The 144,179-nt window shown below is 36.6% G+C and overlaps 5 protein-coding genes across 28 annotated transcripts in view; 1 reads left to right on the plus strand and 4 right to left on the minus strand.

Annotated features, from left to right (window-relative positions):
* Positions 1 to 2,689: 2,689 nt before the first annotated feature.
* On the minus strand, positions 2,690 to 9,942 carry LOC139150149 (dr1-associated corepressor-like). Its single transcript, XM_070722332.1, has 6 exons — positions 9,815 to 9,942; positions 9,653 to 9,725; positions 8,031 to 8,124; positions 7,281 to 7,406; positions 5,704 to 5,770; positions 2,690 to 5,145 (listed from the first exon to the last, which is right to left on the minus strand). The coding sequence occupies exons 1-6, from the start codon at positions 9,854 to 9,856 to the stop codon at positions 4,840 to 4,842; spliced, it is 708 nt and encodes a 235-aa protein (XP_070578433.1). The 5' UTR covers positions 9,857 to 9,942; the 3' UTR covers positions 2,690 to 4,839.
* Positions 9,943 to 9,992: 50 nt separating this feature from the next.
* LOC139150178 (uncharacterized) lies at positions 9,993 to 20,360 on the plus strand. Its single transcript, XM_070722385.1, has 6 exons — positions 9,993 to 10,129; positions 15,444 to 15,562; positions 16,870 to 17,000; positions 18,546 to 18,656; positions 19,208 to 19,361; positions 19,989 to 20,360. The coding sequence occupies exons 1-6, from the start codon at positions 10,046 to 10,048 to the stop codon at positions 20,143 to 20,145; spliced, it is 756 nt and encodes a 251-aa protein (XP_070578486.1). The 5' UTR covers positions 9,993 to 10,045; the 3' UTR covers positions 20,146 to 20,360.
* Positions 20,361 to 20,890: 530 nt separating this feature from the next.
* LOC139150175 (regulator of G-protein signaling 22-like) lies at positions 20,891 to 55,978 on the minus strand. Of its 21 annotated transcripts, none has more exons than XM_070722371.1 (26): positions 55,724 to 55,946; positions 47,469 to 47,557; positions 43,058 to 43,236; positions 42,219 to 42,502; positions 41,332 to 41,565; positions 40,422 to 40,581; positions 39,851 to 39,877; positions 38,280 to 38,496; positions 37,756 to 37,904; positions 37,056 to 37,241; positions 36,129 to 36,449; positions 35,160 to 35,317; positions 34,743 to 34,902; positions 34,187 to 34,285; positions 33,693 to 33,728; positions 32,667 to 32,693; positions 30,965 to 31,285; positions 30,363 to 30,539; positions 29,719 to 29,851; positions 29,299 to 29,439; positions 26,079 to 26,321; positions 24,872 to 25,063; positions 24,428 to 24,529; positions 24,107 to 24,296; positions 23,535 to 23,692; positions 20,891 to 22,721 (listed from the first exon to the last, which is right to left on the minus strand). In XM_070722371.1, the coding sequence occupies exons 1-26, from the start codon at positions 55,728 to 55,730 to the stop codon at positions 22,506 to 22,508; spliced, it is 4,206 nt and encodes a 1,401-aa protein (XP_070578472.1). In that variant the 5' UTR covers positions 55,731 to 55,946; the 3' UTR covers positions 20,891 to 22,505. The 21 variants fall into 21 exon arrangements, with proteins under 21 accessions (XP_070578472.1, XP_070578465.1, XP_070578464.1 ...); XM_070722364.1 differs by lacking the exon at positions 55,724 to 55,946 and adding an exon at positions 49,176 to 49,356; XM_070722363.1 differs by lacking the exon at positions 55,724 to 55,946 and adding an exon at positions 49,155 to 49,356.
* Positions 55,979 to 60,900: 4,922 nt separating this feature from the next.
* Positions 60,901 to 107,503, minus strand: LOC139150179 (hypoxia-inducible factor 1-alpha-like). Of its 2 annotated transcripts, none has more exons than XM_070722386.1 (15): positions 107,284 to 107,503; positions 90,948 to 91,150; positions 79,484 to 79,641; positions 78,760 to 78,957; positions 73,638 to 73,840; positions 72,814 to 72,920; positions 71,613 to 71,760; positions 71,088 to 71,272; positions 70,387 to 70,467; positions 69,275 to 69,555; positions 68,794 to 68,916; positions 68,286 to 68,497; positions 67,597 to 67,886; positions 66,238 to 66,362; positions 60,901 to 65,524 (listed from the first exon to the last, which is right to left on the minus strand). In XM_070722386.1, the coding sequence occupies exons 1-15, from the start codon at positions 107,310 to 107,312 to the stop codon at positions 65,324 to 65,326; spliced, it is 2,544 nt and encodes an 847-aa protein (XP_070578487.1). In that variant the 5' UTR covers positions 107,313 to 107,503; the 3' UTR covers positions 60,901 to 65,323. The 2 variants fall into 2 exon arrangements, with proteins under 2 accessions (XP_070578487.1, XP_070578489.1); XM_070722388.1 differs by lacking the exon at positions 107,284 to 107,503 and adding an exon at positions 91,249 to 91,627.
* A 13,183-nt stretch (positions 107,504 to 120,686) lies between these two features.
* The window catches only part of LOC139150180 (BTB/POZ domain-containing protein 7-like), a 46,764-nt gene continuing 23,271 nt past the window's right edge, over positions 120,687 to 144,179 (minus strand). For all 3 annotated transcript variants that reach the window (XM_070722391.1, XM_070722390.1, XM_070722389.1), the window contains exons 2-8: positions 142,921 to 144,179; positions 139,547 to 139,755; positions 135,719 to 135,794; positions 134,553 to 134,860; positions 133,837 to 134,008; positions 131,932 to 132,248; positions 120,687 to 123,445 (exon numbers count right to left, since the gene is read on the minus strand). The exon at positions 142,921 to 144,179 is cut by the window's right edge and continues 254 nt beyond it. In XM_070722391.1, the coding sequence (XP_070578492.1) occupies positions 123,257 to 123,445; positions 131,932 to 132,248; positions 133,837 to 134,008; positions 134,553 to 134,860; positions 135,719 to 135,794; positions 139,547 to 139,755; positions 142,921 to 144,115 (2,466 nt within the window). In that variant the 5' untranslated portion in view covers positions 144,116 to 144,179 and the 3' untranslated portion in view covers positions 120,687 to 123,256. The remainder of the gene's footprint in view (positions 123,446 to 131,931; positions 132,249 to 133,836; positions 134,009 to 134,552; positions 134,861 to 135,718; positions 135,795 to 139,546; positions 139,756 to 142,920) is intronic.

The raw sequence follows: 144,179 nt of genomic DNA on the forward strand, positions 1-144,179 counted from the left end.
AATGACTGGAGCTACACGAGTACCATTTTTTATACGGTGTGCTTACAACTCGCCCCCCCCCCCCCCCACCTGCCATCTGTAGCTCGATATTTTTCAAAGGCAAATACTCAGATTACCCTCCCCCGGATATTAAATGGCAAGGCCTAAACTATTAATGTTTAATAATCCCAGTGAACGTTTGACCTATGCACCCTGCTGCAAGTTTTCACACAAACTATTATATTTAAGGACAGCAAGAACCAGGTTACGTTTATCGCGCTCTGGGTGATTCACTGTAAAATTTACTACTGACTGTACAAATTCAGGTTTTGCCAATTTCACAACGATTGGACAAAAACTCGCTTTATCTTCTGCGCATGAAATGAACTAATCCCCGGTAATGTATGAATCAAATTTGAGACCTTCCAGATGTCTGATTGCAGAGAAATTTTGACCAAAAATAATGGACAATAGTATCAACCATGCTATGCTCCCATTTTAATTACAGCAATTTATGTATATATGATCTATATCAATCAAATCTCGGACTGGCCAGTATTTTATGAGGACTTCCGGTTTTATCAGGAGATATAATTATTGAGTGAGGTTCTTTAGCATGGGCAGTGTATTCACTTTTAGCCAGACACTGAACAAACTTTACTTGGTATTTTGCAATTCTCAAAATTACAGTGTGCTATACTTAACTTTCAAGATTACTCATTTCATTATGGTGGACACCTATAGGCAAATTAAAGAAATCAAGTTATTAGAAAGACAGATGATGGATGCTGGCTTATCCCGTAAGCTTCAACTACTGATATATGGAAATAGTAAATCGTCTCTAAAGGAACTTTGAATTAACAAATCACTGGCGATGAGACAGTCCCCCTGGTTTGAAAATAATTTGATAGCTGTTTATCATTACAAGCATTCTATGGGCAAATATATCTCAACTGTCAATCCAAATATGAAAGGGTAATTTTTGAAGAAAGAAATGTAAAGCATTCTTAAAGATTTGTTGATGCATATTTTATGCTAATTTTTAACAAATCTTGAAAGAAAAGACACCCACAGAAAGATAAACATCAAAATAAGCTATTTGGCCTGTGGTATCAGAAGTGTTTAGAAACATACAGACATACAGACGCCACCAACTCAACATATAAGCTCTTTTGGTATTTATATAGATATCAAATATGAGCTAATAAAAATGAGGAAAGTAGCACCAAAAGTGTGCATAGACAATTTCATCATCATTTGAAGAAATCTGTACAAGGTCACCCTTTGAGACCTACATATCAGATTTGGTAACTTTAGGACCAGTCATTCATTTAGGAAAGACTTTTGAAAATCACTGCAATGATTTGTTCAATATCCGACTCAGCTAAAAAGTTGTATGTCACTCCACCTAAACTTTTAGCATTGCAAGGTCATAGCACAAGTTGAACTACAAATTTACATCAAATTTGGTTCAATGGACCGTTATCACTCAATTTTGCAAACCACAGGGTCCCATGAAAATCTGAACAGACCTAGATCTTACCAAGATTGTGCTATGTATGTAATTGTAAGACATTTTAAGCAGTCCTTTTTTAGCTATTAGAACTACAAATGGACAGATGGATCAATACACAAACACAGAACACACATACATTGTCGTGACGCATGACACCTATGGGCCTCCAGCCCTTTGAGTCCAAAACTTACAGTATACCTACTACTACCTGTCTGATAAAGCTCCACATATGACAACATCACTGATAGGCAAAATGAATGCAGTCCAACCTGGATTATCACCATTGAGCAAGGGAAAGTAGACACATGCTTCTTTGTTTTGATTGGATGTTGATGTCTGTAATCTTTGTGATTGAGAAACAATACTCTGTGATGAGCATGTTTTTGTTTTCGTCAAAATGTATTACGGCATTTGGACGATGAATGTTGTGTTTGTAATATTCTCACACCTTGGGCAACATGAAGACACTCATTTCGCCAAAGTACAAAAAACAATCTTACTATTCACAACTTATATGGCCAATAGCTGTAACTTTGATGATATTTTTCGATATGTTTATGGAATGGTGTATCCTCTCCAGGACCATAATCGACAAAAGGAAATTTTGCTCAACATAATGTACGAGGTAAAGTGTAGAACATTATGGAGTGAAAAGTTTGCTTGAATCCATTATGGGCTGGAAGGGGTATATCATTGCTGTTATTTTATAGTTTTGGCAATGTCAAGGAATATCGGGGGGGGGGGTAGGGGGGGGGGGGGGGGCATGATTCTGGATAATCAGATACATTGTCAGTATTAATTTGGGGGATGACATCACAAAATTCACTGGTATTGACATCATGACAAAGCTATAATATAATTGTTTGTAATGTCAACTACAGGTTCTTATTCTACTCCTCAAAGCATTGAGGTACACGATATTCAGCTTGTAAACTCAGCCTGTACATGTGAAAACGGCATCATTATTGTTGACATGTGTATTCTGGTCTGGACTTAGAATTCATACATAGACAATAACAGTGCATTTTTACACATATAGACACTGTGTTGGCAAGCTAAATAGTGGGTGTGTCAACAATCTTAAGGGGAGTGGACCAAGAGATGGAATTGAAAAAAAAGAAAACCCATCAAATTATACAACTACCGGTACTGGCCCTTTGACAAGTCATAAACATGATGCAAATTCCATGTTGGTTATTAGAAAAAAAAAGACACGATCTGTCTGTTTTATTGGGAAAAAAATGTGCCATTTTGGTACAACCCTGTTGTCATCTATGTCAAAGCTGAACCATTTGGGAATGTAGGGGTGTATAGGTACGACTATAGATAAAATTACACAGACTCATACAAAGTATTGTACATTTGCTGATGAGGCCAGGTGGTGACTATTATTGAGTGTGGTGACTGGTCATAGCATGATACCAACTTGATTATTGGAAAATATCATGCTGGTCAGTAATTGGGACTATGATGTCATTTCATTGCACATTTTCTGTCTTGTTGACGTAGACACTCAATATTCCACTGGGACAAAACACTTTACAAGAAAAATATGCAACAATTCACCCCTGAAATTCCCTCTCAAAAATCTAAAGTCAAGACTCATTTTTAGATTGCTTTGTAACGAAACTCCACTGAATTACTTCAAAAACAGTCATTATTCATAGACCACTAAAATCAATTCAATACATTTATCTTACAAAGGGAATGCAAAGTGTTAGACATGACGACTTAAACGAAACGGTTACTTAAATGAAAATATGTAAGAACTGGCGAATGGCAATTTCAACTATCACTTTTTTACTTTGAATGGTGCAAGTGACTACGATAACCTTCACTGTTAATGTCATGTTTAATGTCTGAGTCCAATTGGCTATTTTAATGACACCAACATGAGCTTACATCCTGGTATGTTCAACAGTATGAATCCAGAAGTTTGACTGAACACTCGTCACAGTCACCATCACACTTCCTGTTTCTATTAAATTGGTGCTGTAGTTATTTTCAAGTGAATATCTGCATTTTCCGTTTTGCAAAAAATTTGAAATTAAAATATTGCTGAGCACAAAACATACCAGGATGTGAGGTCACAGAGGGGTCATGAAAATGGTCTGCTGGCAGCAGGGGGAGGGGTGACAACAAATCTAAGGACCATGGTTATCGTTTTCACTATTGGAGTGTACAGGAATTGCGGTCTCTTACCAATCGATTGCACCTGTGAATGTTGAACATGCAGTGTTCCTTCTGTATGGTTGAAGAAGACATAAGACAAAAGGACTTGCTAGGATCCCTGTATTTGATATGATGCTGGTACAGGTATGGTGTCATTAGATTCGACAAAGATATCATAAGACACTAGGATGGTCTTTGATCCAATTTTTCATAATAATTTTCAATAATGACAACACAACCACATTTGTTTCTGTTAAAAACTCTCAATGAGTGAATTCCTGCACAAACATCAGAAGGGAGTCACTTATTAGAAACTCATTTGATTACTCAACGAAGTAATGCGTATAGCAAAGGTCCACTACACTTGGTTTAAATCTTAATTGATGGCACATGTATGATACTCTGGTTTTTCCAAACATTGAATCTTGTACAACCATTTTATGATATAAAAACACCAAGTAAGTTTCTTGACTTCCTAGGTCTGCTCCTTAAATGATCTGGAGAGAAAGTTTTCTCACGTTGGCAAAAAGGACAAGTGAGGTAAGGCTCACTATTTACACAAGCAAAGAAAATAGACCATATTGGAAAGAAAGCTCTACTAAAGGTCTATTGGTTTTTGAGGGTGAAATACTGGACTGATGACTTTGGTATCTCTCTTCTATTCATCAGCATCTTATCTAAATCATAAAAATTTACATGTTTTGAAGTTCCACAGCATAACTGATGAATGCTATTACCCAATTTGACTATGGCTGATTAAGCAGGATGTGTCCATAATTCAAGGATGTCAAAGCATTATTCTGATTAAAATGCCATTAAATGACTGCTTTGTAGTCCATCATTACAGCTATGGCACACTGTCTGAAACAGTGGAACAAGAACATCATCTCTTCTATTATATTCATCATCTTGACCAAAAAATTAGTATTCACCGTAGAAGTGTCGAACATCCACTGAGTCTGATGACGTCTCTGGATCATCATTTGCTGGAATTTCTAACTATCATCAGAAGGTTCCTGACACTAATAGACATCTTACTGCCTCGTCTATGTTTCCTAATAAGGACTACCAAAGCGTACCGTAAAAAGCCAAATATGAGACATGTAAACAGCTTCGAAAGAACTGATAAGTAGAAATGTCACTGAAAAATGGTTGAATCAAGCTGTAATATGTCACGAATCATAGTCCTCGTCGTCATCGTTATCATTGTTATTACTTGAGCTCTGTAAACTACCGATTGCACTGCTTGATGGTGGTGGCATATACATCTGTGGTATGAACGATGGCTGCTGTGGTATCATGGGTAACTGGGGCATCTGTGGCATTGTGGGTAATGTCGGGATGGGCATGGCATGAGGTAGGCTGTAACAACTGGCGCTTGGAGCACTGGCTGTGGCAGCACCATGCACTGACTGCTGTGATGTCTTCATAGTTAATTTGTCATTGGAGTCCTCATCATCTGATATATCTGAATCAGCCTGTGGACAAAGTCAGAAAACAAAACACAATGAAAGCAAAGCAGCATCATTTACTTTTTCATGCCTTGAAAGAAGCCCTAATGATTACACAATAAACGACGGGACCCTCAACCCTACACTCGCATAACGGGTCTTTGCTTGTGTAACCCCTTCCATTCACTTTCTCCAGATTGTTTTACGTGAATTGAAGCTCATTGTTTCCTACCATGCCCTTTGACCTCTATAAAAGCGACTCTGACAGTGAGAATCGGCAACATTTATACTCCAATCAAACAGAAAACATGAGGAACTAACTAATGAGGTATTTCACTAATCCAACAGTTAGGTACAGCTAATACTCCAACTAAAAGGTTACAGGCAGGTCACAGCTGTACTAATGTGTTAAAAAGTTCACCTGATCCATGGCTATAGTTGATTCAGAACTGCCATGCTAATTATACTACACAGCAAGAAGTGCAAGAGGTACTACAGTGCCAATGTGTACATGACATGACTGGTCATTGACAAATGCTGGATAATGTCACTGTTAGTTTATATCCATTTGGGAACAGTACATACCTCAGCTGTTGATTCTCCTGAAGAAGATGACCTTGTGTTGGTTTTACAATTTTGTATCCTCCTTTGCCTGAAACAGAATATTCAATATTTTATAGCATCTGACAATGCTCATATCAGCACACCTGAAAGCCTGCTTACTTGTGAGAATAATTACGTTATTAAAGTTACAATGTTAATCCTTTTCCTGCCAAGTCCATATTTAACCACCAGGTCAAGATGGTTAAAATTAATGCAACACAACATATTCCATATGGTGTATTTTAACATAATACTGTACATTTGAAGGCTGTTGAAAACATAAATACTGTAAACTTGAATTTTTTGGACTAAAGATGCTATAACTGACCCAACCAAGAGAGTAAAATATGTCATGTTTTGGCTCAATACCGCTTATACTGTCTTGGCTGATGGGGAAGTGATACTGGCTGGCAGGAAAAGGGTTAAAGGAAAGGAAAATGTCCTAGTGAACAAATCTGCCCAAACACTCATGTGTTAGTAGTTTTCATGATTGGGCTTGTAGGTTTTTGCATTTACTAGCCTGATGGACAAGTGAATTCTTCAGCTCTGGTGACTAAAATGTTGACAAGACTGAGTCAATTGAGTCTGGGCTATTGATCTATTTTATCTACTAGCCTGTGTGCTAGTGGATCTGAGATTAACTTGGTCACACTGGTGTGCGTTATGGTGTGAATCGTTTACCACTCATGTTGGCCAATTTCTCCCAGTTCTCCACCAATTTCACGACTGAATTAAGTGAATATATGTGTCCAATTCAAACATGTATTACTCTTACCACTGTGGATGATTGATAAATTGGGAAGCTTCATCATAGATGAGGTTGGATTGCAGAAATTGGTCACCAAAATTTTGGCATCATTTTTCACGCTTTTTCTTTCTGACATGCTTTAACTAAAATATGAACTTGTGAACTGCTTGTGAAGCTGAAATGTTTGTGTCGTAGATCGATTCTCTCTGTTTATTTCATACCTTGTCTTTATTGAATGTCAATCGAACATCACAAGAGTGTAAGTTCTGTGGATTCTTGCGAATAGTTTAACTTTGCCTGTATAATAAATCAGTGCAGCACACATGTGCTGTACTTGTTTTCCTTTACCACATTGAGCAATTCTGATATGTTGGCCATCAGTGTTGACTGACAGCATTGTCATGACCTACATGGTTATTTTCTATGTAAACAGTCCTACAGATGAATATTTAAATTACTCTGAACTCATTTACATGTTTGATAAGTTTGCTGTGTCAGTTGTAGCTAGTACTCTATTTCCACACAGATTTTTCAGTCGGGGTTAGGATAGAGGTCATTGAGTGTCTAGACATGATTGAATCTTTTCGTATACTAGTATATCAAGTACAGAGGAAATTTCTGTTTGATGAGAATGTGATACAATGGATATATTGTAACAAACTGCTGTAGGCACTTTATCAGGAGACTGAAAAACTGTAAAATTTATTTGCCTACCAGTATATCATTAGACATGATTTTAGCCAGACCTATGTGTGCACAAAGATTTGCATTTTTGCTGGCGTGGCTCTGTGACCTGCATGTTGTAGCTTACCTTGATTGTTTAGGCTTGACCTCTGACCCTGTGGCTCCTTCCTCGTCATCGGCTGTGATGTCAGGAATGTCCTGCACCAAATCTTTCAAAAAATCAAACTTGCTTTCATTCAGTATGCCTTGTTTTCTGACGGAGACATGAAGAAAACAGAGAGACTGTCATAAAAAATACCACCATACTAGTATAATTGGGATATTCAAACACTTGATATGTTGATCTTCACATTTTCATTGAAATGAAAGCAGGCGGCGTAGAGGTTCATGTACTTCTAGACTAACCAGCTGTGGTATTTTACTTCAGTGTACCAATGCAATCGACTGATCGCTAACTACCACAGACTCATCTAACTGGCACAAATACCGTTTATATCAAATGTTCATGAGGTATGATGATGTCACCAGCAGATGTGGAAAAAACACTGTCATGACAGCATTTCATTTTATTTTTACCACTATAAATTCATCACTTAAATTTTACACTGTTCATATGGTGCATAATTTATTGAAGTTTTACAATACTGTATGGGCCGTAGAGTCAACACATTTAGTACCCCAGTCATACAACAATGTGTTCTACTTATTTCCTTTAAATGTTCATCGGGGACATTTGTGCAGAGTAGACCAGGCTTTAGTTTTGTAATTGCATTCATCATATAATGCTGCACACACACTCAGTTATGCATCTGGAACCACAGCCAGGAGCCTGGCTAATGTTGATGGAAGGTGCCAAGTTCAATATTGTGATACTTACATGTGTGCTGTTGTCATTGTCTTGGCATTCCTGGCTTGTGTTTGCTCATTGGCCTTTGTAATAAGGGACTTCACAAATATTTCTAGGGCTTTAGCTGTATCAATTCAATGGATCAAGGAATACAACTCACTTTGATCGGATTGGAAAAAGTGTGCCTTGTAGATGCCACTGTGTGGTTCTGTTCTACCTGCTATAACTTATTACTGTTCAGTTGGGAAGTGAAGTTTTCTTGGGTACTCTCATTTCATACTACTTACATGGTACTTCTTCCAAATCACATGTACCAATATAATTTACGACCTAAATTCCATGTATGAGTTATAATCTTAACACTATGTCTGCTATTCGTTGTGCAAATGATGATTTTATATTGTTCCACATCATTATATTAACAAAGATTATACAATTCATTGCCTTTCACACTTATACTAATTTATGGAAAATAAAAAAGTTTGGGCTGTTTTTTAAAGTGAATGCAAAAAATAAATTTTTGAGTTGACAGAAGATGTTATGATGAAATGCTCCTCATTTTCTTTCCAGGAAAGCCCGAATTGAAAGAAATGTAGCAATATGTTATCTTGCTGAACTTTGACCTTTCACCGGTTGGTCAGAGTTCTGCATTTAAAATTAGAAACAGGGCTCAAGGAGAATACATTTTTGAAATAGTAATCAACCCATCTGAAATCTGAAAGCTCTCAAAGGTCACAAAAATGTCTTTGAAATTTGAACACTGGTGTTGCATGGATCCATTATTACTTAATTTGTGGTGCTCTGAGTGTTCCCTTGGTGATCAAAAAACTGACTCCTTAACTCAAATAAGGAAACTGTGTTTTGGTCAATGAAAGAGTTTGAAGATTCAAAAGAAGGGTAATGGGTTTCTGTTAATATCATGGGACAATTTAAGATAAACATAGCATGGCAATTGTGGTACCATTCTACTTTTGCAGTACGTGTCGGGAATGATGATGAAGGAAACATCACGAAGGTAGAAGTGAGAACTCCTTGGAAACACCGTCTTTCTTCCAGCATAGGGTGATCTTGAAATGACGAGACATGCTTTACAAAATTGTAGTATTTCTTTGAAAAATTCAACGTTGCTAAGAGTATAGATACTAACTTGTCGATAGTAGGCAAACAAAGGTTTTAAAAACTGAATCATCACCATTCCTAAGTCATCCTCTCTACACAATTAATACTAAACAAGCTTTCATTGTAAATTAAATGATGAGAAAATGGGCTGTAAATAGAAGCTACTATGGCAATATCCATTTATTTTCAAAGTGAGTCTTTGTTACAAAGTAGCCGTGCTGTAACTTTTCCTGGTGGCAGAGGGTGTGGCCATGGAGGTAGGAAGGGAGTGTGGGTAATGCTACACATCAACAATGACATAATACTCTGCCTGCCATACACTATGTGCCAGTCAAAACATAACTTACAATGCGTCTGGTCAATGCGTAATACTATACATAGTAACGTAGTACAGGCCATACCGTCTGTGCCGACTCCGAGGTGATATTTCTGTCCGCTTGGCATTGCCATGGTCGTACCAAAGAACGAACATATTTACAGTTTTAACACTTTTGTTGCTCATCTTGACAACGACATGAACATCTAAAGGATACAGATAAGAACGGGGACTGGAGCTGCAACTTTCCCCACATCTTCATCAGTTTGCATGATCTTCTTTATCCTTGCCTGTTGGAGGAAAAGCGAAAAATAACGCATTTTCTATAAAGTGCTTACAAGAAAGCACGCTTAGTTTATCACTTAGGAATCTGGCTTACCGGTGGAAACCGCGAATTGTATTTCTTCTTCTTGCTCGGCATTATGTCAACCACTTTCGGGTTTATCGCTCGAATTCGTCTTTGACGGGCTCCCGGAAGGAAATTGATTTGTACCGGGCATGCGCAAATAAACATTTGTGAACAGAAACAACGAACAGACTAAAAGAGGTAAACTGCATTATGGGAAAATAAAACAAGGCGATCGAAGTTGTTTCGTTGAGCGCAGACGTGATGATGAGTTGCGAGGGTGAGATAAAAACTGCTCTCGATAGAATCAAGTCAGAAAATCAAAAGTTAGAGGGAAAACTCGAGCAGGTAAAAAACATAGAGCACGTAAATGAATGTCCCACGTGTTGTAGTGCTTTACATGTTTATAAAACGACGAGCGACGTTCATTGATTGGTGACCAGGAATGTCAAGATTTTAATTAAGGGCCATGACTTTTTCACTATTTTTGTTTTATTTGTCACTTTTGCAAGTTCTTGGTCCACTCCCCCAGACATGTTCAAACACCCATTATTTTACGTTGGAATTGTAGGCCGGACCAATTGGAATTGCTGAGATCTTTCTTTTACCTTTTGTTACTCTACTCATGGAGGTACTTGCTCTACTCCACTCGCCTGTGGGACTGGGTCAACAATAACAGTGCAGTCTACACATGTACAGCCACAGGCATAGACAGTAGGGGGGGGGGAAGACCCTCTACTGTCTATGGTGTATCTCAGCATGCGTTCAGTACAGGTGCCTGGAGTTGCCAGTGTATACTACAGAGAGAGAAGGGACCCCCATCTCTTTATGTATACCACACTGGCAATTCCAGGCACCTGTACATTTAGTAGTAAAACAAGAAACTGTATACAGAAGTTGATGTTAAACGCAAAAATAGAGAAAAAAATCATCAAAAGTCGCAGCAGCTAGCCCTTTATCAATGACAAACAAAACACTGGTGAATAGATGCATGCTACAAACGAATGTCTTTCAATACTCTGTGATTAAAGCTCCATTAGCTGAACAAGTAGACTTGGTTCAAGTCTGTGATTTGTGAATGTTTGAGTAGGGTGAACGCGATTTTTGTGTTCTATTTTCATATCAAATGCATGAGTGGGATGAACGCTATATGGTGGAGTTTCTCCCAGAATCACATAAACTAACTCACTACTGCACAGACTCAAAGGTAACGCATTCAATCACTGGTCTGCGCTACCAAATTCCAAAAGATTTGTATGAAATAGGAGAGACACAAGAGAAACTATTAAAAATCATTTTATTTTTAGCGACGAAGTTACGTAACTGAGGAAGCTTATAGAATTGGGAGAGGCAAAATTGACGTCATTTCCGTCAACAACTTCCGTAAAACTATTTTGTCACACCACGTGATCACAACTCTGTAAAACTATTTGTCACACCACGTGATCAGTGTTATTTAACGACTATAGCATACTTCCATGGCATACCATTCACGTTGCACACTCACTATCTGTGAAAATACCAGATCGTGTTGAATTGACATTATAATTGAATTTAGAGCGTACGTGTGGAGTGTTTGGCTTACATGAAAATGCGACAGACAATAATGCATTTACGTTAGAACGTCCATGCTCGATCATGTTGTTTTTGTTCTGTCAGTGTAAATTACGAGATTGGTGGATGTTGATGGACATCTTGCGTGCGTTTGGTCTGACATGCATGTCGTTTCGATCTCCTTTTTACTGTGCAGGGGAGAATGAATTACGTTCCTCATGGGTTTCAAATATGTCAAAAAATACGAAGTTTTGAGTGGATTTACGATTTCGTTTGTAAAATTACGAGCAAAAATTTCAGCTTCCCATTTCATCGGCGCGACCGTGCAAGAAACCTCAGTCTCCTACTACCTCCATGATCACATGTTGTACCACACGAACATGAAAGGCCGGCCTCTGAAACACTGTGTGTAAGCTGTGTGGAAATTTGCGTAGTGTTTTTTCTCATTTAATTTGGCAAATTATCAGCAAAAACCTCAATAATTCAAGGTAACCCTTTCTTCTCAATCGCTTCCTGGAGTTTCAAAGTCATACCAACGAAAATGAGTGAAAAATTTCGATGCAAAAATCGTGCATCGGCGAGAGTAATATGCGTAAGCTTAAAGAGACTGAGAGTATTCATACAGAAATAGCCCATGATTCGAGCTTGGTTTTCCTGTTTTTCGTTTGAATTTTGGCCAAATAGTCGCTTTTTAGCGGGTTTTGAAATTTTTAAAGCATCTAAAAATATTAAAATGACTTTTCATTAACAAACAAAATAAAAAAGTAAGAAATTCAATTATTTATCTACAAAATAAAATTTTTTTGGCAGGCTAAATCATGCAGCTAAAAGTGACTTATTTATCAGTTGTTGTTTTACTGTTTCATGACACATGTTTCTGATTCAATCACTTGTTGACCTGAAAAACAACGATATTTAGTACTCTTTTTCAACAGACTTTTAGTAAGTAGCCGCGGTTACAGCTGTCAAAATACTATCGTTTTCAAAGTACATTTTGAGTGAACTTTGTAAATGAACATTCTGAACCATCGTGTAATGTTATGCTTGGAATTTTGTTGCTTTTGAGGTTTATTCGTGGTTTTTTTGTTAGCTCACATTTGGTGTACGAATGTGAGGTTATCGTATAAGCTGAATCAGTTCATTTGCATCTGATTTGCATGTCTGTGTGTCTGTATATTTGTGGGTATGTGCGAATGTATGTCCGTCACACACAAAGGCTCCCATACCGCCAAAGCTACAATCTCAGTATTTGTTGTACAGGTAGATGCAGGGGTTGAGATGTGAATTTGTTCAAATGAACACATTAGTGTCAAAAATGTGCAAATGAGGTAAGAAAAAGTGAAATCCTGCAAATGTGCAGGAGGCATGCCAGTGAGAAACAGGCAAACTCCACTGATCTTGACTCATTTCCTGTCATTGTTTATGAACTGTTACATATTAACAGACCAGCTGAAACCATAGACAGTAGATGGGGGAAGACCGTCTATACTAAACTAAGAGGGGCTTGTTTCTGCTATGCATGTTGCTAAAGTTGACCTCCAGTACCTAAAGTTAAACCTTATATAATAATTACTTTTGTCATTCTTGTTTTTCTGGTTTAAATATTTCTTGTTGTTTTTCTGGTTGTACTGTGCAGAAATCATTGCCATAACATCAACGTAGAATTTTCCTCCACTGAACAGATAGAAACAACATTTATTGTTGATCATTGGTAACCCATACTGGTATATACCAATTCTGATCAAATTTGAGCGACACCGTATAATTGCGTTATTTTTTTTTTCATCATCAAACATTGACAAGTAAGCTTGTAAAACTAGCCTTAAATCACTTAAATTAGAATTATGTGTTACTTTCTGGTTTTGTAACATGAAAGAAATAAGTGATTTCTTTTGATCCTTTCCACTTATTGGTATTTTTTCCTGGCTTAAAGTTACTAATATCCTTAACCTTTAGTCTTTTCAATCTTAGAAGAAATGAAACGACTGATTTAATAAAAGAAACTTATTGTGACACAGTTCAGTCATTTCATAACTCTGGTTCAAAATTCAGTGTGCTATACTCATATCTTGGCAGTGCTGAACTCTTCTGTCATAGTATCTGCAAGTGAAGAATTACTTCACATAGAATAATTGTAAATGTAAATCAGTGCTGTTGAAGATTATTTAATTGTCAGGGTGTTGCCAAATATTGTGTGTACATAAGTATGTCCGGTTCTGAGATGAGCTATATTGGCATACAAAAGGAATTTGTTGATAACTGACAATTTAATTAATACAATCAATTTTGAAATTTACTCAAAACTTTTGAGACTGAATTTGAAACTTTACTAAGAATTTTCCGTAGCTAGAGGGGAATCAGACATACCAGTGTGATGGGCGGACCAGAAAGTCCATGGAAATCAAGCAGGTTGTTCTTACATGAACATTGCTGTTTGGTGTGTTGATTTGTAACACACTATGCAACATGTTTCAACACCCAAGGAAACGTTTGTAACTTTATAGTCAATGCGACATATTAATAAAATTATTTTAATTTTGTATCAGAATATCACAAAACAATGTTGTGATCATCGCAGTCCAGCTAGCTGTTATGAGTAAGCATGTGTACTTGGCTGGACCGATCAAGTTTCTGCAAAAATATCATTTCACCATCAATGACAAGCTAAAAGTGACGTCTTTAATAAATGTGTCCATTCGATATCCAAAGAAAATCAAGGCTATCAATGATGCGAAGAGAGTTTGTTTAGAATTATATTTTCGTTTTAAACTACAGTTCTTTGATGCAGTGTGGTCGTCTGGCAATCCATCATCACGGCAGATGTAGTGCATGCAATACACAGTCCACACTGTCCAATCATGCGTGCTTGTTTTCCTGTTATAATTCAATTTGGTCAGAATGTTGTAGCAAGGAACATACAAAATCTTGCAGATAAATCAATTTGGATGATCTATGTTGATCTATGCAAATTCCAAGTTTGGTGGACATGTGAAAATTATGTTTTTTGCCTTCATGTACAAGATGGCATGTTTACCAAGCTGGACGCACACTGCTAAAAAAACAATAGGTTTATTACAGTTTCACATTTCAACCCTTTTCCCAAACCCCTCTCCTTGCATCCCTATCGCTAAATGCACTGAGGAGCACAGTGTCATATCATTGACGCTATTTTTTAACAAGCTGTATGTGTCTTTGTTCTTCTCCTAAAAGAAACCTGGCCTAGCCTTTGACCTGTTACCATGGCCTGTATATGTGTATGTAATGTCCAGTCTTATTGCTGACAACTGAATTCATACTATAGTCCAGAGTGAAATTCATTTGTCAACAGTAATATTGCATATTAGACAATGCATTGTGTTTGCATAGCTAATGGTTTGTATTACAGTGTCAGGGAGATGAAGGTGACAATCTACTATCTGGTTTCTAGAATAAAATAATGGATATACCATCCAACATTACAGTGACTCACTATTGCTTCAAATGCAGAACTTTGCAATCAATGACAGAAGAGACAGAAATTTTCCAAATGGGAGAACTTCTAAGTTTTAACCATTTCAGGCCTAAACTGCTATATGCAGGAATAATCGAGGTAGGCTATTAGAAATTCAGGTTGAGAGGATTAATTAGAAATTTTTTATTACTTGTTAGTAGTGTTGCATGGAGTAACTGATGTGTGTGTCGCAAGACAAAATGTGAACGAGCTTAGCTCAAGCCATAGTGTAATTTGGGCTGATCAGAAAAAGTGGCATTCAAAAAACCCATAATAATTCTGGAATAGACCCACAATAGTTCTGGAATAGAACTGAAAGTTTCAGGTTATTTTCCTTTCAAAGATACCCATCGGCTCAAAAAAGTATTTATGCAGCTCATTTATTAGAGTACTCATCAAATTCTTCCATTGTAAAATTATCACAATAGTCCTAGTAAAACACAATTTGACAACTCTAAATTTATGGCCATTTTATCTCCCATCCCACAAAGCTGCTTCTAGTATCAGTGCAGGAACTATGATGTAGTTAATAAATCAATATAGGCCACAATCTATATGTGTTGCTCTAAACTTATGACGCAGTTTCTTCTTTTCTTATTTTATCCTCTTGCCAACCAGTTAAAGAAACTAGAAGAAAGTTGTCAAGAGCAAAAAGAACTTTTGCTGAAAGAAGACTCTAAAATAGAGAAGTGTTGTAACAAGGCACAGCGGAGTAAGTTAAAGGAAAATGACCACATGTAAGTAATTTTTTTTCTCAGTCGACAAAACTATTATTTCCAATTTTCTTTATGTATTTTTGTTGACATAGATTATTAATACAAGACCCAAAAATTAGGGAAGGGATTTCATCTCTTGCTTGAAAACTTGTGTGTTGTAGAAAATGTCAAACTTTTCACCCAATTATTATAAAGTATAACTGCAATCTTACTCAGGATTTCAACAATGGATATTTCTTTCTCCAAAATTCAAAAGTAAATCCTGCACCATACTTCAAAACTATTGAAAGAAACGTTCTTTCAAAGCATCTCGAAATTGCCATTGCTTTCATTCTTATGAATAGACTAATTATGAAATGTAAGATAAAGAACCTCATCTTTAATTTATATGACAGTGTCAGTCAAAACTAAAGGGACTCTAAAAATTCCAATTGAGTAGTTGTCATGGTTGTGAAATTAAAGCTTCTACCATGGAAATAAAAACTACCATGCACTGAATGAGTACAGCCTCAAATTGAACTCTTACTGGATGAGAAAATTTTGCATAGTAAGCAATCTGACAAAGTACTCTTGTTGGAACTTTGGTTCTGTCTTTCAAACCCAACCATAATGAGTTGCTCATGAATGTCAAACACAAGATGTAAGGCATGTATACAGTTGCTGATATTTGAAGTGCGCCCCCAACAGTTGAGAACAGCAAGAGATGGCTACCCTCCACTTGCTTGACAGGCTGTTTGTTGCATTCACTTAAGATTAAAGGTTTCCACCAATCAGAAAAGCTTCAATCAGTTGAAAAAAAATTCAACAACAAACTCGGGTAAAGAAGTGTATGATTGAGAATATCAGAGGTTAATGTTACTTGTAAGAAGGTATTTATACTCCATCTTTGACAATATGTTGCTGAAATAAAATATCTCAAGGTATTTGCAAAAAATTATTGATGGTGCGTATAAGTGATGCATGTTGCTTGAGTGCAGCAAGATTTATAACTTTGAAATGTTATGGTAATGATTAACTGGTTAAAGTGCAGTTACATTATGCCCAATATGATGTGCAAAGAGAGTGCCACCCCCTCCCCCACTCCCATCATATCCATCAAAAGTCCAAGGTACTGAAGTAGGTCATAGGGTACTTGACAGTTGCATTTCTATTGAGGTCACGATGAATATTTTGAATTAACCTTTTCACCATCATTTCCTCAGTGAAAGTTTCCACATTACAATAGGTTTGTACCAAAGTTGCATGGTGAAAGGGTGAAGATCACAAAGCATAGAATATGATGGATATCTTTCCATAATTATTTTTCATTCCCATCCATCTCTCTGTAGATACAATCAAATCTATCCAGTGGCAGAGGAAATTTGTCAGCAGCAGTATTTACTGAAAGACCTTCAACAACAACTTATGGTTTGTAATGCCAAAGAAGAGAAAAAGAACATTCTTAAATCCATAGCAACAGGTAACTAATGGCACTCTAAAATTGTGGCATTGGAGTTTCTTTAGATATCTTGGTGGTCCAAAGAATTTCAGTAAATGCGGATGATTTTCATACAGAAACAGAAAGATCTTCCAGAAAAAATATAAAAAATATGAAAAAAGGCAGAGGAGAATTGTATTGCTGATTTATAACTGAACGCTGCAATCGTGACTGAAACTATTGCCATTGAGTAGCTGATTGGCCGTTTGGAAAAAATTAAATCAAACCAATGAGTTTCATCAGCCAACCAATTTACTGAAAGCCTTTAAGATGCTGCACATTAGTCTTGGCTTAGCTCTTTTCTGATTTCCTTGTGTAACTGTGTATGCTTTCTGTAAGCATTGTTGAATTCTGGTTAAGCCATTCACCTCATTGAGAAGTCCAACGACCGTATTGGAAAGAAACAGCATTGTACTAAACCATCTTAGCGAGAGGTTGAAAAAATAAATTGTTCATCGGAATCGCCACTTCTACTTTGGCATATTTGGAATTTTTTTTTTTTTTTTTTGATCGCGGCAAATTCTTACTTCCGCATTACAAATATTTTTAGTACTGCCACTGGTCGCCCTACACCGTGTCGGGTTTTCGCGGGCACGGGATTCTGAATGAGACGTCATTCGTGTTCGGACTTAGTTGACCGCCAACACGTTGTTGTTACGTCTGAATTTGGCGAATCACGACGCAAAGTGGGTCGATTTGGCCAGAAATTTGCTAGTTTTGTAAAGGTTAGTACATATCACATGAGTATTAATTTGGACGCCAACATTCGACGTGATGGCCAACAGTTAGTTCCAGAGACGCTATTCAGTGCAGTGTTTGTCCTGATATTACGTTCGGCGATTTGTTCAACAAGATCGTGACAGCAGATGGACGGTGCATCCGATTGAATGAAAATTGCATCGAAAGTATAAAAATTTAGGCAATGACAAAACACATGGTTGCGTCAATGTTAAAGTACGATCTGAATGATGACTATATAACTTCACTCCGATCACAGTACAGTGTTGTTAGACCATTATGTAAAATGTGTATATATAGACAGTGGTAAAGAGGCCAAAACATTGGGCCAAGTAAAATGAAAAAACTCAGATGCTAGGTCCCACCAGGACAATATTAAAGGACAATACTGAATTGTTGAATTTCAGTGATTTGCTGCACATTTCAGTTTTATTCTGAGAGAATGTTGAACTGCTCAGAATATGTTGTGCAAACACTAACTGTGAATGTAATGGCCTATGTTATTGTTGGGAAATATAGTATTGAATTCAGTTACCAGTATCAGTGTTTCTTGTCTGAGATATTTCAGGTAAAAAGGGAAACAATTATCTTGCCTTGTCTGCATCTGTGCAAAAATGCCACCGCGTTTACCTTCGGCCTAAAAAAAAATTAAAAAAAAAATTTTCGCTCGCCGCTCCTGGGACTTGGTCCAAAAAATCCGATGAACAAGATTTTTTTTTTCTCTGGCCTTAGCGAGAGGTTAAAAACATGAAATCATGTAGTACATGTAATGATTGCATCTTACTACAGCTTCACAGTACACGTCATGGTCACAAGATGAAGATGACTACGTACCAGTGTGCATCAGATGGTACCGTGAAATGATAACACCGGTATCAAGTAAAAATATGAGCCATGATGGTAAGATTGTCAGTTATGCTGTATCTACAACCCTCTTTTGATCAAGACAAACACCTGTCTGTGCCCAACACCACTCCAGAAATATAACAATTTCAAGGTCAAACCAACTGCATTATGGCAAATGTAATTTGCATATTTCAACAAGAGATACAGATATTTTGAAGGTGATTGGAGAGTCACTGTAAGTCAAGTGTTGGCTGCGTTTTATGTAAAACCAGAAGGAACTTGTAGGAAGTTGTGTGACCAGCAAGTCAAAATAATAATTAATTTCATATAAGGAAGTGTTTGACCATCCTCATACACATCTACAGAAATCATTGCCTGTCAATCAAACCACTGTATCTCTACTGTCCAGATGCTCATAAATCTCTACTCTATGAGGTAATATATATTTGACTGATGGTTGATTGTCCAATAACCTTGGAAATTATCTCATCCAAAGCAAAGATCATTTCCTATGAGTTTTCCTGCAGAACAACATTTTGACATGATTTTAAAAAACAAACAGGGATTACAGTAGTAAATGTTTGTTGTCTGTTACCTAACAACAGGTGATCTTGAGAAATTTAACAATCTTTACTATGATGTGGAAATGAAAACTATCCAATCGAAGACTTCATCTGAGGCACTGTATCAGTTAACGTTTTCAACTTGTTACCATGGAGTTTGTGCGTTGATAACCATCCAGCAATCGTGTGCAACAAGGTAATGTACACTTTAGCAAATCTATTTGTGGATTTACATAGCCAGGGTAAAACTGCAGCTTGCATCTCCGTTGTCTACCGGCATTGTTGAGGGAGCTCTTTCATACACCAGAGGTTGTATACCTGAGTAAATTCTGTTGAATGACTGGTGAAGTTCTTAACACACTGGTAACGTTTATGATGTATACCCTGGGCACTGGATGATTGAATAATTGTGTGCATGTAATTATGGGCACAATGTGGTTGTGGTACTGATGATGGTTCGACCGCCAAAATTTTCATGTTTATGATGATTTGGACGGTGTAGTTTGGTGTTTCGGACACAATTTTATAGATTGTATATGTTGATAGTAAGGTGGTTACTCTACTAACCATGATAGTCAGGGGTAAAAGTTCAAGTACGGTACTTGTTTTTAGCATTACTATTTTTTGACTTTGAAGACTTTTGTCCCTTGAAAATGCAAATGAGTGAACAGGAAGAGCAGTAACACAGTTGGTAGTACATGTGCTAAAAACATCCACCACACACATAACATCTTTGGTTTATGTTGTTAGTTTCAAACAATTACAGATATTGCTAGTTGTTCCTGTAACTGATTTGTCCACTGGTATTTCTTGAACCCAACAGAGAGAATAGCGTTGAGTACTGCATGGTGACATCAGATCCATTCATAGAGCATTTACAGGAAAAGGCACTTGAAGCAATCAAGTCAAACCAACCAGTCATGAAATTCATCACAGATACTGTGTGGGTTGGAATTGAAGATTCAATAGTTGTACCATGAATTCTGTTGATAAGTAGTCCAGGACTTTGAGGGGTTAAAAAAATTGGAAATATACTGTTTCTTTAGTATATGTCGCATTTTGCAAATTTGGTAAATCTAGCAAAGATTTTGCTAGTATGAATATTTATTCTGACTGAAGGATACTGACTTTAGTGTGTCATTCATAGCATTTTGATAAAGTTATAAACAATAAAGACAGACTTTTATTTTTTAATATGTACGTTTCCTTTGTTCATTTATATGCATAAATGATATAAAACAAATGTCAGCACAAATTATGAGACAAAAAGCACCTTGAATGTAAATTCTTAAAGTTTTTCAGTCACACACTAGCCAGGAAAACTGCACACAACTGTCCCATACATTACATATGGAAGCATATGAAATGTAGAGATTTTTTGAACTTAGTTTCTCCAGATCTCTCTAGCTACTTTCTCGCTTTACTGAAACTGACTGTACATGTCAGTTCTTAAACCCCGGCTCGAAAAGGCCCAGGATCAGGATTAACTGAGGTGTTAAGAAGATTATGAGGCGTTTCTGTCTTTAGTCTTCTTTTGAAATTGCAATCATTATGTAAATATGTTGCTAGATTTTTGGATTAAGTCCACTTTGCCCACGTGTATCACACAAGGTACACTTCTGCAAAATGAACAAGGTTTTCTGTCTCTATGTCATACAATAAGATCTCGCTTTTTACAAGCATGATATATTATGTTCTACATGAACATACACGATGAGACTGATGTCAGTTTCTTCGTACTTTATTTGTTGCCATGGGAATTTTACATGATTTTCTGACTTCCTTCATTAATCAAGAAATATACAAAGCATATAAAATATGTAAAAGCTGAGCAAATCAAGGTTCCCATGTGACTTTGTACCGTGGTACAATAAATACTCAGTCTATGTATTATTTACATTTGTCTACAAAAAGTGCAATCGTTGGTTCCAAAGCCATCCACGATTATGATAACAATGCACCCATAGTCATTCATAGCCACCCAGACGCAGTGTGCAGTATACTGCGATATCTAGTTCATTGAATACATGTAATTACCTGATTGGATCATTGCACTATGTGTTCATGTAAGCTACACAGATTAATTGCATGTGACAACTAGGAGATCAACATATTTTGGACAATTTTACACACACTGTATCACAGCAACATTACTGAATGATTTGGCTTAATTTTTGTAGAAACTCATAAAAGTGGTATTATTTAGGTTGAAATGCAAGACAAAATTATGAACTTCAATATGAGCACTGTCAAATTGATAAGACAGCATTTCATTTCAGTGAATTTTTTGAATACTGGAAAAACAAGGTAGCAGAGAAGAAATCCAATAATACAACACTGAGTATCACATCCATGATTCTTTACACTAAATACTAATACTGTTATGAACTGTGAGGTACAATTGTAGAAACTCATAAAAGTGGTATTATTTAGGTTGAAATAAGAGAGAACAATCTTGAGATTTTCTAGTATTCATTATGAATATGAAACATATAAGAACAATAATCTTATTTTATATGAAGCTTGTCCATAGGGTTAGTACACAGATTTGGTCATTTCTAGTTTTGCATTTATAGTAACAATCTTCACTGGCCTATATTGCATTTTTACTTGAATCTTTTAACAAAACTGTTATATGTCTGCGTCTACTCCGGCTCAATGAGACCTGTACAATGGACCTGTTCTATAGAAACAAACAGCATTGAAGGCTTCGTACATTGACTATTTACACTTCATATTCCCTCAATGACTTTACACTCTCTGTAAATTTTTCAAGACACTAGTGTCAGGCAACACAGGAAGAATATCAGTGAATTACAGAAGTGGAAGATCACCTTTGCAAATTAATTAGACATGATTTTTGGTCCCAGTTTGTTCATTACAACTACATATCTACTTTGTTGAATCTTGAGTCACATTTGGGTCATAATTTCTTAGAAAACTTTCAGTGACAAAGTTATCTGGGCAATATATTCCATATTTGCCCTAGGTTCACAGAATATTTGGACGGGTCATAATTTCTTAAAATGCTTTCAATAACAAAGTTATCTGGGCAATATATTCCATATTTGCCCTTGGTTTACAGGATGTTTGGCAGGTCATTCTATTTGCTGTACCAAGGCTAGAATTATTACGCATTATATGCGTGCTTGGTGTCAGAGAGGCGAAAAGCTGCAGCCGAGAGGCAGGCAAGTTGGGAGAGCTATCACAGGGTCCACCATCTCGCCAGGCAGCCCCATGGTCCATATACACATTCATACATGTATATTTTGAGCATGTAACAGTATTCACGTTGACCTGACAGTAGTCTTATCTGCAGCACACTACAACCTCTGTCACATCACTGGGCTGCACTGGCAACACTGATTCTGGGTGGTTCAATGTTTATTCTTGGTGCTCTCTGTCTAGCAGTTGATGATGAACCATCAGATGACACTGCTGATACTCTTCCAGGTCTCTTTGAATCAAGCATACTCTCACGTCGACTAGTAAATCCACCAGCCTGACTCACTGTGGCCATGCTGCTGCTTCTCTCCCCAACTGGACCTTCAACATCCTGATGGAAAAAATGTTCACCAAACAAAAAAATGTTTATAAAATCCTTAGAATACATGAGTTTTTTTGTAAAATGTAAATTCCAAGAGAGAGAAAAAAAAACACACTTGACTATTTTGATTAAAAAAACAAAAAACTAGTTGATATTGCTACAAAGACACAGTTGACAGTTAGTGGCAAAAATATGACAAGAAAATCCAAATTGTAACATGTGTTAGCAGAGAGAGAGAGAGAAAGCACAGCACGGAAACCTGGTATGATGATTACATTAAGCATTAAGCCAGACAGCCAATGAACTGCGGGTTGATGTTGACTTTAAACGATCCTGTAGTAGCAGCATGCATGATGGGAGCAAAAGAGAAAAGTGTCAGATACCTTGTAAAAAGTTTTTTTTTTAAAAATGTACTTCAATGCAAATTGTACTCCAACATACTGTGAAGTACTGTAAAGCATATTGGAAAAAATAAGTTACTTTATATTTATTACCACACAACATGGAAGATGTGGTGTGTTGACAAATGGCAAGCAACACTATCAAATACAAATAGTGATTCAAATGGCAGATGTGGAGCTATTTGGTGTAGAATGACAGAGAAAACTGAAGCAAAGAGATTATGATAATGAAGAATTTATATTGAATAAATTGGTCACAGTCAAAATGATAGTATAAAACGAGTGAATGATTTGTACATGATCCCCAATTTCCTTTGTGAACCACACTATTCCAGCACTTTCTTCAACACTGTTTTTTTTCACAATGAAGATAAACTATACAGAGCCACAGAAGTCTTGATGCAACAGAGAAAGACTTTACCTTCCATTGGAGTCCTTCACTGATGGAAAATGTGATGATAGTGGCACCACTTTTAGCATTTGGATTGACTGATGGAAGCCTGAATACAGTGCTTGGTTCTTCCATCTCTAAGTATGCCTTCAGCCGCTCTTTGGTCAGTTTCTGCGTTTTTGACATGGCTGTGATGAAATTAGATCAAAAAAGACGATTCAATTTTACCAATTCATGTGCTTCCACATCACAATAGACAGATGGAAACCGTGCCATCCTGATTGTCACCAGTGTACAGAAGCACATCTTGAATGACGTAACTTGAAATATGAGAATAACTACAGCATGATTAAAGTTATCATATACTATGCAATACACTGAGTCAAGTTTACCATCGGTAATCTATATGACTGGTCCACTCTGGATAGTACATATACACATGACAGAATATTTGAACAACTTGTGAAAGGGTTAGCTGACCAGCATTGTCTCACAAACAGAAACACCTAACAATTCCTGAGGCTACCATCATTGAGAGAATTGATGTGGACAGACAAACTTTTTTAATGCTGACTTTAGCAAGAGAAGATCATACAACTTACATGGAGCTCTTTCCAGCTTCTTTGCATCGTACTGTCGCAGATAACCAGCCCAGTATGGTAACATTTCCTTGAATACTGTATACTGTGCTTCATCAAATAAGTTTGGATTGTGGGGATCTTTGCCACGATCTCTGATGTAACTCTCACCGTGTCTGATCAACTTTTGTGCAATATCTGCAGGGATATCAATCTGTAGATAGGAATACACAGACAGAAGTTGTTTAACTTTGTTACTGGCACTGTACTGTTCTAAGGAGAAAATCACAGTCATAATCAGCATTACAAGAAGTGCATTGCTTTTTTGTTACAAATGATTCTGACCTGAACTGACGATGATGAAGCCTGTGAATCCAAGAAACAGTCTATGATGACTTCAACTTTTTTCTTCAGAAGTACAAGATCAGAATACGCATGATGAGCATCCTGAAAGAAAGCAAGATTTTGGCAAATTGTTTAAACAGATCAAACAACAGGGAAACCATAAAAATGTTACAAATCTGAATATACTGCGTTCACAACAAATTAAAATTTGTGAAGGCAAACATTAGTTTTAGCCACAGCTATTTAAAAATTGCAAATTTCCACCATCTACATGAACATTTTCAAATTCTCCGAGAAAGTTTTAAAGTTGGTCTTGAATTTCGTATTTTGACATATCTGCCTTGTAAACAAATTCTTTGGGAGCTTTTGTGGATATACATGTATATACATACATACATATAATTGTACACACAGATCTTTATTAACTGTTTGCATTGCACAAACCTTGAATCTCTGAGCTTCAAGCCAGAAGTCTAAATCGTTTGGTAGATTGGGCATGTTGTCATTTTCACCGTGATGCGTGAGGTATTTCTGGAAATGTTGCAATCGTATCGGTTTCTCACCCCTGCATGCGACCATCAGCTCATGTAGGAATTCATTCTTATCCTGTGTGCTTGGTGCCTGTTTCCCAGGTTGCTGTGAGACAAGACATATATTACTTTAAAAACATGATATAATGTGTATAACGTGTCTGGTAATATGTATATGTATAGGATGTCATTGGTACTTGTGTTTAGCATGCTGATGTGCAATATGGCTCCAGGTGGCATCAATGTGTCTGTTGTATGCAGTGTATTGATTGTTTGTTTGTTTGTTTGTTCATAGTAGCTGTTGGCATCCAGTAGCATTGAAGCGTCAAACATTTTATCACTGATGAGGAACACAATGAAGAATATCTTAGCCAAGATAGTGAATCTTTGTTTTCTTCCATTCGAATTCATGCATTACATCCTTGTCACTTCATTTCCTTAATGATATCCAAATTCCATTACTTTCTGAACCATTGAAAATTCCATTAATCTAGTGTACACATGCATTAAAATATTTGTATAATGATTAAAAACATGCATGTAATGATAAACATCTATTTTCAGCAAATATGGTGAATTTAAGGGAATAAGGTGATGATTATCAGTTCATTATGCAAAATGTCATGACAGCACAAAGCTTGCAGCCCTGAGCACATATCTTCACCAAAAATATCCAATATAACCAACCGAATATTTTTATCCAAAAGCTTGCTTTTTAACCTTATACAGTTGCTGCTTTATTTGCCATTGTACAATGTAGGTACATACAGAAGCATAAGCCCGTTTGAATCTGCAACCAGCTTTGGTGGAATGCGTGCTAGGAAATCTACTGTGGGATGGTATTTGTTGCTTGCTGAAGTTGAGCAAAACGCAGGCTTTTAAGGGGAGAGGGGAGAGCAGTATACGATGGCCAGCAGACGATAGACCATGCACCTGACAGGATATGCCTGTATGCTGTGTAGCCTGCGATTTGCATTGATGGCTGTGCTGCTATGATGATCATAATCTCTGCGTTATTGAGGTTCTGTGAGTGGTGCATGCTCCGTGCGGTATGTGGTACATGTATACACTTATTACCACTGATTTTTGGAGGAAAAATACAAATACCGTCCGAGACAAACCTTGTAATGCTTTCTTCTTATGCGCTTTACCTTCTCGGCCTTTTTAGGTTCAAAGGTTGGACAGCCAGAGGTTGGGGAGCTGGGGCTCTGACTTGAGTCGCTATGGGACTCTTTTGCTTTGGATTGCACGGGCTGCAATAGAGACGGTGATGTCTCTGGCGCAGCGGGAGGCTGTTGTGAGTTTGTTGGCAGCTGAGGTTCAATTGGAGTTTCAAGTGGAGTTTGGCTAGTGGGGTCAGAAGTCTATAAAAATGAGGCAATTCAGAGAGAGAGTAGACAGAGAAAAAACAAGATGAAGATTTCACACAGGTCTTGGAATGAAAGCTGTACAGTTATGAGTAAAAGACCATAGACTAACAGTGAGTTATACATATAACACAAAATATTTGATGAGCTCATGCAGCATGCATTCAAACACACATTTTCAAAATGTGAAACTATTCACAGATATACTTCAAAGCTGTACTGTCTCTTCAATTTTCTAAAAAATGTATGATTAAATTTGCCATCCCCACTTCCCTATGGTAAGGTCCTACTGTACTATAAAATCAATATGGTTAATTTCGTCCAAATAGATTTATATTTTGCCCTTGTTGTTCACAGTTACATAGGGTCACAAAATTTTAATCAGTAATTGACCAAACTTTGCAATAAATCCTGGTAGTGCAACCTTACTCACTGAGAAGTGAGTATGATATTGAGTGGAACATCCCACACAATATGTAATTTTGCTACAGAAGAGAATCATAAAATACACTGTCAAATATTTTTTACAAAAAGTGTCACAACTACTAATATACTGATAAATTTGAAAGATGACTGTGCCGGTTCATGGACGAGGTCAGTTTATTCAAGCTTGCCTACTGCAAAGACAGTACAGTGTTCAAATACATCAGTATGATGGTAAAGTACAGAGAGAGAGAAATATGTCAGGTAGAAGAGAAGATGTAAAGACAGAACTCTTACATGTTACATAAATCACACTTGACAGATATCACAGTGAAATTATGGTGTCACAGACTGTTGATAAAACAACGATGAGGCTAAATACATGTTGTATAAAAGTCATTCAAACTATGGACTGAGGTGGGAAACTTCATTTGGAGGTTGTACAAGTCATAGACACAATGGTTGATGGGTAAATGGAATCAAACCAACGGTGATTTTTCAATATTAATATCCTGACCTGGACGAAACTTATTTAGAATGGTATGACAACAGACAATGACTGGAGACAAAATAGCGACATAAAGCTTGAAAAGAAGATATAGAAATGAGAAGTGATTCAATACGAAGGTTAAACAAGAGTTAATTATTTAATATTGAGAAAGAGTTACTTAACGATAGGATAATAACATAAGATTTGAGGAGATAAAATTGTAAACAAATCGTTTAAAGAGATTAAAAGCTGAACTCTTCAGATTGGGTGCTAGAAGTGGACATAACAACTGCTATGGTCAGATGTTATTTGGTACTATCAATAGCGTGTTTGCTACTATCAATAACATGTCAAGATAGACTACAGATAGTGACATAAGGCTATGAGTCAGAAATTTCAGGTGAAATCGGTCTGTTTACTTTTATGATTATTTCCAAGTGAATAATTATACGATTTTCACAACCTGATCCACATTTCTTGATCCTGTCAAGGCCATCATTCTCTCTCTCTCTCTTTCTCTCTCTCTCCCTCTCTCTCTCTTTCATAAACCAACAGTCGAATTTCACACAGTCCTGTAATGTTAATCTATTCTACAACCACTAATTTTCCCACTGCAGTCACCTGGTCCTCAAACGTAATCATTGTAACTACTGTAATCAAAATTATGCCAATCAAAAGTTAGCTTGCACACAGTCATGATGTTACACAGCGCCCTCTATCAAACATACTACTCACTGGGCTGGGCTTCCTGCCTTTTTTACCGCATTGGTACATGCCATGTTGAACTCGGGAGTGATAGGCGGTACGAGCTTTGATTTTGGTGGTGGCTATGAATCTGACTTTGTGCTTGCCCTGTCGTATCACTGGGTTGATTGGTACTGAGCCCTCCTGCTTTCAAGATGCCAGTTATTCATTTCACGCACACTTACTAAAATACATGCACACTGCAATCCTGGTTTTCATTTCTCTTCAGTCAGTGCACTTATACATTAACGTTAACCGGTAATCATGTGCCGCAGACAAACATTACGCTATTCTGACAGGGCCATATCATGACAGGGCCATTATCAAGATCAATCAAGTCAAATTGCAGCTGATTTATTCACACAATATGCGCAACAAATCCTGCATTTATAGCAAAGCAAACTACTTCTTTATCCTATCAACGAGAACTATATTTTGCCTATCACATTAAAAGTGTGCATGTTTTGCAATCATCCACTTCATGCATGTTTATCTACCCACAATGCAACATTCATGAAAGCCCGGTAAAATCTCTCTCTGTGAAAAGATCAAATGCTTGAATAGCCACTTAAAAATTTAACAGCAGAGAAAAACTGGTCTCCATGACAACATGGTTATCCAGTCTACGGTGACACAAACAGCATAACCTGCATTGTTGGCGGGATCTGAACTTATCTCGTTACACACTTTCATCTTTAGAAACTTTACAAGAAAACCGACTTCTGTTTAAGGTAGATTGCGCCTTGATATTGAAAGACTTAAACTTTTACTCAAATTTTCGTCAAATAAACTTTAAACCATTCTCTTTCAAAGTCAAGAATAACAATCAGTAGTCACCAGAAATCTTAGTACTAGAGCAACAAATTGCCCAATATTTAATGATATTTGAAAAATTCAAAATGGTCGCCATCATTGTGTTATCCCTCTGTGGGGGGAATAAAAAATTTTCAGATTTTCAAAAAACTAAGCCAGTGAAAATTTTATTTACTGCATAAGCTTCAAAATGAGCTCCAACAAGTGGTAGGCCAAATGAATATTGTAAAAGTGTGAATGTTTGAATATCAAACCCTGAGGCGCATTCTACCTTAATATTTCTTTTCAGTATTATCTTAACTCAGCATAATTTTTACTCACACTGAGAAGACTCTTGACAGCATAAAATGCTCTAAAACTATGATAGACTGTTCACAGTTTATTATTTACTTTTTGAAGTGGTTTGTTGAGAAAACTTTTAAGTGAAACACAAACCTAATTAATCATTAACTTATCACTACAATTGTTGTTATCTACATATGTTGTCATGGTTACAACACTTACCGGACCCCTTGCTCTTCTTCGTCTCTTCCAATCCATCAACAAACTTTGTGTACTTTCTGATTTCATCGCCATCTCAACTTTGGACATTGCATTGGAGTTGTCTCCGCCCAAACCCTGGGCTTCCAGAGATTCAAGGTGAGCCTGTGAGTAAGATCAGAGAAAACACAGTGAGATGGAGTGTCTGCAAGTATTGTAAAGGAAACACAGTGAGATGAAGTGCCTGACAAGTTCACATTATACTAGTACTGGTACTCTTCACAGCTGTATGACCTATAATGCATATGCATAACTGTAAAACATCCAAGATTATTTGGAAAGATTTACAAAGTGTTTGAATACAGATTTCCTTCTAGGATTTCAGGATATTTTTGATATCTAACTGGTTGACTGATCAAATCTCAGTTGCTGAAAGTTACTTACAAGCCAAAATATCTTGAATTGTTCCTCTAACTCCTGCTTGACGGCTTTCTGGCAGGCATTCAACACTGAGTTCCTAGGTCTGTCTCCCTCCCTGGCAAGTACTTGTACAATCTCAGCTGGCAAATTCACAAACCTGGAATGAGAAACGGAAAGTTAGGATATACTAATACTGACACATGGAATGGTGCTTTTTTTATGAACTTCAAAAAAAACTGATATGGTCTTTCAGATTAGGAGAAAATGCTTCCCAGGATGACATGACTAGCTCACAGGAAACCTACTTCAGTTGAATTCAAATTCAAAGCAAAGTGTCACTCATTTTTCAATCATGCAAACTGGTGAAAATCAACCGAGTTCATTGTGGTTGTAACTACTGAATTTGAAAATTGCTTTATGTTCGAAGTATCTTCCGTGAGAATGAGCCAAAACTGGTGAGCAAGTGATTATTACATTGATGAATTTGACCTATACTGCTCAGGTACAGAAAACATTAATCTGATGATGTAACACATCATGGAAGTGTAAGTTCTCAAAGTTTTTGTTCAGACACAGATGCATCAGTACATGGTAAGTTGACTTCTCAGCACAGCATACACTGCATATTGCATATTGAAATATCTTCATAATCTCTATTATACACTTACTTCTTAGAAGTCTGATCAAAGTATGTGCCGACAATATTTCTCAACTGTGTGTGTTTCTTCTCTATGTGGGCATCAGGTAACCTCTGATATGTTTCAATGTCTAAATACATATTCAGACTGTTGAAGTACTCCTTCTCTTCATCGTCAGATAAAAACCTCTTGAACTGGTTCATCAATCTGAGGAAAGATGATGAAACATGTAAGAAGTTCCCAAGGAGTTGAATGTCTGTAAGTCATCATATTTCAGAGTTGGATGGGCAAACTGTCTTGTTGAAAACAATGCCTCAGAGCTTAACGTTAACCATTCACCCCTATTCCCTGTAGACAGGTCCACAATCACCATTGATAACAATGGGTTTGGGCCAAACCATTGTGGTGAAAGGTTAAAGCCTGATTGTGAAACCATATTCACTTCATAGATGGGTTAAGTAACAGTGTGTACTTTCTATTGTTTTTGGTAAAAACGAAAATTGCTCTCTTCTGGACAAAAAACAGCTTTTCAATTACATGATAAGCATTTGTCATGAGTGAAGTACACAGTTTGTCCATGCATGAATATAAGAAACAGAATTTGAAAGAAAGGTTCAAGCTATGATACTCACGTTCTGTTTCTATAAGTTGAAGAGAAAGTGATTTCCTTTTCAGTTTCCTTCTCCCCAGATTTTTCATCCTTCTTTTCACCGTCTTTATTTTCTTCACCAGGCGTCTTGATTGTCACTTGGCTACTCTTCTTCTTTCCTCCCATTTTGCCTTTCTTCATCTTCTTCAACATTTTCTTCCTAGCTGCTGCTTGCTGTTTCTTCCTCTTGTCCTTTTCCTGCTTTTTCTTCAGGTCAGGACTCCGGGCTGCGTTGATCTTTTCCGCATCTTGCAGGGACTGGAGCAACCTCCTCTGCCTTTGTGATTCTGTTGATCCCGGGCAGCTATATAGTGTTCATGTGTGGGGAAGAGTATTTTCATAATTTTAGCATGATTTGATCTTGGATAAGTTGGATTAGGGAGTGCTTTTCATAGCCTTATAAAAGACACATTCTCACAACACTTCAGACGAACATTTTTCACCATACAAGTTTTTCAGAAGTCAAATATCTTTAATATACTGATCAATTTCAAGTACCAATGAGATTCAATTTAGTTTATCTAATTATTATCATACCATTGTTGGTATCTTACCTGTCACTTGAGGTAGTATGCACCTCAAAAGTGAAAGACTTAAAATCTTTGCTCAAACTTTCCCCAAGGAAATTGTCAACCATTCTATTTTGTTATCAAGAATAAAAATCAGGGGTCACCACGTAAATTTTGGTACCAGAGAAACATATTACCTAGAATTAAAAAATATTTGAAATTGAAAACTGCTGCCATCCCTGTGTTAACTCGGCAGGGAAAAATTCAATTTTAAATTTTCATGAAAGAAAGACAGTGAAAATTTTATTCACTCCAAGAGCTTCAAAATGAACCCGCACAAGTGGTAGATCAGAAAAGAATTGTAAAAATTTGAGAGTACAAACATCTATTACAAAATGAAAGAAAATAATCAATTGCCCACTTTGATAATATTGCATTATTTCAATACACAGCCATAACATCATACTATTTTATTCAGTCAAATCTTGATCATTGTCATGCATACAAATAAATGATACCATACAATGTATAGTGTCATATACTCTGTCATTGCCGTTTACGTCTATTGAGATCCAACTTTACCATGGAAACCAATAGATTTGCACCATAGTTTGGTAATGACAGGGTTACAGTCTCTCAACTGTACGCTTGGCGTGTTTGAGCGTGAATTTTGGCTAGGGCTGAGCAAATGTCTACACACAAGATACATTACACTGACATAATTTACATATCATTTACATAATTTTAATGGGAGGGTACGTGTGAACTTACAGTTGAGAGACTTCATAAATAACATAGGATCTCTACGACAACATGAAATTGGTTTGGTAATGCAAAATGGTAATAAATGCAAAATGTTTCAGGATATGAAGATTTTTACTTTTTAAGATTTGGGATTTGTGCAAGAGGTGTTCTGTTAGAGGTAGTTACTTTTATAAGTTATTGCTTTACATTATATATTTACTATGCCAAATTTTACAGCTAATAGTGGCGTGCCTGAGTCACCAAGGCAACAGACGTGCCATGCAGCATGCAACCGTGACAAGCGTTCATGCAACAACGAGTCTCCCTCATGCGATATACACCCATGCAATAATAACGGATATTACATGTTAACAGTTCAATGTGCTGGTGTGTGATTTGTGTTTTTATTTTTACTGTTAGGGTTTTGTTTACCTGTCATCATCTAGTGGTGGTAGAGCACTGCTCACAATAAATATTGAGAGCCACAAAAATCGAAAGCAGAAAAAAAAAGGGAGGGAAAGAAAAAATACAAAATACAGTGAACCTGGTTAATCAAGATGTCTAGCAACGCACTTCCCCAAAATACCTGAAAACAAGTTCTTCACATTGTTGATGTGGCAAAAAGATTAGTAGCGTGTTAAAACGCAATAACAGCCTCATAATTGTGCGTCCCATTTTGAAAATATGCTGCCAGCAAGTAGGCTTGTCAACAGCAATACTGTTTTGAGTTGCGCAGTGCTTGTACTCACTGCTGGTTATGATACATGGCCGAAATCATAATATTACATTACACACAGTGGAGGTTAGTTGGTGATGTTGAATTAATAGTGCTAACAACATAAAAGAATATAAAATGTGCACAAGGAGTTATCTTATTGATGGGAAAAAACACAAATGTTGATACTGGTTAGTGTGGAAACTGTGCAATGTGTGTACGAAGATATTACTGAATTATGTACAATGACAATTTACACATGTTTTGATGGTGTCCTGTTATCTTTAATGCTACGATAATTTATATAATTTTTGATGAATTTCATTATCTTTGACGCTGTGATAATTTACACGTATTCTTATGGTGTCTCATTATCTTAAGGCCTACTGTTGAGGTGACTATTTACGATGTTTCATGATTTGAATGATACCTATATCTTTCAGCAATTCTACATGGCAGAACTTGGCAAGCTTTTCTCATTTTTTGTAATTTAGGCCTTGGGTGTCATTTGGTGTTATGAACACACAGTGTAATGTTAGATGCCAACAATAACCACACTTTAAAGCCAGTTCAAATCAACACAGAATGGATTTAGTAATATCACTTCAAAAATTCATGTTTGTTAGAACACAAGGCATTTGAGAGAAAAAGAAAAGAGAACGGAAAAATTCCAAACAACGTCGAAGTGTCTTGGTTATTTCAAAACCACAGCATTCGGCTGAAGTTTGCACAAATTGTTTTACCTCTTCTCAGTCACAGGAAACTTAAAGGTAACTTTTCTATTGAAGCAAAAATCCGCATAAAAAAAGTTTGGGGAATAAAAAAATATGAAAGGTGAGTGAGCATTCATGCAATGTACACATGAAGACACAACACTATTAGGTGATTTTCCAACATTGTTTTTTACAGTATTAAACTTTGAAAACTGTTCTATGGAAAGCATAAATGACCAGTTAAATCCCAGACAAATAATCCAGATCTTTACATCCCAATGGATATTCACACGTAACTTCTTATATGATTAAAACCATCACCAATGTTGTTATTTTCTACTTCAACTTTTACAACATGTAAGACTTGAAATTTATTTTAACAGAAATGGCTGAGTGACATGACAATAACAGATCTGCCATTGTTGCAGACTGTTGAAACTTTCAAGAGAGAGATCCATGGCACTAACGTACTGATCAAATACAAATAGTCTCCTTGTTACTTTCAATAAATACACTATACTTACCGTCTCACCCAGGGTCTCCTAACTGTCTTGGGTTTTTTCCTGCTGTCTGGAGGAGTGGGACTTGGTGAATATATCATATCATCTGGTCTGGCACGACATCTACGAGTGTGAAAAACATCATAAAATGAAATTAAGAACCACACTGGAAAAATTAAATTAAAACCCTTTGGAAAAGTACTTTTTGTGTCTCTGTCTGTAAAAGCCAGAAATTCTCTGCTTTGAGGGATACAATGTAAGTATTATGAAAGATTACACCTCATGGCTGTTAATTAAATCTACCCAAAAATAAATATTTTATTTTTGATTCCTGATTCAACTGCATTTCACAAACTGTTGTTGAATTCACCCCAACCAAACTACTACCACAGTAAGAAATGCAGAAGTTTTACATAAATGCAACAGAGTGGAAAATTGTCAGGAGGGTTTTATTTACCCTATTTCAAACATAGGTAGCCTGTACAGATTTTATCATTCTAAAACTGATATTGTCACATTTTAATTTACAAGATTTGATACGAAGGGTAGTTGTTCTATTTCCAGTCAGATTATTACTCACTCTAGAAAAGTTCGAAGGTCATTCTTCAGGTACTTCAACCATTCACGTTGCAGCATCTTCACAGAATGGTCTCTGGCATTATCATAAAGTGAAGCCTCCACGTAGTCCCTTGTAGTCAGCAACTTATGATGTATTGTGTCTCGTTCATACGGACTTATTCCTGTTAAATTAAAAAAAGAGTTTTAAAAAAGGCATCATTAGGCATCCTGTGAAAGATGGCATAGAGGTGAAAATTATGCCAACTGTGGCGCTTCTTTTCAGTTTTGCGTTCATAGCTCACAAGAAATGGCCGAAAATTTCTCAGACTGACCATTAACTCATTTTGCCTGCAAATTTGGAAATAAGATACATCCATGACAGGTAATAAATATACTTTAAGTCATCACATATAGGTCTGACATAGAATGGGTTACGTACCAATATCCCAGATACTGCCTAGGGCAATGTATCTGTTGAATATGGCCCAGGCTTTTCTTATCCTGAGTAGTCTGTCAGCAGATCTATCTTCTGCCTGGCCATAGTCAGTGACGTCTTGCCAGAACAGGAAGTTAGCCAGAAATTGACTGTTCTCACAGCTATTTTACAACACAACAAGAAATTAATGTGTCAGTGACCTGGATACAGAGGATGTTGTATAAAATTTAAAATAATAAAAAACCTCAAATGATTTTGTGGCAATTTCTTTGCAAGCAGACGGTAAATAAGTACATACACAGCCTGTGAGTACAATAACTATGGCTTTAACTCTATACTTCTACTCAGTATGCAAAGCTTTTTGTTGTCAATGTATCCATAATGGTACGAAAAATTTTGGTAAAAACATTCTCTTTTCTGGTACCCACTTTTAGGAAGTTTCATATTCCTATCTTTTCAAAGCCAAGCAAAGTGATATCACCATCATGGGGTGATGTCAAAGAACATGTTATGTATTGTGTTTTTTTCATCTCCCGGCAATAAAGTTATGTTTTATGTTCAAGATTACAGTGTTGAGTGTAACATTTCAAGTTACAAGTTACTTCCCTCAAAAACATATGACTTTTCAAGCTGTAGATACACATACACACTGGTTGAGAATTTTGTTGCATCAAGTATCTGCCACGAATGCTGCACTTCTTTCTTTTAATGCTTGAATGTTAAATATTTATATATGACTATAATTTTGATAAGTTTGTTAATCAGTGTATAAACAAAAAATTTATCGTGTATCATCAGACTTATTTTATTTTAATTAATGGCTTTACTATCGTAGTTTTCAGCTAAAAGACATTTCAATGTTTTATAATATGATAAAGTATTAAACCATTCAACCTTGTGACAGATGACATAAGTGATTTATTCAAGAAAATTACATTAGAGTGCGCTGAGTCACATAGAGAGCAAACTCACCTTTCTAGGTACCTCTGGAAAGGCCCACCAGCATCCTTATCATTTGTAATGCCTTGTCTGAACCTTGACGCGTACGGCCTTTCTGGTTCCGGAGTTGGGACTTCAGCCAACTGTCCTGGTTTGATTTCATCCTCCATCTTGTGACCACCGCTGACCACAGCATCCCAGCTGTGGCTGTTCTGAGCCAGACGAACGCATGATTCTGGACGGACTGGTAGTGAGTTGACCAATGAAATGGACGGCAAGAAGTTCATATTGGTCAGCTGTCTATCTTCATTCATATCAGGCTCTTGTTCCACACCTTCTGTGATGGTTGCCAGACTGTGAAAACATGATAAATGGTTCTAACATTGGTAGTTTTATTGACTCTTTTTGAAACATCTCCTCTTTGCTGCCCTATATTTTGCTGGATTTTTTCCAAATTTCAGAAAATCTCAGCTTTTGACTAATTTCCACCAGCATAATTCAGGATAGTGTATCACATGTACATACTCTGAGGGACTGAAACAAATTAAATGTGAATTCCTTGGATAATACAATTGATAAATTCAATCATCACCAATATTTTAAAGACTTCAACTGAAGCAAACTGCAGTAAGATGAGTTCGAATGTTGTCCTTTTTTGAATTTTGGTGCACAAGCCATTTTGATCTTGGCAGTCTTAAATTCTACGCACAGGAAACAACGAACAGAAAGTACCAACAACAAGAATATTTAAAATGTCACAGGCTGTTGATGCATGAAAGTAATTTCCTTTTCGTACTGACCTTTCACCCCTTCCCCTCAGAACAAATCTCCTTATTATAAAATTAATTTCAATGATACAGGATATTATTGCTAATGCAATTTTAACACAATCAAAATGAATTTAGCCTTTTATCTTACGTAGGATGATTAGCCAGCAAGTTTCTGACAATTCTTTCTCACCTAAATTCTCCCTTTGCTTCCTGATGTATAAGAAACCTTGGCACCCAGTAGGTTCTCATCCGTCGCAGGATGTCGTACTGTGTCTTTGTAAATACTGATTCACTCAGTCCTTCATTTTCCTGTGCTCTCTTGATGTGCTCTTTGGCATCTTCTGACAGTTTAAATTTATATCTATCTTGAATATCCCTGTGGGGCAAAAATCATACAGATAAGTCACACACACAATGGCTTATGTCAATACTGACCATTTCCATGTTGGCAAGTTTCTACCTCATCCTTTCATCCCTATATTTATGTAATGGTTCAACCTTACCACTGAAAATATTATGGATGTACCACTTATTGGGGGTAAGGAGTCTTTATATTCAATACCTTATTTTACATGACACAGCACCAGAAGATAGATATTTACATCAAATGTACAAATTTCCATAAAATATACTTGGATATGTAAATTTAAATGAGAAGAACCTGAGAGTTTGGTCAAAGCTAGCAAATCTGATCATTTTGCAGTTTATTTTATTTTTCCGGAATGAGATATGAAGTAGATCACCAATGTGACTTTGATTTGCACATGATACAAACAGCAATTGTTTGAATTTGAAAAGGTGTCATGAAACTCAACAGATTTTGAAGGTGCACTTGAACTATCTTCATATTACACAATTTCTTCAAATTAGTAACTTTTCATGTCATATACCTGAACAAACGATTCCTTTGTAACTTGGACTGCATATCATCAATGGCTTGACTGTTGTCATGGTACTGTTCACAATCCAGCCAAAAATTCAGCATATCCATTCCAACAGTGCTTTGTAAAAAGTCCCTGAATAATTCCATTCCAGAAATCTGCAAGGTAAAAGTACTGAATGTCAATAATGAAGAAGTGTACCATGTCTGTAACAGTTCTTTGATTAACTAAATACAGTAGGGAAAATCAACCCCTAAAAAAGTTTTCACTCTATTATTCCCCGCAGTTCTTATACTAGAAATGCAGTCTGCTTCAATGTATGGTCGCTGACAATACCCCAAAGTTAAACACTTGGCTATATCCTATGTGGACTTCAATGCGGATGATCATCAAATGTACTTGCGTATAGTGTGCATACATGTAGCTACGAAAAAGCTTAAACTTATAATTTAAAAAAAAAAGCCATTTTCTACAGTTACAAATATTCTCTTTATTTGTACAAAAGACAGAGAGACTTTATCAAGGTGACTTACAGATCCCATCATTTCCTCTTTCAACTGTTGAAATGTTCTCTTGAGTCGACTTTCCATTTCTCTGACATCAGCTTCTGTTTGAACATCACTGATGTACTCGTCTGCATCTTCAAACTCTACAAAGTTTGGCTCACCGTCAACATCAATGTCGTCAAAACCTGGCTCTGCCAGATGGTTCTGATGTCCATCATAATCAGCAGTCAACAGGTCATTGAGGCTATGTCAATGTAAATATAAAACAAATTGACAATGTTACTCAAGATATCGTAATTTCCAAATAACTTTTACCTATATGGGTATCCTTTCGGCAAGGTCTCCCTTATCTAAATATTACGTATATAAATCACTGAAACAGCACGTGTGCATTTGGGGCTTTCGTTCCTCTACAGAATTAATTAAATGCATAAATTTTCTTCTTCAACACATACTCTATGAAATCAGAAAATTGAATGATGTATGTGAAATCATTGATAAAGTCAGATTCAGAATGACAAACTGGTATGAATGACTTTTTGAAACTACTTCAAACGTCACTTCATAAACATCAGTTTCAGCATTAGGCCTCATATATTCTCATCAACAAATATCATTGAGTCAATGAAAATATCTCAAATTTAAACAAAACTCTTAAAGCTCCATAAGCTGTATGTTTTAGCTATTTTTTCAGAACTTTTGTTTTGTGATTTCCCTACACTTTCTGCATTGAATCCCTACACTGTAATTTAATGCCAAGTATTTAGCATATCAACTTAACCTATATAAGTATAATCTACATTGTTATTGTTGAAAATTGTATTCAAGTACGGACTAGAATTCATTTGTGAACAATAAACAATGATCACTACACACATACAATCTGTGTTGACAAAAAGAATACTCGAAATTTCAGCATGACAAATGGAATAGGGTCAGACACAGTAGTTGATATACAGAAGCAGAATACTGAAAAACTGGCTACAAGTTACAGCTTATGTCCCTTTAAAAAAAGGTTCTCACAACAGTATCTCTTCAAAATTATCAACTTCAAAACTTAGAAACAAACACCTGGATTCTGTTAATTTCTACAAATGGAAACCCAACCCATCCCAAATATTAAGACATTTCAGTTGCTATCAATGGTAATTTCACCTTTTACAATATCTCAATGTTACAACTGCCTCTTGATTCAATTATAGGGCTACATTTATTGTGTACCTCTATCAATCAAACAGATCTGAATCTAGTCTTTTTATGCTAACATTTGAGAAGAAAGAAATCATATTCTTTCTTTCTTTGCCATGCTATTTATTCCTTACAATAACTGTATGAATTGCTGAAAAATATTAACTTGTTACAGATTCCACCGACTCAACCATTTTGGAAAATGGTTACATTATTCTTGGAATTTGTGATTATTTCTTTTGAAGGTTAAACCTACAGAGTATTCAGAACTTGGGAAAACTTGGAAGTAAAATACTGTATTGTTACATTTTTTAGACCTTCATTTTAATAACATATCTTTCGTACCATTAAAAATTACATCACATCAAAAACACAGAATTTTCATAAGTGTTTGAAAGATGCAAACTTACCTTCCAGTGATTGGCGGTAAAACAATCCTTTAGAAATTATTGCAAGCATTCAGAGACAGAGGTATAAAACACAAAAAGTCAAGAGTGATTACAAGTGTTAAGGTGAAGGTGACTTAGCAGGGAGTCGGCAAAGTCAATTATACTGTCCAGGAATTGAGTGCATTTACAAGCTGGGTGATGCATGGAATCATGATGTGCATGCAGAAATCGAAAATGAATTCACTCTTAAATGGAATGTCTATGACACACTTTCCAGTATACAGTTCCAAAACTTAATATCTCTATTTTAGAAAAGTACATCAGAATTCTTTAAAACCTTACAAAGAAGGGAAGCACCAAAACCACCTATTTACTGAATATTGAATGCATTGTCTGATGTTGATAGTATTTCTGATCTTATATGACCATTTAAGTGCATTTAACTTTGATATTTTACTGAATGAAACGTAAAATTCTATTGATACTACCCTTGACAATGTGTCACAGAACATAGTAACACTGCACTGCACTGCAAAATCTATAACACTACACTATTAAAAGAGTTACTGTCTAATTATGAATTATTATTTACCCAACATTTTTCTTGTCCTCAGTCTCAGTTTCATTTTGGTTTGCAGACACAGGGTTAGCAACTTCATCATCTATTTGAGGTATCCGTATTGTTGTTTGTTTCTTTGTTGTTGAAGATCTTGAGTTTGGAGTTTTCAGTGCACTCTTCCTTCGACTTTGTCCTGACATGACAAAATTAATTAGGCATAAGACCACTAATTAATTTCCCATAGGCCACCACAGTAGCGTTCAATTTTCCTATTTTAAAACATTCAGTAGCACAAATCCTCTTGCCAAGTGTTAAGGTCAATGTAAGGTTGACTACTGATGACTTTTTCAGGTGGGCAAGTCCACCGAAATCTGGAGGAAGTGATGAAAATAGCGCCCCCAGTGGCATTCTGCAGAAATTCATGCTTATTGCTATGATTTCAATGGGCCTTTATTATAACTCTCTATATTACCACACAATGCTACAGTCATGCTTCACAACAAACTGCATTTCGATTCAAGTAGAAAATTATCTTTACAAAAATACTTTAAATTAAAGTTCAAACTAAGCAAGCACCTATGCAGATATCAAAACTCAAAGGTCTGCACTATTTTTCACCCAGTGTATCTGCATGGTTAATGAACCCAGAAGTGAATTACTGGTCTTGTGCCATAAATATCACATTATCATCATCCTCACTACCACTATCATAGCTATCGATATCATCATTGTCATCATCATCACTGTCGTCATCACTACCACTATCATCATGATTGTGACAATCATTTTTCAATATTTTCTGTCAGGAAATTTACTACGAATGGCCAACTAAATGCATTTATGTATGGGAACTAGGTCCTGTGCATTGTAGGTCAGAGGTCAGGAAGAGAGTGGAACCTCTTGATAAACAGCTGATTTTGACAAGATAAACATATAGTCATACCAGAGGTAGAGGCAGGGGTGGTCTGATTATTATCAGGTGCAGCTGTGGCCACACCTGAATCCGATACTGGCACCCATGATTCTTTGGTCGACAGCGTCTGAGGTGGTTGAGGATCGGCAGAGTCCTCGGAATGCCGGATGTTTGTTCCGGATTTGGCACGTCGGGAATTGCCTGTACTGCTGAAATGTCCAGACGATGAATGAGAGGAAGCTGTTTCTAGATTAATATGAAGACCTTTGAGAGAAAAAAAGGAGAAAAAATTCATATTAGGACAGATAATGAGGAAACTATTGTAAGTAAATAACTAATAACAATTGCTAATTATTGCTGTCATGGTCACATTCAATTGTTCCACACCGTCTGTTTTTTACATAGTGTCATTTCACATCAATCAATCAATCAATGTCTAATCTTCTAATCCGCAGAATTTTCACTCTAATTGACAGGGTTTTAATAATTGAAAACTGGGTAAATTTCTCACAGCTAATAAGTATTAATATGACTTCTCTTCCAATTAAACCGTCTTTCAATTTTCATGAAAAAATTAATTCTAATGTTGATATACGAAATGTAATTATCAAAGCAAACAAAGCTTGTAGACAAGAAAGCTGATTAGCAATTGATCACAAAATACTCTGGGGAAGTGTGTGACAACAAAACAGCAGAAATATTGAAAATACCCATAACATTCAGTTATCCGATGCATTTTGGATTCTGTCTTTTAGGCGATAAAAGGAGATTAGCTCTAGTCATATATAGAATATCAAAATTTGTACATGCTGACATTTTTTTCTGGTATGCCATAAGTCATTTACTTCACAACATGAAATGAGAAGACAAAAATAGACTGTGTTAGTGTGCAGTTTCATCTAGATTCATCAACTCACCCAATCCGATATCAGGGGGCACACTCTGAGCACGGCTACCAGGCCTCAGATACCTGCCCATGAGAGCACTCCTATGGATATCAGCCGCCCATGGCATGGAGGTATCCGATTCAGCCTCATCAAACGTACTCCGTGCACGGCTGTTGCCAAGACTCGACGTTGCATAGCTGGTTGTTTGGCGACTGTAACCATAGATACCACGGCTGCTCTGGCAACTGGAGCTCCGATCATCTAACGGACGGACTAACAACTTACAAAGCTTGTATTCCAAGAATAGTTTGGTTCTGGAACATATCATTAGTAAACAGCCCAGGGTAAATACAATATCTCAAATTAGTAAATTTCCATACAGTAAAACTTTCTGTTCTTCTGTTAATATGATTGAAATAAACTCTAACATCAATATTTTGGAAATTAAGTTTTAATATCTATTTTATGTATACAAGTAATAATTTAGAGCAAAAGAAACATTCTAAATTGACTGCAATATTAATTTGTGCTGTACAGATAATCTCCACAGTGGTACACTCAGAGTTGAACTGTAAACAGGACAAAAGGGTTTATTGTTTGGAGATGGTTGTTCAGAAAAGAAAAGAATTAAATATATCTTAGATAGACTATAGATATACTGATCTATGCAGATGCTTTGTCTGTATGAAAATGCATTTTGCTGAATGAGATAGTGAAAATTCTAAACTGAACTCTGCAACAGAGCAAGATGAATAGCTATGGAACATTTTACCAAGCCTTGTTCAAATTTGTCCTGAAGAGACCTCAATTACCCTGGCAACTGAAGTTTTCTGAGTCCAACTATAAAATTTGATTGATGTGTAACATACCTGAGAAATAACGGAAGTCTATCCTTTCTGGCCCATTCAATGATCCGCACTCTTTCCTCTTCCGACGGTGCAAATTGAGCAGGTGGCGTAACGTCACATAGTGATGCTGATATGTCCTGCGATTCAACTTCTTGGAATGTTCCCGTCAATCGGTTGTAATATAATGGCTGAGGAAAAGCCTGTAAAGACATAAAGAAAGACCTTGTTTACATCAAAAGCTTCAATTATTTCAATTCTCATTGTATGATATTTTATAATCAGTTCCGTGTACGCAACTGACAATTGCTGAGACCTAATTTAAAATACATTATTTTAACGTTTCTTTCTTAACCATGTTTCAACCTTGCTTTGGTACGATGCCTCAGATTGTCTGCACCTGTGACAGTGCTGACAAAGTAATGGTGGTAAAATAGGTTAAAATACCTTGAAGATAAGATTACAATTCATTCATTGCCTACAATACATTATATTTGATATAACTTCTTTCATTTATATAATTTGATCATGATAAAGATTTCCTGGATGATTATTATTATGGTAACTAAAACAGAGATCTTATGGTTAAATCATACTTGTTTTAACAAGTTCAAAACCAGCCTGACAACAAGAACTTTAATCTTATATGTGAGGCTGGGTAATTTGCCCAGATCATGAGTGATATAATGGCTGCTGATCACATCATCTACTTTCCTGTAGAATTGTTCTGATATTTCTTGCTGTACAGTGCTAAATCAATATAAACAATCAATGAACAAATGGCCACTTTGCAGAATGATCATAGCTGACGTAAATTACATTTTGCTCCATTGTACAGTCAAATGCATTGGTGGCCAAAGTACAAACAAAAGTAATTTGATTTTCTAATCCCTACAGCAAGATTGATGGAACCTGATCACATGATATGCTACAAAACAATTCTTGCTTTAACACAGAATTCTGTCATTTAACACACACCTTTAACATAGATATTCCAAGGTTTTTACAGTGTACCAAAATCTCACCGATTTCTTGAATATTTTCATTTAATTATAATTATTCAAATATGTTAATGCCAACTATAAATATCTTGTCTTGCAATTATACAGGGAACTTACTGCAAAATTTAGGGGAGAGGGGACAATTTCAGGGCTAGGAATCTCAGAATCCACCATTTCACAACTGTTTCAAATTTTGAGTGGACATGCCCCAAAAGCTGATATGTTTGCTAGCTTTTGAACACACTTGAATTCCCCAGCTCAGTTTTACAAGAGAGCCCGTACTGAATGTTTGTTCTTCAAAATTTCAAATTCTGCAGACAACCAGATTACAATTTCCTCCCAGTGTTTGTGTGAAGGGCAGTAACTAAGGTAATTGGTACCAGGGTTCCTCAGTCATGTAACCAAGATTCCGTATAGTATATTTATTATTGTTAGGAGACATACTGGTAGGAAATGGTACAAAGGTGCCCAATCCTTGACAGAAACACTGCTTCTCTGGAAATGCCATTGATTTTTTATCGATTTTCTAAGATCTATGCATAATGAGGTCAAATATTGATTGTTGGTATTAAAATGACATGATTAAAAATGTCTAAAAAGGTAACATCCCTTTAAATATTCATTCATCACTACAGAGGGGTCTTCTTGAGTGTGTAATGCAGTACATTGGTATCCAGTACAAAGAATATGACAGCATGAAGTGTACTTTTTTTCAACTGTAGACGAATTTAAATTCTTCACAGTAGTAGGATGTGTGTTGAGACACTCAACATTTTGCCTTTGACTCAAAGCAACAAAGCTATACGCTGTAATCTGATCCCTTCAAACACAGACTGTGATTCAAAACATGAACCGACACAGGTCACAGGGTCATGGTAGCACGACTACTCGTACATTTTATCCCTGGCATATTTACTCAAATCTGTCTTTTATTCCACAGTGCTCTTAGCACTATACCCACTCAGTCTCTATAAATGGGTAAAGAATTTTACCAATCAGTGTTAATTGTTGTACATATGCATGTACATGTCTAGTATGGAGAAGAATGGAATTTATTGAAGCTTGACTGTTCTCATAATGATATACCGGTATATTGCCAGCCAACTGAATAATTTAAACATGATTACCGGTAAAAAAGATTTGTTTCTATAGAGCCATTGGTTAACTGTATTACTTGACCTACAATGCATTGAAAATATTTGCAGCACTTAGGGAGAATGAGTGATGAAATGAGTATTTACAATGAAAAATGAAAATGCTTTCGGCAAGAACAAACAACATGTGTTTAGATCTTAAGTTCTAATTGCAGCCATTAATCATGTGTAGCACAGTCTCAGAGCATATATTGAGTACTGGTACCATGTGACTGACACAGTTGTTGCTATGGATACAGGGCTACTGCATATACAAACTGTAGAGCACATATGGCAGCCATTCAGATCAACATTCTCCAACACAGATAACAGTAAAATCAATTGCTGATCCAAGTTAATTCTGCTGTTTGTATCTGGCAGAATTTATGTTGTTTAATTCAGTCCAACTGTACTTTGGAGTTCAGATCATTGCTTGTAGAGCGTTAGACATCTGGTGGCTGTGCATTTGGAACAATCTATACACAATGGCAATTATGTAGGGGAGGGAAGAGGAGGGAGGGAAAGGGTACAGGGAAAGGGGAGGGGAGTACAAACTGGCACATGCATACACCTATGTCATACTGAGGGCAAGAAACAAAATAAAACAAGTAAAAAGAGGAGGTGATTTCAAATAATTTCCTACAATAATCATATTTCTACAAGCACTGGCTACAGTAGCACATACAGTCATATAATAAATGCCATCTTTGTAAATGTAAACTGTCCTTTTGACTTGGTGTGCTTACATGTAAATATTTGACTCCGAATGCCAAGTTTTGTGTTCCTCTTTCACAGTTGTTTGTTTTGAAGTCTTGTCAAGTTTTGTACTGTTCAACAGAGCATAACAAGTTGTTTGTGCTCAGTAAGTCGACTGAAAAAATGTTTTTAAATGAAAACTGCATTCCACTGTAGATGTCAGCTGAGTGCATTGTCCAAGAACAATGAGTTGCTTGCATGCCCATGATGCACAACATACTGTACCACGTCTTTGCTGGTGACATTCCCAGTGTGTATACAGGCATAGTGAATGGTTTCACTACAAATACAGTACATAAAACATGAACAGGATTTTGACATTATCTATATATCTTGACATTAAATGGACAAAGCCCACACAGCACAAGTACAACACTTAAAAACACCTGTGACAAGTTCAAGTATATACAAAATGGCACCTGTTGCTATGGATTTCGACCTATGACCTCCCTAAACATACATCCTTGACAATCTGCGTGAAAAACGCAAATACTCCTGCCAGGTAAAACCCAATATGATTATCAGCTATGAACTGAATCCTCCACTAGTTATAGACTAAACCACTCTATAATGGGAGATAAACAGCAGTGCCTGTTTTACACTGTCTATGGTAACAGATCAAATATCCCTGAGTACCTTCATAAACAGTTGTGGAAAATCATTACTCTTCTTCAAGTTCAATGTGACGCAACATAAAGTTATCTATCGTGTCTCATGAGAAAATAATTTTGGATTGCTTAGCATTTTAGATTCACACTTACAAAGTCTGCTTTAATAGTGCCAAGTCAGTTTTTGTTGCCTTTATAGAATACATCAACAACTTCTTTCAGTTCTAGAAATTTTTTTTCAGATTTTCCCCAAAATATTGATCAGGAACTGTAGCCAACGAAAGTTATGTCCATTTGGTCAAAGCCATTAAATAAATTACAGAAAAATTCATAAAAATTGGAAAATGGTGGTAATTTAAGTGGGAAAAATTACAGCACTCAAAGGGTTAATGTTAATGATCATGAATAGCTTTCATACAATCTATAATGTACCGTATTCAATGTATTTATAACTGATCTTCTTTAAGAAGAAGAACAATGATGATGATAATTATCATGGTAACTACCCTCATCATCATCATCATAATCATTTACTTATTTATCTATCCGTTTGTTTATGTATTTGTTTGTATAGTTGACATCGAGAGCCACCAAGCATAGGTAATGAAAACCACTACAAGGCAAGTGTTACAACACACTTCAATACCTAGGACTGGTATGATCTTTCACTGCATGTCACAATTGACTTGCACACTGGTTTTTAATACCAAGTGATTCTGAAAAGGGGACAATATAAACTTGTAATTTTGATTCCAAGGTTTTAAAACACCTGAAGAACCATAATATGGTGCTTTTTGGTATTGTCTAGATTGATATGAATCCTCTGAGAACACATCGAAAATTAAATTAACAATCAAAATTCAAGAAGCAGCAACTGAAAGAAGTTTCTTGCATTGATATACATTTAGATCTCAGTAGACTGTAGGGTATTACTTACCGGGAGCTGAAGGAATGCATTGAAATAATCCAGAAACAAATCATCATAGGCTAGGAGTGCTTCAAAATTATCTTCAGTCACTTCAATGGCTAAAAAAAGAAAAAATTACAATAAAGAAAGAGTCGAACTTACGTCCCTGTATCATGTGAAACACCAGACCTAAAACAATACACAGTTTGCAGAGTCTGTTGAAGATTTGTACAATGCCTTCAATTTTTGTTATCACTTTTCTGATATTGCCTTTTTGTATTGTTTTATATTTACAATATTGCAGTTTAACAATGCAGTAAAATTCATCAAGTCTTTGGGAAGGAAAAAGTACGGAAGATTGTTGGAAGATTAAGTTAGGTATTGAGACAAACAGACAAACAGGTGGACATTAGCATTATATTAAGTACATAAATGTCAGACAGACAAACAAACAATCAAATAGTTTCACCATGCTCCAATAAATTAGCATATGCGGTAACAACAATAAGCATTATTATGTAGCTATGCTTGATACCTTTCACTCTCAAGATTAAAGTATTATTGAACAAAATCAACATTAAAACTTCCACTGGTTTGTTAGCTTATTTAATACAAGACCTACAACAGCTATAACGGTGGTTGATCAGGATAACATACACCTTTCTGTTTCACTAAGTGACCTAGCATTTTCATTACTGAGTAAATTCTCTCAAATTGATCTTTGACACCTCTAGAATGAGGGGTTTGATCTGACAAAAAAGTCTAGTAAAGCCGCCTGACAGCCCAACAAAGAACAAACAAACAGCCTGCGCATGGCAACCGTCACAAATGGGACTCCATGGAATAGTTCTGTAACCAGGCATGAGAACATTCAAAGTTTTCACAAAGCTGTTCTCCGAAACAAATCTGCTAGCTGTTAAATCTATCATACAAACCACAATTACTCTGTCCCTTAGACTATGAACTGTTGTACTGTTAGTATTTTAACATTGATAAACTTTCAGATCTTCCATGACCCCCATTTTAAATAAAAAAATTCTCTGTCTGGTTGTTGGCACAAGCGTGTTGTTGACAAAGCAAACAAAAGGTAGACATGTTATTTTCTGCCTAAAATTCTGGCCAATTAGATTTAGACATAAATTCTTTATCTTTAGTATATTTTATTAACATGGACAATGAATTGTGGAAAAAGTGACTGTTCAACAAAACATGGGTATAACACTTTGCTAAGTTGAAACCAAAAGTATCAGCAATTTTCTGTAATTGCAGAAAGCAAAAGACACAGCATTGACAACAGGTATGACGAAGGACACAAAAACTGCTTCAATAAATTTTTTGGACAATGCCCTCTGGCTGAAATACTGATGAGCGTATTGTAACATGTTACAGACCAATGAACAGACACAGAATTGTAGCCATACACAGGATAGAAAGATGCACGTAATCTTACGTCTCCAGGTGCGGTAAGTCGGAAAGTCGACAAACTTAGACAGCTCTCTCCAGAACAACTGGATCATGGCGACAGACACAAAGGCCTTCCAGAGAAAATGCCAGGACTTTAATGGAGTAATTGTCAACTTGGACTTATACAAAATGATTGCACTTGAACTTTGGCAATCTCAAATCAAAATCAGAATTTGTAATTGTACCTAATAAATAACTGTGCATAGCCCACACTGACAAGCCAGCAAATACACACAGAATCAACAAAGGTACCTGTAAAGGCTCGGCACGCACTCATATAGTAGGTCAGAATGAAGCCTTCTTTTGACAGCTTCTTCAAGTTCCTATTCTCAAGTATGGCTCTCCTAGGTACTGAAGGCTTGGTCTTGCGTTTCTTGGGTTTCATATCTTCCAGGGGAGGTGTTGCACACTTTTCCAGACTTAACATGACACGTCTGTCATATCACAAAGTTGTTTCCCTAACACATTTATGAACAGGTACAGCAACCCTCTGAAGGAGCGGTTTACAATTTTAGTCCTCCCTGACTGCGAAGTTTTAGTTGACTGAAACCACAATCAGTTGACCTGGCGATCGATTTTGTTGACTGGTGAACCAGACTATACTGAGCCCATATGGTGCTGGACTGTATGATTTGTTGGCTCAGCTTGGATACATCTCAATAGAATACCAGCAAACCCACCACACTGACCCCAGCACCAAGTCAGCAGACATTGGCCAATCTTAACACCTAATTCACTGGTCGTCCATGTCTACCACAACACCACATAGCTATTCAGAGTTATTCACTCTCCTTAAAAACTGTGCAACTTAAAAATTTTTCATAAAGGCTTTACAAGGAGAATTGTGTTTTACATATAAAATTTGATCAACAGCCATTGTATGATACATTAGTGCATAAAACTATAAAGTAATCTTTGTTGAAGAGTAGTAATTTTATGACTAGGATTTCAGTCCATGGATTTTGTGCTATTTTTAATAATAAACGTTTCTTGCCTACTGAAAATTAGACATATAATATTGCTTGGGCAAATTCAGGCAGTTTAAAAACAACTCTTCAGTCCTTTTGATTGCCTGTAACCAACCATGACAACATCCACTGAGGCATCAAACAAGCATTAATTGATAATGGAAGTAAAAATATAGCTATATACCAATGCAGCGTTGCGTGTAAAAATGTTTTCGATTGCATTCAGTCATTTCATACTTACTCAAACAGATATATCCATGATAATTCCTAAAATAACAAATGCCTGGAGATGGTAACAGTTCTGTAACATTTGCCTAAGAGGCTCTACACATTACAGTAATATCAAAACTTATGCAACCTCGTTACCTGTCCATCATCTATACACCTATAAAACGATACCTATCTTGATGCTTAATGCCAGAAAAGGGCTGCAGTGCACTGAACCAAATTTCTATCCATCATGCCCAAAGGACAATGAAACGCAAATACAGACTGCTCCATCAATAACTAGTGTACACATCTGATGCAGCAAAAGTGATGCCATTTTCAGACTGGATAATGTTGTAAATTAACTAACAATTTATCAAGCGTAAAGCATATGATGACAATGTGATGAATTACTCTAAAGTTTTGCTGTGGGACTTATAGAGAATTCTCATGACAAATAATGCATACTGAATTCAGGAGAGGGTGCTGTTTAGAGCTACTTGTGTCCAAATTTGCACAAACAATATGCAACAATTACGCCTTGGAAACTGTATATATGACACTCTCCGAATCACCGTTCACCATTGTTCAAGAAATCATCAGCACTTTCTACATCAAAAAATCTATTTTTAGCATTTACTGTGCTTGGTGGAAGTTTGAATTATAATTTCATCATAGGATTTTAGTATCTCCAAACTTCTGTTTTAGGATAGGAGAGGAGGTATTTAAAATAATGAGGTTTCATTTTCCATACGTGTGTTTGAATTATCCTTGGTCTAAAGCACACCTGAATTTTCTTACTATAATATTATCATTTATTCCAAGTCACTGATGTTACATCTTTCAAGATCAAGACTATATCCTTCTTTTTAATAAATATATGCACATATGGCAATTATGTTGAATTTAATTTGAACATCGAGAATAACACTTTAAAATTCATAATTCATTGATTTTTTCACATATTAAGAACTAATAACATGATTGGAACATGATTGGGATAATTGGATTTTTATATTTTTTCAAATTTCCCAAAAATGTTCGGTGCCCTATGGTTGAATGTCTCAATATTACAAATTACTCATAAAAACAAGTGTGTACTATAAAAAGAAAAGTAGATGAGATTACATTTGTAGATGAAATCGACATTACTTCACCATCCAATTATCCAAAATTAGTTTTAACACAATCGTGTTTAATGAATCCCTGGCATATCACATACAGCAGGTGATTGGTTCTAATGTTATGTTTCTTTCTGCAAAACTACACTCCTATTCTAAGTTGACGTAGTTCTTCAACAACAGGGGATGTCTGTATTCACAGCTATATTTACTGCTTGGCGTTTTTTTTTTTTTATGACGGTTGGATGGTTCAGTCTTGCAATACTTTGATCATCACACCTTAATGGCATTGGTCACTGTGTGTTACACAACAGAGAGTGTGACGCCATAACGGGTCACAACAATTACTGACTGCCGTACTCAATCTCTCTTTGTCCATACTATTTGGTCATTCTATAAGCTATGAATCTCACCAATACACAATAGAGCTTCTGGGTGCGAGAAGTTTCTATGCAGACGCAGAACTGACACACAGATATCTTGAGATATCTCTAAATTGACTCAACGAGATATTTCAACTTGACAAAGAACACCACTGCACTCTCCACAATCTTCATTTCAATTGTACCGGTCACAGTGACAATGCATCAACACTTTCACTGCCACTCAATTGTTCCTGCCTTGATTGTTGTATTTCACAGTATCATGGTAGGAAATTCAATGGAGTTCTTCAGAATAGAACAGCACAGTCTACATGTTCCTCATTCTAATACTGACTGACAAGCAGTGAGCAACAATGGAAATCAACAATTGGTGAGTGGCCTCATCTGTGAATGAATGATGAGCTCTTCAGAAACATTAACACTCCCAGGAAATGGCCGGTTTAGATCCGGACACCAGATATGCAGGCACCACACAATTCCCCAAGTAGTACACAGTATAATGAGTTTAGGAACATGAGCAGGAATATCAATTTTGTGATGGTTGTTTACAAAATGATCCTGTACTGAAATAAAAATCGGAAGAACATATGAAAGACGATTTAATTTTCATTGCAATATTAAAGTGAAATGTTTTCTGGTGTGGAAACTGACAAGAAGTTTGCAGCTCTGTTCTCTCAATTTAAGATTGGTGGAAATATTTTGTTTGAAGTTTTTTATCCATTTAAATAACTCGATCACTTTTTCAAGGTCAACTGATTCAATACACATTCAACCTATGCCTTCCTAAAACCCGGTGCTTCTCTTTTCCTGAACAAATAAAGGTGTGTTAAATAATTGCTCATTGGTTTGATAGTCTAGTATTAAACCTTCACTTTTGTGTACTTTTGTTATCTACTCCCTTGAGAATTCTGAAACAAAAAATGTCAAAGTTGGATCTCTATATGGAAAAGGAGGATGAATTAATTATTAAAATCAAATGCAAGGGGCATATCTGCTTGAAGAATTAGTTACTCAAGAGATGGGATAGTACTTGAAGTGGAGGAATAACAGACTTCAAGGTAAAGGGCGACGAATTCGGACGCGCACACGCTTTAGAACGTTTCTGCGCAGATTTAACTCCAGCCTGCCGCAAATGGGTTATTTTGTAGCGCATGTATTTAACATCACCTGTCATTGTTGAAATTGCGCTTTTACCAAATTTTTTGACCCAGTGTCTTAGAAATACATGTGACCTATAACCTTGTCATATTTTGACCCCCTAGGAAGCTGGTTTTTATTCAATATGAGCGAAAAATTAACATTTCTCTCCCATTTATATTGCGCAAATTACCCATTCACCTGGAGATATTGTAAAAAGTAGCGTGGTGACACCCTTTTATTAAAAGTGTAAACTAAATGGTATTATGTCAGGAGTTTATTCGCCAAGTTTGGTTAAAATGACACCATTCAAAGCGACAGGAAGAAAGTTCGAAAATTATGTAGTGATATAATTTCGATATCGTCATTTTGTAGTCGATACTTATGTAAAAATTTCTTCACAAACATCATGAAAACTATACATTCGATAGATATGGATCTTAAGTCTTGGTATTTATTAAAATTAACTCATTTGCTAGTCGTTTTATAATTGCTTTCTTTAGTTTAAGTGAATTATATCATTTTTATTTATTTCTAACGACGCCATTTTAACGTCCGTTTCCATGGAAACAAGCGTGGTGACCCCCATTTTTTATTTTATTTTTGCACTTGCACAACTTCCAAGAATATTTGTGCAAAGTTTCAAGAAAATTACACCACAACTTAATTTTGACGTAATTCGTAGTACTTCACCTTAAATGACACAGTCACCAATACCTGTGGATGGTGAGATTCTAGTCAGAGCAATAAACTATAAACAGCCATTATCAACTCAGTCCAGAATCTATTTTGAGCTTCCAAAAGCCTTGGAATCAAGGGTAGGTTCTGTGAGCTAATAAACGGAATATTCTGATCTACCGGTAAACTGAATATATGATCTCATGCCTTACTGTAGCGGATTTTTCTTAAGAACCTACTAAATTCAGAATTAATTTTCTCACTAGTTAGGTGAATTTCAACACAAATCTTCAGGCTAAGACTGTTTGGTTTTAGATTCTGACCTGTGCTTATGTTGTGAATATACATGTATGTTGATAGAATATTTCTAGAGTAACAGCAGAGGACGGTTCATGAGATCCTGATATTTAACCATTCGTACGTAGTACGCAGTTTGTGTTGTGAGTGAACTTTCTGAAAAGACAATTGATATAAAGCTTAAGGTATCTAACTTAAGGAGCAGGCTCTCTAGTTCAGACACAAAACAATCACTCTTAATTTCATTCTTTCCTACTCAGGTATTAGAGAACTGAGATGAAACAGCTGGGTTAATTCATTTGTTAGTGGTTGTCCTTCTTTTGGTATTAAGAGCTTTCACTGTTTAATCTCTTTTGGTAGCACTCACAGTAATTCTGATCTGTTCATTACTGATTACGAAACTGACAGTAACATGCTTTCAGTGCCCAAGCAATTCAATTTACATTTAACAGTAGTTACACTACTCTTAATCAATTAAGCTCCCTGCTGAATACATGCATCCTCAAACACGACAAGGCCACATGTACACTGACACCAAAGCTAATTCTGTATGCAGTATTAAAGAAAGAAACTTATTTTTTCCTGAATCACTGCAAATGTAGCTGCATCAAGAGTCCAATGAATTGTTTCTTTAAAAAGTTTTGTAATTAGATCTGTGCACTGAAGATGAGTAGACTTGAAACATTTCAGCATGGTAAAATGATTATTTGACATAGATTAACTCAATATATATCATATTTATGTGGTGCAGAAAAGCAATTCAACCAGAAACTAGCTGTTTTTACACTTGAATGCCAAAATCTCAGAAAATATATGCTTCATAGTTTACTGAAACATCTTGAAACATTGTAACACTGAAATGTTTGGGCAGTGGCAAATGGGTTCAATTATACAACAAAACAATGGAAACAACTCTCTTTGGTCCATTTCAGTTTGTATCAGGAATGTACTGCCAGCCTGTTGAAAATGACATTTATTACTGCCAGGTATTTTTGTCACATCAGTACCGCTTTAAAATTTAAGAAATTACTACTGTCTTTTTCAAAATCAAGGAAATTAAATTCAAATGGTAATATCAATTTTCAAAAAAGTAGGCCTATTATGTTCATTTGAATGATTACTGTTGTCTGTATGTTATATCATTCTATATGAGTTTAGGTCAGTCCACTGAAAGTGCAGTCCTAACATGGTATACATTTTCATTTTATTTTTTCTATTTTTTTTATTTTCCTTTAGGGCCTACATCACGATATACAATGTATTTTTGTATTTTCTCGTACACATTCAAAGATGTACAATGTCCCTAATTTGTTCTAATGCACACTGTTACTACCAGAGTATAGTGAGAATTATATTATCTGTAGGGCAACTGGATTAATTTACTGTACTGAAGCACGGATGTGGAGGGACCGTGACTGAAGTATTACTTAACACGTCTATCGTCTTTTCCCACAAGGCTTGAGCACCGAATTACGGCACGGCTTGGCTAAACCAGACTGATTTACACCCGAGCCGAAGGTGCTGCATTATATTATAACTGAAATACCACCAGCGGACCTACCCCGTCCAAGTCTGGCGACATGTCAGATTCAAAGGAGAAGGAGATATCACAGCTGTTGATTATTACAGTGTTTGTCGGTACTTTACATGTAATACTATCACTACACGATCTTCTTAGATAGAAGCAGCAATGATATCTTCTGGCTTTAACATGGCAGATTAGGCTAAATCACGTTATCTTCTCGACAAGGCTGGATCTCTCTATCTTAAACCATGTTTTGCATGCCTATTTTTGGCGTTGACATTTTGTCGATGATCTTCGGTTGCTTCGACACCGCTTCTCACTCAATAAACATCTCCGCTTGGTTGGAAAACACAAAGCGACTCAACACTGGCTTGCTAATTATCTGAAAATAACACCGCACTCGGTCCTAATATGTGTCAATGTAATCTTACCTGTTCGTAAATAGTAGGCAATCCCTTTCAATGTCTCAACACTCAAACCAAATGCTAACCGCGTACATACTTACTTTTCATGCTGCTCGCTCAGTATTCTACCGGTCACGTTCTCATTTCTTTCGCCATTTTACAAGACAGGACCATGAAATACGTGGTATTCAACAACCCGCTAACTTCGCGGCGTGCCGATGAAGCCAGACACATTCGATAAACCAAAATACGAGAGCGGGTCCGTACTCATGCATGCATTCATGAACTAAACAACGGTAACCATGCTACCACAACGCCGCCATTCGCAAACGATCAATACAGCTGACTTTGAGGGTGAGTAGAAATATTACCTTCGCCCCCTTATATAGATCACTAAACGGCTGTGCTGACAGATATTTTTGCACTACAGTCGTAATTACACAGTAGAAACTCATGTAGAATAGTACAAAGATCGTTTTGTCAAAAACAATACAGTAACGTTAGGCTGTGGCCCTTGTTTTTGAAACTTACAGAAAATAAAAAGGGGTGAGCTTATCAAACGGCACAGCAAAGTGATACCCCGTCTGTGTATGTAGTACACTATCCCCGGGATTGACAGTTATTGTAAATTGCGTTTCAATAGGAAGTTAAGTCTCACTTTATATGTGTGCGAAGTTAGAAATCTCAAATAATGTTGAGATGGTGAGGGAAATACGCAATAACAACGTGCGATGATTTGGCTGCAGGATGTGAACATGAGGTCGCAGAGGTCATGGATGTAAAAACTATTTTACATCCATGCAGAGGTCATGATAGAGGGGCTGTAGAAATTGGCTCGCCGGCCCCATAGAGATGAAGTCCGTAACTACTAACTTGGTGAAAAACAATGCAATGTAATAAAAACTGATTTTCTCTGATGTCGGAAACAGAACATGTAAACATTTGTGTCTCAAAGCTACCTCAGAAATATGATAAATTGTTTTGTTCTCATTACAGTTACACGGTGTAGTAACTTTTGCCATAGACTGAACATAGGTAATGGTGTCACTTGTATCTCTTTGCATATATTGTGAACTAAATAAGGATTTCCAGAGCGTTGCTTACGTAAGCAGATTACAATGTATAAAATATGATTTTATTAATCATAATTAAAATTTATTAATCATTATAATTATAGCAACATTGGTTTCCAGAGGGTATTTACACAAAATTGACGACATTGTTTGTAAAAAAGCAAGATTTTGTTATTTTGTAACATTTGTATTAATAATTTATCAATATTCATGAATAATTTTTGATCATAACTAGAAAAATCAACACAAATAATGTCTAATTAGCCTGTGGATCGGACATATGGTTTACCTCTCAGGCAATGGCTTGATTGATAGATATTTTATTGAGAAGGGAAAAAGAGTTAAAACAGACACAAAATCATGTGACATAAATTAAAACTGAATATCACTTGTTGAACAAAAAGCTTAAAAATACTTTGTTGAATTCCAGTTACATTTTTATAAAAGTTCTAGTGGGGACACTTTAACGCTACTGCTCAAAAATAATGTTGGATACATCAGTATGTAAAAAACAATTATTTTGACAAATTTAATATAACTCTATTGTTTCACAGTCCAAGTGGATAAGTTGTCAAAACTTTTCTTACATCATATTTGAATCCTATTCATTTGTATACAAGTAGGCTGAAGCTATTTATTTGGTAGATCGTGGCACAATAAAAAATATGCTGATAAAATAAAGCACTCAAAATGAACAAGTCATACAGAAAACAGCTATGGCCACAATTTCTTTTGGTATGCAGCTTTTAGTTTGGGTCAGCGTTTTCGTCAACCCCGATCATTGGGTGTGTTGTTTCTCAAAAGTATTTTATGTATTGTATTGTATTGTATTGTATGGTATGGTATGGTATTGTATTGTATTGTATTGTATTGTATTGTATTGTATTGTATTGTATTGTATTGCTAATATCAGTATTTAGGAGAATAAGTTGGATACATTTGATGCTCCATGGATTGTTAGAGGACATGCATATTCTGTAATGACTGTGGCTGTCACAATAAATAAATTGTTCGGATACTGTTTTATATCATCACTTTCAGGGGTAGTTTACAGTGTACATAACACAATTATGTTTTGTACTCATAGCTCTTCCATTTGAAATATCAGTTGGTGGGCAAATGTAAATAAAAAAGGTTACCTCAACCTACAATGTCCATTACCTGCCTGCACTCACAAATTTTGGGCCAGGTTCACAAGGTTTAATAGTCTAAGGTGAATATTATTTATAAAATAATTTGGTATTATATCAGGGCTGAGCTTCTATTCTGATGTGAAACACTTAGAAATGCACTGAATGTGTATGGATCATACTTGAAAAAGTTGTCTACGGTGCGTCCAACATAGTATGTGTGTACACATATACAAGTTCTGTCAAGTACGATCCATACGAGTTTAGCGATTTTCAGAGTATTGTACAGCAGAAAAGAAGTTCAACCCTGAAGGAATATTATTATATTAATAATATTCATATTTGAAAATCATATTTAGTAATATAACATTTCTTGGACTATTCTTACCTACTGTAGTGAACCTGCGCTTTCTATGGTGGCAAATGTCAACAGGAGACTAGAATACCCTACTAGGGGAATTATGCACAGCTTTATGGAGATACCATGCAAATCATCTGACAGAATCACAGTTTAATTTTATAGCTTTGAAAAACCAAACTCCGATTGTTAGTTACATGTCAGTCTCGGGAAATTAACACATACATGCTCAAGAAACGCATCCGTATCTATATTGAAGCGCACTTTCTAAATGGTCTAGTTTGTCATGTGATGCCAAAAGGCTTGCATCAATTATTTCATACAATTAGTCTGTAACTGCTATAACAGATATGTTATCCAGTGTACAATCACTGCAAATAAACAACAGCAGTTAAATATCTCATTGAGTGGGGGCGATATAACAGGTTGTACAACAGTTGCTGTTGTGGAAGTAACTTTTTAATGAGCGCTATTTCGTAACCAAAAAATTAAGCTTTTATGCGAGTAGCTTTGGTGAAGAAAAGGATACCACATGATCATTTCTGTGCAAATATCAGAGACTTGATGTAATGAAAATCACGGGAAAAAGTAAACTTGAACGTATCTTTTCTCATAGTTTATATCTCAAAATCCTGTTATCCAATCATGTTATTAAAAAAAGTTCAAAAAAAAGTGTTGTGCGTGCTTTAAGCAGTTTTCAACTATATTACAGTTGAAATATTACAATATGAGCTATTGAGAAAACCTTGTCTTGCTTAGGTCATTCCAATAACTCCATCTACGATTGGATCATTTACAGATATTGCCAGGAACATGGTCTGAGGACTTGCAGCTGAATTTGTCGCAATAGATGATGTGAAAAAAGTGATAGGATTTGGTCAGCAAAAGAAGCAGTGTTTAAGTAAGGGACAGTTAAGATTATTTTGAAAGGTAGTCCTTCCTGGCAACTTTGTTTTTCCAAATTGACAGACCAAAGATGCAGTACAAACAAAGATGCAAATCAATGTTGATGTGAAGGTGGCACACAGTTAAGAAAACAATACATTCTGCTTTGCTTGGATAAAGTTGAAGGATATTGAACTAGCATATTGAACTAGGTGTGTTAACAATTTGAATTATTAACAAAAACTGATTATCAGCTATTCTACATTTGAAAAATAACCCTTTAAAAAGAGTAATACTATATCAATCACAGTGTGAACATTTTCAATTTTTTTTATGTACCTGGGAGAGATTTGGCAAATTTATATCATTATGTTTTGGAAAACCGTCATCATGTTTTCACTGTTGATGTTTTTATTTTTTATCTCAAAAATGTCACCAAATGTGGGCCAGTAATTATACACCTACCAGACGTTGAGACAGAGGAAGTAGCACATTAGCATGTTGTTCTGATAAGATGCTGACCATGTGTGACCTGCAGACCAGTGCCAAAGTGGTAACGTCCTTTTTGGAAAGCACTCTAACATACACAGAGCTATCGATAATGACGCACAGAAACAGAACAAACTCTCCTTTCCATGAAAAGTCAAAGGACACAAGAGATGACGCATTCAGTTTGCACGGGAAGCTGAGAGCTGGTACGCTGATATGGCACCAGCTTTTGACAGATATATCTAACGTGCATTTTCATGATTTTAAATGTGAGCAATTTAATCACCGGATATGATTCAACCCCTTTGTGTTCAGCAGCATTGCTAGACTTGTCTGCTTCAGGGTGACAAAAGGTCAGCCGGTCTCATAAGATATTAATCTGTGTACAAAGTTATTGATGGTCTTCCGTTTAACTGCTTTAATATGTTCTGTATGGATGAAGCCAATTAGTTTTGGACACGAACTTCAATCTTTGCTCTTCGACCGCAGGTACCAGCAGTTGTGTGTTTGACTGAGAAAATGCTTTGTTCTATATCATCAAAATGATTTGTCAGGAAATTCTCCTTGCTTAATTTACTGTATTTTTTCTAAATTTCTCAGAGTTTGTTGATGACTAAGGTGTACCTGTGTAGTAGTTAAACAGATCAATGTTCACATTTTGGTTGTTACTTTTTGAATTTCCATTTGCACAGACGATGACTGTGCTGCAGGTTGCAACTCATTGCAAGCAGGAACAGAGTGAATTTTTATCAGATTGATTTTTACATGAAAGAATCAAAACTAAAAGCAAGCAGTAACTTCATTGGGAAAATCCTCTACCCACACATGGCACCCTTGTCTGGGAGTCCATTTTTGTTTACTCTCAACTTATTACAACCATCACACAATTTCACAACCTGACACACATCACAATCACACACACTTTCACAAGGTGTGGCATTCACATACACTTTGCCAGAGAGTAACGCATTTCTCCCATAAGAGTGTTGAATCCGTTGTGAGAAAAATCCCTTTCTATCATTGTAACAGGACATGCAGGTTTACTTGGTTAAAACTGAAATTTGCATTGGGTAAATGCATTGTGATTTGTCCCTACCAATTGTCTACCTTGTTCACAATCTCTGTTATAGTACCTTGTTCTCATTCTGAAAGAGACATTGTGATGGGTTTGGATAATGTCCAGACAAGGTCAAATGATGTCATATTTCTCCAAAGGACATTGTATACCAGTGACTTGCCCCTATAGAAATTTGGGGAGGGAAGTCAACAACCCTATATTTGTTCCCCTTGGAGAAGAGCTCTCACCATAAATCAACAGAGGACAAAAATCAGACTCTGTGGTCTACATACAACATCACAAAGTCACCTTTATTTCTCAAACTGAATCAATTGTTGTACAACAACAATGACAGAACTGCCATGGTGCATACTCAAGAGTACATTACAACTGCAAAGATATCTTGAAAAGGTTTACTCTATTTAAAGATAACAATCATGAGTAACCCATGATTTCTCATCTACGTTCACATGCATGCTTTGCTGGTAAAAACCAACCAACCAGATTACCTATCAAGGTACCTAAGCAGGTTTTGTGATAATAACACATATTTTTGAAAACTAGTTCCTAATATATCTTGGAATTTGGATAAAATAGAATTATGATCAACAAATCATCAAAAAATGCAGTAAAAAGCGTTTGCTTTTTTCTAAACCTTACCACTTCCATCATGCCCCAATACTCAGTGTACACACTCATGAACTTAGTTGTTCTCTCTTTTGCATATCTACACATATTGTGAGTTGCTATTTTCCCCCTATCCAACAGCACCATCAAAACTGTCAATATTTCAATGATTGTGTCAACTTGTTCACAGCGGTCACAGCTGATGGCTTGGCCAATAGATGCAACCACAGACATGTACAATCCCCTCTGCTCTAGCCACAACAAGGTAATTTCATTACCATTTGAGAGGTTCCTTTTCAAGGATGCAAACAATCTTTTGATAAAAATTCTTAGATTTCTTTTAATATAAGATATAATCACACTATATTTGTGGAACTTTCTTACAATGTGGGTTAATCAACCTACGTGCAGGAAGAGGACAAATAACAAACAAACAAAAACATAACAAAACAACTGCAATTTTATAACCATACACAAATGGAGAAAAAATAAAATATCTTTTCTGTCTCACAGAGACAGAAAACAAGAGTTATTTCACTAAGAAAGGATCTGAATTTCTCCCATGAATTTTACATTTTATTCAGTACATGCATATGAGTATTGAACTAGATTCAAAGTTCAAGACAGAACCAAAAGCTGGGGTTATGTTGGTGACACAATTCCAAATGCAAAACACGCAAAATTGCCAAGAAAAGCCATGCCTAATACAAAATTTATCATTCATATTCAAGGCTCTCTCCATCTGCTAAAGATACTTGATGTCACAGTAATATTATCCCTTTTAAACATTACCATGGTTCCTTCATCCCAATATAAGCTTATTATTTCTTCTAAGGTATGAAAATTATGATTTCTTGTTGTTTTACATCATCACTTCTACTCATGAAATGATCACAAAACACAAATTAGTCTACAGACCTTGGCATTTCTTCTCTTTTTTGAATTGGCTGTGTAACAATTTTTCCTTAAAAAAACATAAAAACTGAATTCAGTATTACTGTCCTAGCGAGTGCATAACATCGTGTAAACTATAAAACAGGAAGTGCTTTTATCTTACTTGTTTTATTTCTGATAAAAATTCCCACAAATTGTTGACCGATGAAAACACTGAAAAAAGTTAAATAATTGACAAATATAGTCACAAATTTATAACTGAAAATAAACTGACCTAGAAATTGATGTATCTGATGAAGCTGATGGTTTGATTCTCATGATAAGATATTTTGACTTTGGGAAAAAAAGGTTAAAAATGAAAGAAAGGAACTTATTCAAGGTATTGTTGGGGTTTCTGCTTCAGTTCTGAACACACTGCTGACTACGTCAGCTACACCTAGTATCTAACATATCATATCACCGTAATGAGTTGTAGACAAATGAGATAAAACAGTACTGCTATAAAACTTGAATCTTGGTATCATCAACTTAGCTTTGATTCAGTGATTGGGTTTCTTTTGGCTGCACAGCACAAATGTATTCAAGCACTAAATGATTACAGAAACATAACAGAAATATGGAAAGAGAATATATAAATGCTGAATTTTTTTATCTAAGGAATGCTAATATGGCTACAGATTTGTAAACTTTTTCCAATTGTTCTTTCTAAGAGCCAAATTTACAACAAACTTTTGAGTCATTTAAGTGTCATATTTTTCAAGGAAAAAAGGCAATGTGTTATATCTGCATGACACTATGTTATAAGCCCTGGGTCATCATAGATGAGATGGACATCACCTCATCCCTTTTAGATTGACAATTAAAACATTGAGTACTTTACAAAGCAAATGAAATACGGTAATTGAACATTGTTCATTGGATTATACTGTTGTGATTCTAGAATAAGATTAAATATAGATCGGAAACAACGAGAATTTAAGTAAATGGCTATGACAACGTGTTATATGAAATTGACACACATAACGTGAAGTAAAATGACAAAGTTATGTTGAGATTATCATGTAAAAATATTAGATTGCTGTCATAAAATTTCTAATGTAATATGAAGTCTTGTTATCGGTAGGAAATTTAGCAACTTGTCTTAAGCAAAAGCAAAACTTGAAAGAGTGATTTACTTGAGCCCAGAGGTTATCTAATGCAGTGTTTTTCATCTTTCCAATGCATACCAGTGAGTGCCCAAGTGAAATGAGTCAATGGCAGTTCATAAAAGAAGTTAGGTTTTCAGTGAGGAATGTTTGACATTGTGTTAATTCTTGATTTTGTTTTGCTTTTTTTGAGATGATGATTAAAATGACTGACAAAAATAAAACATGTAATGAAGCAATAATAGATAAACATATGACAGAAATAAATAGTATTACATGGTTGATATGAACATAAAGGTAAAGTAGAGATTATTTTGAGTTCAGTGACAAATAATCAATATCCATCCACATTATCCTTTTCACCCCACTTCCCGGTAATATAAGTCCAGAGTTACCATTAACAACAATGGATTTAGGCCAAACCATGGTGGAGAAAGGGTTTAAACTGAACAGTGGCTATGAAGCCTCGTCTCCTCCCCTTTCTAGGAACCAACTCCTGTCACCGTAGAATTCACTACAGTAATATTGATAAAATGCCAATGGAGCATTTAATTATTAACATACTTTAAAAGAGACTTTTAACTATCCAACACAAAAAGCTGGACTAACAACATACAGAAAGTGTATTTTCTTACAATTTATATCATTTGGGCATTGTCAAAACACTTGTTCTCCTTACAGATGGATTTACTACAACATGTTTATTACCACTATTGTGACAATTTTGGTAAAAACCTACTGTAAAACCTTGGATACTTTCCCCATTCCTGTAAAAGTTCTTACAAAACAAAGATAAACCAAGGTAAAAAACATGGCAACAACAGAGATTCACATCACACAAAGGACCTGCAGACAAAGCCATCTTCTGAAACAATTTTCCTTGTCAGTGTTTCAAGAAAAGATAATGAAAATGCGAAACACTGGCAAAAAGACAAAATTTGAATATAAAGAAGATAGTTATGATGAAATTGTTGTACCATATCCCTTATTTTGCTATGTCTACTCAAGTTATCTTGGACAAGTTTGGCTGAAAGTGACAAATGTTCACATTTACCAAATAAATATGCCATTAATACACTGGCATTGCTAGTGGGTGACGATCATTCAGTGTTAAAGTTCTGCCATGTCACTCTGAAATGATGCACATGAAACTTCAATCAGTAAACATCTACTGAAGCTCATTATTCTATGAAATAATCATGATATATCCTTCTTTACAGAATAAATTTTTCTGACATTTCATTTTGATTTCAAATAAACTACACCAAGTAAATGTTTTTTTTTTCTTTTTTTCTTTTTTAATATCTTTTTAGGTATTTCAGATTTGCTATTTTTTTGCGCATTTTGATATTTAATGTTTTACTGTACTGCACTAATCCACTAAAATACAGATTCCAATTTATACAGGTATTCATGATAAAGTCTAAAGTCTGAAAGTTTTACCGTTAACCTTTGACATTAGATACATGATATTAAAAGTGAGCGACGTTACCCTGTTTTTCGGTTACTCAAAAATAACATTGTAAACAACAATAAAAGATTTAGATGTTAACACTGACACAAATACATACTGTGTTACAATGTATTCAAACCATGACGTACATATGAAATGTCATGATGGGGAAAAAACAAGGCATAAATTGGGAAAAATACACCACGGAAACTAGCTCTGACTCTGAGAGTCCTGAAAGTTTAAAAAGTACTCCTATTGTTTCAGAAAGACTTTGTCCACACAGTGCCTTGCTTTTACTGACAGAAGGTCATTGTAATCTCTTTTCTCTCTCAGCAAGGGTGACACAGGTCAAGGCAGCACGCATCTACCATTAGAGAAAACAAAATGAAAACTCATCACTGCCTGCCAACATCTGTAAATACAAAAATAAATCTACCTATATACAGTGGAATATTTCAAATAGACTTTTATGAGATTTTCTTTGTATATAATTGTCTGTCTTTTTATTTTTGTAGTTTTTTTTTTCACCATCGCTTGTGCTGCCTCTACCAATGTCAATACATTTTGTGTAATGTGTATTCTGTCCAAGGTCACCACACATTGGAGGGGGAAGGTACCCTGTTAGCAGACTGGTCAAGAGCCCTGAGCAGGTCTTCACCTTGTAGGAGCTGTGTTGACTGTATGGGAGCGTTGACTTCAGCATCATAGCGTGTCACGTCCAGTAAGGGTGCTATCCTCATTCCGGGCAATTGGGATGTTGACTGCCCTCCTGGCTTTCCCAGTGATGGCATCTAAAGTGTGAAAAGGCACACCAGGTTGTGTTAGTTATAATGTTACCTTGTATATAGGATTGGCTGGCTGTAATATGTACACTGATTTAACTTGAATGACTCAGTGTACCTGTGATTGCAAGTTTTCCAAAAATTTTTTGGCAGCACATTCTAAAAGTGAGGAAAAGTGAGAAAAGCCACAAATTATTGATGGTCATGGCAGAACTACCTAACAGCAAACACGCTATCAAAAAGATTTTTTTCCCCATTCAAGTATGATATATGGTCTTCTAATATAAGACTGCATCATATTGTAAATCCTGACACACTAATTTCATTATCAGCTTCTGCAAATTGCTATCTCTGGTTTTAATACAAGGCTATCTTCAGGTTATCTGCAGAGCTCAAAATGCTGACAGTACTCAGTACGCAGCAAACATTCCATAACTGAACCATATATCAAAGTACTGTTCCTTACCCAACATAAAGTACACTACAATTTTTTTTTTCAAATGCATTCTTTGTTCACATCATTGACAGCTAGGTCATTTATGCATTAAAATGCCATAGGGGTGGAGATTCACCGGGCAAACAGAGTATTTACCCCCCATGCCATATTCATCTTGTCCCCAACTGGCAACCCAGCTATCTCACACACTCATTCTGCCTTTGTGTAGGTAACATATGATGACATGATATGACATCAGAATGCATCTAATGATATCACTCGTTACCTTTTGCCCATTATGTTTTCCACCGGAGTCGCATCCGTTGAATGCGCCACCTCCATTGTTCAGTAGCAAGTTCAAGAGGGAACTCTTCTTCTGACTCATGGTGGTTTCCGTCAGGTTCTGACATCCTGCATTTGAGACAGAAACCAGGAAGAAAAAAAAAGAAGGAAAGATTACCTTATCTGCATGCTCCCTCTGTGACATGCACAAAGTAATTAGACCCTGTGACAGTCAACAGAAGTATGGCTTGTTGCTTAGCTACCTCAAGGAAAGGCAAATGCCCTCTGATAGAAACTTCTTGTATTATTTTTAATTATTCTCGGAGGATATATTATCAATATTATCATTACCTTCAACACAACTAACTACCAGCAACAGTTGTTATATTACAGGATTAGCACATCCATCATGGAGTTCTGTTTAAGATCATACATTATAATCTGTGAAAGAACTATTAAACAAACCGGAAGCACATATCTTTGAAAATCTGAGTTCATTTAGAAGCAATTTCATACTTTATTTATTACTTTATCTATTATATGAATAACCTTTTGCTTGATACTGTAAATCAGGTGAAGTAAGTGCGACACGTGAAATGGTTGAACCCTTGCCACCTTGAAAGGGATATTTACATTATAAGTTTGACCAAATATCAATACTGGGTAAACAATATTAGTTATGTAAACCTCATGTTATTGCATTTGCAGTCTGTGAGGAGAGCCTGATTGAAATCAACTCAACAGACTCTGATAGAAAGAGTGTGAGCAGTTCACTATGGTATCTGCCATTCCTGCCAAAAAACCTAGTCCTGAACTGGTATCAGAAAGTCATGCTTGTTGAACTCAAGACCTTTAAGCTGGTCTATTTCTCAGCATATAGTTGTGTTATATGATCACCCCTGGGAATCGCTCTATGCATTGCATGATAAACTTTCATAATCTGTCAGGATAGGTACACTGCTCTTGTAACTGTCAAATAATTCAACAGCTGACAGGCTGAATACCAACTAGTTCCAGGTACGTATGGCACACCCCTGGCTGCCTTTTGCTTCTCGGGCTAATCCCTTCATATTGATATTCACCAATCAATAACAGAAATAATGGTGATTGTTTAGATTGCTGTAGCCCTATTTATGATATTGACAACACTGATGATAATAAAATCAGTAATGCTGAAAACGATAATGATCATGGTCATAATGAGTGTGATGATAATGATGATACTACTGATAATAAAGATGATGATGATGATGATGATGATGTAATTCTGGAAACATGATGTTGGTGATAATTTCATGTACAGACATAATATGTTTAGGAAACAGTTAACTGCAAATATCTGGAAGTGGCTGATCTACCATACCTGTCGGTGACCTGTGTGGTTTTGGTTCAGTCTTCACTGGACGCATTCCAAACAAGAGCTGCTCTCCGAGAGAACTTTGGGAACAGCTGGATTTGGTTGGTGGCTGTGTTGCAAACGACGGTGGAGTCAGCTTCCGTTTGCGTATAGTTGTAATCAAACTTGGAGTCAGTGTCGGCCTGGAACTTGCAGTCTCTGTGCTTAGGGCCATGCTTTCAGTGCTCTTGGAGCTCACTTGACTACATGGTGGTTTTAATGGACTGAAAACTGAAGCTGTACTGCCAATAACCATGCTGTCATTAAAAGATGTAGAGAGGAAGAGTTCAGAATTAGACCCTGTGACAGTCTTGTAAGGGTAAAATGACTATTTTAAAACTTTGAATCAAATGTTTCATCGTACACTTTCACATGTCAATATGAATGATCAATAATAACTTTTGATACTTGGAAGATTGAAAAGCATGAGAGTGTTGCACTGTCTCTTTCCTTGCCAGGTTCATCTGTTGCCATCAGGTCATAACATGTCCAATATGCCACATTTCTACATGTTATAGTGCACACCCCAAACTTTTTCAATATGCTGATTTTGAACCACTTGATATGCAAAGCCTTATGGCAATTAGCAACAAGCAAAATGGCATAGTTGATGAAAAACTGTCCAAAAAGTGGGACAGATTACTTGTTCTACTCACGTGGGACTTGATACGCCTTTTGCAAGGGGTCTGTATGCAATCCTAGGTTGAGAAGGTAGACTGCCAGCCGCGCATGATGGATGGGGTGGCGATGGCAAAGCCACACTACTCAACACTGGGTCATTCATTATTTTGCCACTGTATAAAGAGCAGTCCCCACCAGTCATCGGTATGTATGGTGCACGCATTTCAAGCTCTTTAGTGGTCAGGTTCTGCAAACAAGAAATTGAGAATTCACTTCTAACCTCCACTTCGATGAATTTGCCAAACTGATGTCAACCTGACAGTGAATGATTTAATCAGCACTAACTGTTACAACAACACAAAGGAGAGATGTCATTGTTTCAAGGAGACTGTCAAACACAAGATGCTAGCAAACATTTTGCACAAAGTAATGGCCATCGCTCTTTGTATCTGTCTACTTATAGGGCAGGTATCCTTTGCAATAACAGAGGCACTTGGTGATAACAGTGAGTACACATGCACAGTTGCACTTCACTATACTTACATTATCGTCAGCCACTGGGTCATACGTTGTGAACAGCGACGAGACTTTGTCAACCATCTCACCATTGACGGTGGGATCATAGCTCTTATACTCTTCTGGGCTGTTTGGACATGTTGATGCTGCCTATAACCCCAAAAATATTGGAAGTTTCTCAATGGTATGTTTTACTTGGTCTTGCACACACTGAGCACTCTGATGGCTAATTACCTTGTTAAGGACAGTGTTTCAATGCTTTCCTCATCACTTATTGATGTTTTTCATTTTCCAGTCAATATAAAAAAAATATCTCTACCAAATATGTACCATGAATAATTACAGACTGAGGCACACACAATATCATGCCTGAATTTGTTAAATGTGGCTACAATGATGAAATCTACATTTTTCAGCTATGAATATTAATGATTTGAGCCATTGTGATTGCTTCATAGGCTTGCTCAGGCCCATTTAATGTAAAGGAAAGAGTTACAGTAAAACATACATGTGGGCTGACACTGGCAGGCGGTGTTGGTATGGCTGTGATCGCACGGTGTTGGCTGAACACATCATTCTGTGCTTGTAATTCTTGTCGTTGTGCCTGTGGCAGTTGTTGTTGCAGCTGCTGCGGTTTACTGGGATCGTTTGGCTGTTCCTTAGATTTGGAGTCACCGCCAGTCAGGCTGACTGTGGTGGATGTAAATGGGTCAAATCCTGTGAAGTTTGGTACTGACTGGTCCGTTGGAAACAGTACTTCATCATACATGTCCATATCCATGTCAATGCCTGCAAAAGAAATTACACAAAGAAGGTTTTTATTTTCATGAATTATTTGTCAGTAGAATAATACCAAATTTGAAAATCTGAATTGTTTCTGATGTACTTTACAAATACCCTAGCTGAATAAGTTATTGACGACCAAATGACTGTGTATAAACAACAGATATTACATCACTTTCAACCTTCCTTTGTGTATTCATAGGTTATATGGTCAAGGCCTAAAAAGGCGAAACAGTATTTTCATCACCTTTCATGGAACTTTGAAAAATAGCAATGATGTTTGGTATTTATTTTTACAGGAACAGAGCAATCCATCTTCCACATTTAGGATAGTTTTTGGATGCATGAAGTATCGAGGTGTATTATTTTTGCGCTTTCCTGCAGAGTTTACTCTACAAACACAGTGGTTGGAGCAACATATCTTACTATCAAGTAATTGTTGTTGGCCAATAACTCTCATGACCACACCTATTAAGTGCAATTCAAGTCCCAAGCTACATGTATTGCTGGGCTTGTCAAAAGGTCATCAGAAAATATGGTGTGAGGTGTACAAAAACAGGAAGAGATGTACGTGTCACCATAGGCAGAAGTTTGGTATTAATATATTGTGCACATGTGTTTGCCATGATTTATCACAAGTGGGTTTTTGCTCTGTGACAAATTCTCTCTTATGCTCTTATGCTTTTGCTTGTAAAACTAGAAAGTGTCCCTCCCATAGCAAGGAAAAACAGATGATCAGTCAAAGGCATAGTGTCTGTCTACTAGCTTAGATTGTCAATGCTAGGGAAGTGAGGTAGTGAGAATTTTACAAATTATGACAATTTGTGTTGTACTCACCTCCGGAAAATGGCAATGGTATCATGGCAGGGCCAGCAGTTGGAGCAAGATATGGTAACTCATCAGGATCTGGATTCCAACCTACAATTTCAGGGAAAACAAATCTCATAGCAAATTAAATGACATAGGGTACACTCTCACATAAACAGCTGAAGATGCCATGCTCTGACCTAATCTGCTGCTATATTGAACCACCTCCCTGTTCGGGGACGAAAAATGAACTGAAAACATTCCAAAGCCTTTTATGCCATCTTTGAAATCACTTCTTAGGCTTACTTGAATGCAACAGATAGATCAGTAATGTTCAGCCTAACTAAGAATGCAAAATAAAACGTGAATAGGATTCTGTTGTGAGGTAATTTCCTCTCACTACTGTAATCAGTTATTCAGTCTTGCACAGGAAACAACGTTGACCCTTCAATTATTATCTTTGAACTCAATAAATTATCACTTATCCTGCATAACTGATCAACAGTTGCATCATTTCAAAATCAACTACCATGGTAGCTCCTACTTCATCAATACAATACTGTAACAGCACTTCCTTTGCTGTTTTCCCACGGGAAAACAGGACTTTTTTGACAAACCAACATAACATTGCATATGTGAGTTTTTACCCTGGACTATTACCAGGCATCAGTTTATGATTATATATGCATCAGGGGAGGGGGACGACACTGCACAGCTGCCATGCTACTTACTATTGACTTTATCTCCTGTAGATGTCCAGAAACACGCATTACTGTCCTCACTCAACGGTGAAAATATCTCTTCTGTGCTGAGTTTCATCCCATTTGACATCTCTGGCACAGTTGATAACTTTGGCTTGGCCTGCTCGGCCTTCTTCTGCTCCGTGGACAGGACCAGGTTTTCATTTTCGATGCCGCTGGAATGAAACAGAATTATTTGTGACACGCTGACATAAACCGGGAGAGACACTCACACTAAAAATGATATTTTCTTAACGCAACGAGGGTTCTGGCTTCAGTATAACAGTGTGAACTGTTGAACTCCTGTGTCACTACAGAATCTGAATAATCACCAAAGAATATTCTTTTTCTGTGAATTTTTCCAAGTGCTGCCTTTTTGACTTGAATAGTAACCCTTTCACCCCTATTTAATTATATGTAGGTCTATCCATCATATTGGTAACAATGGGGATGTACCAACTTCTGGTGGCAAAGGGGTTAATTGTATGAGGGACCAAAATGGGACTTTCAGCTTACCTGAGGACATAGTTGACACTGACAATGCACTGTGGTTTGGATGTTCTGTTATTGTAGATAACAGTGGCCTGTGTTTGAATCCACACGTAGCCACCATTCTTGGACAGAAATCGATACCTTCGAGTTGATGTCTGACCCTTAGAGTACACTAGAAAAATGAAACACAAATCATGTCACTTTACTGATAAAATTTGAACTATCCAGTTACAGAAATTCACATATAATCATTCACATGCCAACAATGTTACTTTGTCATCATTTCATAACCAAATCTTCCATATTTCAATGATACAGCACCTCTCGGAAGTAATCTATAATGTCTATTTTTCACTTATTCTTTAACTTCAGTGCCATAGCAGAGTTAAACTGTAACATGTCATTGAGTGTGTTTGCAAATCAGAAATTTGACAGGACGCTGAGCACAAATCCAACAGGATTTTGGGGTCCCTCCGACCACTTATATATAGATGTAAATCAAACAGCCCCTGTGTACCAGTCATTGTCTGTGGTGGTCTGTCCCGCTTTAATCTCATTGTATGTATTACATCTCAATACATACACCCAGTACAATCCAGACTGCCAGCCTAATAAGGCATTAAATCCACTGATCCAGGCAAAACAAATTTAGCTTGACCATAGCCTGGTGGAATTGCTCGTCCCAGGGAAATTGAATTTGACAGATTACATATGTTCAGCATGAAAATGTGTGCTACATGTCATGGCTAGTCCCACAGGTGGGCATAAAAGTGAGGCGGGGGCACTCTACGACTGGTTCAAATCAGTCTCATTTTAAACATGGCACGGCATGAAAGATAAATGTGGCTACGTTCAACGAGTTTTGAAGTGATAAACTAAGCAGTCCAATCAGAGTAAATTTCAGTCAGGGGTATACAGCACAATGAAAGATGAATGTGGAAGTGGTGGTTTGTGAGATAGATCTGTAAGAACAGTGATTTGGCATGCAGCTTGAGGCGTCAAAACTGTCGATGACTTAAGCACATGCCCAAACACTGAATTATTACTTGATCGGTTTATACATGAAAACTGGATGTCACAATGACAACTTTTCAAAGTGGCCGACAGGAGGCTTTGGGTTGTCCTATCCCTAATTCATCATGTTTAACTACTGAAACCATGCTGATACAGGTTTCATGCACAGATGATGCGTCATAGGAAGCCTAGCTCTGTAGCAGTGACTTACAGTCTTGATAACTCTTCTCCATTTTGTCAGTGTCCAAGGCATGACAGAAGTCATACGCTGATTTTCCAATTAAGTCACTTGCTTTGTACCCAACAATATCTTGAATTCTAAAAGATACAAATAATTAAGAGATCAAAATGCATGTGCACCATTAAATACACAAGGCATTTACATTATAAGTTGGTTTCATGACTATTTGTTTAAAGAAATATTTGTACTTACAATTGATTTTCCAAGGAAAACACTTACTATGATCATTTACAAATTATATGGGCTAGTGTGCAGCATCTCAGAAGCTGTTATCCAATTGGTTGGCTGAATCTTACCATTATCATTGAATTATACACAATTGACTCCTTACATATAAGTTGCCATGAATAGTGAAAATCGACCAATCAGATATAACCATCTGAGCAAGCTGCACATCAGCAGAATTACTTTTCTATTCATAACTGATGAATATTGGCAAAAATTTTTCAAAATATCAATACTCTTTGTGCACGTTTCAACAAATGTGTATTTGTTAGATTTGATCCGTTCCATCATATTTTCTCATGAATTTCTAGAGTTACCGTTTCTGTATTATTTTATGTTTTAAATCTATAGGTGAACTTTCTCTGTGATTTATCATTAACTTCTTCAGTTGTAAATCCACTACATATTCTACTTATAAAGCAACACTTTCGAACCTGACTTCAAACACCTTGGGTTGCCTTTACAGCAGTGAAGCTTTTAATGTTTGCTTTATCAGATTAAAAAATGTTGGTAAGATACTAACTGCTGTAAGCTGTGATTATTAACTTTTGATAGCATTCTTTACTAACCTGTCATCAACATATGTAAATTTCATGTCCATGGAGTGTCTTGAGAGGAAAGTCTGGCTGTCAAGGGGTATTTCAATATTGGCAGGGTGGGGGATGGGCTCTGCCACAAGAATAAGACAGGTCATTGGTGGTGGTCTGTAACCCATCAAACTAACACAGGTACTGGACTCCGCTGTCTTCATATGGCCACGGCACTGTATTACCTGCAAATGACATAACACAAAATATTATCATGTAACAACCACTTTCACTTACAGAAAAAGCTGCATTGCCTAACAGTAGTGTAACAGTGTACTAACATTGTACATTAAAAGTCGGCAGCATTCAATGGAACACTACCAGTCATCTGAGACGGAGTGATGAAAGTGATCTACGGAATATGTTGTCAAATTTACTTCAGGATCAGTATTTGAAGTCAAGTTGTGGAAAACAACAGATGGATGATAGTGTTATTTCACATTAGGCTACTCAATTGTAAGGTAGAGGATTAGCCAAAAGCAAGAATATTGTCATTTTATGTAGTGCTTACATGTAGTTGGTAGAAGTGCATACACAAGAGCACTTCATATAAATCTGGTGTACTCATCAAATCTTTGGACATACATGACACAGAAATACGTCATGCCATTTTCATACAGCTCATATCACACTAACACAAACTTCACACGCCAAAGATGCATGGAATGGACAAAGATTGACATGTTACCAGTTGCCTTGCCAGCACCAATATCTAAAATGTTGCCTTCTGAATATTTCTGAATCAGATACAGACGTGTTACTGACCACACAACAAAGATACAAATCTTTTATCAAATTCATCAAAACACAATCTGCTGAATCATCAATTTTCACGCTAGTTTTCAAAACAGAAGTATTAAAGCGGTTTAATCTTGAGGTAACAAGTGATAACACAATTGTTTGAACACATTTTTCAACATGGCTTTTCTGCTTGAATAGTTTGTGAAGTTTCACAGAATGGCAATACTACAACAGCATTTCCTTGCAATTTTATAGTAAAGAAAATGATATGACCTACACATGCCATCATTTGTAGGCTCTTTTCACATGTTTTGGTCAATTTTAGCACAATACAAAAGTCTGTGCCTTTTTCTTCTGTATTTTCAATGTGACAGGGACATTAAAGTGCTAGCAAATAGTGTCAGGGTAAATTGAGCAAACAGTGGATGTTCAGTCATATGACCTTCAACTCTTGTCAACTACCTGCCACAAATCATTCTGATATTCACCAACAAACTGTAGCAACTGTTACTGGCAACAACATGAAGCGTCCAAACATCTGTGGCAAACTCTCAAAACAAATTACGGCTGAGAAGATCCAGATTTGCAGACAATTATTTGATATGTTTACTGTGCTTCAGTAAATCTAAGAGGCAAATGTTGATCAGCCATTTTCTGCTGTTAAACCATTTGTTTACTTATATGCACATGGGGCACTGTCTATAAACTATCTTGTATAGAAATATTAGTTTTCTAATGGAATTGCGTGGATCAAACACTATCTCATGTTACCTCTTTACATTCTTCTGACATAATAACTCTTTGAGTGCTGTAATTTTTCCCCATCAAATCTTAAATGCAACTTCTTACAAATTTTTATTGCTTTTTTCTGTAATTTTTTTGATAATTTTGGACCAAATGGACATCACTTTTCATCTGCTACAGTTTCTGATCAACATTTTGGGAAGATTGGAAAAAAAATTGACTGGTTTATATTTTATAAACGCAACTTCAATTGACTTTGGCACTCAAAGGGTTATTAAAGACATAAATGCTCTGAGTCAGTGTGTACAGGAATACAGATTTATGAAAATCTTTTTAAACTGTATGCTTGCAAACATTAAATATCACCTATAAACTGATCTGCTAGAAAGTCATTGCAAATAGCAAATTAGGGTGTACATGGGAACAAATTTCCACACTATAACTGTGAGCGCTTTGGAATATGGTGTATTTTATTTTCGAAGTAACCACAGTGACCGCATAAAACTGTTTCCTTTCAGATGTAAACTGTTTGTCCATTTCTTTAAACTTAAAACTGCATCACTGTAAACTGTAAACTGCGAACTAAGTGCTGAGACCAAACAATACTGCACCAAAAAAAGATAGCCCATCAAAGAAAATCACTATGAACTGTATAATGGACATGTCAATGCACTCACGAACATATGGCCAACAGCCTTAAATGACTCATGCTATTTTGGTCTTTATACTTATATGCCAGCATTTTTTTTGTATCTTTTCATTGCTTGTGCTTGTAAAATTCACCAGTTCAATTTCTTACATGTCTATGCTTCACACTAAATCTATACCCAACTAGGCACAGTTGCATCTTTTCAACAATGTTGCTGTCTTTGACTAGCCAGATTCATCTCATATAAATAGGAAAATAAGTACGGTTTTCACTGCATTGAACAGCTGCAAAATATTTTTTCAGTTTGCTGCAGTGGCGCCAGAAAACATATTGAACTCATTCGTTTTGTACAGCCATGCAGTTGATAAAAGTACAAACTCAAGGCCTCACAATACACACACGTAGAGTCTGAGATAGAAACATGTACACTGGAAACCTGTTGATATGAAATTCACCAGAATACCTGCTACTCTAGCACATATCTAAATTAAAATTCCATTTCTTTATTGATATCGTAGGACATGCTTACATTTCAATTGAATACTTGGAGGGTTATTAAAGTTGAGTTGAGTTGAGTTGACAGCAACACTGACCAGTTGCTCTAACTAGACAGTAACAAAGCAAACAAGCAGTAAAAATCCCATGAATTATGTTGAGAAAAGTCATGCAGTCTCACTTAGATGGAGACACAAATAATCAGATACATGTAAAAAGAAAATAAAAGGATTTTTTCAATATGTCATGTATTGACAAATGAAATTTGCTCTACATACTCTTTTCTGTAACAATACAGACTATTAAACTGAATATAGACTATTTTAGTGTTCTAACTTCAAAAAGGCAAGCAAGACAATCAAAATGAACAACTAACAATTTTACATCAAAACAGCAAGCAAATCTACCAAAGCCATGATACGCAATCAATGAATGTCGCCTTATTACGACTGCAATTCATCAAAGTATTCACAAACAAAGCATTTGAAGTTGAAGTCCAAAAAGCCTAAAGGGCACCTCGTGTTATTGTGATGTGTTTAACAAAGTAGCAACATAACTATAAATGGAATTCTATCTTGGTACAGAGAATGACCCCAGCCTGGATGAGCATAAAACAGATGTACATCAAACTTTTGGACAATAGTTACGCTGCATAACAAGCCATCATGGGAGTATCAGAATGACATTAATGAAGCCATGTGTCAGATCCAGGGTTGATTAACTAACATGACTTTGTCAACTGTACTACTTGGCGATCTGCCCTTCACACTTGATATGCCATGTGGGATATCGACCCAGTCAGGGGGGCTTTACTATTTCAGTAACTGCCAAATAAATCTCGGCGTACTGTTGAGAATGGGGTCTTACTCCAGATACTATTGAGAATGGGGTTGTGCAGGGTACGTGGTGGCATGACATACTTTCCTGAAACACAATTATCAGCTTTAATATAGCCTTGATTCAACCTGTACCTGACAGCTTGGTACAAAGACCCTGAATACAAATTCACGTTATGGGAGCTAGTATTAGAAACTGCCCTCCAATAACTACAGCATTTTCAAGTCCTCAAGCAGTATATTAGCAGAACTTTACATTTTTAACCTCTATCGGGTACTGTGACTGGAAACAATCCTTCTTCTTCACTGTTGTGTTTTCAAAAACTTTGTCAGCTGACAGTGAAGAGATATTCAGGTTTGACATTCAGTTTATACTTATGGCATTTGCTTGGGATACTATCACAACTCTTTGGGAGCGTGAGAAAAGTTCATACAATATGCCATATTACACTTTGCAATGAGGCATTTGAACATTTTCAATCATCACGAGGCAGCTATCTTTATTTTTGTAACTTGAAAATGCCAATTTTGTGAACCAGTGTATCTGATCTGCTACCTGGCGCCCATCTGTCTTCAAATTTATCATAGGCATCTGTTATAACCATATCAGACTATTTCTAAAGCAGAGAGATTGCTGGATAATGTGACTATGTGCAAAAAAAAAGTTTGCTGGTATCGCCCTTAAAATAGACAAGACTAATTGATACTGGACTTTGTCCAGTCAGGACAGAAACAGAAATGGGTCACATACAAACACCCCCTTTTACAGCCGACTTAAAAGATGGAACATGAACCTTATAAAAGGTCAGGGCATGAAGTAGGGCAAACAGTGACCCTACAGAACAAACAAAGTGCAATATCAGAAGTTACTTCAAGAATTGACCTAGCAAATGCCTACAAGATAACATTTTTTCTGTTGCCATAGATTCTACACGCTAGTTTTACACTTAATTTGAACCGTGGCTGATGAAAACTGATTACTCTACTGCATTACATTTATGATTTGTGTGTCAACTTTTCTTAAATAGCACAAGAGAGTTTGGCTCACGTGAAAGATGAACTTTTATCATTGATAAAAGTTCATCTATTACTTGATAAAGTTGCATAATTTTGAGGTATGTTTGCATGTCAAGCTAAAATATAAGATTTCATCCTAAAATCAACCACGTACTCTATAAATGATAATGATGCATAATACTGAGGTGTAAATATGACGTATTTGTCATGTGTACAATGTTTACAGTTTGGAAGATTAGATACCACAGATCAATTTGTTACAGAATGCAGTACAAAAGACCCAATGTTTGAATTTTAATATGTTTGGTGTATGACACAGTGTAAATCATGAATGCCTGCATCACTACCCCAATGTAGGAACTTAGGCATGAGTATTTTCAACTAACATCATGGCCCATTACACTGATGATTCAATACTCCAACAAGTTAGCAGCTGATCACTTTTAATATCCAGGTCTCTGTTCCCCGATAAGTGCAAAGCCAGGGATTAAGAGAAAAGTGATTCTTGGGTGGGCTAAGTCACATGGATTGAGGACAGCTGTTGAACTACTTCATGAGTACTTCAAGAAGACCTCAGTGGATGAAGTCTCCTTCATAAACTACAGTTACTTTTTAAACATACCTTGTATGTAGCTGACTTTAGATTTACATTGCGTCCTTTTGGTGTCAGGGTACACTTCATGCGGACCAAGAAAGAGCATTCATCTTTCTCTTTTCTAGCCTTAATTTGTAATCCAGGCTTATCGGACAGCTGCTCTCGAATTTCTTCATGGTCACATGGATGGGTGTAGTCATATATGCTATGACCAGCCATGTCAACCTGCAGGGGGAAGTTGTGATTTATTTAAAAAGTATAAGTTGGCTACACATCTCTTCTTAATATAAATGTGGTTACACACTAGTCTACCTGAACATAAGTTTCATATTGTGAACAGCCAGAATGCATGCATATCACTGATGGCCTTCATCATATGCTAAGTTCATTTCATGAACTGAAGCACCCTGAACAGTTAAATATTTGGTGTCATGAATGGTACTTTATGATAATCCTAAAATCATTCACCAATGCTGAAATTACTGACTACGGTAAATTGCATCCTTTTAATCCCTGTTTAAGTGTTTTGTTGACGTGTTTTCCTTCCTGTCCATCAACAGTAGGTGTTTATTTCGTCCACTTGGTCAATTGCTTTGCTTTTGCATTCTGGGAAAACACAAGTGTGACGGTATGCACCTTGCATTGCAGCACTGCCAAGCCAGACATAGAGAGAATATATACGCATACACACAAATAATTTGGGTGATGTGATTAAAATTCACTGTACATAGCAATGAGCAACACTGATTACCTGGGTTAAGCCAAGGTATTTGGACACATTCTCTGACAGGTATGCCATATCCCCTTCTTGAGTCAAGACCATGACAAAGCCTTCCAAGGCTTTCAAGTAGTAGCTGTCCATCATTTTGTCAAGGACCACATTTCTGGCTGTAACAGCTCCTTTAGATTCTGCAGGTATGACACATGGAGTGTGGTGTTAGCTTAAGTACAAATAGGCACTCTCTCCTGTAAGTATGATGGTCTTTCAGTGAAGTTGACAAGATGTACTGGTATACCTCCAGGTTGGAACAGTTTCATGAAAATTATGAATATAAAACGAAAAATCCACATCATCAACCATGCGTGGCATGGGTGGCCATGAAGTCACATCCCTTGTGGGAGTACAGTGGGTAGTGATATTGACGTCACATTTGAATATGTTGCATGTGTTTGCCAATTATTTCAATTCAATTTATTGTTTTATCTTATATTTATTAATTAATTAATTAATTTATCTTTGTATTTATTCGTTTGCTTGTTTGGGTTTTGTTAATTTATTTGTTATTTAGTTATTACTTGTTTGTTTTTTGTTTGATTGGGGTCTTGTTTATTTGTTTATTTTTCTTTGATTTTGGATTTTGTTATGTTTATTTATTTGTTTACTTTTGTTTATTTATTTGTTTGGTTGATTTGTTTTATTTTTGTTTTTTTTCCTGGCTTCCCTGTGGTACATCAGAATTAGCTAGAAATTATCAAAACTTAGGTTGTCATAAAAAATGTCAATAATAGTTGGCAGAAAATTAACTGTAAATGCCTTGACAGCTATTTGTATAAATATAAATCTATAACAATAAATATATGATAGGGTATGCTTGTTTCTCTGCTGTTTGTACTGACTATTCTATTCTATTTCATTATATATATTGTTTCTAAAAATTAACAAGTACAAACTAAGTGTAATATTAAGTTTATCATATCATGCTATATACATCTGATTAACCCAGCCTAGTTGAAGTTTATGGGCTACTACAAAGTAATTGAGGCAATTTTCAAGCAAAAAAGATTTAAAAATATCACTTCACTATCATCAATTTCATAATGATAGGCAGCAAACTACGAACTATTAATGGTATTGAAATGGCAGTGCATTTAGAAAGGATTGTCATAAGTTACAATCACTCTACCTCAACCCCTCTCACTATAAATTGGCTGAAAAAAAATTGTTAAACTGTGAAGTTTGCTTGCAAATGACAAGGGTGAAAAATGTCTTTGATTGATCTCATGTTTGACTTTCAATAGTCTTCTTACCCAGGTATGAAATGCTCCAATGAGGTTGAGTAATTTGTGCACTTTATATCACATTTATCACCAGGCTTTCCATCAAGTCACAATAAAAATAATGGCATAATAGATTCCAGGATAATGACTTATCCTGCTGTGCTTGCATCACTGATATCCATAATATCCTTCACATTTATACGGTTAGAAATAGCCCACTAATATTTCATACAATTTTTGTCACTGTTTACGGTCAGAGATGTTTTGTCAGAGAAATATGACATGAATACAAATTGCTGTGCGATGACTAATCCGCACTTGCCTGTACACAGTGGCAGGTCATAACACATGTGAGGTTATTGCACTTCATGAACTATTGTTCATTTGTAATGCAAGGTATGAGTGGAAGGGTTGTAAACACTTTCCTCATATTCTATTTCCCCGCGAGAAAAACCATGTAAACAGGTAATATGTTATGCATATTTGATGTGTTAGCACAGATTTGACAAAAAGCTGTGAATTCTCTTCAGTTTCAGCTGGCAATACAGAATTTTAAAAATTTGTGTCCTCTTATTAACTATCGATTCAATGTTCTGCTGTAATACACCTCATTTTAATGATTTCAGCAGCTGAATAAATTGACAAGAAAAGTGTTTATTCCTCAAGGTATGTCTGAAATGCGCAAGGAGGTTCCACTTAAAATAGTTCTCAAGTGAGGACACAAAAACAGTACCTGGCCATAGAGAACACTGTGCTTAACCGCAGTCCCTCCAACAGGGAGAAGGAACTGTGGAAAACCAAAAACTTCAATGCTTAAAACATCTGAAGTGCCTTCTTTATCATTGGGCCTGATAGAAAATGGTTTGGTTTTAATAGGAATGCAATTTTACTCAGCAAATGACACAATGGCAAACATAACCTTCAGCTGTTGTATTCCATCTCAAATAACCATTAATTACAGGATGTTGAATTTTTTCTAATGTTGTTAATTTGACTGTGTGACTCAAATTACAATTTGAGAGAGAGATACATCCATTTCAACAAGAGTTGTGCATTTAATCTTATACACAATGCATGGAATGGGCCAAGGGTTAATGCAACTTCAGAAACCCTGAGATAACTTGGGTGACACTTTCTGAAAAAGACCATTTTCTTCATTTATCTTGCATGTCAATGTAAAGGCTTGTCAATTCTTACAGTTGAAAGGACACGACCTAGCGATTTTACTTCAGCACAATCTCCTGTGAGATGTTGAGTACCACTTACTGATGTCCACATGGGGTAGATGTGTGTTTGATGAAAGTACATTACCCCTCTAACTCAGGGAAATTCTGTGTTGATTTTTTTCCTGTAGTGATGTGATACATAGTGACCAGCATAACAAATACAACTTTCTTGTTTCATCAATTGATTCATCAATTGATATCATCACAGACATTTGATTATGTTTTCAAGTTAACTTCAGAAAACTTTGAACATTTTTTCAACACCTGTGGGAGATAAAAATGAGCTATTGAGCCAGTTGACAGCAATTTTAAGTAATCAACCCACCATTTTATTTTCTCATTACCACTTCTCAAAATTCTCGTGTTGCTTTGTAATTTCACTTGAATGTTTCACAAATCTGTTCATGTAATTTTCTTGTACTTTGGTGATTTTAGTGAAACCATTTATTGTAATTTTGTCCTGTTTTACACAAATTACATGTACATGCTTGCTATCCTTAAAAATATTAATACCACAACTTTGCAAATACTGATTTTGAACAGAGAACCGTTCATTTAGCACTTTTTCAATAAAGCAGGGTGAAAAAGCAATTATGTATTTACTGTCATTACCCTAATCTGCAATTTTTGAAAGTAAATTACTGACATCATGATATCAGACAGACTGAAATATTCAAATAGAAAGGGGGTTGATGCATGCTACTATTATTCATTGATTATCATTTCATATATTATGGTAAATATTGAAATACAAACACACTAAATGTCTGTGCAACAGGACAGCTATAAGAATGGTACTGTCTCTGTTTGAGGAAAGGACTGCATATTATTGAATGTCATTATTTTGGCGGGAAATATCTGCCTTCTGTGTACTATAAATCCATCTCTTTGTAGTTTATTTTTCCCAACAAATTTTCTTTTTCATGAAAGCAGGGAGAAGCAAATATATATATATATATATATATATATATATATATATATATATATATATATATATATATATATATATATATGGTATATATGAATATAGGCCTGAACAAAATATGAATATAACACAAGGGGTACTAAACTGTACTGAAATGCATGGAAGATGTGAAATGACCAAAACCACAATCTCAATTGTTTTATTTTTAATGTCTCTTTAAGCTTTGAATTGAGTGACTGTTATGCGAGAGATTTATTTTAAAGCCTGCCTTTTTTAAATTAACATATGACGATGAAAGAATCAACACATCTTTTCCAAACCATTAGTTTAACTTCTGACCCACAGAGTGTATGCACTAAGGTATTGAGTCACATCGCCTCATGGTAATGTTTCATAAACCGGGACACAGTACACGAAGTCTGTCAAGCAATGCCTCTATCGGGTACCCCATCTCTGTTAGCACTCTTTAATGTTAGGCTCTCCATCATTCACAAATCATTGAGTCTGGGGTTTCTTTTCAATGACCCTTGCCATTACACTGTCACTCAATATACTAACATCAACAGGCCAAGTACACTGCTTTGCATTTGTGTAAGAGAGATCTGCACGTATCCTTCCACTCAATGCTCACACACACACACAGAGCACTTCTTTCAATGCCACTGTTGATTTTCCCAATAAGAGCTGACTCTGCAAAACAATTCCAATGAACATCCGGTTCGATATGCTGCCTTATAAACGTGTGGCAAGACTTCATGGAAACATTTGAGTTAGGTAGTACACAATGAATTCCTCTTTGCATCCGGTTTTCCCCAGATCCAAAGTAGTGTTGAGTTATTAACATTTGATCTATTTAAAGAAAATCCATGCGATGTCAGCAGATGTTAATATGGCATTTTAGTCTTGTTGATGAATTTATGAAAAGGAATACATGGCTGGGTTGAATGTCTTCTGTAAATATTCCACTTTTCGAATGTTTCATCCATCCAACATACAATCCTAAAAATATTCCACAATGCAAAACTAGCAATTCACTCCTGCTTGACAAGAAGAGTCACCCTAGCTAGGCAATATACCATCATATATTTACACTAGCATTACCACTAATAGGGGTTGTTGTCAACCACAAAAAGCACACCAGGCTCTCATTGGTTTACTAAGTACTCATTGTCAAACTTTATAATGAGTGATGTTCTAACATGCTCTAAGCACTAAAACTGATATTCTCATTACGGTGTACTTTGGCACAAAAACACAGTAAAATCTGAACGAATACAAATTATGAAAAATCATGCACATCAAACGAGCGACGTATCAGTAGGTGTTCTGAGTAAAATGGGACATCCTGGTCATTAGAAGTATAAATAAATGGAATGTTATATTTCTGATCTACTTGAAAAATACCCTGGTAATAGTACAAGTACATATTCTGCCGATGATACTGAAGAAGTTAATGGATAGGTTAATATATGGTAATTTGACATCTGCATAAGGCAGCTGACAGATCCACATTCTATCAAATATGAAGGAAACATCTAGAAAGTAGCCAACAATGGGAGTTGTGAAGCCAATTGATAGATCTTCACAAGTACGTGTACGTCACAGTGTACCCATGGATACGCCACGATGACAATTACAGGCAATATGATGATGATGGATTCTTTTGTTCTGATATATTTTCAAAATGTTATGTCTTTTCAGATGTGCAACTTGCTTAAGTAATCAAGAAAGTACAAATGGTTTACCACATAAATTATTTGCAAAAATTGTCAAAATAAAAGTGAAAAATTAAAGACACTTAGTGATATGATGCAAACAATTCTCTTTTATCTTTTTAAATTAGAGACTAATACTGGGAACAAACTATTAGTCTAGAGTACACGTTTTGGATCTCTAGTATTACCACTATTGATACCTATTAAATCTAGAGTTTTCATCAATTCCATACAATCTCAGTCATTGACACCACTAAATATCAACATGTTAGGACATGTTCTCGTAATGAATTAAAACAGGTAATTTTCTTGTAATTTATTTCTTTGCTCTAGTAATCTACAACAACATTATTACTATCAGGACAATATTGTCATCAGTGGGAGACCATGTTGATTTGCCATTAGCAGACAGGTAAATACATGCAATGGCTAAATACTGTGCAAGTCTATTCCCTCAATCTACAAGCTTCATTTGTTCCATTTCAAATAGCCCTTCAATACCATCAATTTCACTGCAGGTGGTCCAGACGTAAGGACTATGAGATAGTACACTGACGTAAATTCCAGTGACTTACAGAAACAGAAAATCAGAAGGCAGGGAGATCACAATCACATCACTGCTATATCGTAATTCATTGCAATTGTCTTACCTGAGAGCGACTGTTGACCTGTGTTCAAACCACCATAAATTCTGATGCAATGAGTTGATATTTTGCAAAGAAGTAAATTGTTACAATGAATGAGAATCTAAGAAGCTGATCACATCCATTTTGGTCTTCAATAAAATTTATATGGAACACATTTTAAACTTGCACTCAGAGTCATTCTCATCAAAGTAAAAATTATGTAGCCTTAGCAGGGACCGTTGATCTTAAAAGATCTACAGATCACTATTCCACATAGGTTTATTCTATTCAATGAATCATTTTCATTGGTGATACATTATCAGCTAATTTTTATGTTCAAACAATGCTCATTGAAGCACTTTGCGTAAATGAATACAACACTTAAAGAAACTGAATATAAGATGGCTATTACTAGAATTCTGCTTTTCTACAAGAATCATCATCTACCACATGTAAATGAGTTGTGATTATGCAAGCCACACCTCCCCACATTGTCAGTGTGAAATTTTCCATCATTGTATTAAGAATCACACTATTGACAACTTAATCTGGTTACTTTCCACTCAAAGGATAAAATTCTGTCATGGGTACAGATAAACTGTATGATAGGTAGCTCAATAACAGGTAGAGACTGACTAGTGAGCCACAAAAAGGCTAACAATGGAGACAAATACCGCAAAGGAAAACCTGTATATAGACTGATGAGTCCCTTTGGAACCATTTTCTAGTAAAACAACCCCTTTCCACTCCTAAGATTACAAATCTTCACCAAAGCTCTGAGGTTTACAGGCTATGCACCAACCAACAGATATTATTCATTGCAATGATGTAGTTATCCTTCATACAACTTTGTACCTCACCCTGCAACCACTGAAGTCCACAATGCAAAGTCCCTACGATCTTCTTTCACTGCTGAATGGGATCAACTGAATCAATCTGGGGTGTCCAATGACCAATCACTTGCTATTCAACTGTGCTGGGAGCATCTACTCAGTGCTTGCTCCAATTTTACTGACACATTCAGCAACTCTATAAGTATGATTAGTTTTTAGCTTTGTAGTCAATCACTCTACCTTTTGTTCTATTACTTTTCATGCTCTCAAACCAAATGCTACACTGCTACTATGAGGAGCAGCTACTGAGTACATTACAAGGATGACTGAGAGTATTAGCAGTGTTAGCATCAGTGATGATTGCAGGGGTGCATGGTTTGGACTGGATAAATTAGGCAAATCTTCCTGACATTAAAGTTTGACATGGAAAGAAAATGAAGGAAACAAGGTCTAAAATACTTTTATCAATGGGAAAAACTACATCTCTGGAAGGAGGGAAGAGGCATTCTGACTTCAGTCAAATAAGTACAGACATATTTTTAATTACTTCACAGATAATCAACTTTTACAACTCGATAATCTAAATCTGCCAGTAAATTAGTGCTTGGGTATTTCTACTAGGTAATAAAAACTGATGACCCATGCCACTATTCATTCACTTCATCGACTGGCGCAGTAAAAGTACTCAATAGTTTAACCAATATGTTTGATAAATGTACCAGAAAAAGTCAACAGAGTTTTGAGTCTCTTGAATGATTCTCGTACTGTAACCGACATTTACCAACTTGCTGATTGTAAAACTACTTTTAAGGTCTTTAGAACCTTATAAGGTTTACAAACACACTGCACACACTTGTGGGTACCCTCTTAATGATGACTGTCATAGCACAAGACCATATACACATTCCCAGCCTCTGCTTTTCATGACTGCCTGTCTGTGAACGGCGAAATATCTGCCTTATTTATAACTATTTATGATATTCCTGATGATATTACTGGTGAGCCTATTCTGGTCTATGTCAAACATTTATCTTTATAAAACACAAAGAAAGCAAAGATTTCACCAATCTAATACATTCTTCTGCCTTAGCAGTCACATATTTGCTCAGTTCAGTGACCGAGGTGCCAATGAAATAGGATCAAAGGGGACTGGGGTTGATCGGGGGTTAAACAGTTTCATACAATACAAACTTTTGCGTAAGCACTTGGCAAGCCACCAGAGCACAGCGCTGCCATATCAACTTGCCTCATTCACACGTAGGCAGGTTAAAAGTACGTCTTGTGTCAGCTGGCAATACTTTCGAACTTCTGTTGGTCTTTCGGTTTTGTTTGGCATCATTTGTTGGTTTGCCAACTTCTTAATGCAACTCTCATTTTTATTCCATCCAAGGGATCAGAATTATCTTCACACAACTGAACTCCTTGGCTAATTGTTATGTAAGGCTTTTGTTCTGTATGACTGAAATGTCTGTGTCACTGAAAAGAAATGTCATTTTGGTATACATTATCTGGCTTTGCTAAGAAACATAATGACAGAAGTATCTCTGAAATGACTGTACCGATCCTTGTAGTATTTGTAGAATACCATCAAATGGGTCAGAAGCCACACTTACATCACTTATTACAACAACTCAACATTGTAACGTATTGATTTTCAATAACTGAAATATTTCAAATGCAACTAAGGAACTGTTGACTCATTTATGAGGGGGATACCTGGCTTTTTTTGCACAGAATATGACACAGTCCCTCCACCACATCAATGGCATCATCCACCTTTGAGTAGTTAACGATGCATAAAACAAACAATCAGATGCTCAAACAGAATAAAACAAGCTAGGGCTTGTTTTTGTCACATTTGTCGACATCGGTCCTTGTTATGATATTTGCTTGTAAAGGACTGCTTTCATAAACCGCTGACAAACCTTCAAGAGTGCAAACACCATAAAAACTGATGGAATGATTGGCGGAAAGGAAGAATAACACCGGCGCCTTTTATATGGCAGTCACTGTATCACATTTTCCATGACCAGACAACAGTTGGTCCTTGCAAGATTTGGTAACGTTACAGATGACAGCTATGCTCCAGAACATTTTTGCTTTGTCATTTGGCAAAGACAAATAAAGCAAAGACTCTTATATAGTATAAAACACTCAAGACAAGTATGTTTTTTCTAGAAGTAGCTCTTTGTTGAGGAGAAACATCTACTCATACTGATCTATAAACTTCCTGTGTTACTGTAAGTACACTGGTATATCTTTCTACTACAAAGGAATACGGACAGAAAGTAAATGAAGGGAAGTCAAAAAATTTAATAATTTCTATGTACTGGTGGCACCAAAGAAACTGTCTTCTTTGCCATCTTTGCCATGCTTTGAATTGCCTCAAACAAATCAACCTGGCTGAAAAATATAGGAATGTTTACAGGGTTGAGTAACTGTGGAGAACACCTCAAAATCACATCTCCCTCAAAAACTCTGTCCCTTTTAAAACTTACCTTTTCTACACTTACTCAAGACTATTCTAAATATGTGGTGAAACAATCTCTGAACAATTTTTTATTGTTTTCTGAAGTCTATGTTGCAAATGTGAAATGTTCTTTTCACGGGGCTAAACTTTGGGTACTCGAGTTTTAGATCTATTGTAGCAAGTTGAAATTCATATAATTATCCAAATTATATCAACGTTTCCCTATTTCCAGGAATACACATACTTTAATTTGCAATTTCTTGGCTCTACCGGTAATTTCAACATCATTCATTACAGTTATATCAATCTATATTCCATTTACTTCAGTTCTTTATTGAGCAATTATCTATGGCAGTGATACAATTATTCGAAGAGTTAGTACATGAAGTGTTTGACGATAGGTACAGTACTACAATTCCACGGGCTAAATATTAAAACAGGATTTTAACATCTGTATCACACACTCAGACACACACACACACACACACACACACACACACACACACACACACACACACACACACAGAAACGCATGCAAATTTACGTTATCCAATGACAAAAAACAAGCAAATTACCCAGCATCAACAAGGAAAAGACTCTTAGTTATCACTTGCATACTAATTATTAGAAACTGTCAATTGATGTGTTTTATCTGCTCATGATAACCTGAGTCAGTTCAGGATATTCATAAATTCTAAGTTCAGACTTGTCTTCATCAGAGATACGATTACAGACATAAAACTGCAAATAGTATTTACATAAAAATATTTTGAAAAATGTAGAAGGAAATGACCAACTGATGAGAGAGATGATGGTGTATAATTTACTTCACTCAATGTACTTAAGTTAACTATCATAAATTACATAAACAAACTGTCAAAGCCTCTATCGCGTCTTTGTTGGTGCACAGACATGACCAAAAGTGAACTTCGAGGCCACTTCCGTCAGTGCTTTGTACTGGGACAGATCTCTCACGGACTTGCAGAACTATCTCTTCTTTCAATTACAGATCACGCCCAGTATTAGCTGAATCACTATCTAGGCTATGGTACACATGCGTATTGAGGAAGGGGGTTAAATGTCGGAATGAAATGTCGGAATGGAAAAAAGAAAAGCAAGTTTCCTGGACACAAATAGGCTGCTATAAACGGCAGATACAACATAATAAGTTTATAATGGATTTACCAATAATACAGACACCTTAATAATAGTGTTTATCAACTTGATAAGGACCCAGGTAGTTGAAAATTAAGTATGCACTTGAAGGTATAGAGTGGCTTATGAGTTGATAGGAGTATCATGTAAAATTCAACTCTACTTTACAAGAAGTACGTATTAAATTTAACAAATTTTTCATACTGTAAGATAATCAAAAAGAATCCAGAAGTAGATTCTGAATTACCCTTCACACATGAGCATTGACAACTAAATGATGAAGCCATGCCTCAAGATAAAGATAAAAATTCTAAGCTACTGAGTGACAAAGATAACATGAACATACCATATGGGATACAAAATTTCATATCCTTGATTCAATAATACTGCATTTCTGCAGGCAAATTTCTATAAGTTTGCAGAATTTCAATAACATCTTTTATATAGATGTCAATGATCTGTCCTATCACTCACGCTTTCATGAAATATATCAAAGCTAGACATTCTAGCAGGGTTTTTGTTCTGCAGCATTTCAAGCAGGTCTAAGGACAGTCCACCAGACAGAAAATTCTTATCATCTCATATGGTCAAATTTGTCAAAAATAGACAGCACTTCAAGAGGTTTGATGAAGCACTTTACTATTTGAATAAACTGTACACCCAATTTATCTTTCCATAAACTGTGTAAAGACGCCCTTTGTAGGCTTGATTAAGCTCTGTTTGTTCTGCTTAGGGCCAGTGCATGACCAATAAAATTCACAGACACATGCTGAACAGCATGCATGGGATTTGAACGAAATCCTCGTGTCTAGGATTAGGATTGGACAACACTGTCATATGGAAGCCGAATTTCCACAATTATCACAAAAAATACCCTCACTCATGTAACACTGTTATGGCAATTAATCATGCATGAGGAACAAATTTCACAGCTTTTGAAATATTAATTTCTCTTTGTTTGACAAATTACCATAAATCCAACATGTTTGAAACAGAGATATTGACACTGTTTTAGACTTACAGAAAATGATTGGTGGAATGATGAGTTACGGTAACTTGGTGATGGATTGAAGAAATCGACTGCTATTTCACATGAAATCAGCATGCAACTCAATACTTACACAATCAGCATGAAAGTACTGTACTTCAAAAGAAATCATCACATTAAGTGACAACTTAGATTTTATGAACAACTGGCTTAAGTACCATTATTTCAGAATTTGAAACTAAGAAGGGTGCATAATTCACGGTCATTAGTCACACTTACCTGATCGCTTGGCCTTTTCTCCTATAAGCATCCGCATTTTCAGAAAGCTTATTGTGAGCCGCATGATAGCAGCTTTATCTAACTGTGCACACACATTGTGTGGTAAAGGGAGTTGGTGGGCCAACTCATAGAAGATTTCAGTCTCTTTGCCGCGGCGAAATCGTGCGGCATCCCTCGATTTCTCCTTCCTCTTCTCTGAATTCCTGCAAGAGACGGCAAAAAAGCTCAAAAGGTTGAATGAAAAAATCCATCTGTTGCTTTCGAAAAAAAATTGAAAAAGCCAAGTGCGAGTGAGACATACCTCTCTTTTAACATACTGAAAACTGAGCAGCTCCGGTATTCGAGAAGTCAAATTATGATTTTTAAAATGAAGCTAATTGTATCACTGGGGACTAACACTGGAGCTTTGCATGCTCTGGTTGCCTACGGCATGATTGGGCTCCACATAGAATCAATTTAGCCGGAGCATTCCGGCTTTCAAATGGCCCCAGAGTCCAGGCTTCGCTGACAGCCGAGTCAACCTTTGATGAATGAAACAAGAAATTCCTTTCTTGAGTTGGTTTTTGATTAATGATTATGACGTCAATCACTGCCGAAGACACTAGAATTATACAGTGACTACTTGCAGAGACCGTAGACTGTATCCAGCTCCCTGCAACCTTATGCCGAATCGCATGGTTACTATGCTAATGTGTTGGTCATGTGACTACCTAGAAACTCAACCCTGCCAATGCTTTCCTGTCTGTCTGCTTGAACTATCACACACACTGACATGCCAACATAGTCAATCTATGGCTCAATGCCTGTCACACCGATAGTTCACTTTAGTTTGATCATTTGTTAGAATCATCATCTAAATGCTACCCTTCGCACACCAGCTCTATCATACTGGTATAAATTGTACTGAAAACAGACTTCTTACAAACAACTGTTATAGTGCTAGCTGCATATGAAAACTTGCGTGACAAAACCAACAGATTTTACAGCAAATATGAACCGATGAAATGGCTACTTAACCCTCACTGAAGAGACTACCGTAACCACAAATACAACTGTGACTTCTTTGCCGTTTGATAAACCCACCCTAAGCAATTTATCATACTGATCACCATGATTGTTCATGCTGCAAAACATGTTATCAAACATACAGCTTCCTTTCCCATTTGTTGGTGTTTGGTGTTATCCCGACCAAGAAAAAAGTTCTGAAAAACTATGGTTTCTTCTCTTGGTGGTGGAACTTCCTGCAGGCACAGAGAAAACAATGCCACTACTACAATCAAAAGGATTTGAATGGACAGAGTTGGGCACACAAGGACACCATGGCCTAGAAATTACTCAATCATCTGTGCTGTAAAGGACAAATATAAGGCCAAAAAAAGAAAAAGAAATGTTTCTGGTCAGCGCGCGCGTCACCCTTTTTTTTGCTGTTTGTGGCCGGCGGCCGTGGCTGACACCAAACTAAAATGGCTGAAGAGAAAGAGAAAATTCTGCGGGGGGCATGATCAGTGACTGCATGAACAGTATATATGTGACTATATTGATAAAACTATAAAACTGACCCTCCTCCCTCCCGTGAGGGAAAAAAAAATGAAATGCGCGTCGCCGCACCATTTTTTAAAGCGAGACCTGACCAGAAACATTTCTTTTTTTTTTTGGCCTAAGTGGCTTGTTCAGATGATTGGCTGAAGTGAAGTGAAAGATTACATACCGGTATATCATGAAAGACTAACGATATAAAATGAAAGATAAAATATTTCATTCTTAGGATTAAGTGAAAAATTTGATACAAAGATATTACTTATTTTGGTAATATTATAACATGAATTAGTGAATTTACAATATAAAATAAAGATTTTCTATTATTATATGTGAGTGATAATATGGGAATCTGACTACAGATTACATATATATGGTAAAACTTTTGCTATTGGCTATTTCCATTATGATTCAGTGACATCATAATTAATTATATATATCCTTTTTACATTCTCAGTCAGTAAATAACACATGATGTTTGTCTCAGAGAGCCCTCTGGTCACATTTAAATTGGGTAAGATGAACAGTGAATTAACAGTGGGCGTATGGCGTATTTTCTCGCACAAGTAAGTGCTCCCACAGATATGTATTCTGCACATCACGGTTCACTTTGCCCTGCTGGTTTAGTCTTGAGATTTTGTGTACACATAATGTTTATTGTTTAAAGGGGCAGAAGGGATGTAAAATGGCATAAGATGGTGGCAACACTTATTATTCAGGATGCATCTCAAAGAGCAAGATGGGGACAGAGCTCGTAGAATATCTAGCTTGTTGAGTTTGTTTTGATAAAAACATAACAAAAGTCAATGTTGTCATCATTGTAAATACATCAAGGCTTGAGTATAGCACTTTGTTTTGAAAACTGATTGTTTTACACCTACTTTTTTGCCAATTTTGTTTGAAAAGTTTGCAAAAAACTATCGCTCATGCATTTAAAATTTCTGTCAATCAAATGGTTGTGTAAACCACAGCGTGAATCTAAATAAATTTAATCATGTTGGTTCTGTAAACAGATCTAAATAACGCTGGACTCATTTCCACTTATGCTCAGCAGTCGGCTAGAACCTTTATCATGCCATGTAAAGTTGCCGTATTATTTCACTTTGCCCTAGTTGCATGATCACCTCCACAAGAATTTGTGAGAATCATAACCTTACAATGGTGCTAATCAACATTCTTGTACTTCTACAGTGAGGCAGGAATAGAATCAGAAAGTTATTGCGGTTTTGCTTTTTCATATCGTTCCTATTTGCATTTGATCAATATTTATCAAGATCTTACTTTAAAACGTTACTGTTAGATCAGATGAAAAAGACTTTTGGTCTGAAGAACTAAGCCTAGTGCAATTTCAGTTATGTAAAAAAGCTTTCTCGAGACTGAGTGCTTTCTTTGACCACACTAGACTCCAAATCGTCGATACCAAACATTTTAAGCAGTGTCCAATTTCTTTTATGTACACTAAAAGTGCTAAATTGTTGGAATAAATTTGTATAGACAGCGATAAGGCAAATGTAACACTGAAACTGACCAGTGTTTGATTTGGTGGAGTAGCTACTCATCTGAAGGCCTGTGATTCTTGACCGCTGCTTTACCACTGTGATACACACCTCACATTGTTCTTTCTCAATATCATAAGATTACTGCTAAGAGGGTCACATGAACTTTTCAGGCCCAGACACTGAGACAGCTGCAGACATGATCTAGGTTGTCTGTATTTCAATCGGTAGCCAAGGTTCACCAAATGTAAAACATTAAAGGAATCAAGATTAAAATCCATCACTGATTGAAAAGTCAAAATAAGTCAGAGAGTGTAGGGTTATGAATAATATCTGATGTAACTGTATGTGAACACTAATAATTGGCAGATCATCAAGAAAATATTACAACCAAGAGATCTTAGGACAAAAGTTTCCATTTGTGCCGAGTATGGTACATGTACTTCTATACCTTTCACATGAATAATCACAGAAGAAACACACTTGCCTATCAGGCCTATTGCTTTATACCAATACTCTTTTCTACACAAATATGAGTGTACCATTGCAGAGACAAAATAATGCAAACTTTTGCTATCCGAAGATTGTGTTTGCTTTACAGCGACAAATGATATTGAATTAAAGATGGAAGGTCATCATAATTACCACAACACAGTTGCTCATGGATTTAAGATTTAGGTCAACTCATGGTTAAAATATCTGTGGTAGACTTTCACATAGCTGTACAAATACCAGTGGTTATTTCCACACATGACAGAAAGAACTACATGGCAATGCATATAATGTACCCCTGATGAGCTACATGATGTAAAGAAAAATATTGTTTCAATTATTACACGCACTCCACTGTGCAAATTTACCCTGATCAACAGACGTTTTGTGAGATTTATGTATAAGCCACACATCAGATGACACACTTATTTGGGTTTTAGAGTGGCGTCCAGGTACCGGACTGACACCCACATAACTTTCCACTTCGCTGCACACTCCAATTCATTTGAAGAGCCGACTTGTACATCCTTTTTCCTAAAAGTACAAGCTTGGGGTGAACAAAACTTCACTCTGTTTCATAATAAAAGTTGTTTTCACAAGTAATGGATGTCTCTTCTTCAAACCCAGACAAAGAAGAAGCAAGCTGCAACCATGAAGGAGACACAAACCATAGGTTGAAAAGCAAGCTATATTTCTTCCCAGCAAGGTTCTCATTTTGCCAACAAATTTCCACTGATACTGGTGCACCACTGCACTGTACCAACAGCAATTCATGTAGTTTCCATCTAACAACAGTATGAATGAGGTAATTTCTTACACACTTTATACATTCAGAAAAGCAAGTAAAAGAGCCAGTGAGCTGTATTTACAAATGTCTTTGAGATAAATGTAAGAGTCTTACTTTATTGAGAACTGATTTTCTAACTGATTTTGGTGATTTGAAAGTTCCATTTTGAAAATACTTGATCAAAAAGAATGGTTACAGAGTGTGTGGCTAGAGTACAAATAAGAGTTTGAAATCACCGTGAAATTGATATCTAAAACCTACCCTTTGCACATGGTGTTCCAGCATCGATGGCTGAACACATTACACATGGACCCCCTACTTCATCTGTCCCCTCTGGATGACATAAAGTAATCTGACTTTTTGGATTGGCCTGTATTAAGATTTGTTCAAGAAACCCTGCAGTGACAATGTTGATTGTGTTTCTCTAATGGATTATAGACATCAGTCACCTTCCGCAAATCACTGCGGCAAATCACTTTTTCGTCATGGCAACGATGATAAGTACAGAGAGGAGTGCTGGAATAATGGCAAAGCTGACAGTGTGTTCATATGGAGGGATGCACTCATCTTTGAAGGGTACACTGTACAGTTAGTCAGAAAGTGAACTCATCAGGTCATCATCAGGCACACGCTGATACAGTTGAAAGCATCGTCCCCTGTGCAGTTGTCAAGGATTACTTCTTACGTATCATGTCACTTAGGAAGTGAAGATGCCAACTTTACTCCATGATTATAATTATTCAAGCAATTCTTCACACAAATACCAACATATCTTCTAAACTCCTCAAATCCTCACTGATATAATTGTCTAGAAGTAAATTGTGTACTGGTGCAATGTAACATTTTGTGTAACCAGCTTCCTAGCTGCCCCTAATTAATTCAACCTTGACACAGGAATCATGCATTGGATATTTAGGACACCCATGCAGTGATGTTGAAATGGAGACATATCCAGTCGATATCCTCTTGCTGGAATTATGATATCAAATCTAAATCATTGCAATCCTTATTACCCATTAGGTTTATACTCAGTGTGTAAAGAGTAAAACGTGGCACACAACATTGCCAAGACAATAATAAATTTGTGTCTCCGACTTAAAATGATAGTTTTCTCCTTTCACTGAAATGTCTATAAATTTTCTACGCCACAGAGAAAAACGCTACATGTATGTGATCTTCTACTGATTTATTTTGACACAGTCATAAGCTACCAAGCTCCCTACTGATAATATGTTAAAATATGCGCTGTGAACTGGAGAATCTAGCACTATTCAAGTATAATAAAAATTGTACTGGATCCCTGATGGAAAAACAAATTATTGAGCTACAAGCACTCTGAAAATAAAAAGCTGACAAAGGTATTTATAACTGACATTAACTTAGGACAGTCTGGACTTTAGTCAAATTCTTTACAGTACTGGAATAACTGTCTCAGAAATGAGTAAGTGCAAAATTCTTTCTAGTTCCACTTACAACATTCATACTTATTTTGAAGGTAGGCATACCAATTACAGCTCAAAAGGGTTTCCTACGTACAAATAATGCTATCTTTGCTGGCCACAAAACATACATACACTCTTTACTTTACCTTCAGAAAGCCTTGTAACTCACCTGATTTCCAACCTGTTCTGTAAATTTATTTGTTGGAATTCCTAAAAATTTAGTAACTATTAGCCATACTGGGTATGTCAATAATATATATTATAGCCCAAACATGGGACTATGTGCCCGAAGGTAGGTGACCATTTGCCCGACGTAAGGAGGGCAAATGGTCTCCTACCCCGAGGGTACATAGTCCCTTGTTTGGGCTATAATATTTTTATTACATGCCTCTCTTACTCAGTTTGCACCAAAAATATTTACGTTTATTGGCAAATTATAGTCAAATGCTTTATTTTCATTTTAGACGAAAAACGGTTAAAATAGAGCGATTTTCTTCATCGAATGGCGCATTGATATATTTAAATTACTGTTATGCGGTTTATCAATATTTTTACGCGAAATTTTCCAAAAACCGGATTTTCTGTGCAAAACATGCAATTTCAAGACTTTTACGTCGAAAAGTTTTCAAGTTGAAAATAGTTCCGGTTCACTTTCAGTCCAGTGATGACTATGCGGCCCGCAACGTAATCGGCGAGTTACCATTGAATCCTATGGAGCGCGCGACGTTCGATATACGAGGCATGTAATAAGACTAACATTTGGGTACATACTATGCGGAAAAATAATCATATTATTTGAATTGTAGAGGGAACACTGTTAACCATACCTATTCTAATCAGATGTAGGAGAACTTATAAAAGAAGATTTAATCTCCCAAAAACATCTATTATTTCTTTTCAATTCTTACATTTTCACTCTTATCCTTGATACTATCACTTGCATACTGGCAGCTGGCACCAAGAAATATTTTCTTCTCTGTCAATAACCTCATTTTTCTTAGTGTTGTGTGTATCTTGCAAGATTTTATTTCTAAAGTTGACATTTGTGAAGATGGTATGTTAGATAGGTGACAGCATTTTTCTCTTGACCTACCCAGCTACTTTTACAAGTCTACTTACAGCAAAAACTTTTTCTACTGTGATATAGGTCCTCTAACTTGCACATTATCATGTGAATAATTTGTATCGGAGGGCATTACAATTAAATTTTAGTGGGAGAAGCAAGTGTTTGATTCATACTCTCTGAACTGACGATTGGTGAACCACATATGATTTACATATCATTATGTGAACTAGGGGTAGGTAGGCATTTAAAATCACTACCGTAAGTTGTTTTCTCATCCCTGGATTTTATCTCTTAACGATATTGAAACAAATTTGATAGCAAGCACATATAATTCCAAGGTTAACAAAATGACTGAAATGTATTTCAATTTAATATTGATTATGATAAACAACTGAACAAGATATGCAGCTGTTACAGAGGCATTGTTTCAGTACCTGTCATTTCTGGGCAATTTAAGTGCACAATACCACATCAATTGAGAAATTCATTACGCAGTCCTAGAATGTTCTATTCAACAACAGCATGTTAAACTGCTAAACGTTTGAACTGTGTGCACAACCATTAACCCTTTTGAACCAAAATTCCTAATGTTTGATGTATTCGTCTCACTTTCATCGATGTGTAATTGACTGTACACTTATTGGTAAAACAGAGTTACCACATTTGCTGTTCACTGGATTTTTGCAGAGAAGCATTGATAATGATTAGCCTAACTAGAATACAAACCCTGGAAATATAAGATATAAACTAAAACCAATTCACTCTGAAAACGTCTCTTTGAGACTTTATGATTTGGCAGTGTAAATTTTCAGCTTTTACAAGCAGCATAATCAATGGATAAGTGCCAGACAAAGTTGGGAGTAGATACAGTCTGAAAGGAGCCTATGAAATTTGCATAAAAGTTCGTGTTAGAGAGCCTCGTTTTCGTTACGCTGACCGCCACTGCAGTGAGGGATAAAATACGGCGAAAGGGTGGTCTTTAAATATCGACGTGCAGCAAAACGTACAATAGCTAGAACTATAATTTTTGCTTTCAGTTGTAGCATACATACTAATGATCTGTTTTCCTTGGGTAAACTCACAAAAGTTGAGAAGATTTTATTTAAATCGCTACAAAGTGGGTGGCGAGGTCGACCCGCCAAATGCGGAAGTAAACTTCACCTTTTTCGTAAAACAGCTCGATAATGACCTTAGAGGTCTTAAGCCAAGCCGAAAATTTCAGAAAATATTCATTTAACTATTATCAACATTTGGTGAAATTTTCATGACCGTGCGACCATGGACATGTATTTGCGGCAGTGTTGAATGTTGGCATGCAGTTACCATATCGCTGTGTACGTAGATCTCGAGGGTCTATGAGTATACGAACACCCGTTACGCTACGTACACTCCACGCTGTTTACCGCGACCAAACCACTTGTAGTTCACACGGCGCGGGTGTTACACGATTAATCTTTCATTTTTTTCAAAGTTTACTCCTATAATCTCGGGTCACTGATGTTATATATAAATAAAGTATTTAATTAATGTCACATTATGACCATCAATACTTAAAAAAATTTTTTGCCAGTTACATGAGTTATAAAATGTGCCAGTCTAGTTCGAGCACGCACGGTAATGCTAGCAGGGATGGCCGCAACGCGCAGCTGTTTACCGGCTATCATTCTAGCCGCATCTATATTCACGTACTCGTGTGCGGGATACAGAGTAGCCGTATTTATCCACGGAGATTTTTTGCAGTCGATGTTATTTCCTACAGTTTTGTATGCTTGCTAGCTACTAGAATGCGAAAACGGAAAAATCACTCATAAACGAAACAGCACTGCTAGTCAGTACGACGGGTGTCTACCACTATACTACGTGTACGGCCGCAGACAGTGATAAACGTAGCCCTTCTGTCACCGTAGTGTTTTTTTTTTCCATTTGCACTGTCCACGACTTTACCGAGAAGCCAGCCAGGCAGATTGTGTTGGCCAGTGAGGTAACACAAGCTTGCAGTCTTGCTTCCTCGTCACAATCATTGAAAACATAAACAGAACCGAAAAAATCTGCCAAGTTAGCCGGTGAGGACCGAGAAAGAGCTGAAAGAGTTTACGTGTACACTCACGCTGCGCTGTAGGTCGCCATGTTAGATTTAACACATGAACGTCGCTGCATAGTCAACTTCAACGAGACTTATTTCAAAAACGGAGGCTTAAGCCACTGAGATTTTTTCAGATCGTATGGACCTACTCAAGATACGTCCCCTCCCTACTTCTCATGGAAATTTGACTTTGGATATGCTTTTGCGGCAGTGTTTAGTGAACGGCATTTTCGGTCGCTCGAAAACCATGAAAATAAGGCTAACGCAAAAAAGAATCGATAAAACCCCATAAAAAATCATCGGTGAACACTGACTAAGAGTACAATTCAGCCGCTAACTGGAAACAGGACGGATGCTAAACGAAGGCTGAGATATCTGCGGATAAAATTCTGGCGAAAAATGCCATAACGTCACTCACTGGCTAGAGGGCGCTGTTCGAATTTGAACTAAATCCCTAATTATGCATGCAAATGAAGTACCCTCCTTTCAGACTGGATATGTCCTCGAGATTGACAGTTCACTGTTTAGCGTATTTGCCAATGTTCTGAAATTTATCAAAGTTGCTTCTTTATGCAAGGGCACTTTTTACGCCTTTTATACGCCCCTGACACATACTCACTGTACATAAAACCTCTCAGGTTTACAGAACTTATGCATGGCTATGTTCAAAACTGCAGAGCCGTAGCTTGGCAAAAACTAACCAAATGAGGCAATATATGGCAAACTAGCAACGCTGAAAGATATTTGCATGTATTTCTGTTCAATGATTGAATAGGGATGGAACAGGTAGCCTGTACTTGTTAATAAGTTCCATCCACTTCAAAAAAGGTTGATGACACAGGTTGTTTATCATCAGCATACAAGTAAACACAAATGGTGAACATGATCAAACTTTAAAACAAAGACCTAATGTAATGCAAACAGTCCAAATCAACAGAACTCATATCAGAATCAGAAACTGACGACTGTCTTTCAAGAATTCATACATGAACAAAATATTTGATTCCATGGTATTATACACACTTCATGTTCCAAGGTTTCAGTTGGACTGAGAGGCGTCAACCTTGTACATCCTGTGAGTGTGAACATGTACACATGACACAGTCACATGCTTCCACACCTGTTGAAGAACAGTAAAGCATCCTATATAACAAGTGGGTGACAATTACTTGTTAACATAGCGATAATCAAGTCAGTAACTGCACCAATATTAACACCATTAACGTTTCACTGCAAGTTTTATTTCTTTGAGTCTGCCTGCGAATCCAGGTTTCAGTCAGTTGATGTTCTCTCAGTGGGATTATCTATAATGTTCCATTAGACCACTGCACTTCATCACCTGAGCATGCACAAGTTTTCTGTATGCCAACAATCACTCAACTTTACTCTCAGTATACACCAAACCAGGCATTAAAATACCACATTTGCAAATGTTTCAAACTTGTTTATCTTTCCATTCACTATATCATCTTCTATGATTAACACTCTATTTGCATCCTTTGACTGGCCTCTCAAACTATACACCTTTGCCTATTTCAAGATTTTTTACTTTGCTTCATAATCACATATGATCAGGTTATCGTACTTTTGTATCTACATCTCAATGTCTGATAGCCACTCTTTCATCCATATTTCACTGCACATTAATGTTAAATTCTAACTTTGCAATAGAACACAACAGGAATGGGTAAAACCACGGTTGAGAAACACTTGAATGTCACTTCTTTATCCCTTTTCCTGCCGGACAGTAATAACTGTATCACTTCCCCATCAGCAAAGTCAGTAAAAAGCGGTATTGAGCCAAAACATGACGTATTTTCATCCACTTGGCTTGGTATGTTATAGCATCTTTTGTCCAAAAAAAATCAACTCTACAATATTATGTTTTCAACAGCCTTCAAATGTACAGTATTATGTTAAAATACATCATATGGAATACGTTGTGTTTCATTAATTTTAACCATCTTGACCTGGTGGTGAAATATGGACTTGGCAGGAAAAGGGTTATTGTCTCCAGGCACTGCAATTGTTATTTTTTCCTATCAAATCATAAAAAGTGGCCAACCACTGTATTATAATGACAGCTTTTGAGTAAACGCTGTAAACATTGATCAATATTTTCACTTATGTGAACCATTTACCCTGCAGTATTCAACAGCCAATATCACTAGGATATCTACTCTCATTTGTATAACATTCTGTACATCACATGCATGTATATTCATGAATTTCCTGCAATGTGTCCGAAAGTCATTAAATCAATAGGATCCATCACAGGTCACTGCAAAAGAGCACCAACATTCATGGGGGATTGTGAACAAGCGCCACCCACGTCCCACAACAGAAAGAGAATAATATGATGACAATTATCGTGTTAATGTATGCAATGGTGTTCCATGACCCGGTCAAATGCATCCAACCTTGACGCGTAAACAGGGTACAATTTTCCTCTTGTTACTACAAAACAGCACAGATCTCACTACGGCAACATCATCTAAGGGTTCAGGTACTTAAGAAAATTCTATCTGCTGTTTGTACTCAATATTAACATCTTTATTCACTCTACAAATGGTCACTGACCTCTTCTGTGCCTCATAAAAACACATCATTACTCATACAGAAGGACATCTGTAGATTCCTGGCTAAATTTATCACCATTTCTATTGTTTATTTTGTTGTATTTTGTTATTTTGAAGAAATTGTGACAATATTTATGAAAGTACCCAGCAAGAACACACTAAAAACACCTAAATTAACAGTTATGCATTTCCACAAGGTGTTAGTTAAACCCAAAATTATCCTGGACCATTATTACAATGACAACTAGACCTTTCAACTGAAAGTGATTTGAAAGAGTTTCACAAAATAGCAACACTGATACTGAATGCATCTGTATGTGAATGTGTGAGTGGTTACTGTAACAAATGAACACGAGAAAACTTATTAGGAACTTATGGCTTGGCAAGCAGCCACATTTACCTTTTTGGTCTGCCAAGAATAGTTGGCATTCCTTGTTGTAAAGCCAAGTAATTCCTATTGCAATTGAGTTATTGAGTCAGTGGGTATAGTATTTAGCTGAACTACACTAGCATTGGTTACTTTTCCAGTGCCTTTACCGTAATTGCAGTTGATACCTCACACAAACAATTACTTGGTCATTTCCTTTCTCTGTACTTTATCAATTCTGATGGAAACTGGATGCTATCTCGTAGTTTGATGGGATTTCAAACAAGGATTTCAGTTTCAGTCCTGTTTTGGCCTACATAAATTCTTTTTAAAACCTGGTTTCTGCTGTTCACATCACAATTTGCTTATTTGAGTTTACAAATTTGAGTTTGCAAATTCAAGCTCAACCAACTTACAATAAGAGTAGTTTGACATTTCAAAAGCAAAGTTGTTCAGATAATTACAGGCATTAGACATAAAAAAAAGGAACTCACATACAGTAGTTTGGACTGCAAGTTCAATAACTACAGATTTATGTCAAGCAAATATGACTCCTGCAAAAGAGTATTTTTATTTTTTTTCCAGTGTATTTGAATATTCAAACATACTTGAAGATTATATTTTCATTAATAATTAATTAATTAAAGTTGTCCTTGGTGTTGTCACAGTGGTACATTAAATAAAACATAATGTGTAGCTTTAATTTCCCACTTTGTAACTGATAAATTGACTTTTAGTTTACATTTTAATGGTTTCTGATTAATCATGGTTTTAAATTCCTGTGAGTTCACCAAATTTGCAAACTATTACAGGTTAGCGAAGTTACTTACTCAAGGTAAAGACATATTGCAAATTTTACAAGGTGTTAAAAATACCATATGATTGAATTTCCACGCATTGCAGGACCCCCTCTCAATAATGCCATAACTTTTGATGCTACCGTAGTTTCAGAGTAATTCTGGTTTGAATCTAAGCTCCTAATGAAAGAATAATACCCTCCAACCCATGTCAAAAACAGTTTGATACTATTGTTCCATGAACTGAAGGACTACCCAGGTAGTTCCTCTTCTGTCGTCATTACTACAGAGACCTGGTATTAACCACGCTTACAAATGCGAACATACAATGAGCTTGTACTCCGTGACATGAGCCTGATGAGGCCAGATACAAGACTTGAAACCTTAAAAATCTTTTGTTTTAGCTGTCAGCCAATATGTCCTGTAATGGCACATAAAACAGTACTCCTCATCCCTGGTTTTGGCATTAGATTTTGCTGACATTGACTATTTATGTTGGTGTTAGTCCTTTGTTTTCCTTAGTACCCAGTTAATCAACTTGTTTGGAGATAAAGCGGACAAACAACCTTTCCCTTTAACAATGTGCTGCCATAAAAGTAGAAAGTTAACAGTAAATTTTCTGGTAGTTCTTTGATAGCAGTGATAAACAGTCAAAGAATGTGTCAAAAGTGAAAAAAACGAAGTCAAACTTGTTCTGTGTTTCAATAATTAGACAAAAGATTTCTCAAAAAAAGTCCCTTGATCAGCAGCAGTCCCTTGAAATTTTTGCACTTCGATAAGGATGTTTACGATTGGCTGCAAAAAGCCCTAACCTGAACTCCAAACACGAATTGAGTGGACTATACTTGTGTCAAACTCCAGTCTAGTAGGAGGAAGTAAGCATGTGGCTTACATGTAACATCTGGGATACCAAAAGCATGCAGTTCACATGTGAGGCAGCGACTAACGCTGCATTATTTGTATAAGGGAATATAAATTACATACAACTTGTGAATTCATGCTAAACTTTGCACTCTCCAATTCATGTACAGCAATTCTATTTTTTTTTTGTACCAGAATTTTCCGGTTAAATAACCTGCAGGAGATCAGTCAAGGGACGGGTGTTTCAACCTTTTTTCCTAATACACTGATAGTAATATTCTGTCTATCAGAATTCAGAATGTGCTAATCTTTGCTGAATAAATCTATACTTATAGGGAGTAAGGGAATATCTGCTATGATCAATATGGAAGGAGCCAAACATACAACCAGCTGCCTTCTGCATGCACAAAAAAATTTACAAACAAGTGATTTTTGCAATCATCATGATCATTCATGATCATGATCATGATCATTACCATTATCATCATAACTTTGTTGTGTAACAACACACTTCAAGAAGTGTACTAGAGTAATTTTTTAAGTTACGAAAATCAAACATGACACACATAATCCGATGAGGCAGGTGCAGAGGGATGATTTGGTGTTTCAAATATAACGGTAGTTAAAAAAGGTTCCGTCTTCAAAACTCATTATATAAATGAATTTCTCTCTATCACTCAAAATGTTAACAATTCTGAAAATGTGACTCCATAGATAAGAAAGGGACATTTCTATATGCAACATATTTACTACACTTAACCCTTTTCCTGCCAGACAGTAGTAACTGTATCACTTCCCATCAGCCAAGTCAGTAAAAAGCGGTATTGAGCCAAAACATGACGTATTTTCACCCACTTGGCTTGGTATGTTATAGCATCTTTTGTCCAAAAAAACCCAACTTTACAGTATTATGTTTTCAACAGCCTTCAAATGTACAGTATTATGTTAAAATACATCATATGAAATACATTGTGTTTCATTAATTTTAACCATCTTGAGCTGGTGGTGAAATATGGACTTGGCAGGAAAAGGGTTAATGATATGATGAAATTAATCTTCTATAAGAGACTAACAAAAATTACAAAATCTCTCTTCAGATGGAATTTTGGGGACTGACCTCCCCATCTCTGTCTACAAATTATGATCAGAAATGGGAAATTTTGTTATATTGTACAATGATTTCCTTATCTTATCCACACTTTTCAACCATTATTGCTTATAATGTACACCATACAATTGTTTACAGGATACCATACATACACGTCACATGACCTTGAAAAAAATCATATTTGGAAAAGCAACTTAACTACAGTAATTAAAGGTGAGCATACAAAACTGGCATTTTTATTTTTGTTCCTAAAATTTTCACGTATTACACTGTTAGACTATTTGTGAGTATAAACACGCTGTCACAGACAGTGTGTGCTTGAGACTCATGGCATCAGATATGATTGTAAAATTTTAACATCTACAGTACAAATTAATGAATATCAGTAAGGATGAGTGTACTAGCAAAAGTTGATTGTCAATACTCTTACTATAAGTCTAAGGAGATACTGCATATAAACACCCATGTCTGGTCACCACATCGACTGAACGATGAATTATAATTCTGTGAGTAAGACTGCGTTAATATACATTGTATTTCACAGGAAGTTCATCTCTGACTTCTCTGAAAAAAAACTATTTGAATATCTTGTCCATTAAATGATAGTTCCTGGAAACACAGATGAGAACATCTTGTCGCCTTTAAAAATTACCAGTATAAACCTCGTCATAATAATAAACGCCATGTATTGCATTTTTGAAACATTTGTAGTCAATGAACGCTCTTTTTCAAATTTGAGTCTTAATAAACAAACTCGATGGCTTCGAACTACTAATGGTGATCTTGCTCTAACACATCACTAAACTGGATTACTGACAGCAAAAGAAATCTTATAAATTATAACAACAGACCATTCATTGTTTTCGCAGCGCTACAATCGACCGATTTCATATTCCGTCACCAGGGCGTCGTACTTTTAATGGCGGGGCGGTTTATTCAACACTGAGGATGCAGCGGCCGTCCGCATTCGCGTTCGAGCTCGGCCGCAGTCAGTGCATGAGTTACTCAGTCAAATTGACTGCAGCCGAATATTGGTGTTACTGTAACATCGTTGATATAACGGAACCCAAAAATTGGTAAGGTAAAAAGTCACAGTGGGTTCGCAATTCGGGGTCTTTCTATGATACGAGGGATTACTAGAAAGGACACATTTTCAAACGTTGCATGCGATCGTATCACACCAGCAAAATGAAACGCAGAAGTGTACTGAGCCTTTGCATGTGTGTATGATAAACACCCGAATTTTGGCAACAGCAAGATAATAATTGGGTGAATTTCGGCGACAGAGAGCAAGACATTGTGGCACTACCACGCACTTTAACTTCACACTGACTATCGTTTCACCTTGTATAAGAACAAAGGTAGACGACACCACAGTGAGTGGATTTGGGGTACCGGCGCGGCGCCGCTCAGTGCATAGTGCAGTGATACCGGAGAGTGATCGCGGAGAGACATTGCTGACAATCCTGTATGTACCAGTCTAGGTCAGTCACTACATACGTACCGAGCAGACCGGAAAGGCAAAATGTTGCTGCAAATCGCATAAAATTATGCCTTATAGGTTCATGGCTGTAAAATATATTTAAATTACGAACGAGAAACTGCTCGAAGTATCAGCCAGTCGACCGTTCTATCGAACAAACAAACTTAAGTTGTGGTGTCAATGATTTCGCAATCGCTGTAAGTAAATAAGGCGGACAAGGAAGGGGACTGTGAACATACCTCCTTTTCTCCTTCGTCGTTGAACTCATTTTCTCGAAAATATCCCAACTGAAAATAGCTCAAGTAATAGATAAGCTCTCGAAGCACCGCGTCTGTCAATAATTATGGTCACATCGGGGATGCAGTCTCAGAACACTGCCGAGGATTGCACCACTTTGTTTTGTCGATTCTCACTCCAACATTGCTCGAAACGCAAATTTTTGAATATGCAAACGAATGCGAACTATGTCATTGACGGAACAGAGTGAGTGTAGTTTCTAAGCACCTCGATTCTACTTTTTTTGCAATATTACGCTCTATGAAGCATTTTTATGACACTTTGTTACTTTTAAATTTATAAAACGTTCAACTAGTTTCACGTAATGACATTTGTGTAATTTTTATTCGAAATTAAAGCTTTTCGGGGGTCACGAAACTACGCTTGACGTCATGTTGCTAGGAGCGGGACTGTGTACTTTCAACTCTGCCTCAGTTTCGGGAAATTTCGACCTTGTCTCACACATCGTCCTCTATCCACGTGATTGCCTGTTGCATGTCTATTATCCACTACGGGGTGTATGTTACAGACAAGAATTCATATACTTGCATTGTTATGTTTTTGTCGATGCATCACTACATAGCTAATTTCGGACACTTTTTTCGTATAATTTTGAATAAAAGACCACAAGTAGCATCGATCGAAAAGGAGAGCGCAGCAATAATATCCATTGCAAAGACTATGAGTAATACTTTTGCAAAGATTTGCCCAGTGTGGCCACCGCGACTGCATTTTTTGTCTCGTGAAAGTTTTTTACTGTTTGTTTGTTTGAGTTGGACCTCAGCTATGTTTTCGCGTCCTATTTAGCCTACATGTAGCATCATCTGAAACGTGATTTGCATTACTTCTATCGCTCTTTCAATGAAAAGATTAGTTTCCCAAAGTAATGAAGTAGGGTCTAATCGCGCCGTATATTAGGCCTATTTTAACTGATTTCCACGCACATCGTACAGTCTCAGTGTACGCAAAACAACCAAGTTGATGAATCCATTTATTTAATGTATACAAGTAAATAACCTTCTCTTGGACGCCTGCCAACTGTTGTCTACACTATTTTACTACCGACCGTACTATTACTATTGAACAATATGTTGACGCCATTTAGGCCTTACATTTACTGATTTACGGAACATGATCAAGATCTTCCATTACGTAGGCCCTAAGCCTAATAATACAAAATTAAATTGACAGTCACGGTGACAGTAGCGCAGTCGAGTCTGTCACGAATCATATGTATACACCCTATGGTGGTCTACTGTTACCGTCGTTATAATTCCATGCTCGGCCTGTAGGCCTATTAGGCCTAATATTCCAGGCCTCGACCACAGGGAACCCAGAAATCTTGTTAATTGTTGTTGTTGTTGTTGTTGTTGACCACTAAAATTCAACAAATATAACTATTGTGTTGTCGTTGTTTCAGACGTAATGTAGATGTCATAAGAAACACTACAAGAACAGTATCATTATTTGACCCAATGCAACTCTCCTAACGTACACTCTCTACAGAGATTGTAGGAGCTACACTATTTAGAACAATACTGTATCAATTTACCTCCATCGTCTAATGTATTTGATCACTTCGATTCTACATATAAAACGGCTTTCTCCTCGTGACAAATATATACACCATTATGGGACTGATGAAGCTTATACGCATATCATCCTAGAATATCTATACATACATACCGTGCTACATTATTGCATAATTGTATCGTCATTAAAATACAATTTATCCATCGGATAACCTGAGAAAAGTTCTCTCTGTCGTTTTCAGTGTGATAGCTGTATAATTTGAATGAACAAAAACCTAGAGGTCTTCCGAGTAGTTCTCTGAACTTTTAAAGCGCAGGTCCTAGAATATCCGTTTTGTTTTTCATGCTACCTCATTGTCCCCTCCTCCTCCCCTGCCGTCAATGTACTCGTTCCTTTCCTTCAACCGCGGGCAGAATCTCCAAGATACGTCCTAGATAAGAAAGCACTGTTTTGGGGAACATAAACTAACATCTAAGGTAGACCCTGTTGTGAACAATGCAGTACCAATAGAGTGAATTTATTGTTTGGTAGTGGATACAAACCCATAACACACGCCTATAAGGTTACTTACATGTATGCTGGTCTTCGTAAACTGGCAACTTTACTATTTGTTTGAAGTTTTTGTCTGATATCCTGCACTGTATGAAGCTTATTGTAACTCGAACTCTTCATGAAATAATATTGTTGCTATTGTTGTCACATTTGCTGCCTGTCTTTATTTTGTAATAAATAAGCTTATAGGCCTAACCTAAGAAAGAAATACTGTTTCATATTATTATTTATTTTGTCATTTGCATTTACAAACATAATCCAGCATCAATACATAAGCTTATATACGTGTACACAATTTGGCAGTTGACAATCACAACTGTCCATTTTAGGTGTTTAGCGATAAAATTGTTGGTTGTGATCGTACAACGCTTGTATTGGTAATTTTTCACAATCACAAAGCTCTTGTTATTCTCTAGGCATTTCATACGCGTTGAAATTGACGATTGTGCCCAGTCGAGTTACTTCTGAATTTCCAAATATACGTTGTATGCGATCAGAGTCTGCAATGTTCTAAGAAAAGTATGCGTTTCATGTGAGCTACATAAGCTTATGTACCGTTTTCGCTGTTCGAGAACATTGTGCATATCTCAGAGAGGGGAGGTCACTGGAATAGGGAGGTCGTCAAGCATCCGTGGCACAATTCGGCCAACCAATAAATCAATTTGCATTTTCAAAAAAGAAAATCGAAATGGACCTAATTTTCAATTTTCAAATGGTTTTGTCATCTTGATTATTAACTTTTAGGCCTATTTCTAAATTTAAAATCTTTGGGCTGAAAATTGAAATATAGGAAACAGGTGTATACTGCTGTGAGGATGGCACTTAAATTTCCCTCTGACAAATTCTATTTCCCACAGTTCGTATTTCCGTTTTTACAATTTCCAATATACCAAATGTCCGATTTTCCTATTTCATTTGGGGCGTGGTAGCTGATAGTATCTATCTTTGGCCAGGAATGCATCAAATTGTGACAGTTATTTGCGCGGGTAACTCGTTCAATGGGTCGAGTAACGAACATACAAAGAACAATAGTGTTGCGGCCGCCGGAAATGAAAGTCCGATATAATCAGTTTGACCTGACCTGCTGAAGTTTTCAACGTCGCAAACTGGAACATTGTGTAAAATTGTGACAGTCATCAGCCAAATCAGAGCGCGGCATCCACATTTAATTTTATCTGATCAGTTTATTCAGCTGTCAATCTTTGTACGCAATGATGTTCTCCTCATATCATAGTTTTAATCCGTATGCCGGCTCACTTTATAAATTGCACCCGTTCCAACCCACAGGTTATCGTAGCGTTGCTTGGATAGTCGTTCGAGGCGGGCGGCCGCAGGTCGCTGTTTACTTGGAAAAAAGAGCAGTAAACGGCGACCTGCGGCTGTCCGCCTCGAACGACTATCCAAGCAACGTTACGAGAACCTGTGTTCCAACCCGATCCAAATTTTGACCTTAGGGGGCCTAAGGTAGAACGCACCTCGGGGACAGACATTCGGACTCTCAAACTTTTACAATTCTCTTCTGATATACCACATGTGGGGGTTCATTTCAAAGCTCTTGGTGAAAGAAAACTTTTCACCGGCAAAGTTTTTTGAAATTCTCCATAGAGTTAACACAGGGATGGCGGCCATTTTGAATTTCCAATATCGGTAAATCTTGGGTAATTTGTTTCTTAGTACAAAATTTGCACGGTGACCACCTATTTTTAATCTTGATTTTGAAAGAGAATGATTGAAAGATCCCTTGAGGAAAGTTAGAGCAAAAGTTTAAGTCTTTCACTTTCGAGGTTGAGACATCATCGTCTAACAGTTCATACCACTTGCCCTGGGCACGAAAACATTTTGGAGATGAACACCTATTTCGCGGTGACTTCCTTTATCACCCATTCTTGAATTTCCTGCGGCTGAACGCGCACCCGCACTCTACCAACCAAAGAACAGCTTTTTTTCTTGTCTTCCAGTATGTGAGACGATGTTAGGGATTGGCCAGTTCGTTCAGCCTCGCGCGCTCTGTACGTACGTATGTATGTGGTACACACAGAGTCCAGAGTTTGCAGAAGCCGTCTGAGATAGCGTTCTACATTTGCACTATAAATCGGAAGAAAAAAATGTTGACATTGCACTAAAGCGGTCACTACTCTGACAATTTGTAGCTGTGGAAACGCAGCTATTGTTGGCGGGGTATAGCGTGCGCCGCTATGCGGGTCATCAAAAGGCGAGGTTGACCTTTGATGACCTTTTGATGACCTGCATAGCAACGCACCTACCCGCCAACAGATAGCTGCACAGCTAGACAATTTGATGTCCCAGTAAAGAATGTAAGATGTATAATAATGACATTATCACGAAAATACCGCAATGGATGCACTATGACATCGGCGCCATGCATCACACCCTCCGCTTCGCGTCGAGCGATACGCTGCGCCAATGTCCTCGTGAATCCTTTGCGGTATTTTCGTAATAACCTCATATTAGTAAAGTTACGCGCCCGAAAGGCGCGCCGAAAAATGAAACTGAATGATGAAATCCATGGCTAGCACGATGCATACTAGGCAAGTATGAGCCCGTGTCGAAATTTAAAAACACACTGACCCCAAATTGGGCATTTCAAAATAGGTGACCCCATCACCAAAGTGAAAAACAGGGTGACCCCCATGAATCCACCGGCCTCCAAGGCCGAAGAAACTGACCAGTCCCTCATTCCCGCTAATTTTAAAAGTATCTTGTGCCAATCATCGTAACCAAGCCCCGCCCTAGTACATTTGGTCACACTGAGATAAATGTTACACCTTAATTCCAATTCGATACAGTTATTTCCGCCATAGTATGAAAAGATACTGGGCCACGCCCCAAATGAAATGGGAAAATCGGACATTTGGTATATTGGAAATTGAAAAAAACGGAAATACGAATTGTGGGAAATAGAGTTTGTCAGAGGGAAATTTGAATGGCCGTAAAGTGCCATCCTCACAGCAGTATACACCTGTTTCCTATATTTCAATCTCAGCCCAAAGATTTTAAATTTAGAAATAGGCCTAAAAGTTAATAATCAAGATGATAAAACCATTTGAAAATTGAAAATTAGCTCCATTTCGATTTTCTTTTTTGAAAATGCAAATTGGTTTATTGGTTGGCCGAATTGTGCCACGGATCGTCAAGCATCATCTTTTGTTATTCAAACACGATACAAAATATAATCACACTTTAGTATGTTTCACCCCTAGTAGTCCACTAGGAATTAATTGCTTTTCACTAATTCTCACACCACGCCTCTCAGATTGCACTCACAAATATTGTTGACAGATTGGGAGGAGGGAATATTGAGATAGAGATTTGAGAATTTCGAACAAGTTGTTAGGAACTTAACAAAATAAAGGACGTGACCCTAAGAACTATTTAGTATCATATCAGCCCTTTTCCAGTGACATATGACTTATGGTTTAGAATCAAGATGAATCGCTAATGTACAGTAAAGGTAATATACAAAGAACTTCATTTTTCAACACTATCTGATGATCCTAATTTCTTTAACATTGTGAAACCTATAGGATTAGCTCTTTGTATTAGAACACACTATGCAATGAAGGTGGAAAGAAAATAGGAATGAATTATTTGCTAATTATTTGATAGAAGTCCAAATATCAAATTACTGTAGAGAGGGGCAAACCAGGGCCACGTTGTAAGTGGATTAAAATACTATTGATATAATTCCACTGTTACATCTTGATGACGAGCACTGTATCCTTTGACTATTGTCAGCAATTAACTCACCGGGAAAAAAGTTATGCTCTGTTAAGTGTTCTTTACAATAATTGGGGATATAGGTAAAAGTAAGTAAATTTATTTCAAGGAAATGATACGAGAATTCGTTTATGAACTGTTTATTGCAGCTGAAAGAAAACATAAACAAAAGAAACGTTAGTTTCTGTAGTTATTTGTACTTTCAATATATTATATTTTCATTGATGCAACTTGCTGATCCTAACTTATGCTTAAAGAATGTTAAGAATTTTCCACACCCATGATGCACCATAGTGATGGTGGCCCTAATGAAACTCTTAAGGTCCGGTGAACTGAATAAGAATAAATAAGAAATCAACTGTATTTTGTATTTTTGAAATTGCGATGATACTGCAACAGACTGGAAAGCTATTATTTACATTGATGTATTTCAAAATTTCACCTGGGCGGCAGAAGTGGATAGACTCTATGGGGTTTTCGCCCGACATAAATCGATTTGCAAGTTCCTGGCAAATGTAACTGATACCTTGTGCAGTGTATCCTTGACTGTCATTCAGGTAATGGCTGTCTGTGGGGTTTTGTGGTGCAAGCGATCTTGAAAGGGCTCGCTTGAACCTCGTGTACAAATTTGGAGAATGTTCGTGTTACATTATCTGATAGTAATTTGTTTTTTTAATAGCACGATTCCCTTTTTTCTATTGCTAGGTCATGATTACTTACGGAACTTTGTGCGTAATTTTCTGTTATAAGTACAGTTCTAATTGGAAGTAGAGTTTCTTTTTGGCACACACTCTTATTTTACAGTTATTGTCGCCACGGTTACTCGTGGGGTAGAGTAACCGTGTTGTTGCTTACTATATTTATCAATACGATTTGATAATTGCTGGCTAAATCTCAATTTAGTTATGTTTTTTGCTTCAATACTTGAGTATTGTCATTTTTGACAATTTATTTAGGAGTGGGGCACAAACTCTTTTGCAGATTCATATTCTATACAATCGTCAGTAACACCATGGTAACCGTGGTAACACTGAAAGAGTAGTCACCGGTAATTTCGACGGCAATTTCTATGCGTTATTATACTATAATTACAACGGTAAAGGTAAAACACACCCGATGCCAATGCCTAACACACTTATCGATAAAGTCATTTACTGAAGATGAAAGTACTCTCTGGAAAGTTTATCTAGCCGGTACATATTAACAAGCAAAACTACGCAAGGCCGTAGGCACGCATTTCTTCTGCTTGAGAGTCTCAAAAACAAGATAGCAAAACCTTTCCTCGCGGGACATCCTGTCAGACGATGTCTTGGCATGAAAGCGTCTTGGATATAAAAAGATTGCTTTCTATTCGTCTAATGGCTCTTGTTTTCACTGTCTATATTCCCCTGGGCCACAATTATTTGTTTGTATGAGGCCGTATAACGCTGGTAACACACAGCCCTGCCATGCAGAGCTATATGAAAAGGTCCTTGACATATTGGGAAGTTGACCGAAGCGTCGAGTTGAAGCTCGATCATGTAAACGAACTTCTCAACGTGATCTTGAGCCGACCTTTTTTTCCTTTCAGTCGACATTCAGGAAGACATTTTCCTGCATTGAGGTCAAAGATATCATTGCGCAGTCACTCAATAACCGAGCATTGATGGATTCTGATCGAGTATAATGCAGTGTCCCAGTTAATGGACAACTCCATTTTCTGAGCACCACTTCGAGACTGAACATGGCCGCCAGTAATGTTCAGTAAGCAATCAGCACACGGAGATTCTTTTATTTTTGCGCACTGCCCCTGAAAGTTCATCGCTGGATGTCAATAATTATATTAAAATGTCAGCGTAGGAAATAATTGTCTGTCAACCTACCCGGGGCAGGTAAAATTTCACGGTTTAATACCTACTTGATAAGACAGGTAAAAATAATTTTCGATTTTGCTCTGATACGATCAAAGGGCAAGGTTTACAGGAGAACACTGAGGGCAATACATAATTACCATTTCTGTTTTACTCCGGCTGGCAACTTTCAAATCTGGTTATAACTGTGCACAAATTCTCATGCATCAAATGTGTTATGCATTTTAATTTAAGATCAACAATTAATGACTCTGTCGAATGCAGAACAGAGTAGAACATTTATTAAAGGTTTTTACATTTTTTTGAAAAGTCTCACAAACTTTGTCCTTGATCTGACCGCAACTGAAGATTTTTATACTTTATATTTTATTTCGTTTATTGGCTGTCCGAAGTCAGTAAATAAAAACTCAAAAAAGACTCAAGATTCACAAGATATCCTTTTTGTAACTTATACCGTATGTATACACCTTAGATACTGTTACGGGTAGGCTAGCATCTTTGCATTCTCTAACAAGTGGAAAATCTGTACTGACATCGCGGTTGGTCAGTAGAAAGACATGAAATGTGCTAAGAATTCTGAAATTTAATAACATTTATGCACACAGACAGACATATATCATAAATTGCAAAAAATTGATGTATAGCAGTCGGGTAATCAAGTTTTTCACACACACACACACACACACACACACACACACACACACACACAAATGTTTATGCACGTGTATTAAAATGTAGTGATAATTCAGAATATTCAGAATTCTCAGCCACATATATATATATATATATATATATATATATATATATATATACGCACAGTGAAGAATACGTAGCTATAGATACTTCTTGTCATCTTGACATTTATGAGACCGTCTCTACTCTTCACTCCTATTTTCCCGTGTTGCGACAGTTGACCGTGAAAATAGCATTGCTTGTTTGATGATTTGGGGAACTGCTGTGAAGTTCTGCACCATTGGGTTTATATTTTAATTTCTAGGATACTGATGAAGAGACAGAGCTTAAGTTGTGTTAGTTTGATAGAACAACACGAACTTACAGAAACGTTGACTGATGGGCTGGCAGAAACTGAAGCGTGATTTAAGATGGGCTATGGGTGCCGGAGCTGGTCACCTCATATACAGACATTCTTAGGGACTAGACAGAATTAACAGGGGGGTGGCGCGACTCAAAAACTGGGTGCATAGAAAATGATGACCATCTCGTAAACTTTTGCATAAGAAATAGTGACCTTCCCAAACATTCATGCACGAACACTCATGACCCTCCCCTGTGTCCATTTTAATGCCAGGACATATATAGAAGTGATAATTATTATTTTCTAACAATTATCAATACTTGAATATTATTATTTAAAAATTAAGATTGTACAGTACTGTGAAACCGCGATATAAAATTACAATATCAACTATACTGCAACATGGAAAAAGGATTGGTTGCGATACAAAGTGGTGTTATTCAACCATGCAGTTTCCCTGTTGAGGTAGGTCAGGTGAGGGTGTCTCCCTCCTGATCAAGAAACTTTTGAAAATGTAACTATGAAAATGATGTCATTTCATGGCATTTTGGGTGAATATTGAAATGTACTGGCCATGAAAAAAAGGTACAACATTAACTTTTCAGCAACACAGAAAAAAGTGGGATATTGCACGAAAAAAAAGTGATGCAATGCAACTGTGCAGTGGTCATGGGGGTGTTTCAAAAGAGGGGCCTTGCCCTTTCCTGTTGAAGAACTTTTGAAAATTTAGCTGTTGTAATGGTGTCATTAGGTGTCATTTTGGGTGAACATTTTAGACAAGTATCGGTCAAGTGTACAACAGTTGTGACAAGAGCTAAAAGCTTTTTTTGATTTTATGCGTTGTCCTCGTTTTGTGTCATTTGTTCTTAGTTAGCTTTCTTGTCTTGTAACAACATGTTATATGTTTTTTTACTAAAATCCTCATGTTGTTTCCATTATCACTGATGCTTAAAGACTACTTGGCATGCTAAAAAAGTTTGGCATCGCAAAAGGTCGATACATGCATTGCTCATGGTTTACAAAACGTTCCTCAAAACTAAACTTGAATATGCCTCAGTTGTTTGGAACAGTATTGACAAAGTGTACTCAGACAAGCTAGAAGCTGTACAGCCTAACTTTGTTAAATATTTGTGTTATTTTGTAAAAGTAAGATTTTATGATTATTCATATGATGATCTGTGTGTTATATTTTATTTGCAAATGCTGTCTAAAAGGCGCACTTATTTTGACCTAGTTTTTTATACAAATCAATAAGTGCCCTTCTTGATTGCCAATCAATTTTTAATTTACACATTCCCGGGCGATTAACTAGACAGAAAAGGACATTTCATGAACCCCTGGTGGTAGAGTTAAATTTACTTGAAATTCACTTTTTAATAGGATTCCAACGCTATTAGCTTATGATAGTTTTTATCAATGTCTGCCAATTTGTAATATTTCTGCTTCAAGTTTTAAAAGAAAAGCTACAAGCGTTTGGTTTTTGATTTTGTACTTTGTCCTTGTTGTGTGCCATTTGTTGTAACTAGCTTTCGTGTCTTGTTTATGGCATGTTATATGTTTGTTTTTTTCACTAAAATCCTCCTGTAAGTGTGGATGTATATGGTTTTAAACTGTACCATATCTGTGTTGGAGTTTGAAATAAATAAATAAATAAATGATGAGCCTTATAGCCAGTAATACACAAGTTGTATCATTTTGCTTATTTGCACAGACAAAATTGCTTTGCCTGTGATATAAATGCCGGTGGAAGACGTTTCTTCATCTTTGATAACAGCAGAATAAAAGACTAATATTCTATTATTCTGTTTTAAATCATATCACCAATGAACAGCAATACATGTAGTGATGTTCTTTTTGAGATGTCTGTATAAATGGCTGAATTGTTTACATATGAAAAAAATGTTTACATGTAGACATCACTTTGTTTTGACTTGTGTTATAAAATGAGAAAGCTACTCTTTAAGGATGGTGTCCTTGGAACAGTAATGAAAGGCATGAGAAGATGCCCTCCCCCAAATACTTGCATGGAAAATAGTGACACCCCCTGTTCATTTTGTCCAGGCCCTTACGAAGATATGTAGTATTTCATCAGTTTGAGCCCATTAATAAATAAAGTACAATTTTTTAGGTACAATATCACTGTTCACATGCATATTATCTTTAATACATGCTGGCAACTGCAAAGAAATGAGGAACAACTCTATATACTTGCCAGAAGTCTACAGAGTCATTAATATCTTAACAGAGTAAACTGAAGGAATAAAATTCAGCAAACTCTTGTTGTGTTGAGGATGGTGTTAACAAGAAACCAATGCTTGGTGAGCAAGTAACTATTATGCATGTCTGAGAAAGGTACAGAATTGGAGCTTACATAGGTTGATCCTCTTTCTACCAGGCTCCATAGACAAACCATAGAAATAAATACCACTTGGGAGAGAAAGGAGAAGTTGTAGACAAACTCAAAGTGACTATTTGGCAAGTGTAGAGGGATCCAAAACACAGCTGGTATACAATATGAAGGTTACAGGGTTACAACATGTTCACCCTGATCGCCAGATATGTAGCGTGCACATCATTGATAATGAAAGGGTTAAAGTGTCCATGCAGACCCCCTGCTTAGGCCGCGTTCAAAAAAAGGGGGGGGGATTCGAAAATTTTTGGGGTAGTCGAGGGGGGACTTGAAAGTTTTGCTCTGCCTATAGGGGGAGGGGACCTGAAAATATTTTGACTCCCAACATTTTGATGTTGTCCAATGGTTCTAATGTAAGTAATAATTAAACAAAATCTAGAACCGTTTTGTCATATTTTATGTCTTCAATCTCCAAAAAGTCTAAAAATGTATGAATGCCATTAAATTTTCGTAGAACAAGTTGGCCTTGTAATGGGGCAGGAGCTACAACTGTTGATAATTTTTCAATATTTCTATGCAATGTATCAAACACAGTTTCATGGTGTCTCTCTACAGCATGCTGAAAAACACAATATTCAGTTTGTCAACAAAGCCCGTTTGTCTAAATATTGGTGATAATTGAATGATGCAAATGCACGGTACACGTAGGCTGTGTTGGCAAGCTGAATACTGGATAGCTCAACATTCTATAGGGAATAGAACAAGGACACAATTGTATAAACTGAACAAAAATATTGTCAAAATAAAAAGTTAATATAACTACTGCCCTGCTACTACATACTGGCAGTGACAGTGATACATGTATCCGGTAGCTCTGACTCTGATGTAGTTTAAGAAGAGTTTCGGTCATACGACACTCAATTGACAGTGAAACATACATCTACTTGTACACAAGATCCAGCCAGAGAGCAACACATAGAAGACTAGGGGACTAACAGTTACCATGGATTTTTGAATTCTGGCATATGAGAACAATCAAATATTAGAGAAAAAAGATGGGGTCACCATAATTGATCTTATACAAATATACGATGAAAAGTCAGTTTTTCTAAAATCACTTAAAATCAATATATAAAACCATTCATTTCAAGTTCATGCAGTGAATGAAATTTTCATATCTCATTGTACCAATAACACAAAAGTAAAACTTTGAACAGTAAAGACTCTAATTTAAATGGGAAAATGTGTAACTAAATGGAATCTTTTATTTTTTATCAAATTTGCCATTATTACACCCAAAATTTCTGAGATTAAAACATTAATTTCATGGAATATTTTAACCTTCCAGTATTGCCAATTTTGTAAAACATTTTATAAGTGGCATCTAAGTTGTATATGTCTTGTACTTTTGAAAAAAAAATTTTGGTAGGTCACTGTGCTAATTTTTTCACAATTTGGTTAAACGTAGCTAGGAATACACAATTTTCATACTCTCTCATGATTGTCATTTTGTGTGCTTTTCAGCTGGTGCCATTGAACTGGCCAGAATTGGATAAACTCAAGTCGGCTTAGACTGAGAAATCCAAAAAGTTCACTGATGCATTTAAAAATGAATCAATTTAAGAACTTGCCCTAGGTATATGGATCTACAACCTGCTGATAAGAGATAGTGTTGAACATTTGCGTGTAGAATGACACATTACGTTTTTTTTACTCTGCGTGCATTCCTTATAAATATGCGGCTATATGGTAATTTGGGGGGGGGGACTTGAAAATTTTTGAGGGTATTGAGGGGGGGACTTGAAAATTTTTGAGGGTATTGAGGGGGGGGATCTGAAAAAAAAGATTTCAATCGCGATTCCTCCAGCCCCCCCCCCCCTCCTTACCATTTTTTTTGAACGCGGCCTTAATGCATTCACTTCCTTCTCGAGCATTGTGCATGTTATTTTTATCACTTCCGCATATAGAAATGCTTATATCAAAAGCTTTCTACACTACATTTAGCCAGACAACCATACTCTGCAGTTCCAAACAGAGCTACATTAATTTTGAAATGATAGTAAGTAATTTCACTGTAACATATACGGATACATATTATGGGGGAAGCCAGTCGCTTCCACTTGGAGGGCATGCACACTCCCTGCTTCACTCTGTGATTATTCATCGACTGTGTGAACTGATGGATAGACTGTGAAGATTGATTTCAAAGCTTTGCAATCAGAGATTTGGATAGACACTTCATTGATTGAAGCGAATATAGAATGTGCATTCCTTTGATGGAAAAAAATGACAAATATCCCCCAGCTGTTAACAGCTCACAACTAGAACTTTATTCAGTTATCAGTAAGCCATACAATTCATATTCATATATACATAGCATCAGTAGATGTACTAAACCCGCTGGTGTATAGTACAAATAAATGTTGGCTTCATTGATTAGAATAGGACACAGTGAAATCTTAGAGTCTGGGCAGAAATTGGAATTTTTTTTTTCACGGATTCTGTTCAGAATCAATGCTACAGGGGAGAAAAGTGAGTGATGTAACTTCTATTGAACGATATGATTTTTGCCTTGAGGATCATTCTTACAGACAACCCTGTCAAAGTATTTGCCATAGAGATACTTTATACAGATAGAAATTGAAATGGGAATTTTCCATCTAGAAGGCATGCTTTCAGGGCTACCTGACACTAATTTCACCTACAAGTCAATGCATAAACAGGGCAGAAAGGTATTTGTAGTTTGTCTCAGGGGAAACTGACAAGAGTTCTATGAATGACTTTATCAACTTGGCTGTCAGTATTCTACATACATGTATTTTATACAGCTTTACTCTTTTAGTCCAAGTCAAAAAAACACTTCTTTGCAAATAATATGAAATCACTAGGACATTAATTTCCTCAACTGCTTTTGTATTTATATTTTAAAATGACAATATCTTTATTTTGTAAAATGAAAACGCTGAAGGTGAAAGTGAATGGATGGGTGTCGGAAGCAGCCTAATGTACCACTGCAGCTGCATAAAAATCAGAAATACAAATAAAAGTAGTATGTTTAGAGTAGATCAAATACAAATATTTTGAAGATGCAAGAAAATGAGGCAGTTCATGGCATTGCAGAGAAGCTCCTTCTCTGATTTCACATTTGTAAATCCATGAAAACTTTGTCACATGCCAGCATACATCTTGAACTTTCGATGTCATGGGTGAAAAAAAAATCTGGGATATGATGTAAAATGAACGAAAAATGCACTTCCTTTTGAATGCATGTCTTTACTGATGCGTCAGAGTTTTGGTGGAAGGCACCAAACAGAAAGTGCAGTGCATCTCTGATGCTGCTTTACAAAGAGATAGATCTCTTGTGATCACATACACATGTATGTCTATGTTTGCAGAACACAGCCATGAGTCAGCGGTACCCAGCTTCAGTCAGACAGCGTACGTGTTGAGAGGCACCGACTCCAAATTTATGTTTTTTTGCAAGTGACCCTCTGTTTATCTCTACAAGCTTCAAGACACACTGTATGCGGGCATGCACCAACCTTACAGCGTGAAGACTGTATATAAAGCATGTTTCTGGGAATGCACAAACATTTACCTAACTCGGTATTGTCCTTGATGAGAGTACGTACCACAGCAATTCCCAGTTATTAATCAAGATAACCTAAACACCAAACTGGCTCGACATAACCCTACCCGAACATTCTCTAATTTCGGTCTGAAGTTTTTTTAGGCGGTATATTTGTCACAAAATCGATGAGCAAATGACTTGTATTGCTGATGTGTAATAACCATTAATCATACCTCACTACACTGTGAAACACACTAATAAATCTTTCACATGAAGAGAAGACTGCCCTGTCATCACATGACATATCAGAATAAACATAAATTACAATCCACACAAAACTGACTGGGAAACCTGTCTTCATTTCGAACATCTTTACACAGCCAAGTTTAACAATTCTTGAACGTGATGCAACGTCTCACAAACAGCGGAGATACATTATCCCCCCCAAATATTTTCACTGACCAAAATTCTATACACAGAAATGTCATACATTTTACAGCATTGAAATTCATTATTTGAATGAATGAATAACACTTGAATAATCACACAGTACATCAATTTCATTGTTTCCTTGCTCATTTGTATTCCAACTCAATCTAAATTCTCCTCTGAGATTGGAGCAACTTATACTCCACTACTTAAACTCAGCTCTCTCATGCTTCACATCATGCATAAGTCATTTTAATAATTTGACAATCGTCTTCCGGTGTGTAAATAAAATAGCTGTGCACTTCCAGCAGTTGAACATATGCAATGTTGCCATGACGACATGCTTCTGATTGAGAATAAATCCTTGTACTTGCGGCAACTTGCAAATTTTGTATGATAGTGTGAGAAAATATAGGATGAAAGAGAATGTGAGTTAGTGTAAATCTCTCATTAACTGGTGTAAGTTCATTTTTAAATCAAAACTGTCAGGGTGGTTGAAGTCAGGATAAGTTTGACCCTATAGTTTTCAATACGTGAAGCCATTTTTCTTAATGGCCTTCTTTTGGTTGTGTCAAAAAATGAAATAAAAAAAAAACAACTGTGAAAGAAAATGTGAAATAAATTCATCACAAAGTGTTAGAGTGACAAGTCATGCTGCGCTGTGTCACACATATTTCTGCACTTCTGCAACACACCATCCAAATGGATCCCACTGCACAGCAGTAACTAGATGGCTGACAATACAAATCAAGGGAAATGTTGACAAAACAAAAATGTCTCCAATCAAAGTCTGGAATGTTCTCTCGATTTGATCCATGTTTTATGAAGGAAGATCTTTTTGACACAGACAAGCACTGAGGAGCTGGCAACCCTGATATCATAACTCCCCATAATGGTTGTAATCGTGTTTGTTTGGGACAAAGTGTTCATCGCCCAATTCTGGTTCCCGCAGCAACATCTGATTGATGGATGGTGCTGTCGCTATGGTGATATCTGGACCTGTTGCCATGGCAATGTCTGGCATCATCTCGCTGAGCATTGGTACAACTTGGGCAGCTGCTGCGGCCTACAAGAGAAGAAAACGACCAAGGACAGATGATAAACAGTTTTCTTCACAAATACATGTGACAAAGTCGGTTGAAGTAATGTGGACACGTTCACAGAAATAAAATCCATTAAACACAACCTATAGATCAATAGCTAGTCTCTTGCTTGATGCACAGCATAACTATCAGATTAAATTTCATGTTGATGGATATAATCTTTCCTTCTTCAATGAAAAGATACATTTTTAATTAAAATACTATAATGAATAGTTTCAATTTAAAATTTTATAAAAAAAAGCCCTTGCTGCACAAGTCAACACTGGATGTTTATATTTCTGTGTGTATCCAATCAGAACTTAGTTTGAAATAGGATGTAGGGGCTATTGCTGGTTGATTGAACGTGGAAAAATTGTACCAGCAATTTTGCTGACCAAAATAACCTCCAGAATAAGATGCTGAGAACAGGCAGTTGTTTTCCCATATTATCGATATTCAAAGCTCCATTTATACTGTCACCTTTGACGTATTTTTAAGTGTATTTTTTGCTGTTTGTAAAATATTGTTACTCATTCTAGCCCAAACCATGTTGAAAATCCTAAGGTTCCACTCATCAACACATCCTGTATATGAGTATTATCCACTGCTATTGATGACAGCTGAATTTTAAGTCTGGGAATTCATTTGTAAAAGTCAACACACCATGTCCTGCACAGTGCATTCTGTTGGCAATACTTAACAACTAGGGGAGTTGCGCTAAGTATTCAATAGAAATTTCACTACATGAATTTTTATCTTTCTGCACATACAGTGTCAGGGTAAAAGACTGATATTTGATGTACGCTGGCAACTGATTGATAATTTTTGTTGGTGTGAAAAGACAGTTTGAGATCTCTGCAGACTTTGAAGTTTCATTGGTCATCCATCTGCATGTTAAACCTTGATAAATAGAAAACCTATTCATCAATTATGATGATAATATGACAATCTTCAGATGTCTGATTTTTTATCGAACAGATTGGAAAACTATTTTTTGCGGGTTTTATTCTAAATCCCGGCTGTGAATGCAAGGCTGATGACGTCAGTACAGCTTATCATAAAATAACTGAACAAAGAGACGAGATATACGATATCGAAGCAGAACAACAATTCTATATCAAAATCAATTGAACAGTCCATGAGTATGTGTGTGAGACTTTCCATTTAGAATCAGTATTCATGCCAATTGGCCTTCCCATAGAAACATGAAATGCAACTTAATTATCTTGTTTCCCCATTGGATGGAATATTCAATTCCCTTTGACAAGACAGTAATTCGAGCAAATAATGCGACAGGCAAGGATCTTGCTCATCTTCTGTTTTGAATCCCTCTTTCCAAATATAACTTGGGATTATTAAATAGACAGAAGACACCGCTGATCTGGGATTGTAATGTGATAGTGCTCAGTATGGTTTGTGCAGCTTTTCTTCCTAGTGGATTTTCTCCATGCATTGACAAGCTTAGTTTACTCCAGGCAACTAATCAAGTAGCCTACGGTGCAATGGTTGTAATGAGAAATAGACGGATCACTAAGACTAAATCAATTTCTTTTTCACGTCAAATTGGTTTCACTGCGGTTTTCTGAAACTGGGGAAATGAGCACTGATATCATTTCAAGGAAGATTGGGGTTGCTTGTCTTCGTTTCTAGGTCAGGGCATGACGCTGTCTTTTTCTCATTTTTTTCTCACATACACATATGTACATGCTTTGTCTCTCATCAAAGACTGCCAAGTTTGTAAGTTGACTGACCAAAAGGGGTATAAATAGTAAAAATACATTTACTTTTTTGTTTAAATTTGGCCTCTGGGCCTTTGCCCTTTGCAAGTGATTACTTGTAAAACAAACAAAAGGTAAAATGGAAACATTCGCCACCCGTCATGGAAGTAATAGACAGCTCAGAACTCAGGATGTCCGAGCAACCCGGTGTCACACCCACACACATATACAGACAGATAGACAGACAGACAAAACTTGGCTGTACATTTGTTTATGAAATTTAAAAAGGCCACACGTTTGCAGGAGATCAATTTGATCTAACAGTAGAAAGTATTGGCAAAGAAAGTTTGTTTCCTTGCTGAGGAATAGGCAGCTGATATACGAGTAAAAGACAGAACACTGAGAACAGGATAACAGAACGAGGTTGAAATTAATGTATTTTGTCTGGTTGTATTCTTGGGGGATTTATGGTCTATTAGCATGGTCAGAAGATCACATAATTTAAAAGATTATAACAGAAACTCTAAAAAGTGCTTGGAATTTGAGAAGTCTCATATTGCATCCCCTGATGTCTTTCTGAAAATGGTGAAAGCTGTGTATGTACTGAGGGTGTTCTTAGCAATGTCGCGTACTCTGATTCTTCAGCCGTGTTTCCCTATACAAAGGTTAAAACCCAGTCGTGACTACAGACTAAAGCTGATTATGCCCCAATTATGACGACAACTGTAGAAGTTCCATGCAGAAATTGGAGTGATGATAGTGTGATACTGTTTCATGCGTATTGCCGTGCCTGAGTTATGACTGACAGTAGTTTTGCAATGGTAGGACACTATAATCAATTTGTAATAGTTTGAAAATATTGCTAAATTAACGGGAAAATGGTTTTTTACATTGTCTCCATGATGAATATCACTTGTGAACTTTTCCAGTGCAGCTGCATTGAAAATTTGTGCAATGTGTGTAACTGGAGACAGCAAAGGATATCAATCTGCATTACCATACACAATCATGACATAAAATCATTTTCATTTACTTTTATCGTTGGCTATCATCAACAAGAAATTTCTTAATCTTGTCTTTCATGTTTTGACCTTTTCAAAAACTCCCCCAACAGAAGTTTGTGAGGAATGCCTCACTGACTTTAGACCATTGACAATGCAACTGGTACCTATTACAAATCAATATCACCTCCTTCATGTAATTGACAGGTGCACATGGGTGGCATGCCACAATTCCCTGAAAAAAAAAAGGTTCCGTAATCTTTGAGATAAAATGGGGGTTATAAAAATGTCAACAACTGTTCACGAGATCCCCACATTGTTTGTTGATTGGCTGGGCGGTATCGACTTGCTGTCTCACCAATTTGAATAAACTTCAGACCTCCACTTACATGTAATTATTTAATTGACTCAACATTTTTTCATAGGATATGTTACTGTACCATTTTTCTGCCCAATTTAATTCTTACTTCACAAAATCTGAGAGACTAGTAGTTCTCATTGTCAACATCTTATTGGAGTAGACACTCTGAACACATTGGCAATTTTCCAGGCACATATTTCCATGTAAAATGGACAAAAAATCTCTTTTTATCACATGTCAGTGGTATAAATTGAAAGATTGCAAAGGCCAAAGAATTTTTTTTTCGCTGATCAGAAAAAGGGTAAAACCATTAGCTGTCTGTGTACTTTTTTGTGATTATAAACTCAATAATACTAGACTAAAATGCTATCTGATAATAAGGACAACATTTAGTGCTAGCCAAATCCTGCTACAACTATCACTATATTCATGACAAATTCACGTTACAAATAGCAGATAACTATAGCAATGAGTTGGTCTACAAATTGTGCACATTGGCACACTTTCCCCTAAACATGCACTCTATTCAATTTCAAACATTTCAGGTTTGTGCAACGAATAAGATCAGAGATGACTAACACTGTCATGGTAGTAGATATTGTCAAATTATTAAGGGTGTTATTGAAAACAGAAGAAATTCATTTGTAGCTTTCTTTAATAGCTATGATATTTCCATTTCCTTTACAAGAGACTGATAGCACAGGGGAAGTTTCTGAGGGATTGCCTGGTACCGTAGTACAGAACATTGATTCATTATCTGTGTATTTCCTTGCCACCCCTATTACCGCTAGACTAAATCATCCGCATACTTATATTTCAACAGAAAGAGTAAAGCTGTTCAGAAGTTTTGAGGTGCAAATTCAATGAAGCTGACAATCCAAACACAGCTCAGAGGAAATCTGTGTTTCCAATGGACACATAAATTTACCTATTTACCAGAGAGTGCTTGCAAACTGCTTTACTTATCTATTAGTCACATGTTTGTGAGCAGAATTAGCCATTGGACGAAATGTTATCAAACAAGGTATATCAGCTTCAGAACAAATATCAGTTATTTTCAACCAACCGCCCTCATTTATCAAACTTTTATGATCTACAAATAGACTTGAAGATACAGCATACAATGATCACATTCAGAATATTTCAAATGAATGTGTGTATTCTAAAATACAGCCTGTTTGTCATGACATTCTCATTGACCTTCATACTGGGGTCTGATTATACCAGCGTGATAATTCTTGGTGCAGGCCTTGTAACTATGCATCAAAACACAGGTCAAGAGTGTATGTTTGTATCTTCAAATATTGATTTTTGTTTTCCAATAGTGACAAATGATTTACTCTGATAATCCTTAATCGATATTGTTACTGTTCTGATGTTTATGATCATCCTGATTTCAGAGAAGCTATTTACAAATGGATCATTGGATCTATGAAGAGAGTGTTGACAGTATGTGTAAACTGTTTCTGCCTCTCAAGAATTTAGATATTGTTTTCTGAGTAAGGTAACTATTAATTGTTTTTCAAAGGATTCAGCCATTTTTGTTCTCACTTTACCATCATTTGAATATATTTTTGTTGAAGTAGAGACTTTGAAAAATTTTTACAGCATTTTTCATTCTGCAGAGTTTTGTCTTGACATTTTAACTGCCCCTCTCAAACTGAGTCTGACGCCTGACAACCAGTCCCTTTGAGAGGCATACCCACTTTTCACCATGTTGAAATTACCGGTATTTGCACACATACTATTTTGGTCATTGTTCTGTCTGCATGGCACAGAATTGAGAAGACAGGTCTAGAGTTAGGGATTCAAAGGGTTATCTCAACAGCCATTTTGGAGCCATGCAAAGTCTAAATTTAGAAGATTCTTTTGCATATTTTTGAGGCTATCACATCCACGCTGATAAACAGACTATTTTTATTCTACTACATATTTACACAGCTTATCTCTTTGGTCTTAAAGTGCACCTGGTCTTGAGATACGAAAATTTGATAGATGTCAATCATGCTGTTTGTCACTGATGTTGATTGGCAAGTGGTGGTACAAAAAAATGGGATGTTTGTTAAAAAAATTGATTTTTTCCCTACTTTAGTTAATGGGCATAGAACATTCTGCGCCATAGGAGTTGGTGAACATAATTTCCCGTCTTGCTCTAAATGAAATTCAAATTGAAGATATGTCAAGGATTTGAGTTTGAATATGTTGAACAATGTGACAAAGAATGGAGCATTCCTAAGGCCTTGCCACTGAAGGCTCCATGTCTGTCTGCCCTGAGCTTCTGCTTGTGTTTAATAATTTATTCTACCCGGAAAATCCTTCTTGAAATTCAATTGCCATGTCAATGCCCTTTTGAAAACTAGACAGAAAACATAAAAGGCAACTGCTGGGATAATTTATTTGTACAATCTGTCAAAGACAGTGTGCAATAAAATCTATAGGTCATTCTCACTGACAGGGTATCTTTATTCGGCTGTGACCAGTTCAGAGATCCAATATTTCAAAAGTGATTACCTCCCTTTTTTGAGGCAAGGTCGGCTGATGTTGAATAGGACAATGCCACGATATACATGGCACAGCAGCCCCTGTGAAGTGACCCTTACTGAATTGCCTGTCAGTTTACTTTCACATCATGTTATCGCTACAGGGTCCTGTGGCTTCCCATCATGCAATGCTGTAACCTTTACTTTGCATAATGGAAGTTTCCACTCAACCACTAACAGGGCAATATTTAAACTTTCTTGTGGCAATCTACTGTATCACCAACTGTCTATTGCCCCACTATTTTTTCTGTTGAATAATCTTAGAATTATGTCCACCCCTAATGTTCACCTGCAAGGCATCTCAATTCAATGGCTTAAAATGTGACATTGACGGCTAAAACCATCAACAATGAACACTAATGTCTAATAAATACTACAAAATTCATTTTGACGAATCACGTTCTCTTGTATATTTTTTTCAAGATATTTGTATGGTTATTTCCTGGACATATATAATATGTATGCAATATGAAGTTTCAACATTTCAACTACATTTGTGGTAAAAATTGATTTAAATGGGAAGTAATTACCTCTTAACCCACCATTTACAATCACAATGCTACACAGTAAAATCTCAATTACTTGTTGCTGAAAAATCTATAATGAAGAATGTATGGAATTAAACCCCTTTGAGTCTTAATGAAAGTTCATATCTCATTTAGTTTGGTAGGATCATTCATTTTGAATGCACAGCCCCAACATGGTTGCATGAGCACAGCCTTGAATACAGATGGCCTTGCAAAGTTCAATTCATTCTCTGCATGTACAAATGACATTGACAGTGTCAATGAATCTGCGCTCACTTCAAGTGACAATATGCATCCATGTACAAAACGTTTTGTTAAATGGCGGCTGTGTGTACAATGTGTTTTTATGATACACGCAGATAGCTGATGTCTGGTTTCTAATGTATACATGAATGTTTTTGATTTTTATTTGCACAGTCCCTTTTTGATGTCAATGGATGTATTTTTGTAAGATGTGCAATGTATGAGATGGCACAGTACTAAATTGTGATGGCAAAATGACTACAACACGACGAGAAGAAATGTACGATCTTGCAGGTCTCTGGGCATTTTCTCTTATATATTGGCCTCATGATCTGTAGTTATCAGGAAAACATGTAGCATGAACATCCAACAGTTTTAGAATATTAAAGCTGGTCACCCATTTTCTAAAACATCAATACACAGAAACGACTGCACTTATCAAGTATGCAATTCCCAATCCCAAAACTCTGATTTTCCGGTGGATGGACCCTAACCTTAGCATAGAAAAGTCACAAAGGGAGTTTGCAAACCACAGTGAAAGTAATAAAAGGATTAAGGTATCCTTGTGACAATGTTTATACAAGAAAGCTATTCTGAAAATGTCCTTGATGGGTTGAACTATGCACACTTGACTGATGTAAACACTTGTGTGATCATATCCTTCACTGAAGAGTGACCTCCTCATTGTAATTAGCAAGTTTCATTGCTAGTATCAATAAACTGTCAATGAAATCTCAGTAAAGGCTATCCTGAGATTCTGCGAATTGAAATCGGAAGACTGCAGAGAAATAGCTTTGATGGCTTTTTCTGCAAGCACCAAAGGTCACTCACATTGATGTGATTGACATATGAAAGAATGACTGGGATTAAACTGAAGTGAAGTTCTGTTAATTATTGTTTTGTAATGTTGTTACAGGCAAATTATAATAAATCACATGTGTTGTATAATAATTACATAGCAAATAACTCTAATGTGAAGCTATCAAGGTAAGAGCCATAAAGTCACATGGTGGACCATTTAGAAGACAAAGCAATGACCTTTCCCCTAGACAAAGGAAATCTATGCTTGAACTGCTGAGGGCCCTCTTCATTTATGTTCAACGTTACATATTGTGCACAACCATGCAAAAGGAAGCCTGAATAACGTTTGGTATTTAAAACAACAATGGTGGTTACCAAAAAGGACAGTTTGGACAGGTTTCATTATGTACAGTGGAGGTCAAGGAGATTTGTAAAACCTGCCGACAGTTTGATCTTTTAATTACACAATATTCTCCACATTAAAAATTATGTTGTAAATTTGTATTGAACAGATCTCAGAGGTGGAAATGAAAAGAGTTCACTTAATCAAGTTTCCACGTGACACTTAGGAAAAGTACCTTTGTAAAACCAATCCTAGTTAATCAAATATCTGGTACTTACCTGGGTTGTCAAAATTGCAAAAATCCTAATTACGTTATACTTAGCATGATACATCCCCTCTACCAGAATTCACTAAGGGCTGTACTGTGATTTTTGACATAGAACTTCCACAAGAATGTATTAATTACATAGTTAGGCAGTGTTGCAACCAGAAATGTTAAACCAGGGGACACTGTGTCCCACTACCATTTATATTTGGGGACATTTTGCACAATTTGGGGAAAACATGCATCAGCTGTCAATCAAATTTTGTATTATTTTATTTTTATTTATAATTAGTTTTATAAAACAAAATTCTAGCTACCGGGACTGCGTTGCTATTGTAACAGTGTACTGTATTTGCCTTCAATCAGTCGGACTACAACCAAGTGCAGCATTTTAGTTACTTTAATCACAGCTTCGACAGTATGTAAATAAAAATATATATAACCATGCAAAACAAAGGCCATCATCAATAACACAATTTAATTGCAGACCACACCCTTTGAACATAGTCTATTAACAAGTGCGCCCGAAGTGACCCGCATTGCACGAGAATGCGGGGACAGCAGATTCCGTTTTGGGGACACTGTCGCAAGGGTGTTTCCTGGCTGCAACACTGGTTATAATTTATGTACCAATCAACAAATCTCTGACAAATATTCCAATGAATACCTACCCCAGGAGACTCAGGAGTGTTAGCAAGGACTGGAGATTCCGGCTGCTCGCACCATTCCCTTTCCACACTCCGTCGGGAGTGGAAATACTCTTGGGGCTCTGCATAATCTTCGCAGGCATAGTCGCCTCCCCCACTCTGTTTAAATATGTCGACTGCTTCGTCGGGAAGACCAAATTCTCTTACTACACGTTTTTGAACTTCGTAAATCACAGCTCCAATGTCGCTGCATGTCAGAGACAGAGCATGCTGGGTAAGGCTGCTTCTGCGGAGTTCTTTTTCTCTCTCTTGCATGGCCCTCAGTGTGTGAACATCTGGTGCTGTGAAAGCACAGAAGAGAACATTTGAGTATGAGCAAGGAGACAGTAATGTCACACTACGGCTGAGCCCATAAACTCCCATAACTATGTTATTTCAATAAAGTGACGGTTTACTGTTCGTAGTAGATGGGTTTTGGATAGAGATATTTTCAAGATCCTCCTCTTCTTCACAGGTGTTGATAGCCTCACAGCCTCGCTGACTATACATGTGGAGCTCGCTAAGACCGACAACTCAGCCAGCTGCAGTGTACTTTGCGCCAAAACGGTGACCCTTGACACACGATGGCTGCCAGTGTGCAGCATGCGCACGGTGGATGTTATATCGAATGGTGTGATATATTTAGTCTTAAAATTATCGATGCTTTTTAACAAAAAAAATTTTCATTTAATTTAGTAGTTTCATAACTTTATTGCTTGGAAATCTAGCTCAAATTAAAAACTTTTGAAGCTGGGCCATGATGTATGATGACACAATTATAAGAATCATGGAATTGCAATGGTGGTGACTATGCTGTCAAGAATTTTAAGCTTTAATATGGTATTGCAATGATGCAAGCACACATTATAACAAATACTGATGAAAGTAGTCATGAGGGTCTGCATATTGGTCTGTGGTACACAAAACCACATATTCTAACAAGTAAACAAGCATGTGTCAGCATACTAACCTTCAAATTTATTAGGAGTTGGGTATTCATAATTGAAGGAAGTCAGGAAATCACACCCCTGAGTGCCAATTGTATGTGGGTTATAACCCTTGCACCACCATGGTTTGGCCAAAACACATTGTTATCAATAGTGTTGACTAGCTTTGATGGCTGAACTTGATTGACTATTGATGCTGAGCAATAGTGAGTCAAGACAGACCCTAGAGAATTGACAGGCTCAGCAAATACATTTATAAGTCTATATGGTATCTATATCAATATAATTCCAGCAGTTCTGAATGGGATAGCTTGCCAGTCCTGTATTGTGTACATTCTTTGGTATGTTAGTATTCATTGGTAGGTTAAATCACTGGTGGGGAAATTTCAATAACATGAGAAACAGAGAAGAGTTGTCATGGTAATTAGACAAGCTGAGTTGTGGCACCTTTGCTGAAGTGGACCCATATGACAAGTACAAACTAGCAGAGATGTAACCTTGTAGCAACAAGCTGTTATTACCAGAGATACATGACATTTCATTCAAAAGTCAACCATCCTACAAAAACCCTTGCAACTGTAACATTTTTCACACAAATGTTTCACAACTTTCTCGGTGCACTTCTTATGGCATGTTGAAATGTTCAGTACTTGGCTTATAAACAGATAATGTATGCATGAGGTACGAGGTAGATGATTAACACTGCAAAGCAGCTATATCAAGACAGACATTCAATTGTAAACAATAACATTTCATGTTACATACTCTATACAGCAGAGTTATACAGCTGAATATTGGATATTTTGATTGGAGCAGACCAAGAAACTGTTGTTAATACACCAAAAACAAAATGTGAAACATGACTAAAGTTACAGTTTATTTAGGTTTTCATGATTCTTTGCAGTGCAGTGAAAAATGTTTTATCAATCATGGGATATCTTACCAGGTAGGGATCCAGCAATAACAGTTGAGTCGCTAGCTTCAACTTGACTGTAACTCCTGCTATGGTAGGACTTGGCATCCACCATGTACAGTGTGTCTGGGATTTGTGACATCCGAATCATTCTGAGCCTAACCAACTCCATCTCAGCAACCATGTGTTCATCAAGAATTGCCTGGAAAATCAAAACAGAAAGAGATGTGGGTATGGAAGATGCCGTAATGTATATCACGCAACATTAACGAGCAGTGCAACAGTCATGGTTAGCTAGAATTCTATAAATGGTAACTGAAACACTGTGTGACACCAGTAGCACAATACAATTATAAACAACATATACATGCATAGCTGTAGTTGGTACAGCATCATCTACCGGTATAAACTGTTGGAATATTTACTGAACTGTGGTAAAAGAAGCATGCTTTTCTGCAATTTTTACTAATCCTGACCACACCTGATCTACTTAAATTTACAACCTGCACATGATCAGCAGGACAGAGTTGAATTCCTTGACAACACATCAATCAATGATATTGACGTGATCTTGGAACACTTTACCGTATTATTTTCTGATTGGCACTTGATTAAATTCTTGCAATTAAGTTAATTTGTTTGCAATTCACTCATTTAATTGATATGAATATTTTTGTAACTATGTTCGAGGTATTCATCAATCAATTTTCATAATATTAATTACTCAAGGCAAATTGATATGTTACCTTGGCCTCCTCCATGTAAGGTTGGAACAGTCTTGGCTTGATGTACATGGCATTGTTTTTGCTTCGTATCCATGGATTGATGACAAGAGATTCGTCATCACTGCCAAACATGTGTGATGGTGGGGTACTGATGAGGCCCTTCCTGATGGCATTAGTCAACACCTCGCTGGTGTGTGGTATAATGTGGTCCACTCGTATGTATGGTACAATGTCACTCAGAATCTCCCGAAGTTCAGAATCGTCCAAGTCTCGTCTCTTGATACCCTTCTTACTGACACTGTGTTGAGTATTGCTGAGTAAATTTGGCTCTGTAAGTGAGAAATAAACAAAAGACATCACTGTCTGTCTGCATCTTATGACCTTTCACTCAAGGGTCCCCAAAGTGTTTACCATTTGGTGGGGCGCCCTCTTGTGGCAGTTCAGACTATTTCTAAACTTCTTTTGAGGATTCAGAGCAGAATCTCCATGTATCACATAGGCACTTGTTGGCTGGATAATCTGTCCAATCGATCAATTGCACATTCTGTGCTCTGCATCTTAACACACTTTAAGTGTACACCCTGAGATATGAAATAGAATTGTACTATCTACATACTGGAGCAATAACATCTGCAAAATTGTCAGAATTATACAGTTGTCTACCTTGGAAATTTGATATTTGACAACCATTCTAAAAAATTATGTCAATGAACTGATTTCTTACATCATTTTGACAAAAGCAGGCATGTCTTGAGGTCAAATATGGTGAAAAAGGCTAAACAATAATACATTTTCCCTCATTTGGAAGGATGGTCTTTATATGTAAGTGAGCATACTCTAGCAGAATGAATTTTTATGAAAATTACAAGTTTGAATTGAAGAATGATGCTTTGCAGAGCAGCTTATCTTGACAACGCATCAATCATCAGTATGTAATTGATCTCAGAACACTTGACCCTATCATCAAACATGATATACCAATGACATAATATAGAGGTATTTAAGGTAAAAATGTTCATACGCTATGTATTCATAAACTGCTGATGTCTACAAATTTCCATACTTCTACAATAAACTCCATAAAACTCAACTATGTCTATCCACTCAAGATTTAAATTGAGTATTTCTGTTTTATTATTCCTAACATATCAGTATGCGCTCACTGTGTTTCAATATTCAATACACACCTCTCTCTTCCATCCTCTTGATAAGTTGATGCTCAGCCCATTTCAACACAGCCTTGAGAACATCTAACTCACTTGCCTAGAAGGAAAAACAAATCAAACAGTATAAACAAAATTAATCCATAAATTACTCTTCTATAAAATGATTATGTAGTATTTTACCTTGAAGCTGCTAGTATTCCAAGAATCTCCTCAGTATCAATTCAGTATTTCTGTTTTTCTTCCCCTCAAGGACGAAAAAGGTCATCCACAACAGGATTAAAATTATTTGCGTCATTAAAAAATGCAGCCGTAAAAAGTGATAACAGGACACACACAAAGAGATATCATTTTCAGCACTTATTGTGCGAGCCATGTTATTCTTAATGGATAAACAAACTGTCTACAGTCAAGGACAGTATAGATATTTGGGAGTAGGGGATCTTACTCTATACCTCTGCTATTCCTAGTTCTGTCTCAACAACATCAAAAACATGACATAAAATCACAATGTGATGATGTGCATGTTCATGTATACAAAAAAGTGATTTAGACTGCCATTACATTTTTGTAAACTATTCTGGAAAAGAATGAACAAAAACCACTCACAATTCACCTTGACAGCAAATGTGAACCAACTGAAACTGTTGTTTTAAAGGGAAAAACATGTTCTCGCATCTTTTCTCATTACCAGAAACACTTTGTGTACCAGCATATCTGTTTAAAGTTTTAGTTTACACTTCAGTCAGACATGGCAGACTTTGATGTTTGCCATGCACACACTTTGGGGACTCTGAGAGAGCAAAAGGTCACAACGTGCAACATGGCGGTACAAGCATCCCCTTGCACCTAAACACACATCACGCTTCACAACATGTGAATTCATAATAGAGTGAGTTGAACACTAGTTAATTTGTCACTATAGTCAAACTTGTTGCCGATGATGACAATTGCTGGACCAATGCCAGCGTTCTGCATAGACTATTAAGGTTTGCTGTTCTCTGCCACTGTACATGTATCTGGATTGTGCTACTTTCTGTCTGTCGATGACACTTCCCCAATGACAGCTCATACCAAAAATCTACCCATTTCAATGTCCTTACAGTATGCATTGAGCGTAAAATCAGCAATGTCTAGACTATGTTTTTTTTCCTAAATGAAGCAATGACTCATAATACGAGCTCAGAAAATTTTTTTACCACAAAATCTTCATCAGTTCATCAGGTTCATTCACCCTACTGTCGCAAATTTCAGATTTATCAGAGCATGTCTGGCTAGCTGTATCATACATCCAGACAAGAACGTCCTATACCAGCTGTTTCATTTTCAATTTTACGGACAAATTTACCATAGCTATTACTGTAGAGATGCACTTAAGTGTATGGAACAGACCAGGACCTATTCAGAGATTTTATTATCTCCTAATTGAACCATTTCATGAATACACATTTAATTTCCTCAGACAGTGCCATCAAAGTGTCATGTACAGAAATGAAGGCCTATTTCTCAAAAAAACACTGCATCTCAGTCACTCTGTAGAAAGGTTTTTAGGAGACTGCTACATGTAGGTTCAATTTTAAACAGGAAACACCCAAACCACAGACTAACAGAAAAGCTGAAATATGCAACGCTGATGAATTCCTGCCTTCTATTAAACCTCACATGTGGTGTTTTTTACGTGTGGCCTGAGCTGAACACCCATTACTGCATCATGCTGAATTTACAAACATTTCAAATGTTTCCGTTGACATTATGCATTATTCAGACAACAGAGAACAACTCTTGAATACTAATGAGTTCACAATAATTTATACCTTCCCTTATCTTGCCCACACACACAGCATCTAGGCCCTTTAGACTCAATATGATGCAGCGTGACCCCCGACATCTACATTATGCAAATCAATATATCATGTTAAAGTATTTACCTAGCCTCTGCGTCCATTATTCTTTAATTTGGATAAAACAGAATGATGACTTGAATTACATTACTTGTGACTTGTACTCTCACTTCTAGAATAATCTACCGTACTCTGATGTCAATTAATTTATAGACAGTTCAATTCCCAGTTCATCCCTTTCATCTGAGATGACGACATTCCTAATTGCTTTCGGGACAAACGTCGTTCTCTGAAACCGATCTTTATCTGTTGCAATGCCTGGTAATTTTGGCAGTAACAAAGTTCTGCCTGTAAATTATAAATTAAGAGCACACAGCTGATTCGAATGCACTGACATCAGTAAATACCATTATTCACTCATAATTTTCAAGTAATCACCATTACTGGCAACTGAACAAATTTGAATCTCCTAAAAATTCATCACATAAATTATGGAAATATATAATGACCTTTCATCTTGTCATAAAATAAAATAATTCTTCATTCAGGTGTATGTTTTTATAATTTTGACAGCAATAAAAAAGAATTTTGAAATATTCTTGCTTCCACAGAAAGCAACCTAAATACATTTCGTCTAATTTTCCAAGGAACAATTTGGCATCTTGAGGTTACCACAGTGATTGGAGACCTAAATGTGAATATCTCGGTTGCTATGGAGAATCACCTTCTTGTTGATAGAACCATAAATTATCCCCAACTCTAACTGAACCCACACTGAGTATCAGGGCAACAGCCATTCTTCTTCATACAATAGTCTTTAGTTTTTACAACCTCTATCTCTATGTAAAGAGAGCCATATTGCAGACTATAAAATGGAAATATATGGAAGTTCAGTGATTACAATTACATTGAATATTAAATACAAATCTGTTTATTAGAAAAAACCCAGCAACATTACTATGACTTTACTAATGGTTGTGAAACTGGATTTTTATTTCTTTCTAATAGTGATCACTAAATACTGTATACAAACTGTGCAACTTTTTTGGACTGGACTGTGATTCAAGTTGGGGGTCAGGCTTTCTCTGCATGATGACGTTCACTTGGGAGTTAAGTTCTAGTTAATCTACAGAACTTCAAACAAGGACTAAATTGACTTTAAAGAATGCGTGCACATGGGTACATCCATACGGCTTTATTGCAAACCCTCATGCCTTGGGCAAGGATTTGATGACATCATCAACCTGGTTATTTGAGAAGCCATGTAGGAACAATGCAACAACGGTATCAGCTATATATGGAATAAATGAAAACATTGAATTATTGAATAAAACTCTTTTACATCCTTCAAATTAGTAAAATTAAATTCAATATCTCAGAATGAAGTTGAGTAAAACATTCTGTAGGGAAATTAACTGACAAAATTCTTCATTTGATTGGATACTTGCTGACTCTTTATAACTATCCATATTACTGAACTTGTGGTCAATTCACCTTCAAAACTCAGCATACTGACCATGAATAAAAGGTTTAACTTGTTTCTTAAGCATAACACATACTGACCTTGGCTGTCTGAGTGTACAATATACCTTTGTGAACTGAATACCCACAGCACATACTGACCATGGTCAACCAAGTGCATATTACATACTGACTTTGGCGGACAGGAAACAATGAATGCTAACCTTGACAGAGCTGAGGTACGGCTTAAATCATGGTTGTGATCAACTGTGAAAGGAGATCTTAACCAACCAGGAATAACATGTATTTACCAAGCTGACCAAACTCACTGCACATACATTACATTGTACTTGCCCCAGGTTGAACACAAACATGGCACACACTTAAAGCGCATTTTAACACACTTGACCATGATCGATCACAGCATTAAGTGATTTACTAAGGCACAGCATGGTGACCCAAACTGACCACAGGTATGTATCCAAGTATCCTCTGAAAACAGTTATGGTCGTTCAAATTGAGACCATTAAAGAGTACAGTATACACCTACTTGTAAATAATCAGACTTCAGTGCCTCAATAAGGTAAGTTTTATTGAGTTCACACCCAACTGGTGATGCAGCTATAGCCAAGAATTCCTCCTTCAAAAAATGCATAGCTTGTCTGTAGACCCATTGTGAACCGTGGGCTTGTGAGCTCCAATTTAGTACTGAGATGAAATTATCTTGTGATAAACTCTCTGCGATGATGTCTTCACATGCTGAAAAATTGAAATGAAAAGATTGTAAAAAAATTATGGGCTCAATGGAGCGGCAAATTTTTGAGTGTTTCATGACATGAAAGGATATTATACATTATTTATTACAATAAATATTCTGTTTAAACTTGTAATGCTATCAGTTTTGCAAATACACTCTTGTATGTACAATATTAGGCCAATCTAACCATTACTGAAACCCCCTGAAGTAAAATACACTACGGTAAATGTTAGTAGAAAGATAAATTGTCATGTCTGTGGTTTGACGCAAATAAAATACAGGACACGTTTTCATTTCATACTTCCATGGCAACTATTATAATTTCAGAGAGGCCCAATCTATCATCAGAGTGGAGAGAAGACACTTCCATGGACTGTACGTTTGAATTTATTCCTTATGTCATGTTTTATTTAGCAGAAGTGACATTAACAAAAGACACAGAAGTGTGCGGTAGAATTTCAACACTGCAACAAGATAACATGACAGACACAAGAACTATGAACTAGGGGAGTGAAGGGTTCTGCCAATTTTAATGTCCATAATATCTTGATAATGTAGTACCGCGCACTGAGATAAAAGCTGATCTTTTGCAGAAGGGGACCCCAACAAACTGTATAAATCAAGTCTGTAAAAGTGTGTGACTGGAAACCCTTGATCCTCCGGTACATGATCAGCATGGAGGTTTACACAATCCAGTATTTTCTATATGCACCATGAAACCACCCATCACCAAGGCAACCAATGATGATAAGCCGGCTTAGTAAGTGCAAACAGGTGGGATGGCGTCTTTGAATTCTGATCACCTATTCATACTAATACAGTTTACAGAATATTATAAGAATCAACTGCAAATATCTGCTTGTCATAAATTTGGTAGAATCTTAAAATTTCTGCCATTTTTAAAAAGAAATCTTTGGCTTTCAAATGGGATACTTGTGCTCATACATGAGAAACTATCAATGAGGAAAAGTTAGGCTACCAATTTGGTGTGATGTTTCAAAAGACTGAAGGAGACACTGTGGCGGATGATTAAAATTATAGTGTTTTTACAATCTCCCACATGCCCTTCGGCCGGTAACTGAACTGACGCCATGCCTTAGTCTCTTGTGGATCTGTATGCCGGAATTAGGTCAAACACATGTATGCCTGAAGATATAGAAATAATAATTGCAATAAATCAAAGTATTTAAAGCTTTTCAAAAGCAGATGTATACACCTCTGAAACTCTGAAATTATTTTGATTCACACCATGCTCAATGAAGCAATTATGAAGTCAAACTTCTGTGGAGCTATCTAGTGAGGTATTACATCTTAATCTGACTTCACGTATCTCTTGCATTCAATTAATTCAGGCATTTCTGTAAAAACCTGATGAGCAGCTGCTTTGATGTATTTTTGAATGGTTTGGTTTCTTGTTCTATGTTCAAAATCAATGCAAAATACCGAGTATTCTAATAGTCAACCCAGTCTGTATTGATAGGCTGTCAAATATACCTGTTTATGAGTGAATGTTAGTCACTGACTAGAATTCATTGGTCAGCAACACAATGCATTGTGTTGGAACAGCAAATGATTACAACATACGTATAACACAGAGAAGAATAAGAGCACACACTTGTTTTATTGAACCAAAATTTAAATAAGAAACACTGTCAGAAGTTATAGCTATTGTGCCTTGAACTAAAGCATCTTTTATATGGCTCATAGATTTCAAGGCCTGCTGAATAAACAGACTCCATAGTGTTTGTTTTTTTCACTGTGACATGTAGGCAGGCCACTTACACGGCAATTACAGATGTTATATTTAGTTTACTCTGGGTCAAAGTTTCCTCACTGTGAAATGTTATTCTATAGTTTATGTTGGCATTTCAAAATCATATTATGTTCCCTGTCTCTCGGGAACTGACAGTGTCTTCTCATCTCACACTGTATCAATAAACTACCCAGACTGTGAATTGCAGTTTGCTGTCTGCCACTTTTTACTAAATAGTGAAGCATTTGTCTTTAAATCCTACTGAATTTTTCTCTCAGAATCATCCTCTTTCCTGGTGGTAAAGACACAATAGCCAGAAAGTTTGTTGGCATACTGTCCATGCAAGTTCTTCATAAGATTCATATTTAAGAAATGTCTGTTATTTCCTGTATGATAACTGATATCTTAACAAATTCATATCAGAACAGACTATAACTGAGGTTCCATTTTCAAAACCGTGATATCTACTCCTCGCCTTCAACACGGAAAATTTCCCCTCCACGATGACTGATAATGTATGATATGTATATCTTTGCCTTGTAACGCTACTCTTGGCCCTAAATCTCTGTAGCAGAATTTATTTCAGGCTGTTTTTTATCAGGTGTCACGAACAACCACACACCAAAACTACAGCATTTCAACCACGTCTGACAAATGACATGTGTTTGTGGTAAAACTGAACGACTGTCTAGAAACTTACGGCCTGGTAATTTTTTTTCTCATTTCAAATGCTTGTAATCTCATACACTTGCATTGCAATGTAGACCCTAATTGCAACTAGTAATAATGCAATACACAATATCTAAAAAATTTATAATGTGCCTCCACTCCTCCTCAAAATAAAAACACAAACATCTGAAAGGGCTTTACGGGCCAGAACATTACATATATATGTATGATTGGGTCACTTGTAGTGCTGCTTTTGTGATCCACTGATGAGGTTACACCTTTTTATGACCTGAAATAATTATTTGAAAATTTTTCCTGCGGGCAGTCATATATTACCCTGGAGAATGTTCTGTGGGAAACCATGAATAATTACTTGTTTTCATTTTACTTTTATTTGGTTGCAATAAAGTATATGAACATGCAAATTTACAGTGCATGATCACTTTTACATTCTCATAATCCTTGAAGACATGCAAGCTGTATAAAATATGCATGAAATTAATCTATGCATAGTAGTGTACATGTAGGTATAAACATGGTACAGTCAAAGAAACTATTCTAGCTGGCCTTTTGCATCTTCAATCTGTCGAGAAAATTACATGGTATTTAAACATACACAATTATTGTATATATGAACTGTAAATAACAGTTCTATTTCTGATATGTCTTTTATCACAAAGCACTGGTGTAACATTATAGCATAAACAGACAGAGAATAATTCCCCAGTCACATTTAACCACTCACCTTGAGCCATAATGGTGAGATCTAGGAATCTGGCTATTTGGTAAACTTCCATAGCCTCTTCAGTTCTTGTTAGCTGACCCCTTCCAGACACCATGGCCTGGACCTCACTCAGACTGCCCATACTTGGGCTGTCTTGGATGACATGGGACAAATCCACGGTGTCTAAGTAGATGGCTTGTAGCAGTACTCTGGCATAGCGTTTGGGTATGATGCTGTCATCCAGTACTATTCTGGTGGGCTGTTGCAAAGTCCTCTCTGTCAACTCTTCCCCAGACCTGTATCTCCTGTGAAGTAAATTTCGGAAGAATGGAGATCGGGCTGCCAATATGGCCTTGTGACAAAGCAGTTCCGCATAGATTCCCTCCCCACCGCAAGCTTCTGGAAGCCCTATCATATCCGATGATTCTGCCTCTGATGAGAAGACTAAGACTGCATCAGAATATTCCCCTGTCTCTAGCAAATGTCTGAAGTCCTGTTCCAGCAGATTTGGTGTACCAAATTCATCTCCCAATTTCACGAGAACGTCCAGGTTTTCTAACCTTGAGTCCTGTGTATTAAAATCACCTGTGTACAGGTACCGAAGCAGAGCTGAAAACATGGCAACGTCCATTCCTTTGGTTCGGATGTCGACATGTACCTCTGCACTGTAATGGGGATACCTGCGTAACAAGTCCCTAAAGAATGGACACCTTGCAGACAGTATGGCCCTGTGCACTGGAAAACAGGTATCTTGGAATATAAGGTCAATATCTGTACAGTATTTAAAATCATAAAGATCAGACAGGTCCTCCTTAAGGCAGCTGGCATGTGGCCTGGCAACGTTTGCTTGAATAGCCAACTCCTTCAGTGCATTTGTAGCTTCATATTCTTCAACAAGCATATTCAGATCTCTCATATTCCACCCAGAAACAAGCTCTCGCATGACCCTTGCATGATCATGAGATTTGCCAGATTTCCTACGACGTATAAGTTTCTTCCGTAGAGTGGCAAAGCCGGTACTCTTTTTCTTCTTCTCCTTACTTGACTGGGAAGCCATGTTCGAACTGTGACGAGGCTCTAAAAGATGTTCAGGAAAAGCCAACCCATCGGTGAAATGAGTCACCCCTGATGCAGATGTAGATGACTGCAACTGTCCTAGCTTCTCTTTCTCTTTCTCCTTCGCCTTCTCAAGGGAACTAGATGTATTCACTCCCATTATTCTGCTTATACTTCATTCATGTGGAGAGATGCCTAGGTCATGTGGCACCAGCATTAGCCAA

The sequence above is a fragment of the Ptychodera flava genome, chromosome 14 (assembly GCF_041260155.1).
Source record: "Ptychodera flava strain L36383 chromosome 14, AS_Pfla_20210202, whole genome shotgun sequence".
NCBI classification, from domain to species: Eukaryota; Metazoa; Hemichordata; class Enteropneusta; family Ptychoderidae; genus Ptychodera; species Ptychodera flava.

What these genes read in the sequence shown, in the direction of transcription:
- LOC139150149 (XM_070722332.1), bottom strand. Translation starts at nt 9,856, where the DNA reads ATGCCGAGCAAGAAGAAGAAATACAATTCGCGGTTTCCACCG. An exon ending in ACAATTCGCGGTTTCCACCG is followed by an intron (nt 9,726 to 9,814) that starts GTAAGCCAGATT and finishes TTCCTCCAACAG; the next exon opens with GCAAGGATAAAGAAGATCAT. An exon ending in CAGGAGAATCAACAGCTGAG is followed by an intron (nt 5,146 to 5,703) that starts GTATGTACTGTT and finishes CTTTGTCCACAG; the next exon opens with GCTGATTCAGATATATCAGA.
- LOC139150178 (XM_070722385.1), top strand. Translation starts at nt 10,046, where the DNA reads ATGATGAGTTGCGAGGGTGAGATAAAAACTGCTCTCGATAGAATCAAG. An exon ending in TAAAAATATGAGCCATGATG is followed by an intron (nt 18,657 to 19,207) that starts GTAAGATTGTCA and finishes ACCTAACAACAG; the next exon opens with GTGATCTTGAGAAATTTAAC. An exon ending in CAGCAATCGTGTGCAACAAG is followed by an intron (nt 19,362 to 19,988) that starts GTAATGTACACT and finishes TGAACCCAACAG; the next exon opens with AGAGAATAGCGTTGAGTACT.
- LOC139150175 (XM_070722363.1), bottom strand. Translation starts at nt 49,329, where the DNA reads ATGTTAAGTCTGGAAAAGTGTGCAACACCTCCCCTGGAAGATATGAAA. An exon ending in CAAAGGAATCGTTTGTTCAG is followed by an intron (nt 37,242 to 37,755) that starts GTATATGACATG and finishes TTTGCCCCACAG; the next exon opens with GGATATTCAAGATAGATATA. An exon ending in TTTGATCAGACTTCTAAGAA is followed by an intron (nt 29,852 to 30,362) that starts GTAAGTGTATAA and finishes TTCTCATTCCAG; the next exon opens with GTTTGTGAATTTGCCAGCTG.
- LOC139150179 (XM_070722386.1), bottom strand. Translation starts at nt 107,312, where the DNA reads ATGAGTTCAACGACGAAGGAGAAAAGGAG. An exon ending in GGAGAAGAGTTATCAAGACT is followed by an intron (nt 71,761 to 72,813) that starts GTAAGTCACTGC and finishes TCATTTTTCTAG; the next exon opens with TGTACTCTAAGGGTCAGACA. An exon ending in ACCATTGCCATTTTCCGGAG is followed by an intron (nt 69,556 to 70,386) that starts GTGAGTACAACA and finishes TTTCTTTTGCAG; the next exon opens with GCATTGACATGGATATGGAC.